This window comes from Oncorhynchus keta, chromosome 10 (genome assembly GCF_023373465.1).
Source record: "Oncorhynchus keta strain PuntledgeMale-10-30-2019 chromosome 10, Oket_V2, whole genome shotgun sequence".
Lineage (NCBI taxonomy): Eukaryota > Metazoa > Chordata > Actinopteri > Salmoniformes > Salmonidae > Oncorhynchus > Oncorhynchus keta.
The window spans coordinates 27,947,577-28,084,175 of NC_068430.1; the positions used below are offsets into that span (position 1 = coordinate 27,947,577).

The 136,599-nt window shown below is 43.3% G+C and overlaps 2 protein-coding genes across 5 annotated transcripts; both read right to left on the minus strand.

Moving 5' to 3' along the window:
- Positions 1-3,483: 3,483 nt before the first annotated feature.
- si:ch211-286o17.1 (uncharacterized) lies at positions 3,484-26,728 on the minus strand. 3 transcript variants are annotated; one of them, XM_052526775.1, is made up of 8 exons: positions 26,512-26,728; positions 14,059-14,178; positions 12,712-12,953; positions 12,526-12,627; positions 9,263-9,383; positions 9,123-9,175; positions 5,346-5,495; positions 3,484-4,877 (listed from the first exon to the last, which is right to left on the minus strand). In XM_052526775.1, exons 1-8 carry the CDS (start codon positions 26,597-26,599, stop codon positions 4,695-4,697), a joined length of 1,059 nt encoding a protein of 352 aa, XP_052382735.1. In that variant the 5' UTR covers positions 26,600-26,728; the 3' UTR covers positions 3,484-4,694. The 3 variants fall into 3 exon arrangements, with proteins under 3 accessions (XP_052382735.1, XP_052382736.1, XP_052382734.1); XM_052526776.1 differs by having other exon boundaries at positions 12,526-12,606; positions 12,712-12,956; positions 26,512-26,727; XM_052526774.1 differs by having other exon boundaries at positions 12,712-12,956; positions 26,512-26,727.
- A 9,648-nt stretch (positions 26,729-36,376) lies between these two features.
- LOC118388463 (plexin-A2-like) lies at positions 36,377-100,867 on the minus strand. 2 transcript variants are annotated; one of them, XM_035777565.2, is made up of 32 exons: positions 100,161-100,836; positions 84,991-86,313; positions 83,784-83,966; positions 76,241-76,375; positions 62,635-62,735; positions 56,433-56,556; positions 56,137-56,290; positions 55,891-55,987; positions 54,961-55,075; positions 54,571-54,771; positions 53,769-53,865; positions 52,782-52,981; positions 51,959-52,110; positions 47,544-47,661; positions 47,248-47,384; positions 46,680-46,847; positions 45,646-45,739; positions 45,261-45,500; positions 45,003-45,146; positions 44,586-44,820; positions 44,324-44,466; positions 43,843-44,111; positions 42,946-43,012; positions 42,433-42,579; positions 41,448-41,607; positions 41,207-41,310; positions 40,285-40,381; positions 39,964-40,157; positions 39,692-39,861; positions 39,356-39,568; positions 38,877-39,027; positions 36,377-38,507 (listed from the first exon to the last, which is right to left on the minus strand). In XM_035777565.2, exons 2-32 carry the CDS (start codon positions 86,203-86,205, stop codon positions 38,412-38,414), a joined length of 5,721 nt encoding a protein of 1,906 aa, XP_035633458.2. In that variant the 5' UTR covers positions 86,206-86,313; positions 100,161-100,836; the 3' UTR covers positions 36,377-38,411. The 2 variants fall into 2 exon arrangements, with proteins under 2 accessions (XP_035633458.2, XP_035633459.1); XM_035777566.2 differs by lacking the exons at positions 36,377-38,507; positions 38,877-39,027; positions 39,356-39,568; ... (23 more) ...; positions 56,433-56,556; positions 62,635-62,735 and adding an exon at positions 65,182-65,323 and having other exon boundaries at positions 100,161-100,867.
- Positions 100,868-136,599: the final 35,732 nt, after the last annotated feature.

Here is a 136,599-nt window from a genome sequence, read left to right on the forward strand (position 1 = left end):
CTCAGGACTACCTGACATGATGACTCCTTGCTGTCCCCAGTCCACCTGGCCGTGCTGCTGCTCCAGTTTCAACTGTTTTATACTGCCTTATTATTATTATTATTATTATTATTGGACCATGCTGGTCATTTATGAACATTTGAACATCTTGGCCATGTTCTGTTACAATCTCCACCCGGCACAGCCAGAAGAGGACTGGCCACCCCACATAGCCTGGTTCCTCTCTAGGTTTCTTCCTAGGTTTTGGCCTTTCTAGGGAGTTTTTCCTAGCCACTGTGCTTCTACACCTGCATTGCTTGCTGTTTGGGGTTTTAGGCTGGGTTTCTGTACAGCACTTTGAGATATCAGCTGATGTACGAAGGGCTATATAAATACATTTGATTTGATTATCTCATATGTATATACTGTATCCTACACTATCTATTGCAACTTAGCCGCTCTGTCACTGCTCATCCATGTACAGTGGGGCAAAAAAAGTATTTAGTCAGCCACCAATTGTGCATGTTCTCCCACTTTAAATGATGAGAGAGGCCTGTAATTTTCATCATAGGTACACTTCAACTATGACAGACAAATTTAGAAAAAAAATCCAGAAAATCACATTGTAGGATTTTTAATTAATTTATTTGCAAATTATGGTGGAAAATAAGTATTGCATTCTCTCAACCAGATTCACCTGGAATGCTTTTCCAACAGTCTTGAAGGAGTTCCCACATATGCTGAGCACTTGTTGGCTGCTTTTCCTTCACTCTGCGGTCAAACTCATCCCAAACCATCTCAATTGGTTTGGGGTGGTTCCCCTACGGAGCTGTGAGGGGAACGGCACCTCAGTACCTCCAGGCTCTGATCAGGCCCTACACCCAAACAAGGGCACTGCGTTCATCCACCTCTGGCCTGCTCGCCTCCCTACCACTGAGGAAGTACAGTTCCCGCTTAGCCCAGTCAAAACTGTTCGCTGCTCTGGCCCCCCAATGGTGGAACAAACTCCCTCACGACGCCAGGACAGCGGAGTCAATCACCACCTTCCGGAGACACCTGAAACCCCACCTCTTTAAGGAATACCTAGGATAGGATAAGTAATCCTTCTCACCCCCCTTTTAAGATTTAGATGCACTATTGTAAAGTGACTGTTCCACTGGATGTCATAAGGTGAATGCACCAATTTGTAAGTCGCTCTGGATAAGAGCGTCTGCTAAATGACTTAAATGTAAATGTAGGTCGGGTGATTGTGGAGGCCAGGTCATCTGATGCAGCACTCCATTCCTCTCCTTCTTTGTCAAATAGTCCTTACACAGCCTGAAGGTGTGTTGGGTCATTGACATATTGAAAAACAAATGATAGTCCCACTAAATGTAAACCAGATGGGATGGCGTATCGCTGCAGAATGATGTGGTAGGCATGCTGGTTATGTGTGCCTTGAATTTGAAATAAATCACTGACAGTGTCACCAGCAAAGCACAACCACACCATCACACCTCCTCCACACTTCACAATGGGAACCACACAAGTGGAGATCATCCATTCATCTATTCTGCGTCTCACAAAGACACGGTGGTTGGGAACCAAATATCTCAAATTTGGACTCATCAGACCAAAGGACAGATTTCCACTGGTCTAATGCCCATTGCTCGTGTTTCTTGGCCCAAGCAAGTCTTTTCTTCTCATTGGTGTTCTTTAGTAGTGGTTTCTTTGCAGCAATTCGACCATGAAGGTCTGATTCATGCAGTCTCCTCTGAACAGTGATGTTGAGATGCGTCTGTTACTTGAACTCTGAAGCATTTATTTGGACTGCAATCTGGGGTGCAGTTAACTCTAATGAACTTATCCTCTGCAGCAGAGGTAACTCTAATGAACGTATTCTCTGCAGCAGAGGTAACTCTAATGAACGTATTCTCTGCAGCAGAGGTAACTCTAATGAACGTATTCTCTGCAGCAGAGGTAACTCTAATGAACGTATTCTCTGCAGCAGAGGTAACTCTAATGAACGTATTCTCTGCAGCAGACGTAACTCTAATGAACGTATTCTCTGCAGCAGAGGTAACTCTAATGAACGTATTCTCTGCAGCAGAGGTAACTCTAATGAACGTATTCTCTGCAGCAGAGGTAACTCTAATGAACGTATTCTCTGCAGCAGAGGTAACTCTAATGAACGTATTCTCTGCAGCAGACGTAACTCTAATGAACGTATTCTCTGCAGCAGAGGTAACTCTAATGAACGTATTCTCTGCAGCAGAGGTAACTCTAATGAACGTATTCTCTGCAGCAGAGGTAACTCTGGGCCTTCCTTTAATGAGAGCCAGTTTCATCATATTGCTTGATGGTTTTTGAGACTGCACTTGAAGAAACTTTGAAAGTTCTTGAAATTTCCACATTGACATTAGTTCATGTCTTAAAGTAATGATGGACTGTCGTTTCTCTTTGCTTTTTTGAGCTATTCTTGCCATAATATGGACTTGGTATTTCGCCAAATAGGGCTATTTTCTGTATATCACCCCTACCTTGTCACAACTGATTGGCTCAAATGCATTAAGAAGGAAAGAAATTCCACAAATTAACTTTTAACAAGGCACACCTGTTAATTGAAATGCATTCCAGGTGTGAAAAGCTGTCATCAAGGCAAAGGGTGGCTACTTCGAAGAATCTCAAATATAAAATATATTTGAATTTGTTTAACCCTTTTCTTTCTTACTACATGATATCTAATGTGTTATTTCGTAGTTTATCTATTCACTATGCTGTGCTTCAGATGCTGGTCAGTTCCCAAAATAATACGTTTGTTCTATTTCTGTATGGACTCAGTAGTAGCAACAGTTTATATTTTGCACTTTCTAATACTCCACTGATGTTGTTTCATTGAAAATGTCTCTATGACCATAAGCAAACATTTGTGACTGTTATATGATCATGTCTAGGGTGGTATTGCTAGAAATATGCTTTACATGACTAGAATACACTGTCAGAGTCCAATTGTTTTACATACGTGGGTCAGTTCATCAGGCAATGCTTGTTAATACACCTGCGTGCTTCTACACCTGCATTGCTTGCTATTTGGGGTTTTAGGCTGGGTTTCTGTACAGCACTTTGAGATATCAAAGTGATTTGATTAATACAGTAAACTGTATGCAGTTTTAAACTTTTTCAATAGCATATTAATAATTTGGTTTATTTAAGCCAAGATCAGATGTTGGATTTGATGAAAGGCCCAAAACAGCTGTAGGAATTGTAATAAATTAAACATTTCCTTGTGTGGGGTCTATAAAGAGATGCACGTTTGTATGTGTGCCATGCTATGTGACATGATCAGGCTAGTGTCACCTGTTCAGGTAGACAAAGAAACAGTAGCAACAATGACACAATCTAAATGTATAGGGCACACAGATATTTGTAACAGAGAAAGTAGGCATATTTACACAGGCAGTATTGTATGAAAACAATCAGTCATTCAAAAAACAATGGCAAAAATACATCTTTCATCCATGTAACTGATGTTTCATGATGAACTGATTTATTAAGGACATTTAAAGAGCCTTGGGAATGTTGAACATGTTACTAGGAATTTTGTAGATATTTAAAGGCAGTGGTTCGCCACACAAAACCGACAGGTTATGTCTGTTTTTCGGATTTGATAAGATTAGTCTACCTGGTTCAACATTCTCAAAGACACAGTGCTGAGTCAGAACAGAAAAAAAACATTTAAACAACTACAATATAATGTTCATCATGATGGAAATTGTGACACACTACACTCTTAGAAAAAAAGGGTTACAAAATGGTTCTTTGGCTGTCCCATAGGAGAACTCTTTTTGGTTCCAGGTAGAACTCTCTGTGGAAAGGGAGAGAAAAACCTTCAAAGGGTTTTCCTATGGGGACAGCTGAATAGCCCTTTTAGGTTCTAGATAGCACATTTTTTATCTAAGAGTGTCGGCCTACATAATTATGAAACAAACATATGGCAGCCCATCTCACACAACTATTATGATAAGCCTTGATAAAAGGCAACATGATTCAACTCTGATCTCTGCACTAGCCAATCACATTGATACCCATTTTAAAGCTGCCTATTAAAATCTCTTCAATGGTTGAAATAATCTCCATGTATCACTCTTTCTCCGCTTCTGTTACCCAAATGTAATTTTTTTTACCTCAAACAGGAGGTTCAAGCAAACGATCACAACAGATCATACAAGCGATACTTTAAACTACGATTACCCTTTTAGTTCAAATTAGTCCATTTGAGATCTGAAAGAGTAAGAATTCGAATATACTGTGCTTCATACATGAATTTGGAAACAGCAACACAAATGATCAATTTTGGTGATTTCTTGTTAATTTCTTGCAGCAATTATTGTTTTTGGAATGCAGTCTCAACCTGCTGTCCAGTCCCCCAAACTCAGTGTTTAGGCTCCTTCTCTACCACCACTGAAACCTGTTAGAGGCCAGTGATCACAATCTCTTCTCTTCACATTACAGGCCTCGTCATTATCGTCATAGTCATCATCTTCATCATTGTCATCATCCTGGGAGTCAAGGGTTACATGGGGAAAGGTGAGGTGGGCTTGGATATTGAATTGTTGTTTAGTGTTAGAGTCTTGCATCCCCAGGTACACTATGAGGGGAGAGGGATTGGGAATGTGGTGATGATGGTGAACAGGAGGAATGAAAATGGGGCGTTGGGGATGTAATTCAGAGCTCGTTCACATCTCAGTGTCAGCAACCGAGGTCTGGGTGGCAGGTTGGCCGTTGTTGGGTGGTGGCTGGCTCTCAGGAAACTCCCCATTGCTGGTGGGCTTCACCAGGGGCTCCTGTGACTGCAGAGGGGCCACAGACACCAGGGTGTTGGCCTGGTTCTCCTCATACACCTGGAAACCCTCTTCAGCCTATGGGCAGAGGAACCATAGAGATTCGATTAGAGGAACCTTGATGGTAGGTTGGGCTTGGTAATAAGTGTTATTGTGATACAGTACAGATTTAACTGAAGGAATAATATGTTTTGTATGTTGTTCAGAAAAGCAAACGTGTATATGTGTACTGAAGGGAAGGTAAAGTTGAAGGTGAAGCCTGATGACGAGAGGATTTAAAAGCAATCACTTTCTCCCTATGATGGAATTCAAACGAATGGTAGAATCAGAGAGTCGTGTCACTTTTGTCTGAGGAGGTCTTAACTATCTTGGTTGAGGTTAGGAATATTTGTGTCAATCAGATGAGGACATTGAGGTTTGTTTATACGATGCCTATGATAAATGTTTGTGAAAACAAGACCCACCCAATCTTCCCAGTAAACTGGGTTCTGTACACAGTATTAGTTTGCTATGGGTCTCTCTCACGTCAAGGCCACTCTGACTCACCAGTCTTGCTCCCTTGGGTGGTGGGCGGTGGGTTTTCAGGTAGTAGCCTGCAATGAGAAGAATAGCCAGGAGCAGTCCAGTGAGCAGCAGGGAGACCAGTACCAGTTTGGATTTCTTCCCCCAGCGAGGAACAGCCTCCTCAAAATCAATCTAGAGAGAGAAGGAGAGTTATACACATAATAATATAAGGAATTCAGGCTGTACTTTGAAGTTATACCCTATGTGAATTATAGTGGTATGTAATCTGCATTGTCTTGTTTTAGATGCTTTACTGACACTAGGAATAGCAGTGCCCCTGATGCCTCCTTGGATCAGGCTATTTTACCCCCAGACTGTAGAGGATGGATGAATAGCAGTGCCCCTAATGCCTCCTTGGATAAGGCTATTTTACCCCCAGACTGTAGAGGATGGATGAATAGCAGTGCCCCTGATGCCTCCTTGGATAAGGCTATTTTACCCCCAGACAGTAGAGGATGGATGAATAGCAGTGCCCCTGATGCCTCCTTGGATCAGGCTATTTTACTCCCAGACAGTAGAGGATGGATGAATAGCAGTGCCCCTGATGCCTCCTTGGATAAGGCTATTTTACCCCCAGACAGTAGAGGATGGATGAATAGCAGTGCCCCTGATGCCTCCTTGGATCAGGCTATTTTACCCCCAGACTGTAGAGGATGGATGAATAGCAGTGCCCCTAATGCCTCCTTGGATAAGGCTATTTTAACCCCAGACTGTAGAGGATGATGGAATAGCAGTGCCCCTGATGCCTCCTTGGATCAGGCTATTTTACCCCCAGACTGTAGAGGATGGATGAATAGCAGTGCCCCTGATGCCTCCTTGGATCAGGCTATTTTACCCCCAGACAGTAGAGGATGGATGAATAGCAGTGCCCCTGATGCCTCCTTGGATCAGGCTATTTTACCCCCAGACAGTAGAGGATGGATGAATAGCAGTGCCCCTGATGCCTCCTTGGATCAGGCTATTTTACCCCCAGACTGTAGAGGATGGATGAATAGCAGTGCCCCTAATGCCTCCTTGGATAAGGCTATTTTACCCCCAGACTGTAGAGGATGGATGAATAGCAGTGCCCCTAATGCCTCCTTGGATAAGGCTATTTTACCCCCAGACTGTAGAGGATGGATGAATAGCAGTGCCCCTGATGCCTCCTTGGATCAGGCTATTTTACTCCCAGACAGTAGAGGATGGATGAATAGCAGTGCCCCTGATGCCTCCTTGGATAAGGCTATTTTACCCCCAGACAGTAGAGGATGGATGAATAGCAGTGCCCCTGATGCCTCCTTGGATCAGGCTATTTTACCCCCAGACTGTAGAGGATGGATGAATAGCAGTGCCCCTAATGCCTCCTTGGATAAGGCTATTTTACCCCCAGACTGTAGAGGATGATGGAATAGCAGTGCCCCTGATGCCTCCTTGGATCAGGCTATTTTACCCCCAGACTGTAGAGGATGGATGAATAGCAGTGCCCCTGATGCCTCCTTGGATCAGGCTATTTTACCCCCAGACAGTAGAGGATGGATGAATAGCAGTGCCCCTGATGCCTCCTTGGATCAGGCTATTTTACCCCCAGACAGTAGAGGATGGATGAATAGCAGTGCCCCTGATGCCTCCTTGGATCAGGCTATTTTACCCACAGACAGTAGAGGATGGATGAATAGCAGTGCCCCTGATGCCTCCTTGGATCAGGCTATTTTACCCCCAGACAGTAGAGGATGGATGAATAGCAGTGCGCCTGATGCCTCCTTGGATCAGGCTATTTTACCCCCAGACAGTAGAGGATGGATGAATAGCAGTGCCCCTGATGCCTCCTTGGATAAGGCTATTTTACCCCCAGACAGTAGAGGATGGATGAATAGCAGTGCCCCTGATGCCTCCTTGGATCAGGCTATTTTACCCCCAGACAGTAGAGGATGGATGAATAGCAGTGCCCCTGATGCCTCCTTGGATCAGGCTATTTTACCCCCAGACAGTAGAGGATGGATGAATAGCAGTGCCCCTGATGCCTCCTTGGATCAGGCTATTTTACCCCCAGACAGTAGAGGATGGATGAATAGCAGTGCCCCTGATGCCTCCTTGGATCAGGCTATTTTACCCCCAGACAGTAGAGGATGGATGAATAGCAGTGCCCCTGATGCCTCCTTGGATAAGGCTATTTTACCCCCAGACAGTAGAGGATGGATGAATAGCAGTGCCCCTAATGCCTCATTGGATCAGGCTATTTTACCCCCAGACAGTAGAGGATGGATGAATAGCAGTGCCCCTAATGCCTCCTTGGATCAGGCTATTTTACCCCCAGACTGTAGAGGATGGATGAATAGCAGTGCCCCTAATGCCTCCTTGGATCAGGCTATTTTACCCCCAGACAGTAGAGGATGGATGAATAGCAGTGCCCCTGATGCCTCCTTGGATCATGCTATTTTACCCCCAGACAGTAGAGGATGGATGAATAGCAGTGCCCCTGATGCCTCCTTGGATCATGCTATTTTACCCCCAGACAGTAGAGGATGGATTTCAGGCTTTATGTGGCCTGAAAGTGGCATAAAGTTCAAGAGATTCAACTGAGTGGAAAAAGGCCAGCATCTCCCTACACCAGTGTTCCCCAACTGGCAGCCCACAATTTTTTCAATTTTAATTATTGGACATAAAAGACTGTAAAAACACCAGCAAATCAGCTCGAACACATAATAGAGATATATCCCTTTTGTCTGAGGAGGTCTTAAGTATCTTGGCTGAGGTTAGGAATGTTGATGTCAAGCAGATAGGAGATTGAGGTTAGCTTATAGGATAACTATGATGAATGATAGTGAAAAGAAGACACCAAAGGAAGGCAGTTCCACATGCTTCTCTCTAAACCAGCATTTGGGTGTGGCCCATATAAAGCTATTTCAGATTGTCATTTTTTATTTTAATTGTTGAACATAAAACACTTTAAAAACACCAGCAAATCCAAGTGATTTTCATTTGGGAAATCTGTTCCAAAGTATTCCCACGCATAATTGAGAGATATACAGTATGTGAGCAAGGTTTGAAATGATTATGTTTTAGTCAAATACTATCTGTTTGGGCTTCTTGCAGTCAATTTGCAGTCTACAAATGATTCGTAATTATGTTTCGGGCCCCTGACCATCCGCTCAAGAAAAAAAATCAGCCCCCAGCTGAATCTAGTAAATGATCCCTGCCCTACACCCTTCAGACCAGAGCAGTATCTAAACACAAAGGTGCCATTGAACTAACTGACCAACATAATGAGAAGATTGTGGACGGGTGCAGCTCACTTAACTGTTTAACGCGGCAGGACAGAGTTAGGGGGGTTGTAGGGATGAAGCACAGAGTATGTCTAATGTCAAAGGGACAACCAGGTTGAATCATGAGAAGGAAACACCCATTCCTCATTCCCATTGGGAACACTCAACCCCATCTCCACCGGGAACATAAATGAATTCCAGCTGACAGGAAAGTGGGGATTGTTTTCTGTTTGTCATACAGCATCTTCCCGGCAGCTTGGAGCCATGAGTGAGGATTCCTGTCTGGTGGAGGAGTGTCTCACAGTGGTGTTTATCTCACAATGGTTAGATAAGGAGCCGAATCAGCATTGTGTCTCACCTACCACGGTGCACAAATTAAAGCATTTTTATTGTGGGTGTGACAGCAATGGAGACTGATCATAATGCCTTTCTCATGAAGTGTATGTGGTGTGAATTATGTGAACGTCATATGTGTATGGGGAATTGGAATACTGAATGGAGAGAAGTGATACTCTACCTTGTCTTTAATGTTGTCATTGTTGAACTTCTCAGCCATTCCTTTTGCATCAGCTGTAAGTAGAGATGATGATTTGGTTAATGTTTTTTCAACACCAGACACTCAACAGAATAATCCCACATCATTAAGAGGGAAGCAACCTTCTATGAATTGGCCAGAGATCAGGATTTCATTGGAGTTGTCCTCCTGGTAGACCTCCAGTTTACAGTCGTCTCCACACAGGTGCTCCAACACACTCTCAATTTTAGACCTGGTCTCCTCCTGTGGAAATATCAGTTGGATTAATAACAAAGCATGTGAATTTGGGGCTGAACCTGGTCATCCTAGTTAACAGAAATGTGTTCAAACAGAAATGTGTTCAAACAGAAATGTGTTCAAACAGAAATGTGTTCAAACAGAAATGAAATGTGTTCAAACAGAAATGTGTTCACACAGAAATGTGTTCACACAGAAATGTGTTCACACAGAAATTAAATGTGTTCAAACAGAAATGTGTTCACACAGAAATTAAATGTGTTCAAACAGAAATGTGTTCAAACAGAAATGTGTTCAAACAGAAATGTGTTCAAACAGAAATGAAATGTGTTCAAACAGAAATGTGTTCACACAGAAACGTGTTCACACAGAAATTAAATGTGTTCACACAGAAATGTGTTCACACAGAAATTAAATGTGTTCAAACAGAAATGTGTTCACACAGAAATTAAATGTGTTCAAACAGAAATGTGTTCAAACAGAAATGTGTTCACACAGAAATGAAATGTGTTCAAACAGAAATGAAATGTGTTCAAACAGAAATGAAATGTGTTCAAACAGAAATGAAATGTGTTCAAACAGAAATGTGTTCAAACAGAAATGTGTTCAAACAGAAATGTGTTCACACAGAAATGAAATGTGTTCAAACAGAAATGTGTTCAAACAGAAATGTGTTCACACAGAAATGAAATGTGTTCAAACAGAAATGTGTTCAAACAGAAATGTGTTCACACAGAAATGAAATGTGTTCAAACAGAAATGTGTTCACACAGAAATGAAATGTGTTCAAACAGAAATGTGTTAAAACAGAAATGTGTTCAAACGGAAATGTGTTCACACAGAATTGTGTTCAAACAGAAATGTGTTAAAACAGAAATGTGTTCACACAGAAATGAAATGTGTTCACACAGAAATGAAATGTGTTCAAAGAGAAATGAAATGTGTTCACACAGAAATGAAATGTGTTCACACAGAAATGAAATGTGTTCAAACAGAAATTAAATGTGTTCACACAGAAATGTGTTCAAACAGAAATGTGTTCACACAGAATTGTGTTCAAACAGAAATGTGTTAAAACAGAAATGTGTTCACACAGAAATGAAATGTGTTCAAACAGAAATGTGTTCACACAGAAATGAAATGTGTTCACACAGAAATGAAATGTGTTCACACAGAAATGTTTTCACACAGAAATGTGTTCACACAGAATTGTGTTCAAACAGAAATGTGTTAAAACAGAAATGTGTTCACACAGAAATTAAATGTGTTCAAACAGAAATGTGTTCAAAGAGAAATGTGTTCAAACAGAAATGTGTTCACACAGAAATGAAATGTGTACACACAGAAATTAAATGTGGTATACATTCTCATGAATACACAGTTACAACTATGGGTCTTTGGAAATGTACACCACAAAAGGGCCACACCCCCCTCCCATGTCCCTCTCCCTTAACCCAATAAATTATATCACAACCTTGCAATACTCCACCCTATTTAACATGGTCCAAAAACAGCCACTAGCACTCACAGACGGCTCTGCTCAAACCTTTGATCCCAGCCCCAGATAGGACAGCTGGCTTCTTTACAAAGCTAAGGAAACAGGATCGCTCTCAAGGCCTCAACTGCTACGGCACTCAGAGCATGTTCAATACAGTGCATGTACAGCACACAAATTCTCATCTTTAAGTTGAAAACTGTTTTATTCACGTCGTTCTCAGCTGTTTCTTCATCCCTGATGCAGTCTCTTGGGTCCTGCCCCTGATGCTTTATTGTCTTGTGTAGTCAGTGCATAGCATGGTGGGTTTTCTAACATTTTCAAGATGTTTCCATTCTATAATTTTTTTAAGTATTTAGTAATTTGTTTATAATTGAAAAATATCTATTTAAAAACCCATCTACAGTATATATGATCCTCATATAATTGGAAACATACATGGATCTTCACAAATGGGATGTGGTGTCTAACCCAGATGAAGCCAATCAAGTCATAAAGCATAGCCTGGTGTAGGAGTGAGTGTGTCACTGATTACATGCCATGCTGCAGGGGGCTTTCCCATGCAGGCCTAGATGGAGAGGGGGGAGCTAAGTCCCATTCAAGACTCTTACACATTTTTTATTTATTTTACCTTTATTTAACTAGGCAAGTCAGTTAAGAACAAATTCTTATTTTCAATGACGGCCTAAGAACAGTGGATTAATTGCCTGTTCAGGGGCAGAACGACAGATTTGTACCTTGTCAGCTCGGGGATTTGAACTTGCAACCTTCCGATTAGTCCAACGCTCTAACCACTAGGCTACCCTGCCGCCCCACATGCCTCTTGATGTGTGATATCACCAAGGACTCCATTATTTCAGGGCATTATTTAATACAATTTTATCTCGACTGAAATCAGCGGAGCTGGAGCTCCAGACGACAGGCAGCCTGGCAGACAGACACAGTTGAGGAAAGCGAGACACCACTTCCCTTCACTTCCCTGGCCGGCACAGAGCGGAATTCCTGTTAGCCCAGCAGCCATTGCCCCAAGACGCTGAGGAATCCCTTTTGTACACACGCTACAACATTATCCCCACCACCGCCTACCACCTTTCACACCAACAGTTTGAACACGTTCTTCCCTCTTCTTCTCTCCTGTAGGCATGTCTTGGGTTGTAACAAACTCTTTTTGCTCCCCCTCCTCACCTGGCAGGCATAACTAGGGAGGAGAAGGGCTGGTGTGTCACTAGCCTTCTTGTTCACTGCCCACTGGAGATGTTTTAATCACTGTAGCTTAATGAATAGGAATTTCCTGCTTAGCTAATGTGCACTGGTCTGATAAGGGGCAAATTGAAAGTGGCAATTTGCTATGATTATGCTTCAGGAGTCGGTCATCTATAACATCTTACTCTGACTCTCAGCTTCCGCTAACGTTTTTAACCCTGAAACTACCCTCGATACAGTTTGAACTGAAGTGGACACTGCTGTGAGGGTTTCCTGTATGTCACATCAGGAAAAGTTGGCTTTACCTTTAGTGAGGTGTGTGTGTGTGTGTGTGTGTGTGTGTGTGTGTGTGTGTGTGTGTGTGTGTGTGTGTGTGTGTGTGTGTGTGTGTGTGTGTGTGTGTGTGTGTGTGTGTGTGTGTGTGTGTGTGTGTGTGTGCTCATTACTTACACAGCTGGATGAGGCCTTGAGTTTCAGACTCACTGCATCTCTGTCCTGGACAGCTTCTTTATCAACACACATCACATCAGCCTGTAGAGAGACACCAGACCACTTCAGTTAGACTAGAGTGTGTATCGTTCATTCTGAACTTGGATTGGCGATTTGGATGGCATTGTCACTGAACTCGAGGCTCACCTCTGGGATGAGCACAGTGTCACTGGGTTGGGAGGTCTGAAACTGCTGGGGAGCCTGGGTCTCCTGGTTGTCATCTGGGTCTGTGATTCCTGCTTCACCAGCCTCCACTGTGGACTCCCCTATGTCTGTGGTCTCCACTACCCCCTTGGTGACTGGAGTTGCTGTGGTGTCATGTAAGAAGCCTGACAGATCCAGGCCAGGAATACTGGGGAATACAATGATCTGGACTTGGGGTTTATCTGCTTCTGAAAAGAAAAGAAAAGTCTCTTTCTTAGTGTTTTATGTCCAGTCAGAGGCATCATGACCATAGGGGGGCACAGGGGCACGTGCCCCCTCAGATTTTATTATTATTTTTGTTGTTGTTGTTTCTCTGGAATACTACTAGCCACCTAGCAATTTTATGAAGTTGTCTTTAGCTAGGCCAGAAGTTCCCAATTTCCCAACCTCATAACTAGCTACCAAGAAGCCATTTCAGGCTATCAAGCATAAAGTTAGGATCACCACTTTATTTTAAGAATGTGAAATGTCAGAATAATAGTAGAGCGAATTATTTATTTCAGCTTTTACTTCCTTCAACACATTCCGAGTGGGTCAGATGTTTACATACACTCAATTAGTATTTTCTTGGTCTTGGCTGATTTATTTTGATTTTCCCATGATGTCAAGCAAAGAGGCACTGAGTTTGAAGGTAGACCTTGAAATGCATCCACAGGCACACCTCCAATTGACTCAAATGATGTCAATTAGCCTATCAGAAGCTTCTAAAGCCATGACATAATTTTCTGGAATTTTCCAAGCTGTTTAAAGGCACAGTCAACTTAGTGTATGTAAACTTCTGACCCACTGGAATTGTGATACAGTGAATTTTAAGTTAAATAATCTTTCTGTAAACAATTGTTGGAAAAATGACTTGTGTCATGCACAAAGTACATGTCCTAACCGACTTGCCAAAACTATAGTTTGTTAACGAGAAATTTGTGGAGTGGTTGAAAAACAAGTTTTAAGGACTTCAACCTGTGTGTAAACTTCTGACTTCAACTGTATGCTTAGATATGCAGAAAAATATACATATTTTTAAATAGAATTAAGCATAATGATTATGGCTCTAGATTGCAGGTATTTGAAAAATGCAAGATTCTCCAACTTCCGGGGGGGGCAAGGACCACCCCCCAGAAATCCTCATGTACTTTGTATCCCCACAGATTTGAGGTTCATTGCGCCCCTGTGTCCACTTGATTTAAACATTTATGACAAAAAGCTGATAGGATGAGCCTAGGACGGTATATTAATACAGCAACACCAATAGTGGCTCTGTGGAGATCATCTACTAATGGATCCATTTCTTACCTTCATCTGCCGGTTGTGTGGTGTCAATGTCGTCTCCACGAATTAATTCAGCAACATCCACTGGCTGTGTGGGCCCAGTGACAACATCTGATTCACTCTCATCTTGTGCAACTACACCACCTGGAAGAGAACAACAAAGGGATAACTTGCACTATAACACTTGCTTGCCAACACATACTGTAGAAACCATGATAACTTTGTCACAGCAGTGATGTCCCTTTCTGAAAGAGTCTTCTACCTCACTAAGCTTAATAGCTGCTATTCTCATTGACACCAAGCTACATGGTCATTTGTCTGCACCTTTATATGACATTGTCTTTCCGAGCTATGTTCAACTGATCCCACACCTGTGTCCAGGTCTATAGCACCACATTAATAGACAGCATGTGTGCAAACTGACTTGACTTAGCACTTAGACTCACAGGACTGATAGCAATCCTGCCACACCCATATAGTCTGGTATTACTAGTGATCCCAGAGGGAGGAGATCTCATTGGCTGTGAATGTAATCTTGACTGAGGTGTTTGTGTTGGAGCTATGCAGTCCGTCTCTAATAGGTTCCAGGGCCTGACCTGAAATCAATTAGGCTCCATGCAGCACTAAGGAAGGGACTGTAATTAATAGCCCAACTGTGGGGTAACTCCTCAGCTCAGCCTGTGCAAATAAATGTTCTTGTCCTCGCCTGCAAATTGGCCTGACCCCTGACACACTCCCGCTGGGATGGTGGGTACAAGCCCCCCAGGGGAAATCTCTCTCTGGTCTAATGACAGACATTATGGGAGCTATGCAGCAAGCACACTGGCTTTAATACATGGGCCTCTGGGTAATTTACTCTTTAAAGTCTCAGTATGTGCATCCATTTCCTCATACCTAGTTAGCTATGCAGCTGGACCGAGGAATGTGATTATTTCTTCCTCCTTCATAGCTACTTATGTAGATAAATATAATAACTGCAGACTTTCACACTCTCAAAAACAATCTTGTCATTTCTAAAACCTTGAAGAATTTGATATTTCAATGCTTAACTATCAGAAGACTGTAAAGTCTTTCATTGCCAGGTGTCATGCAATAAGAGAGATGCCGCTCAATGCTAAGAGGGTAAGGATGTCTTCCCAGTGTGTAACACCCATTTATCCTCCACCAGGGTGAAGTCATACTGTGTATGTAAGTCTCTTGTGCCCGTATGTGCCTGTAAGTGGGTGCTTTGACTGGGCGTCTTGATAGACCACTGATACCCTTACTTGGCGATGGCCATGTCTTTTAGACTGATGGGCTTTGGTACTGACACCATCTCAGTCCCAGCTCTCACATGCAAAGAAGTAATGGGAGAGCTGTGCCTCCCAACAACAGTTCAGCCTTATTAGTCAGTGGGATACACAACATCAAGTCATCTAGGTGAATTAAGTTTCCATCTAGCTAGCCTGTTAAACAGCCGAACGCCCTGCTGAAATATACTGCTGCTTTACTAAAACTGTTGGTGCACAGTGATGTCGAAACCATAATTTGATTAAGAAAATAGCCATAGTTCTACCTATCAGGCCCTCTGAGGTAAAAGCTTGTTTTACACAACGTGATGTGTCATTTTATCTTTTCAAGTACTGTAGTGGTGGGTTGAATCAAGTACAAAACTTATAATGTAGTTTGTCATATTATTTTCTAGTCTTGTCAGCAACTATATTTCATGTGATCAGTGCTAATGCAGTGCATACCATACAGAGCAGTGTATGTTTAATAAACTAAACTGGGCAAAGATCTTGCTATGAAATATCTTAATAAGCTGTGCGCCTGACTCCCTTTTTCCTGAGATTGAACATGTTTACTGAGATAGTTATGGCAACAAAGAAAGCTCTGCAATCGTTTGCCCCCCATAGCCTTCTCCTCTAACACAACGGCATTACCTCATCCACGTGGCTTTGCCAAAATTCTGTGAATCTCATTAAGACTCTCTCCTCCCTCCCTGCCTTTTCCCCATGCAGTTAAACAATGTTGTTTTCTGGTTAAACCCACAGAAGCTTTGTCCAAGACAGAACTGAATGTTCCATAATTGGGCTGGGTTTGGATAAGCTACTGTATCACCAGGTTGGACATTTCCGACTGTCTTTGCACCCTGTTTACTTGTGGAATTTAACTTTTATAGTCAGTTGTTGCAGTATGCTGAATGCAGTGTGTTGCATTGATTGGACTTGCTAAATCAGTATGAAGAGCAAGTGCCACAAGTGCAAAACAGTCAGCGTGCCACGTAAACAGGTGGGTCAACAGTACTGAAGGAGGTCTCACACTGGTATACTTAGACTAGCAACTGTTGGTTATAGCTGTCACATGTGTTTTGTGACAATTTAATTGTGTTTACGAGCTACCTCTCTGTCATTGTAAATAATTGATGTGCATATTGCTACCAGCTCTGTATTAGGTACCTAACAACCCAAAGAGCCAGCCAACCAGAGTCTATTTACCAAGAGTTTTCATCTGTATTTTGTTGTAGCTTTCTATATACCACCACAAACTGAGTGAGGTTTTAGTACCAGCATCAATGAGCTGTATACGGCCTTAAGCAAACAGGAAAACGCTCCAGAGGCGGCGATCCTAGTAGCCGAGGACTTCAATGCACCACTGACTCGGTCAATAAGAAAGTGGTCAGATGAAGCAGATGTTAAGCTAAAGGACTGTTTTACCAGCACAGACTGGAATATGTTCTGGGATTCTTCCGATGTCATTGTGGAGTACACCACATCAGTCACTGGCTTCATCAATAAGTGACGTCATCCACACAGTGACGTACATAGATACCCCAACCAAAAGCCATGGATTACAGGCAACATCCACACTGAGCTAAACGATAGATCTTCTGATTTCAAGGAGTGGGACTCTTACTTGGAAGCTTTTAAGAAATTCCGCTATGCCCTCCAACAAACCATCAAACAACAAAAAGTGTCTATACAGGACTAAGATCGAATCGTACTACACCGCCTCCAACTCTCGTTGGATGCAAACTATTACAGACTACAAAGGGAAGCACAGCCCCGAGCTGCTCAGTGACACAAGCCTACCAGATGAGATAAATAACTTCTATGCTTGCTTTGAGGCAAGTAACACTGAAGCATGCATGAGAGCATCAGCTGTTCCGGACGACTGTGTGATCACGCTCTCCATAGTCTATGTGAGTAAGACCTTTAAACAGGTCAACATTCACAAGGACGCAGGGCCAGACGGATTACTAGGACGTGTACTCCGATCATGCGATGACCAACTGGCAAGTGTCTTCACTGATATTTTCAACCTGTCCCTGACTGAGTCTGTAATACCAACATGTTTCAAGCAGACCACCATAGTCCCTGTAACCAACAACACCAAGGTAACCTGCCTAAATAACTACCGACCCGTAGCACTCACGTCTGTAGCCATGAAGTGCTTTGAAAGGCTGGTCATGGCTCACATCTACACCATTATCTCAGAAACCCTAGACCCACTCCAATTTGCATACTGCCCCAACAGATCCACAGATGATGCAATCTCTATTGCACTCAACACTGCCCCTTCCCACCTGGACAAAAGGAACACCTATGTGAGAATGCTATTTATTGACTACAGCTCAGCGTTCAACACCATAGTGCCCACAAAATTCATCACTAAGCTAAGGACCCTGGGACTAAACACCTCCCTCTGCAACTGGACCCTGGACTTCCTGACAGGCCGCCCCCAGGTAGTAAGGGTAGGTAACCCCTCGGGGGTGCATGCTCAGTCCCCTCCTGTACTCACTGTTCCTCCCAATTACCTCGGTGCCCCCCGCACATTGATTCTGTACTGGTACCCCCTGTATACAGCCTCGCTATTGTTATTTTACTGCTGCTGTTTAATTATTTGTTACTATCTATTTTTTACTTAACACTTTTTTTTCTTAACTTCTTACATCATTGTTTAAGGGCATTTCACTGTAAGGTTGTTGTATTCAGCGCATTTGATAACACCTGGTTGCTTAGTTTAAAACAGAGCCATACAGAGCATGTTATTTATCAACCCGGCCAGCATGGCCATTAAAGCCTGAGCAGACTTAATCACTGTCTCACCAGCCATCAGTCATCAGCTAGGTGTTCTACACACAAACCCACTTAACAAGAATCTAACCTCAACATGGCAGCACTGGTGTAGCGCAGTTTCTCTGAACCCAACCGCCCCACAAAGTCAGAATTTGGGTGCTCTGATAGCTGTCCATGGTTCTGAAATTGCAATGTCTATGTATCTTCCCGTCGATAGGCTGTCAGATAATTTGGTGCTAATGCTTGTAGTAGCCTATTGCTTTGCTTTAATGGATACGTGCTTATTTATATTTGGTTGTCAAGCCTACCGCTTATGTTAAGCCTAATGCTTATGTTTCACGAAGCTATAGAATGCTAGCTGGGGGCAAGAATGTACACTACCGTTGAAAAGTTTGGGGTCACTTAGAAATGTCCTAGTTTTCCATGAAAACATACATGAAATTAGTTACAAAATGAATAGGAAATATAGTCAAGACGTTGACAAGGTTATAGATTATGATTTATAATTGAAATAATAATTGTGTCCTTCAAACTTTGCTTTCGTTAAAGAATCCTCCATTTGCAGCAATTACAGCCTTGCAGACCTTTGGCATTCTAGTTGTCAATTTGTTGAAGTAATCTGGATAGATTTCACCCAATGCTTCCTGAAGCAACTCCCACAAGTTGGATTGGCTTGATGGGCACTTCTTACGTACCATGCGGTCAAGCTGCTCCCACAGCAGCTCAATAGGGTTGAGATCCTGTGACTGTGCTGGCCACTCCATTATAGACAGAATACCAGCTGACTGCTTCTTCCCTAAATAGGTCTTGCATAGTTTGGAGCTGTGCTTTGTGTCATTGTCCTGTTGTAGGAGGAAATTGGCTCAAATTTAGCGCCTTCTGCAGGATATGGCATGACTTTGCAAAATGGAGTGATAGCCTTCCTTCTCCAAGATCCCTTTAATCCTGTACAAATCTTCCACTTTACCACCACCAAAGCACCCCCAGCCATCACATTGCCTCCACCAGGCTTGACAGATGGTTCACTCCTCCAGCATCTTTTCATTTTTTCTGCTCCTCACGAATGTTCTTTTTTGTGATCCGAAGACCTCAAACCTAGATTCGTCTGTCCATAACACTTTTTTCCAATCTTCCTCTATCTAGTGTCTATGTTCTTTTGCACATTTTAATATTTTCTTTTTATTGGCCAGTCTGAGATGGATTTTTCTTTGCAACTCTGCCTACAAGGCCAGCATCCCGGAGTTGCCTCTTCACTGTTGACGTTGAGACTGCTGTTTTGCGGGTACTATTTAATGAAGCTGCCAGTTGAGGACTTGTGAGGCGTCTGTTTTTCAAACCAGACACTATAATGTACTTGCTCAGTTGTTGACTGGGGCCTCTCACTCCTCTTTCTATTCTGCTTAGAGCCAGTTTGCTCTGTTCTGTGAAGGGAGTAGTACACAGTGTTGGAAGAGATCTTCAGTTTTTTGGCAATTTCTCGCATGGAATAGCCTAAATTTCTCAGAACAAGAATAGACTGATGAGTTTTAGAAGAAAGGTCTTTGTTTTGGGCCAATTTGAGCCTGTAATGGAACCCAGAAATGCTGATGCTCCAGATACTCAAGTAGTCTAAAGAAGGCCAGTGTTATTGCTTCTCTAACCAGAACAACAGTTTTCAGCTGTGCTAACATAATTGCAAAAGGGTTTTCTATTGATCAATTTGCCTTTTAAAATTATAAACTTGGATTAGCTAACACAACCTGCCATTGGAACACAGGAGCGATGGTTGCTGATAATGGGCCTCTGTATGCCTATGTAGATATTCCATTGAAAAAAATCAACTATTTCCAGCTACAATAGTCATTTACAACATTAACAATCTCTACACTGTATTTCTGATCAATTTGATGTTATTTTAATGGACATAAAATGTGCTTCTCTTTCAAAAACAAGGACATTTCTAATTGATCCCAAACTTTTGAACTGTAGTGTATATACTTGTTGAGTAATTAAAGTGGGAAATTCAAACATTGCAGATTGTAAAATGAATTGTCAATGAAACAGCATACTAATCAGTAACCAATAGATTTTTACATTTTTATATACAACTGTCCTGTAGGCCTATATTCATCATCACCAGCACCACCCCAATATCAACATATGTGAAAATGGCAAGTTTCTATGTTTTGCAGTAAAAAATAATAGAGGAAGATAATGACATCATCAACCAATTAGTAGGAATGTAGTAGGCAATGCCTACTCATAATAATGTCACTGCAAACACATATCTTCTTCTATTTGTTTTTTTACTACAAAACTAATTTTCTCATATGTTGATGATGGGGTGGTGCTGGAGATGATGAATATGAAGTCAAACGTTTTTTAAATGTCCCTTTAATGCCAAATAATACAATCAGTCCACTGTCAAAACAATAGCTTACTATGGATTGTTTCATTATGCAGACAATGCAGTATAGCCTACTAGCCTATCTATAGCTATATACAGTATTTAGATGGTAGAGTGTAAATATAAATGGAAACATGCTCCAGGTGAAACCTATGATCCTTTATAGATGTACAGTGCCTTGCGAAAGTATTCGGCCCCCTTGAACTTTGCGACCTTTTGCCACATTTCAGGCTTCAAACATAAAGATATAAAACTGTATTTTTTTGTGAAGAATCAACAACAAGTGGGACACAATCATGAAGTGGAACGACATTTATTGGATATTTCAAACTTTTTTAACAAATCAAAAACTGAAAAATTGGGCGTGCAGATAAAGCTTCTTTTTTTTTTGTGCACCACTTTGTTCTTGCCTTTTACTTATCCATCTTGAAAAACAAACTCACTCCCCATCATCAGAGTCTGACCTGATTCACGTAACTGTTTTTTTAACTTGATAGCCAATTAGTTGAGGAGGCCGAGTCGGGCTGCCGCTGGCGCCGCTGAGAAATAGGCTAATTAGATCCATGAAAACTAGTCTGACTAACTCATCTTCTACCCATGTAGATGTAGACAACACAAACACTTTGCTTGCTACATGTGGAAACTAAAAGGGTTACTGTCAAAAGTATTTATTTAAAAAAAAGCATAGGTGTGAGACGACGGCACCTGAGGCCCCAGAGCTCAGTATGTAGTCATCCCCTTTGGTTTGTGTTGTAATGGATACAGTGGGGTCTTGTGGGGTGGGCTGCCAGGCCGCTAAGAGCAGGAGGTTAGCAATCAGACAGAACACTTCCTCTGATTCTCACAGGATGACCTCTCCTTTGCCCTCTACCCAGGAACCACAGCTATAGCTAACCTGTCTATGATTTACTGCATCCATTCCTTATATTGAGACCCATTTTGTCTCTCTACCCCTCTCTTTATTCTTCTTACCTATTCTTTATGTGCTGCAAGGAGCACTAATGTGAAGCCCTGAACCACGTCACCAAACTCCTCAGACCCCCCCGGCCTTTATAGCCACTCCGCTCCAGATGTTATTCCAACGGCCTCGACTACCCTTTACTCTGAGATTTTCCCAGCAGATGGTAAGATTGACAGGTCTGGATATCCTCCGGCTTTCACTCGTCTCAAGGGAGTTCTGAATGGGGGAATGCCGGCAGCAGCAGCAGCCTTGGAGGAGAACAAGCCAGCTTAACGTATAGGCACCCCCCCATCTGTTCCACCCACCACCTCCAGTTGTGGACTTCTTATCCCCAGGATCTACAGAGGTGATGCCCACAGTCAGAGCTGGATAGTGACCCTGTCTTCCCATGGCCAGCAACATACAACCAGACTGGCCCATACAGTAGGCTACTCCTCTCTGCTGCTGGAGGGGCAGGGGCAGAGTAGGCTGTGGACTGTGACACAGGGCTTAGTGAGATGATAATGGTCTGCAGGCACGAGTGGACCACAATTCTCACGTAGTGTGCAATGGTAACCACATGAGATAGTGTTTGCACAAGGAGAGCCAAACACGCAAACTCTAAAACAAACTGTCTCATTAATCTTCAAATTCCACAAATAAAATGCTGCTTTAGCCAAAACCTTTTTTTCCACTGTCTATAAAGCTAAATTCACATAAGGGAGTCTCCTCTATACAAGACAGGTTTTATCAACTGGACTGACATATCTATTTTCTTTGCATCAGCGATATATGTTTGGAATGTTCCTCACATATCCTCCAACAGGATATGTGTGAAGGGTGGCTCAGTGAGGAATGGGAGGGGTGTGTGGGAGAAGGGGCACCGGGTGACCCTGCGTGTCAGACCCTCATTATAACCCACCCATGTCTGTCATAACACCCCTCTGACACCCTCCATGTATAGTTGTCTGTACACAGTGCCACCAAAGCACAAAGCCAGGGTAACATTCTCAGGAAACTATTTATTTTCTTCCACGGTAATCATAAGGTTAGGCTCTCCCTCTCTTTTGTGTTCGGTATTGAAGTCCAGTTCTCACTGATAGTTACAATGCTGAATGAAACCTCACTCTACTGGCAATTCTAGCCACTTAGATTTCTCTTGTGTATGATTCTATAGTACAACTCTCCTAGTACAACTGAGGAATTTGCGTCTGAAAGTGCCACTTTTAGTGGCTGAGGAATGGGACATTGGACCTCAGTCCCTCGGGAGGTGAACACAGTATTGCAACTCTAGACTCCCGACCTGCTATCTTAAACTCTGTCTCTGTCACAGAACCAGCCCAGCCCTCTTTTCCCTGGCGTTAAACCCAGAAAGAGGATGGAGGATCTCATGTTTTTAATCAAGCTCCAGTGCTGATCCCATGGCTCATCCCACCCTGGGGCTACGACAACCAGGTTCTGGGGACTTCAGTCTGAAGCTCTCATCCCACCCTGGGGCTACGACAGCCAGGTTCTGGGGACTTCAGTCAGAAGCTCTCATCCCACCCTGGGGCTACGACAGCCAAGTTCTGGGGACTTCAGTCTGAAGCTCTCATCCCACCCTGGGGCTACGACAGCCAGGTTCTGGGGACTTCAGTCAGAAGCTCTCATCCCACCCTGGGGCTACGACAGCCAGGTTCTGGGGAATTCAGTCAGAAGCTCTCATCCCACCCTGGGGCTATGCCAGCCAAGTGCTGGGGACTTCAGTCAGGACTCATCTGTTTCTACTTGTGTATGTATTTCACTGTACAGATTGTCTGTTACAGGTTCACTGCTGTATACATTACCTTAACTGTTCCTGTCGTCTGGGAGGACTAAATCAGTAAAAGTTTGGACATTGATTCAGTTCAGAGAGAATCACAAGGAGATTTCAAATCTCCTGCAGACAAATTACTACCATGCCTCTGGAGGTGGTATTGAATAACAGCCATGTCCAGACTAAACTAGACAATATCAAGACACTAATCTGGAAACGTAGACTGGCCCTCAACCATAAACAGAATGCTTTTCTATTTAGAATGATACATTTCTTATCTAATGTTAAGTGTCCATGTTTATTCTGCTTATCACCACAGATAGTAAAGGAAAGACACGTCCACTCTCCCACACAAAGATTGTTTCACAAAGTTAGAAACAACTATAAAACAGACTACAAAAACGTAACGATCATCTTGAAACAGTTTGATTTAGCAATCTTACAGAAACAAATATTTATTTATCCTTTATTTAACGAGTTAAGTCAGTTAAGAACAAATTCTTATTTACAATGACGGCCTACCCCGGCCAAACCCACAACGCTGGGCCAGTTGTGCACCTTCCTATGGGACTCTCAATCACAGCCAGATGTGATGCAGCCTGGACTCAAACCAGGTACTGTAGTGATGCATCTTGCACTGAGATGTAGTACATTAGACCGCTGTGCCACTCGGGAGCCCAAAGAGATGACCTGTCCTTCTACAGGCCTTATAAGATACAAAATAAATGTTCCTGTTCCACAGGTGCTGGACTTGGACTGGGTTTTCAGCCCTGGACATAATGGTATTTACTTTATGAGAGGAGTGGCTTCTTTGTTGGACATGTTCCTGTGTGAGTGTTTAGTAGATGTTGCTAAAACAATATCTATGATTCACATAATTGCAGGTCCTGAGGTCAGGTTGAGTTCCCTCAAACTAGTAAGCCTCCTAAAACCAGGGACAAGCATATGGCTTAAATCCTTTGTAGTCTGTTTATAAACACAACCTCTCGAAATTTTAGAAACTTCACTTGAGAACATTAGGTTGTTCTACTCTAATTGTGATTCATACATGCGGCAGGTAGACTAGTGGTTGGGCCAGTAACTGAAAGGTTGCTGGTTTGAATCCCCGAGCTGACTTGGTGAAAAATCTGTCAATGTGCCATTGAGCAAGGCACTTAACCCTGGTTTCTCTGGATAAGAGTGTCTGCTAAATTACTCAAATGTAAATTTATTCTCATCATGTGATGCTGAAATTAGATCCATTTATACTCTGTTTTGTTAAGTTTAACTTTTAGGGGTGACTTTAAAAAGTTACAATTGCATTAACTTTTGAGTGCCACAGTATGTTAGTAGTTCCCCTCATTCTGCTGTTTGGCTATAGCTCTTGAATCCATTCTCCAAACCCATCTCTGAAAAGCCCCTCCACCTTAACTACGATACTGCAGCTATTCCGAACATCTGTCTTTTAGCTCTGACTTAATCCACAGTACTACAGTAATTCTGCACAGTGCTTACATAATACAGCCCTCTCCCAGATTTCTAAAGTTGACCGGAGCATCCGGCTATAAAACAAATGTTATACAGTAAGTTGGACTTTGTTAGAAAGCAGAAGTACTTGTCTCTTCTCAGGAAATAGACTTTAAGGAAACTATAGACTGTTTTGTTGTTTTCCCTCCTTTTCTCCCTCTTGCTTCTCCCGTTGCTTTACCACCTCTTGCTCCCATGCATTCTCCCTCCTACTGTTTAGGATAACTGTGAGGCATTCTGCTGCCATTCATTTTTGTCAGCTAGCTTGGCATGGTGTTGTGATGTCCAGCTTTTCATTGAATGGTAAATTATATTAAACATGTGTCCACACAATCGTCAGATTCAAGATTCTCTTAAGATATGTGGAAGCATAACATTTTTACTCTTCAACATGAATCTACATGCATGTGTTCCACAGATCATAGCAGAACCAGCTGCCTTCAATTTATAGGAATAGATGTGTGCTTCCAATACCAATTACATCATTTATAATACATCTAATAAACATTGCATTACTTTCAGATTAAGCCATTTACTATGTCAATATTTCTTCCCACACCACAGCAAAAGACTAATGCAATTAGTGAGAACATAAATAACTGTTGTTGTTGCAATGTTAATTGATGTGCATTTTTTTTAAACCTTTATTTAACTAGGCAAGTCAGTTAAGAACAAATTCTTATTTTAAATGACGGCCTAGGATCAGCAGGTTAACTGCCTGTTCAGGGGCAAAATGACAGATTTGTACCTTGTCAGCTCTGGGATTTGAACTTGCAACCTTCCGGTTACTAGTCCAACGCTCGAACCACTAGCCTAGCCTGCCGCCCCAGTTGGGTGTTGCTGGCAGAACAAATACAAATGTTTTGAGTTAACTGTTTGGGCTCCCAAGTGGTACAGTGGTCTAAGACACTGCATCTCAGTGCTAAGAAATGTCACTACAGATGAAACCTGGTTTGAATCAACACTGTAGTCTCTTCTGGAAATGTGTTAGATCAGATGGAGATGGCAAGAAAAACCTCCCAATCTTGTACTTAACCCTCTCATCAGGCATGTGGCCAGTGTTTATGGTCCAGATAATAGCTGCTATTCTGCCAAGACCAGTCGACACTCTAGGTGAACACAAAGAGAGTCTCTAATTGACATAATTTTACCCCTGGGTGCCTTGTTACGGCCCCTGCTGTATCAACACAAGCACAACTCCCACCCACATTTTATACCCAAAAGTTCCTCACTCAACTTCCACCCTCCCCTCCCCACCCACCCCATACATCCACACACAACCATCTGCTAATTATAAACACACACAGCTCTCCCAGCTATAGTAGAACATTGGCATATAGTTAATGAAATAGCAGATATTGCAGTACAGCAAGTCAGCCCCGCGGCCTTGAAAGGGTCACATTGTTGAGAAGTAGTACAATTTGGAGAGAGCATTCCCATAGGCAATAAATAGGTGCAGGTTGTGCATGCAAGATTCAGCTACACGATGACTGCAGGTTTCATATTCAAATTGGCCCCTTTGTTTGCTACGTTATGCTACAAAGTAACTTTTCCCTTTCAGAATCATAGGGGGTTCCATGAAGTTATCCTGCATTTATAAATTATTACACACTGCTAAACTATGGGTTTATTTTCATGAAAGTGAAAATCATGTTGATACCGTAGTATAAAGTTGATAACATGAAAATCTCTGTGTTCAGCCTGAGACAACCCCTGAACCCCACCCCTGACCGCTCCCATGCTTTCTTTCAAGTTCAGCTTGAGGAGTCTGGATGTATGAGTTTTTACTTACCGTGAAAGAGGGTGGTGATGAGAAGCAAAGTGAATGCCAGCATTTTGTGGGTCTCATTCATTCTCTGTGTGGATGCTGCTACTGCCATTCTCCTCCTGTTTGTGTGAGCGTCCAGGGTGTGTGAGTGAGAGAGAAGGGGAGCACCAGTGGACCAGACCAGTTTAGGATTTCCTCTTACCGTGAGTGGGATGGGCCGGATAAAGTGCCGCTTGTGCTCTGGCACTTTTATATGGCTGCCCTCCCTCGCTGAGGCCCAACTCCACACCCCTTCTCTCACTGGTTACTTTAATCCTTCCTCTGTGGCCCCGCCTTACTGGGTGGATGGGGGAGAGAAAGAGCATGGCAGAAGGAGGGAAAAAAAGAAAGAATAAAATAATGGACTTGTGTTGGGATTCTAAACTTGTGTTTGGTATATAGTTGAATGTAGTTTGAAAATAGTTCTGCAGAAATCTTCCAATATTTCTGAGTAGTTTTATTTTGTTGACATGTATTATATAGATAATGTTGGTTAATTAATAACTTCAAAGTTACAATGCCTGTCATAAAAGGAAACATCTAGCATCATCAGTGGCTATAACGTAACATATATTGTTCATAGTGGAGATGTTCACAGTTAGAGTCTGATTCTGTTGTGGACTCCTGAAAGGCTTTGGAGGGAAGCAGTCACTCTGCACACAATGGAAGGTATTAGAGGACAATAGACTGTGGGCCATTTGTCTGTAATGGGCTTATGCAGAGGCCGTAAGGTAAGGTAAGCTTTAAGGTGCTAGCTGAAACAGTGGCGTGATCCTCTTCTTATGCTAAAGAACTTAAATCCATCCCAGCAAGTTTTAGCTGCCGATGTCCCCATCCAGGCCATCAATCAACACCAACCAATCCGATTTTGTCAGCAGCACAACAGGGCCAAGCACTGCTGGAGATGCCTCAAGCTTTCACACCCATACAGGGTACACAACACTCCTCTCCCTCCCCTTGTGGATCTTTGGTTTACTGTTAGTTCTTCTCCTCTGTTCTTATATACAATGCACATCCAACATCTGGAACCACTGTTAGAGGTATGCTAAATGACTTGTAAAAAGCTCCAATCCCCTCCCCTCCCCCAAAGGCAGTCGAAGCCAACTGGAGTTTTTAAGACCTTCCTATACATTTTTCTTTTTGTTTTTGAAAAAACAGGCCTGTAACATGATACCGAAGGTCCCCTGTCCCTGCTTTGACCTCCATCCCCCTCTCTACCATCACCCCATTTCCTCCCTCTCAGCCATCCCCCCTACCCAAACCCACATTAGTAACATTCAATGAAAAACAATGGGGCACTGAGGTGGGTAGTTGGCCTCTCGCTGCTTCTTAGCCTGAGCTTTGCCCTCGTCCCGGGGGGCTGCATTGGATGGGGCAGCATGGGTAACTGGGTATATTGGGATACAGCTGGGGGACAGCGTCCATGTCACAGAAGTAAAACATTCACTACTGTTAGATAGAGACATTCACTGGCTGCTGGGTTTCCATTGAATCATGACTTCATCTCAGATGACCGTAAATGCACAGAATACTCTTTTTCCTCTGTGAAAGGGCAATGGGAAGTGCCAGGGCAAATTCCTCTATCTGTTTCTGTTTCTCTCTCTCTCTAGCTGTCTCTCTCTCTAGCTGTCTGTCTCTCTAGCTGTCTCTCTCTCTAGCTGTCTCTCTCTAGCTGTCTCTCTCTCTAGCTGTCTCTCTCTAGCTGTCTGTCTCTCTAGCTGTCTCTCTCTCTAGCTGTCTGTCTCTCTAGCTGTCTCTCTCTAGCTGTCTCTCTCTAGCTGTCTGTCTCTCTAGCTGTCTCTCTCTCGAGCTGTCTGTCTCTCTAGCTGTCTCTCTCTCAAGCTGTCTCTCTCTCTAGCTGTCTGTCTCTCTCTCTAGCTGTCTCTCTCTCTAGCTGTCTGTCTCTCTAGCTGTCTCTCTCTCTCTAGCTGTCTCTCTCTCTAGCTGTCTCTCTCTCTAGCTGTCTCTCTCTAGCTGTCTCTCTCTCTAGCTGTCTGTCTCTCTAGCTGTCTCTCTCTCTAGCTGTCTGTCTCTCTAGCTGTCTCTCTCTCTAGCTGTCTCTCTCTCCAGCTGTCTCTCTCTCTCTAGCTGTCTCTCTCTCTAGCTGTCTCGCTCTCCAGCTGTCTCTCGCTCTTTCTGTCTCTCGCTCTCTCTGTTCTCTATCCCTCCCTCTCAATTCAATTCAAAGGGCTATATTGGCATGGGAAACGTATGTTTACATTGCCAAAGAAAATGGAATAGACAATAAACAAAAGGGAAATAAACAAGGGAAATAAACAATCAACAAACAACAGTTTTAAAAGAATATAAACAATTCAAATGTTATAATGACCTGCCACTGGCATTAAACAAAGCATGTGTGTCCATTCGCATCACCAACCACAGCTAATGAAGTCACCGAAACCCTTAACAAAGAGTTGCAGTCTGTTTTGGAATGGGTGGCCAGTAATAAACTGGTCCTGAACATCTCTAAAACTAAGAGCATTGTATTTGGTACAGATCATTTCCTAAGTTCTAGCTGAATCTGGTAATGCATAGTGTGGCTGTTGAACAAGTTGAGCAGACTAAATTACTTGGCGTTACCTTAGATTGTGAACTGTCATTGTCAACATATACATTCATTGGTTGTAAAGATGGAGAGGGGTTTGTCCGTAATAAAGAGATTTTTTGACCACATTCCAAAAAGCAACCCCTGCCGGCTCTAGTTTTGTTTAATGTTGATTATTGTCCAGTCGTGTGGTCCAGTGCTGCAAGGAAAGACCTAGTTAAGCTGCAGCTGGCCCAGAACAGAGTGGCATGTCTTGCTCTTCATTGTAATCAGAGGGCTGATATAAATACTATGCTACCAGTCTCTCTTGGCTACGAGTTGAGGAGAGACTGACTGCGTCACTTCTTCTTTTTATAAGAAACAATGTGTTGAAAATCCCAAATTGTTTTCATAGTCAACTTACACACAGCTCTGACACACACACTTACCCCACCAGACAAGCCACCAGGGGTCTTTTCACAGTCCCCAAATCCAGAACAAATTCAAGAAAGCGTACAGTATTATATAGAGCCCTTATTGCATGGAACTCCATTCCATCTCATATTGCTCAAATGAACAGCAAACCTGTTTTAAAAGAAAAGATAAAGCAACACCTCACGGCACAACGCCTCTCCCTATTTACATTTACATTTACATTTACATTTAAGTCATTTAGCAGACGCTCTTATCCAGAGCGACTTACAAATTGGTGCAAACACCTATGACAACCAGTGGAACAGCCACTTGCATCTAAATCTTGTTGGGGGGGGTGAGAAGGATTACTTACCCTTACTTACCCTATCCTAGGTATTCCTTGAAGAGGTGGGGTTTCAGGTGTCTCCGGAAGGTGGTGATTGACTCCGCTGTCCTGGCGTCGTGAGGGAGTTTGTTCCACCATTGGGGGCCAGAGCAGCGAACAGTTTTGACTGGGCTGAGCGGGAACTGTACTTCCTCAGTGGTAGGGAGGCGAGCAGGCCAGAGGTGGATGAACGCAGTGCCCTTGTTTGGGTGTAGGGCCTGATCAGAGCCTGGAGGTACTGAGGTGCCGTTCCCCTCACAGCTCCGTAGGCGAGCACCATGGTCTTGTAGCGGATGCGAGCTTCAACTGGAAGCCAGTGGAGAGAGCGGAGGAGCGGGGTGACGTGAGAGAACTTGGGAAGGTTGAACACCAGACGGGCTGCGGCGTTCTGGATGAGTTGTAGGGGTTTAATGGCACAGGCAGGGAGCCCAGCCAACAGCGAGTTGCAGTAATCAAGACGGGAGATGACAAGTGCCTGGATTAGGACCTGCGCCGCTTCCTGTGTGAGGCAGGGTCGTACTCTGCGGATGTTGTAGAGCATGAACCTACAGGAACGGGACACCGCCTTGATGTTAGTTGAGAACGTCAGGGTGTTGTCCAGGATCACGCCAAGGTTCTTAGCGCTCTGGGAGGAGGACACAATGGAGTTGTCAACCGTGATGGCGAGATCATGGAACGGGCAGTCCTTCCCCGGGAGGAAGAGGAGCTCCGTCTTGCTGAGGTTCAGCTTGAGGTGGTGATCCGTCATCCACACTGATATGTCTGCCAGACATGCAGAGATGCGATTCGCCACCTGGTCATCAGAAGGGGGAAAGGAGAAGATTAATTGTGTGTCGTCTGCATAGCAATGATAGGAGAGACCATGTGAGGTTATGACAGAGCCAAGTGACTTGGTGTATAGCGAGAATAAGAGAGGGCCTAGAACAGAGCCCTGGGGGACACCAGTGGTGAGAGCGCGTGGTGAGGAGACAGATTCTCGCCACGCCACCTGGTAGGAGCGACCTGTCAGGTAGGACGCAATCCAAGCGTGGGCCGCGCCGGAGATGCCCAACTCGGAGAGGGTGGAGAGGAGGATCTGATGGTTCACAGTATCGAAGGCAGCCGATAGGTCTAGAAGGATGAGAGCAGAGGAGAGAGAGTTAGCTTTAGCAGTGCGGAGCGCCTCCGTGATACAGAGAAGAGCAGTCTCAGTTGAATGACTAGTCTTGAAACCTGACTGATTTGGATCAAGAAGGTCATTCTGAGAGAGATAGCGGTAGAGCTGGCCAAGGACGGCACGCTCAAGAGTTTTGGAGAGAAAAGAGAGAAGGGATACTGGTCTGTAGTTGTTGACATCGGAGGGATCGAGTGTAGGTTTTTTCAGAAGGGGTGCAACTCTCGCTCTCTTGAAGACGGGAGGGACGTAGCCAGCGGTCAGGGATGAGTTGATGAGCGAGGTGAGGTAAGGGAGAAGGTCTCCGGAAATGGTCTGGAGAAGAGAGGAGGGGATAGGGTCAAGCCGGCAGGTTGTTGGGCGGCCGGCCGTCACAAGACGCGAGATTTCATCTGGAGAGAGAGGGGAGAAAGAGGTCAGAGCATAGGGTAGGGCAGTGTGAGCAGAACCAGCGGTGTCGTTTGACTTAGCAAACGAGGATCGGATGTCATCGACCTTCTTTTCAAAATGGTTGACGAAGTCATCTGCAGAGAGGACTTAACCTAGATAGTCTGCGTGTATGTATTGATATGTTGGCTACGTGTGCCTTTAAAAAAAATGTATGCTGTTCTGTCCTTGAGCTGTTGTCTGAGCTGTTGTCTATTAATGTTCTGTATTATGACATTTTCATGTTTTGTGGGGACCCCAGGAAGAGTAGCTGCTGCTTTTGCAACAGCTAATGGGGATCCTAATAAAATACCAAATACTAAATATTATTGGTTATGTACAGTGTTGTAACAATGTGCAAATAGTTGAAGTCTCTCGCTCTCTCTCTCTCTCGATGATGATGATGTGCTGCAGCCCGGTCTGCTACTGTCTCAACCCAGGTAACCAACATAGACAGTGTGCATTTCTCTAAAGATTGTGAGAAGTCAATCTGGAAGGCATTTCTCCTCCTTACATTTACTCCATGGTTGAGGCATTGCATAGACATTGCTTCATACAGCTTTTATTTGTTTACAGTATGTTGACTGTTGGCCACATCTGTTTTAGCTTAAAGAGTTTGAAAACGCAGCCGCTATTCCTCAAGCCGTGTCAATATTTCTTCAGTAATGGTACATTGACTAGACTATACAGTGCATTCGGAAAGTATTCAGACCCCTTGACTTTTCCTCATTTTGTTACATTACAGCCTTTTTTGAAATGGATTAAATGCATTTTTCCCTCATCAATCTACACACAATACCCCATAACGGCAAAGTGAAAACAGGTTTTTAGAAATGTTTGCAAATCTATAAAAACTAAAAAACAGATTGTTTATTTAAATAAGCATTCAGACCCTTTGCTGTGAGACTCGAAATTGAGCTCAGGTGCATCCTGTTTCCATTGATCCATCTTTGAGTTGGTTCTACAACTTGATTGGAGTCTACCTGTGATCAATTCAATTGACTGGACATGACTTGAAAGGCACACACCTGTCTATATAAGCTCCCACAGTTGACAGTGCACGTCAGAGGAAAAACCAAGCCATGAGGTTGAAGGAATTGTCCGTAGAGCTCCAAGTCAGGATTATGTCGAGGCACGGATCTGGGGAAGGGTACCAAAAAATGTCTGCAGCATTGAAGGTCCCCTAGAACACAATGGCCTCCATCATCCTTAAATGAAAGAAGTTTGGAACCACCAAGACTCTTCCTAGAGCTGGCCGCCTGGCCAAACTGAGCAATCAGGGGAGAAGGGCCTTGGTCAGCGAGGTGACCAAGAACCCGATGGTCACTCTGACAGAGCTCCAGAGTTCCTCTGAGGAAATGGGAGAACCTTCCAGAAGGATAACAGTCTCTGCAGCACTCCAGCAATCAGGCCTTTATGGTAAAGTGGACAGACAGAAGCCACTCCTTGGTAAAAGGCACATGACAGTCCGCTTGGAGTTTGCCAAAAGGCACCTAAAGGACTGAGACCATGATAAACAAGATTCTCTGGTCTAATGAAAGTGCAGCATGGTGGTGGCAGCATCATGCTCTGGGCATGAGGAGAAAAAAATATTGAAACTATTTTAAATAGGGCTGTAAAGTAACAAAATGTGGAAAAAGTCAAGGGGTCTGAATAAACTTTCCGAATGCACGGTACAAGGCAAATCTTCAATTAAATCATTCAAATGTTGACAGTGCAAAATAGATGAAGATCCCAATCTCTTTCCCTGTCCCTTCCTCTGACACACACACACACGAAGTCCCAGAGAGGACTGTGCTTTGTCAGACTGGCTGACTGGGATCTGTGCTACCATGGGCTTAAGACCTTTAACCTATATGACCATGTGTAGCTCAGCTGCTGTATTCTACCATCAGGCAACCCTCAGTGATGAGACAGACACTTTTTTGTCACACGGACATTGGCATATGCATTTACACACACACACACACACACACACACACACACACACACACACACACACACACACACACACACACACACACACACACACACACACACACACACACACACACACACACACACACACACACACACCCAGTGCAACTCATGTCAACTACCAGTACGATGTTGCATTCTTCCTTTTGCTTTATTGCGAAGTGCGAAGAGAACCTTCTGTTCAAAAAGTTACAATAAAGGTTACGTGAGCATGCCAGAGTGTGGGGGTATTCAAAACCAGGTCATTCTTCCCCTCTAATCAGGGACTGATTTAGACCTGGGACACCAGGTGGTTATAAGGTAGAACATAAAACCATCAGGCTCCAGACATAAATGCTGCACGGCCAATGCAGATGTCGGATTGACCATGCAGAGCCTTTAAGGTTTGAATACCCCTGTTATATACCTTTCTTAGTTGTTTTTTTCCATCCTGTGTATATGATGATGGATTTGACCAGGAGATGGCGCCATCAGACTTGCTCATATAATATATGATGATTCAGTGTGTGCGAATTATGTTTTGGCAATACTATACTTAATACAACAAAATGGCAACAAAATTATATGTATTTTAGGGAATATGTAATCATTACTCAATTAGAGATGCCATATGGTGATATAGAGAATGAGTATTCATCTTATATCGTTTCCAATAATAACATTATCTGATGTAGCTAGAATGAAAAAATGGAATACAAATGCACTGACACGTGGTTTGCAGTAAGTCCAATCATTAGTCTACCACTTAATTGAGACTTTAGAAAAGAATGGGTCCAGCCATGACACAATTCCTCTCTACCCAGGACTCTACAGTATTTTCCCCACTCAAGAGCTGTTTCTGCCAGCCTTGTTTAGTTTCTCACTGACGATGGATCAATACATTTTTATGAAGTGCTCTCTGATACATGGCCATTTAATTGAAACACACTTTTTAGGCATTGATGAAAGAAGCCTGTCATGCAGTGTACACCTCCCAGCCTAAGAACTAAACATTTGTAGCAATCTCAATGCTACGTTCTAGTGGCATGAAAATGATTTATTGACTAGGGTACATAACTTTTTTTGCAAATATGACTTTTATGTCAAATTTATTAGTGTGTGAGAAAAGGTTAGGTTGACTAACCACCTTGTTCTCACCTGAGATATGACTGGTTTATGAATATTGAAGAGGTAGCCTGGGCACCAGACAGGAGAATAAAAAGCAATGAACAGTAAACTGCAGGTCTGACAGTCTACTGTAGAGAAAAGACTGTCCATCTATCCAACAACACTGACTGTGATGGCTATTCTAATCCCTTCATTTCATAAACAATTCATTTCAACTACATTATAGCAGAATCTGTGTGTTTGTAAATGTGCACCTGCATAACTTATAATGCGAGTAAGAAAAAGTGAGATGAGCTATTGAGTCAGAAATATATATTTACAAATGTGTGCATAGATAATTGGCTACGCTTTCCATTGACTGTTATGTTGCTCAGGATCCAAAGAGACTCCATTTAGTATTCACTGCAGTTACAACGAAGAATGGAATTATTCTCCAAGATCTGCAGCGAGAGCAAGGTCTTGCTTTCCCTGGCTCAAACATACTGTAGCCAGGGCTATGGAGGGACAAGACCGAGCTGAAGGACTATTAAAGCAGGCAGATTGTGGCTGTGGATTGAATCAAATAGGATTTACTTATGTTCCTATCAAGCAGGGGGAAAGCGCTCTCAGATTGTAGGGTTGTTGGGTTGTGATTAAAGTGCCACAGTGTTTCTTGTAGCTCTACTGTATTGTGAATCTATCTAGTCTGTTTCTGGCCAGCCATACATATGCCAAATAAGAGGACTCCCTGTCGGCTGCTCGTCTGTCTGTCTGTGGGTGGAGAAGGTGTGAGCTCTAATGATGCTCCCCAGTGTTTCTCAGTGTTTCTCAGGGAGGTGAGCTGGCTGCTAGTTGCTGGGCGAAGGCTCTCTGACAGGCAAAGGAGTGAGGCTGTCAGTTCTAAAGAACAGGTACATTATAGAGTCTTAAAGGTAAGATACCTCTCCCCCACTCCTTTACATAGAGCCCTGTAGGGTTAGTATGAATAATGAATTACTCTTATGGTAAGTACCCTTGAGGCCCCCTCTATTGTACCTACATACTGTAGAATTGTATGCTGTCTGTAGTCCTTGACCACTTGTTCCCATCTCCAATTTAAAAGTTTGTGGCTCCAATTGGATTCAAGCTATTTTCCCAAAATGTAGTTTCAGAGACTGAGAATTCAATCACTCTTCATTTGCTCAAATGATTTATCTTAGCTCAATAACATACCCAGGATCATTTTCTTAGAAAAAAGACAGACCTGAAGTTGGAATTTACTTTTCCAAACTCACTCTGTTGAAGACTTATTTCAGAGGTATAAAGGCATCAGTGATAATGGAGATGGAGCTAAATCAATGTTAGCAATTACCCAGATTAATGAACAAGAGTAGGACAATATCCCAGAGATCATTGTCGACCTCAGACTTCAGACTGTGGAAGCCCTGTCCAGAGACAGGGCCCTGTCCGATACCAATTTACAACACTATTCAAGTTGCATGCTAATGCGGCCTAAGCATGGTGAGTAGAGTAGGCTACAGGGCTGGGTTGTCTAGGGCTGCTTACGCCGGCAGACAGATAAATCACCTCCCTAAGAACAGCATCAGACATTGGCTCCAGTGTGAGAATGGGAACACAGAGTGGAACGGCCATGAATTATGAAACATAAAATGCTTGAGTGGATAATCCACTGCATGTTAGCTTCATCGTGAGGATCGGGAGATGGTCCAAGTCGGAGTCAATGCCATCTATTCTGTTGGTCCAAAATATTGGCCAAAATAATATGCATATCTGTAAGCTACTAGTAACATCCTCAAGGCTCTCACATTCTAGCTATGACTCTTTCCTGCTAATTCAAAAACACATTATTGCTGTAAAAGAATCCAGACAAATGTATTTCCTCAAGTTGACTTTTTAATGTATAGCAACAGTACAAAGTGAATCATTTGCTTGCAAAATAGGAGTGTTTTGTATGTACAATATTTATACAATAAAATATTGTTTTTAAAAAGGTTCCATGTTCAAATGTCTTACAGTTTATTGCACAACACATTTCTAAATGATCATCATCAAAACGTCACACAGGAAACAGTGTAGCTATAATAGTGGGAGGGAATATTTGTAACATTTTGTTTTTTTACACAAACAGGACATGACAGGTTTTTTCTTTTTTTCTTTAACTTCTTCGTTTTTTAAACCATTTTACAATGACTGTAGAATAACGGAGAAATCACCAGGAGTGTAATATAAATGTCTTCAATGCAGATAAAGATAAACACAAACCCTGGATTAAAGCCATCCTCTGGAGTGTCCAGTTGTATAATATCCATCTTTAAGATTGTACTCAATGAATGCAGCAGCAAACATTATGAGTAATTGAATATGTGAAAATCAAACCATTTAAATGGCTATTCTGTCATTTTGATCTCATTCTGTAATAACATTACTGGGACATTTAAAAGAATGATACAGACTACTTGATGCAACTGGAATCTCGAGTGTCCACCTTTAAAAGCATGCGATGTGGAAGCCTGAGGATTCTCCGAAAATATTACACAAAGATCTAATGTAATTCAAGTATCATGTTCAGTGTAAACAATGACTGATGGCTGAGAAGTCTCATTAACCAGGATGAAAATTATCTGGCCCACAGGAAGTAGTTAGCTGTCATTAATCTTCCAGCTCTATGGAATGATTCCCAAAGCACCATTTGGCTTCTTTGGGTCACTGCTAATCTAGTTCTTCCCTCACTTCCCTCATGTCTGTCAGAGTGCCTTAATAACTTAAGACCGACCACCTTATTCAACAATTTTATATATAATTCCTACTTTGTCTACAGGGCATTTCGGCCTAGTATGATAAACTTTTGGCACTAAGAGGTCAACAAACTGAAGTGATAATTTTAAATAAATTATATATTTGTAATGGCTTTCTCTATAGATGTGTTCTGTTTATAATGTATTGAATTCTGATGAATTAATTAAATCAAATAGGCTCTGCAGTATTTACACAATAGCATAAATAGATTCACAGAAAGATTTTGGGCACCAGATTACCTCCACTCGCCATGCACCCAGTGTCCAGATTTAGGCACATGTTTACACAGGCTGTAGGCAGTGTAACTGTGTAACCATTGCTAAGGCAGATTTGGTTGGATCCAGCCCAAAGTATGCAAAAATGGAATTGAACCCTCAACCTGTAATAATAGCGTTGTGTCTGGAAAGCTGAGTGTCAGGCAGAGAGGTAGCCCCCCCCAAAAAATGATGCTACCTTGGATGACATGGAGATTCAGGATAACATTTTGCTGCCACCCAAACTCAGAGTAAATTCTAACTTTCATAGAGCCTTCATACACTTTCATAGAGCCTTAATATACTTTCATAGAGCCTTCATATACTTTCATAGAGCCTTCTTACGCTTTCATAGAGCCTTCATACGCTTTCATAGAGCCTTCATATACTTTCATAGAGCCTTCATACGCTTTCATAGAGCCTTCATACGCTTTCATAGAGCCTTCATATACTTTCATAGAGCCTTCATACGCTTTCATAGAGCCTTCATACGCTTTCATAAAGGCTTATTAGACTTGTCCACTGAAGTGGAAATGCCAGTCCAAGGCCAAGGCTATCATATGTATGTCATTAGTTCATACTTACATAAATGTATTTTGTTTTTGAAGTAAAAACAGAAAGTTATTTTGTCTTTGCCTCCACATGTGGTCTCATTGCAGCCAACAGAAAGAGAACAGCAGTACTTGGTGAATTTGCTTGTCTATCCATGTTCTTCCCTTGTTGAGCACTCAGGCGGAATTATTCTGCAGTTCCCTTTTACTTTACCTGTGGCTTTTGGGTGTGCTTGCTCTGCTGACAGTTTGTGGCCTGTGTCCTGGGCCTTGTCATGGCAGTGTGTCTCTGAGTACACACATCTGTATGTCTGTCTCAGCTCTCCACAGACATGGCTGCGATGATCTGCTCCACCTTGTAGCCCAGCCGCTGCTTCTGGGCCTGCTCATCCTGCTCCAGGGCCTCAATGATCTGACACACACACACACACACACACACACACACACACACACACACACACACACACACACACACACACACACACACACACACACACACACACACACACACACACACACACACACACACACACACACACACACACACACACACACACACACACACACACACACACACACACACACACACACACACGAAATCAGCAAAGCAGGCAGGGAATCACAAGGTTACTATACTTTGTGCTGCAAATTCCCTCATGTTACTACACATGGACAGGCTAAGGGATACGTTGATAATAGTTTGAATCTAGATGCATATGTTCTGAATGGCACCATGCCCTCCTACTATAATGTGTAACGATATTGAAGTATAGGGCCTCACCTCTTGGCTGTACTTGCTGACGTAGGCGTAGATCTCGTGAAGGGCACTGAGCACATTGAACTCATTGGAGTGAAGGCGGGCCTGCTCGGCCAGGTAGGCATTCATGTCCTGGTCGCTGATGGCAGGCAAGCGGTTAATGTCTGCGTAGTACCTAGAGGGAGACAGAGACACACTGTACTGTCAGCAACCATCAAGCCTGGGGGTTAGAGCTGTTCTGTCAGCCCAAGTGTGACTGTAAGATATAAAGGTAGTCTGGCTAATAAAGTGTGTCTACCGCAGTCATTTCAGTGGGAAATAATAACTAAGAATCAAATTAATAACATCACAGTTGAGTGATGCAACTAACATACACACACACACACACACACACACACACACACACACACACACACACACACACACACACACACACACACACACACACACACACACACACACACACACACACACACACACACACACACACACACACACCTCACCTCTCTACCCAGCTCTTGTAGTGGGGGATGTCCTTGGCGTAGAGTAGCTTGGTGGAGGGTGAGTCCTTGCCCAGGCGATGCTCTGAGGTAGAGCAGGAGTCCATGAAGGTCTGCGCCACAACAGACAGACAGGCATCTGTGATGCTGCTCTTGTGGATGTCAAACACAAACTGAGGGTTCTTGATCACATTCACCCAGAAGCGCAGAGGCAGGCTGGGGCAGAGAGAGGACGAGAAATACAATTTTCCAAACAGGCTACATATTAAGACAATCAGTATAAATTCATTATTTTGTGCTGTTGCTTTCAAGTAGCATATTAAATCTGCGCTCCCTCACCAGTTGCTTTTCCATGTGTGGCGAACGTCCATGTCATGGATGCCGTGCTTGTCAGCCTGCTCGTCCAGAAAGTCAAACATGTACTTGATGGCGAGTGGCAGAGCACTACCCCAGCAGACGGTGCTGAACAACGTCTCAAACAGGTCATCGACAAACTTCTGCAGCGTACCCTAACAAAACACCACAGCAATGTTAAAAGCACACCATATCGTTGGAACATACTTACTGAATCTGTAATTGCTAAGATGCTCTGGGAGAGGGTGAGGTAATACCTTAGTAGCCAGTAGCCTGGTCAGGTAGATCTCTGACACCATCTTGGAGCCGCGTTCGCCCTCCTTCTGGTCCCCGTGGTCGTGGTTCTTGACCAGGTGCCACACCTTCACCCCGCTCTCCATGTCCGGGGTGAGCATGGGCACGCGGGAGTGAGGGCTGTCAGGGCTGGTGGGGTTGGAGCGGAACGGTACATCTGCAGACAGACGGACGGACGGTCTCAAAACATGAGCAGGAACATCAGCAGGTCAGGTGGAATAATGAATATGTAAGTGAGTGGTGTGGTGGTGATGGTGGCTCCAGGGCAGCCCTGACTGACTGACCGTATCGGCTAATGCTGCGTGGGAAGCTGGCTGAGGAGGGCAGGTTGTAAGAGGACATCTGTTTGGGCACCAGGGCCACCACACAGCGGTCTGACACCTGCAGGATTCATAGGAGAAAAACAAGGCTTCATGTCAGTTTGACCCATTCCCAATTCAACATTATTGGGTCAGAATGATTTCCACAGAAACATTGATATGATGAATCCAGCCTGATGAGACCTATAGGAGTTATATAATTTACTATTTGAGATATATAATGAACTTGTTAATACAGTCTGTAAAATAAAACATGCATTTGCAGTGATCTAGCCAGGACTATTTTTTAGATATCATTTGCTATGCTATAAATGCCATGGATGATGCTTTGTGTGATACCCATTTCATGCTGAGAAATGTCCTATAGGGTCTGCTCACTTATGCTATGTGCATGCCTTTTGCAGTAAAGCAGGCTCCCAACATGAGCAGAAGTCACTGCTGCTGCTGCTTTGCAGATTCAGCCGTCACACAGAACCAGGTACACACCAGAGAGACTAAAAGTAATTGAGGAAAATTGTTCACATCCTTGATAGATTTTATCAACACATTACGCCTCTTTCAAACCTCTCTCCTGGTGTGGCAGCCAAGGCTGAACGTATTTGTCTCTTGGCATCATACAAACGTGTTTTACACCCCAGCTGGAGAGTCAGAGCATTTGTGGGTATAGAGTGAGATTGACTGTAATGTGTTTCTACTTGTGCACTATTTGGAGCTGTTATGAACACCCCCCATGATTTACCTGTAGGAGGAAGCAGCTGACTCATACAGGAGATGAAAGAGTTGGATCAGTTTGGTTTACTATGGCCAGAGGAAGCAGTGAGGACAACATACTGTACATTCATGTTAGTGAAGTGTGTGATGGGGATTGGGGAGTGAGTGGCTTGACCTGGTAGTGCATGAGGGTGTTGAGTCTTTTCCAATCGCCTTCAATCTTAGTGGTGATGTCTTCATCCTGCAGCACCACACGTGCCGTCCTCCCCTGGCGCCATTCTGTTGGGGATATAAACACAGGGGTACATCTATGAGTCAATAAGTCAAACAATCAGACAGAGAAAAATCACTTGTTTATCTTAATATCAGTTATTGTAGGTCATCCATTCATTCCGACTGGAGCCAGTCTGACTCACCGAGGTCCATGTCTGCAGCGCGGGGCCTCTGGGAGAAGTGCATGTTCCTACAGACAGCATCCAGGATCTTCTCCTTCACCTGGGTGATGGTGTCACAATTGAGCGCCTTGACAGGGATCTCAGGGCTGTTCTCATTGTCTGGGTTTACACAGCTCAGAGTCTGAGTAGGGACGAGAGAGAGAGATGTCAGCACTACCTACTGTCCCTCTCTATACACTGGTCTACTGGCTGCATGGAGGAGTCTCTCATTGTGTGCCATCACTTTCACAGCTTTGGCCAGAAATGTAATTTCACACTTTCAGCTGGATGCTGGGTTGCCAGCTCCAGCAGGGCACTAAACGGGTAATGAAACACAACCTCTCCGACAGGGCGATCAGAGAGGTGTCATCTTGTCACTGGGCTGCTCTCAGCCTGGGGGATGAGGCACACTGCTGCTGCACCCAACTTCTGCTTTAGCTACAGACCATTCCCCCAGTAGCCAAGCAAAGACCCGGAACTGTCTGGCCCTGGTTAGATAATCTCATTAAATTCTTAGCTGATTGTGTCACTGAAAGGCATGTAAAATATTATTTGGCTCTTTTGGCTCTTTACTATTTTATTATCAAGCAAATTAATTCTCCCTTATTCAGCTAATTAACATAAGGGCACCATGAGTTGATATTTACAGAGCACAGCATGTTGCCTACCAGCTGTGTTGTAAGCGGAAAGGGGGATACCTAGTCTGTTGTACAACTGAATGCATTCAACTGAAATGTGTCTTCCGCATTTAACCCAACCCCTCTGAATCAGAGAGGTGCGGGGGTTTGCCATAATCGACATCCACGTCTTTAGCACCCGGGGAACAATGGGTTGACTGCCTTACTCAGTGGCAGAACGACATGTAGGCAAGCTTTCCACTATCATGGTGGTAACTGAGAAAATATTCCAAGTGGTTTTAATGGAATCTGACATCGAAGACAAATTGTTGTGTGGTATGTTGACTCACCAGGGTCTTGTATTCAATCTGTTGGCGGATGAGTTTGTCTTCACTGAGGGAGTAGCGCGCCTCCCCGGTGATGCAGTCTATAGGTCCCTTCTCCATCTGCTGCTTGATGGCACAGTACAGCATGAAGAGAGGCTCACCTGCACATTCCTTTGTCCAGGGAGGAACAGAGGATGAGAGGATTGAGCGAGGCAGGAGAGGAGAGACATGCCTGTGAGCTATTCACCCCCATATGACTGGGATTCAGAGAACAGAGCATGAGTCATCAACTCTAAACTCCAGGTTGCTTAGCATTGATTTGTAGAGACCAATAAGACCTGCTTGACCTCTGAGGTGAACATTATTGCTCTACATTGTTCATAAAACATATTCATAACACACATCATGGGGCACAGGTGTAATCCAAATGCACATAGAAATCCATCAGGTGTATAATCAATAAGAATCATTAGAGGATTGCAGTAATACATCAAGCTGACATCTGCAGTGATGAGGTTCCAAGTCATTGATATTTACCTTAAGGAATTTGTGAAGGAGGAAGGCAAACCAATTTGTCAGCATCTTCTCTGCAACTGACTCAGTTCTGCAAGAAAGAGACAGACGGATACATTTTTAACAGGTAGATGTCTAAAGGTAGATTGGTCTGATCATGTAGATAGACAAAATGCTTATTAAGAGGTAAAAAAAAATGTTTATGTAAAAGTAACATGCATGGTCTCAGAGGACTAACACACCAGAACCTGAGTGCTGCTGCTATAGAATAGAACCTATTTGGGCCATGACATAATTCTTCAAAAGCTACTTTGTGTCCTTTCTCTGTGTCAGCAGCATCATCAAATGCTGTGTGTGCAAGATTAACGGATTTGTTATGTATCAATAGACAAATACCACACTAAAAACATACGTGTATCTTATATCTGATAAAGCAATCCAACGTCAAAGATAACTGTTAAATATTAGCCCTTTGCCTCCCTTTAGAGTTAACCATATATCTGTATTGCAGCCTCCTAACTTGCTCATGCTCTGTCCATCATACTTATATACCTGGCTGTCACTTCTTTCTCATTGCCTGCATTTCATTGTCTTTTCATGAGTGCAGATTGTTTGGGCTAACAAGGTCAGCCTTGCTACCTCCCATGTTAACTTATCCCTATATTTAATGAGTGTGTCTCAGACTGAGTGCTCCCCCAAACTTTCCTATGAAAGATTTAGCAGTCCTGGAAAAACAATGTGCAGAAGAAAGCAAGGTAGAGGGGAGGAAACGTGCGCTACGGCTGAATGTTTCATGAGTTGCACACAGAGGATAAGTCAGACTGACAATGGCTGTCTACACTGCATTCCTTCCCCTCTCCCTCTCTCCACTGTCACTGCTCCTGTCTTTCACCTGTCTGCTCTAGCATTATCTATCTGTACCTGCGCAGCAGTAGTTTAGGGTGGTTCTTGCTCTCCAGGTTGCGCTCGATGAGGTCAGAGAGGAGGTGTTTGAGCACGTCGGTGGCGTACTCCAGACGTCCCTGCAGCGCAGTCATGATGAGCGAGGCCACGTAGCCGCGGTCACGCATGGAGAAGGAACGCTGGAGCTCCAGAGTACGGATAAAGGTCAGCAGGAACACCTTGTTATTCACCAGCTGGGCAAACTGCTTCAGGGCCTTCTCCATACCCTGCTGCCCGCTTCCAGACACCTACACACACACATAATCCCCAGTTAGAGAGTAGAGGGATCTTGCGTCGGGCTTATGATCCGTTTTGTCTCCCAATTGTAAAATGATTCACCTATGTATGCCATATCGGTTGTGTTGGTTAGATATTCTGATTCTACAAATCATTAACAGTTAAAGTAGACGACAAGGGGTCAGGTGTGGCCAAGTTTGTAGTGGTGGTAACGGTTGGTTACCTCCAGCTCCCTGAGTACAGGATGGTCATCAATGCCAGGGAAGAGGACCCTCATGGTATAGGTGCGGTAGTCCAGGTGGGGGATCCCAGCCCTGTCCAGGTCACTGGTCAGCTCGTTGATGTCAGTCTGCAGCTCAGCGAATGCTGGGCACAATTACAGAGAATGAGAATGATTGGAGGAATTTAGTCCATATTCTAGCAATTTGGAAGTTATCAGCATTATATTTTTCTCAGTTGTCTGATTAGGTGCTGGTCAGACTCACCTTCCTTGCACTCCAGAGCCACCCGAGACTCCAGGGTGTCCATCTGCATCTGCAGGCGTTTGAGAGTGAGGTCATTCTCATGCGATTTTCGTCTGTAGGCCAAGAGGACAATGAAGACGATGATGAGCAGCAGGCCTCCTCCAGCCGTGATGCTGAAGATGGCGGGGAGGGTGAGCAGGCTGTCTGAGCGGATGTGGACTGCACCAGGAGAGATGTGGAGACCACCCACCTGGACCTGTACATTGGCAATAAACCATAAACACACCTGTACAAAGGCCATAAATCAAATAGACTTTAACAGACAGGGAAACCATACTGAACAATAGTTTCCTTTTATACATTTGTTTGACCTTGGTCAAGCTGTATTTTACTTAATAGTTTATCTAGATCTGGACTTAGACAGACAGAATGACTGACCAGGACTTTGTGCTGGCCTGTGAGGTTTGGGGGCTCACAGAGGAGCTGTGTGTCAGAGACGGTGAGGGAGCAGGGTGTGTCCCCGATCAGCACAGTGTAGTTCAGCCTGGCCCCTCCAGATGCTGAGGGCACCAGGTTGCGCCCCTGCAACACAGAGAGGGAAACCCCACATCCATCAGGTCAGTAGATAGAACTCATCATCTCATGACAATTGTGCTACAGTTACGGGCTCCCCTAGGCTGGGCTGGGCTGCCCTACCTTGAGTATGATGGGGGAGCCAGGTTTCTGCTCCAGCACCCCAGACAAGCTGAGGGGCTCCAGGTAAGGGTTGGGGTAGTAGATGAAGCTTGTACTGTTGTAGGTGAGCAGGGCCTGCACATTGTTGAAAACAAAACCAAACTCTTCCACGTGTTTCACTGACTCCTGCTCCAGTGTGTACTCTGCCTTCAGGGAGGGAGCGAAGCAGATTATCGTGGTGGTGTTGAGCACCTTACACACCTGGGGAGAGATCCACGGACAGTGTCAGACAAGCAAAGAAATATTTGTCAAGAGTTTTGACATTATAATTGGCCACCATTTATGAGTACAAGATACTGGACAGGAGAAAAAGATATCCTACTATGTTATCAGTGGACAGACTCACATTGACAGACTCGTGGCCGGCGTACTTGACCCTGACCCTCGGCTCCTGCACCACATCCAGGTTGGTCCCGGTCACCATCAGGGTAGTGTGTCCACTATGAAACACAACGCATTCACATATATACACATCCATATTGGCCTCTGAATCGGTGAGCAAATAAACTGTCAGTTTCCTCTGCTTCTTTTCGTTATCAAACACCTCTGAATAGGTGAGCCAAGATAAACAGTTTCCTCTGCTTCCTGTCGTTATCAAAAGCCTCAGAATAAGTGAGCTAAGACAAACAGTTTCCTCTGCTTCCTGTCGTTATCAAAAACACCTAATTTGCATTGAACTGTGCTTTGGTACTAAGAAAACATCTAATTGTTCTGGCCAGATAGGGCTAGATTGAACGGTTCTGCCAGGTGGCTTCCTATTTATTCATCTATCAGGTATCCATGGCTGGCATTTCATGAAAGCTACATGATTGTGCTACATATATGTAGATGCCATTAACACAAACAAACTAGCCGCAATATCATGTAGAGCGCCGACATTTTTGAGAGTGTGGGAATAGAGACCCACCTGAAGAGAAGAGAGAAACTAACTGAAAAAGGGGCACATCTGTCTAGTCAGCTTGAGACGAATCCAATCATTCCCACACTTCAAAGGATACCTAAGCCTAGGTGGCCACATGGTGTGACTGCACACAGATGATGAGACGATGGGACTTTGATTATAAGTCTGTGAAATCCCCTGTCAGTTGACAGAGTAGAAAGCAAGTAGCCACGCCGCTGCACCAGTTCTCCCTGGCTGGCTGTCTCTGTGTCAAGTCACATAGAGCCTTGCACCAACCATCATGCATAATATGTGACTGGAAGGCCAGCAGAGCAGGCTGCTGTGGTTCCTTGCACCTTCCCTCACCTTATTCTTCAGTAATATATAGCTGAACCAAATGGAGGGGGTGGGTGGGGGGGGGGCATAAATAGGAGGTTATCAAAATATTATCAAAATATCAGGTTGGACACACAACTTATTAGCTGGGAGGTTTGTTGTACCTAGTGATGCTCCACTCTGGCTCGATGCGCTGGACTGTGGGATCCTCGATGTACTCAAAGCCCAGGCTTCCTGGCACCATGGCCAGATCTACACTGAGACTGACCTGCACCAGGGTGGCGCCCGTCACAGAGGGTGCCGAGAAACACACGATCTCCGACATGGTCCGCCTGGAAAACCAACAAGGAATACCAATAGGGTTCAATTCTCTTGATTCTGTCTGTACCTGCTCTTTACCGTGGTGGGAATCTTAACTCTACTACAGTGAGTTATGCACATTACAATGCGGGGCAAGTGAGCATTATGGTCTGCCCCTCCCTCGTTAGAGATGAAACATAGTAATTAGAGGATTTCTAGCTAATGGTGCCTTTTCTTCACCCTCCTGAGACTCACAATGAGGACCCTTTTTGATCTTTAAATAGATCTCTAAAAAGAAGAGTAGAAAACAATGCACTGTCCTGGCTTTCAGCTTTTCCACAGGCACTTTCATCAAGTCCCCACTTTTATATAAGGGTCTTTGTAGGAGCTTCAGTAGAGTGTTCTCGGGTTGGCTTGTTCCTGTGCACTCACCTGTACAGCTCACAAGTCTGGTTTCCAAAGGTAACGTTCACACTGCTCCCAGCACCCAAGTTCTCCCCCACGATGGTGACCTTAGTGCCCCCAGACTCAGGCCCTCGGCCAGGGGTCAGTCCCACCATGGTAGGGGTCTATGAAAAATAATTTTCTCAATAGTCCGCATGGCATGCTACTTTGTGGACTTTTTGTTGATGACATGATATGATAGTGTATGAGAACAAACGGTTCCAAAGCAATAATACTGTGGTAGAGAGATGTGTTCTATGTATGGTTTAAGATGCAGATCATACCTCAAAGGAGTAGAGCTGGGAGGACTGAGTTCGTAGTTCTGGTCTACATTCACCAACACACAGCTGGACTGGACCAGGTGCACTTCCCTGAGACGTAGAGGCCATTTTACACACAATCCTGTCAGAACACACACACACACAGAGAGAGAGATAGATAGAGAGAGGGAGAGCGAGAGCGAGAGAGAGAGAGCGAGAGAGAGAGCGAGAGAGAGAGAAGAGGAGAAAAGGGGGGAAAAAGGAGAAAAGGAGGGAAGGAGAAAAGGAGAAAAGGAGGGAGAAAAGGAGAAAAGGAGGGAGGGAGAAAATGAGAAAAGGGGGGAAAAAAGGAGAAAAGGAGGGAGGGAGAAAAGGAGAAAAGGAGGGAGAAAAGGAGAAAAGGAGGGAGGGAGAAAAGGAGAAAAGGAGAAAAGGGGGGAAAAAAGGAGAAAAGGAGGGAGGGAGAAAGGGAGAAAAGGAGGGAGAAAAGGAGAAAAGGAGGGAGGGAGAAAAGAAGAAAAGGAGAAAAGGGGGGAAAAGGGAGAAAAGGAGGGAGGGAGAAAAGGAGAAAAGGAGGGAGAAAAGGAGAAAAGGAGGGAGGGAGAAAAGGAGAAAAGGAGAAAAGGGGGGGAAAAGGAGGGAGGGAGAAAAGGAGGGAGAAAGGGAGAAAAGGAGGGAGGGAGAAAAGGAGGGAGATAAGGAGAGAGGGAGAAAAGGAGAAAATGAGGGAGGGAGAAAAGGAGGGAGAAAAGGAGAAAAGGAGGGAGGGAGAAAAGGAGAAAATGATGGAGGGAGAAAAGGAGAGAGGGAGAAAAGGAGAAAAGGAGGGAGAAAAGGAGAGAGGGAGAAAAGGAGGGAGGGAGAAAGGAGGGAGGGAGAAAAGGAGGGAGGGAGAAAAGGAGGGAGAAAGGGAGAGAGGGAGAAAAGGAGGGAGAAAAGGAGAGAGGGAGAAAAGGAGAGAGGGAGAAAAGGAGGGAGGGATAAAGGAGGGAGGGAGAAAGGAGGGAGGGAGAAAAGGAGGGAGAAAGGGAGAGAGGGAGAAAAGGAGGGAGAAAAGGAGAAAAGGAGGGAGGGAGAAAAGGAGGGAGAAAAGGAGAAAAGGAGGGAGGGAGAAAAGGAGGGAGAAAAGGAGAGAGGGAGGGAGAAAAGGAGGGAGAAAAGGAGAAAATGAGGGAGAAAAGGAGAAAAGGAGGAAGGGAGAAAAGGAGGGAGAAAAGGAGGGAGGGAGAAAAGGAGAAAAGGAGGGAGAAAAGGAGAGAGGGAGAAAAGGAGAAAAGGAGGGAGAAAAGGAGAGAGGGAGAAAAGGAGGGAGGGAGAAAAGGAGGGAGAGAGGGAGAAAAGGAGGGAGGGAGAAAGGAGGGAGGGAGAAAGGAGGGAGGGAGAGAAAAGGAGGGAGGGAGAAAGGAGGGAGGGAGAAAGGAGGGAGGGAGAAAAGGAGGGAGAAAGGGAGAGAGGGAGAAAAGGAGAGGGAGAAAAGGAGAGAGGGAGAAAAGGAGGGAGGGAGAAAAGGAGGGAGGGAGAAAGGAGGGAGGGAGGGAGAAAGGAGGGAGGGAGAAAAGGAGGGAGAAAGGGAGAGAGGGAGAAAAGGAGGGAGAAAAGGAGAGAGGGAGAAAAGGAGAGAGAAAAGGAGAGAGGGAGAAAAGGAGAAAATGAGGGAGGGAGAAAAGGAGGGAGAAAAGGAGAGAGGGAGAAAAGGAGGGAGAAAAGGAGAGAGGGAGAAAAGGAGAAAATGAGGGAGGGAGAAAAGGAGGGAGAAAAGGAGAGAGGGAGAAAAGGAGAAAGGGAGAAAAGGAGGGAGGGAGAAAATGATGGAGAAAAGGAGGGAGGGAGAAAAGGAGAAAAGGAGGGAGGAAGAGAAAAGGAGGGAGAAAAGGAGAAAAGGAGGGAGAAAAGGAGAAAAGGAGGGAGAAAAGGAGGGAGAAAATGAGAAAAGGAAGAGAGAAAGGAGGGAGAGAAAGAGATTACTGTGCTGTTCACGTTTTTCAATTGAAGAAAAAGTGTTGTTTTCTGTTGCTCTCTAGACAATGCGATTGAAGCAGACTTTCATAGAAGTGGTAGGTCAATATGGAGGGCCATCTTTCTTCCTAATGAAAAACCAAAAGCACCAATATAACAGCAATAATAAACTCCACCACATTCACTACCCACCATTACCTCCATCACCATGGCAACAGTGTGTTCTCGATAAATCAGTTAGCCTGTCAGGTCAATAAGATAATGTAGAACGCAATGAATAAGTCATTATACAAACTGACCTACAATAACATTTATGTTTGTAATGACATGTTTTAAAGCACTGTATGGGGTCTAAATTAATAGTCACAGAAAAGTATTGCTAAGTCTTAGGGATAAACCTTTCACCCCGACAACAGGACCCAATGAATCCTCTTCTCTCCACCCTCTGCTGTCAGGAGAGTTTTCAGTTTTTCTGCTGGCATGTTCCTTTTTTATACAAGGATATAAATAAGGTCCCTTCATCCATGGCCCAATCGAATTACATGGCTGTGAGAGAAACACATGGCTAACAGATTGTCTCTGCAGTCAGTGACATGCGGCGCATTTCAATTACAGCAGTGCTTTCAGCCTCACAACGGCACACAAAACAGCTCTGCTCTCTACTCCTCAGCACACTAAAGAAAGCCTGCTGCAACCTGTATATCTTTATGTTCATCATTAGTTATAGTGTGTGTGTGTGTTTGTGTGTTTGTGTCTGTGTGTGTGGACGTGTTTAACTACAGTTGAAGTCGGAAGTTTACATACACTTAGGTTGGAGTCATTAAAACTCGTTTTTCAACCACTCCACAAATTTCTTGTTAGAAAACTATTGTTTTGGCAAGTCAGTTAGGACATCTACTTTGTGTATGACACAAGTCATTTTTCCAACAATTGTTTACAGACAGATTATTTCACTGTATTACAATTCCAGTGGGTCAGAAGATTATACACGAAGTTGACTGTGCCTTTAGACAACTTGGAAAATTCCAGAAAATTATGACATGGTTTTAGAAGCTTCTGATAGGCTAATTGACATCATTTGAGTCAATTGGAGGTGTGCCTGTGTATGTATTTCAAAGCCTACCTTCAAGCTCAATGCCTCTGTGCTTGACATCTTGAGGAAAATCAAAGGAAATCAGCAATGACCTCTGAAAAAAAGTTGCAGACCTCCACATGTCTGGTTCATCCTTGGGAGCAATTTCCAAATGCCTGAAGGTACCACGTTCATCTGTATAAACAATAGCATGCAAGTATAAACACCATGGGAACATGCAGCCGTCATACCGCTCAGGAAGGAGACGCGTTCTGTCTCCTAGAGATGAACGCACTTTGGTGCGAAAAGTGAAAATCAATCCCAGAACAACAGCAAAGGACCCTGTGAAGATGCTGGAGGAAACAGGTACAAAAGTATCTATATAAACTGTAAAATGAGTCCTATAACGACATAACCTGAAAGGCCGCTCAGCAAGGAAGAAGCCACCGCTCCAAAACCGCCATAAAAAAGCCAGACTACAGTTTGCAACTGCACATGGAGACAAAGATCGTACTTTTTTGGAGAAATGTCCTCTGGTCTGATGAAACAAAAATATAACTGTTTTGCCATAATGACCCATAGTTATGTTTGGAGGAAAAAGGGGGAGGCTTGCAAGCTGAAGAACACCATCCCAACCGTGAAGCACGGGGATGGCAGCATCATGTTGTGGGGTTGCTTTGCTGCAGGAGGGACTGGTGCACTTGTGGCAAAATGGCTTAAGGACAACAAAGTCAAGGTATTGGAGTGGCTATCACAAAGCCCTGACCTCAATCCTGTAGAAAAATCTGTGGGCAGAACAGAAAAGGTGTGTGCGGGCAAGGAGGCCTACAAACCTGACTCAGTTACATCAGCTCGGTCGGGAGGAATGGGCCAAAATTCACCCAACTTATTTTTGGGAAGCTTGTGGAAGGCTACCCGAAAAGTTTGACCCAAGTTAAACAATTTAAAGGCAATGCTACCAAATACTAATTGAGTGTATGTAAACTTCTGACCCACTGGGAATGTGATGAAAGAAATAAAAGCAAAACAAAAATCATTTTATTATTATATTCTTAAAATAAAGTGGTGATCCTAACTGACCTAAAACAGGGAATGTTTACTGGGATTAAATGTCAGGAATTGTGAAAAACTGAGTTTAAATGTGTTTGGCTGAGGTGTATGTAAACCTCTGACTTCAACTGTATATTTGTAGGGACCAGAAGTTGCCACAAGAGTAGTAAACAAACAAAACCAACTGTGGACATTTTGTTTGTCCCCAAAATGTCTAATGCAATTTCTAGGGGGGTTAGGGTTCAGGTTAGAATTAATGTTATGGTTAGTTTTAGGGTTAGGGTTAGGTTTAGGGCTAGGGTTAGGTTTTGGTGTTAAGGCTATGGGGAGTCTGGGTGATCCTGTACGTTTTGGTTCTTACTGTTCTGCAGTGATGTAGCCCTCTTCCTGTGGGGTACACTGAACCCCTGCCACCTCCACATTGCCCACCAGCTCAGAGAAGGACAGGCCCAAGTTCAGGCCCTGGATGGTGACCAGTGTTCCCCCCTCTGGAGGCCCTGCCACTGGGCTCACCTACAGGAAGGCGAGGGGGGCATGGAGAAGGAACAGATTTATGGTGGCAGCACACAAGTAGTGTAATATTTTCAATACATGATAACAGATTAATGCATTGCATCACTATGCACAAAAACAACTATGCAGAGGCTCTATCTAAAATGGCTTGACCACACAAAGAGCCTTCAGGCCTGTTGAGCAGTGCTCTCCCAGTTCCCAGCAGAAGGCAGTAGCAGTCCGGGTCTGAATCAATTCACTCCCAGACTGCCACTGAAACACTAATAATGTGACAGGGACTTCAAAGGCTCATGGCTCTTTGAAGTTGGAGCAGTAATTCTCTGTGGCTGTCTGACCTACTGTGTCTCTCTCATTCTAAAAAATGAACAGTGTGTTGGGGCCAAGAACACTCATTGCCACCCACAAAATAGGGTGCATAGGGCATAACTTAAGGTTGCATTAATTTGGCACAACGGGTGGGTCTAATCCTCGATGCTGATTGGTTAAAACCGCATTCCAGCCGGTGTCTATTCCACAAGCTACCACCAGTCTTGCTCATGTCTAAGGACTGATCTCAATGTATTTTACTGGTTATTTCTGAGATGGCCTCTTATCACTAAGGCCATATGATGGATAATGGTGAAGGTTAAAGTAGGGGTTAGTTGTAAAAGATAAGGGTCTGACTGACTAACCTCAGTTATGCGTGGGTTGGTACACTTAACGTTCCTGGTGGACACGTCGAGCCAGCGGCTGGCGTGTGGGCTGATGGGCAGGCAGTGCTGCCTCATGGTGCAACGGCCTTCTCCACTGCACCAGCCACACTGGAACTTCCTCTCAGCCCGCAGACACATGCCACAGCTGTCCCGCTGGGCACCACACTTATACAGGTGCACTGTGGAATACAGGAGGACCGCAGTTGAATTACATTCAGTGCTTGTACACTGAGTGTACAAAACATTAAGAACACTTCCTAATATTGAGTTGCACCCCCCTTTGGCCTCAAAACAGCCTCAATTCACTGGGGCATGGACTTTACAAGGTGTCAAAAGCATTCCCCAGGGATTCTGGCCCATGTTGACTCCAATGCTTTTACACACTTGTGTCAAGTTGGCTGGATGTCCTTTGAGTGGTGGACCATTCTTGATACACACTGGAAACTGTTGAGCATTAAAAACCCAGAAGTGTTGCAGTTCTTGACACAATCAAACTGGTGCACCTGTCACCTACGACCATACCATGTTCAAAGGCACTTACATGTTTTGTCTTGCCCATTCCCCCTCTGAATGCACACATACACAATCCATGGTTCAGTTGTCTCAAAGCTTAAAAAATATTCTTTAACCTGTCTCCTCCCCTTCATCTACATGACGTCAATATGGGATCATAGCTTTCACCTGGAGTCACCTGGTTAGTCTATGTCGTGAAAAAAGCATCTGTTCCTAATGTTTTATATAGTTAGTGTAAATTTTACAGTATTTAGATATTGAATGGCACTATTCTAAAACCAAATACACACTCAAGCAGGATAATGGCTAGGACTAATAACACAGTAGAGAGTGCCATGTGAACTTTCTCCCAAGGCTGAGTGAAAGCCTTGGCGTGGGCTAAACCCCATCCATCCCAGAGTAAGAGCTTTCCACTCCTCAGCCATGGCAGACAGTGATGGATGGCAGAGGCACCTTTAATCTTATCTGGATTGTCGATGATGAAATTGCCATTCCAAATGATGGAGAGGTCCACTGCCAGGTCACTGATCCTCACACCCTCATATATGTACTGCCGGAGAGAGAGAGGTAGGAAGAGGGAGAGAAAGAGGGGTGGGAGAGGGAGGAAGAGAGAGAGAGATGAGGCTTTTAACCACCTGTCATTTCTATGATCACTGTCTGTTCCTCTCCACTGTGCATGGCCATATTGGGACAGGACTCTGCGGGGAATCGAGAGGCTGTTCATCTAGTGCTGAGGAAAATGGGCTTTTCACTGGACGTGAGATAGAAGAGTGAGGTATAGATGCATTAAAAATGGATTGTGTGTCATGTAGTCTATACAGCACTGTCTGACACTCATCCTCACTGTCGACTAACTAATTATGTCCCTATTACGTGTCCCTATTACGTGTCCCTATTACATGTCCCTATTACGTGTCCCTATTACGTGTCCCTATTACGTGTCCCTATTACGTGTCCCTATTACGTGTCCCTATTACGTGGACCTAGATGCACCTTTGAATGACACTAACATTTGGTTTCAGACATAAATTAAATGTTTTAGTCATTCCGCTGCAGACAACCTACTTCTTATTTGATCAAGACATGGCAAACCTGAGCTCATCTCAGTGGGATGAGATCAGATTCAGATTGCTCTCAGAGACGAGCTCAGATGTAATTCACTAGACTATAGATAATGGTCCTGGATAATGCACAACCAGGCTGAGGCTGGTGCCAGGGGGAGTGTTAGAGAGGGTCACGCAGTCACAGTACGTACCGAGCTGTTCTGACACTGCACACTGGAGCTGTTGAAGCGCAGGGCGGTGACACGGTGGTTGGTTCCCTGGACGTGGAGCACACACTCGTACCCCCGCTGGCCAGACTGGGGCTGTGGAAGGTTCCGGGCCTTCAGGGTGATGGGTCTCACCTCCCCTGCTGGGATCAGGATCTCCCCAGAGTGCAGCAGCTGGGGGCAGTCCTAGAGAACATATTCCAAGAGTCAAATGACCTCAGCAGGGGTCTATCAAGGTCTTTTAAATTATAAAGATAGATTGCCTAAAGAGTAACATGTTATGGAAATATGGATTAACGAAAACATGGGTTAATGTGCATTATACAAGAAAATACTGTTAATCTGGTGTATGTTTATCAGTAGCCATGTAGCTACCTCTGAGGCGTTGACCCGGCCCTCCTGAAAGGAGCAGCTGAAAGGATTGTGGGTACACAGGTTGCGATATTTACACCAGTGGCAGCGGAAGGTACTGTTCACACAGGACAGACACCTGCAGTGCAAGGAGAGGGACAGATGGACATGTTACACACATCATATGACTAACCAGCCAACAGACATCCCAATGCTTCTAGAGACTCTGTGGCCAAGCACATGCTCTTAGAGAACGGAAGTTCCTAATTACATACAGTTAACTGAACATTATACAGTTCATGGAGAGGTTAGGCTGTTTCCTCAACATTGTACCACTAACACATACTGTTAATACAGCAGTGTTGCAGAGAGAGCAGTAATTAGACACCAGCACACAGTAATTCAGTATGTTCTGTAACAGCTCTGTATACATAGAACTGGCCTGCCAGGTCCTTTCAGACACAGGATAATTTATTATGGAGGCTGATGTGATGCTGCTGTGCTGTGCTTTGTGAGGCAGAGTGGGGAGGGGGAGGCTGTTTAGAGTACAATATTAACCACAGCTAGCTACTGTCTTTGACCAGTTTGCTAATGGACACCTAATTTTGATCAAACGGATATGATTTGCCTTTGGACTGTATTTCTATTATGTTAGTGGACCTGAAGGTCACGGTCAGGGAACTATGTTTAGGTGTATGTACTCATACTACTCAGTATGTACACTGTTCCTCAGGGAACCAGTCTAGAAACACTAAGTAGAACTAAACAAGCTAACAATGCGGGGTTATCTGCCTTAGGTTGACGTAAATCAAAATGGATGGGTCATTTGAACTTAGGGGTTACCCATCTGCCTGATCTTAAGTGGGGTTTTGTCCACATCAATGTCCTAATGAGGTTGGGCCCTACTATCTTTTGAATGCATCAGATAACGTGTGGGCCGGGAAATGAACTTACGTGTGATGCACGCTGCAGTTATAGAACTTGACCTCTGTACTGCCCAGCATTTGACCTGTCTCCTTAGAGTTCAGACGCAGCGCAACACCCAACCAGTCTGATGGAGAAAAGCAGAGGGAAGAGAGGAGATTGGTAGTATAGTAGTTGGCTTTGTTCAGACTGCTGGTCCTCTGTAAAAGAGTCACATATGTATCACTGAGGATCACAGAGCAATACGTTCTATGTTGGAGCTATATATTTTGTCACCTTGTCCTTCAGGTATGTGTGGGACCTCTTTGGCAGATGGGGACAGGCACATGACTCTGTTGCCATTGACATGGCCCTCCACCTCGGTCTGCTCTCCAAATAAACAGGTGATCCCAGTTGAGAGGTCAGGTACATTGCTCACCTCCAGCAGGAGCTATAGGAGAGGAGCAGAGAGAGATAGCTGGGTTGGAACAGTCTGGTCTATCATGAAACACTGAGGACTTCTTCCCACCATCAAGACTCAGACCACGTCAGAATCACTTTGATCAGAAGTAAATAATTAACTGTTGACTTACAGGCACACTGTGTGCTGACACAGCAATGCTGTCTGGGTGAGCAATAACTTTCACACAACGTTCGATATCAGTGGCGAACCGGAAGGGCTCCTCTGCTCTCTGGCATTGGTCTCTTCTGGCACACCTGTAGATGGGAACCAGGACATTATTCATTCTTACCGGTTACTGCACATGTGAGATAAACATTTTCCTTTAAGGAACATCTAAACAACATCAATGCAAAACGCATCATACTGTGACACTTTCTGTATATTGAAAGTTCCATACATTGAAAACTTGATTGCTGACATGCAAAACAATTAGGGAATTAGGGACTGTATCAACACTGGACTAATGAAACAAATACCAAGATAGTTTTGGCGTGGTATTTTCCTTTAAGGAAATTGATCCCCTATCAGTTTGGTTGGATTGCTCTGCCGAAGGAAATCCAGTTGTACGATGGGATAAATGGATTTTAAGCAGTGAGTGTTTTGTGTAAGGGTTACTTAACATTTTACATTGACATTTTAGTCGTTTAGCGGACTCTCTTATCCAGAGCGACTTACAACTACTGCATTCATCTAATTGGTTAGGTGAGACAACCACATTTCACAGCTGCAGTAAGTACATTTTCCCTCAATAAAGTACAGATAACTGCCAAAATAATGGAAACACTAAATCAAGGAGTAAATCAAGGATACAAAGTATGTTGACAGCAGGTGCTTCCACACAGGTGTGGTTCCTGAGTTAATTAAGCAATTAACATTCCATCATGCTTAGGGTCATGCATAAAAATGCTGACGACAATGTCCACATCCACAGGGCACGAGTGGTCACTGAATGGTTTGATGTGCATAAAAACGATGTAAACCACATGCCATGGCCGTCTCAGTCACCAGATCTCAACCCAAATGAACACTTGCTGGAGCAGCGCCTGAGACAGCTTTTTTCACCACCATCAACAAAATGCATCCCTCCAATAGATTTCCAGACACTTATAGAATCTATGCCAAGGTGCATTGAAGCTGTTCTGGCTCGTGGTGGCACAACACCCTATTAAGACACTTTTTGTTGATGTTTATTTTATTTTGTCAGTTACCTGTAGTTATCAGCAAATCAGTACTAGTATAAAATACACATTATTTTGAAATGAAGTGCCAGGACAGAGAGAGCATTGACTGAACTGACCGGGAGCTGACCCCCGGTAGGGGTGGAGGGCCAAGAGACCAGAGGTGGCAGAACGGAGTGCTCAGGATGGAGTGTAAGGATTGAGCATAGCCTGAAGGTAGAGTCCTGCATCACGTCGGATACTCACGGTTTCCCACAGTTGACCCGCAAAAAAATCAGATGGCTGGTCGAATGAAAATATTCTTACAACCCGCGCTTCAGAACAATCATGTTGTGAGTAGGAAACGTTTCAAATCAAAATTATATATATTTTTTAAAAACCCAGAAGCTTGTTGTGTTGTATTGTGCTACTACTTCAATTAAGCTTTGTGGGCGGTGAGACATTTAGGCCTTACACAGGCCATATAAAGCAGGGAATGGGAATAGCCTAACAGCCTATTACTATGGAAATAAATTGATGTTATTGGCGGGTTACTGATCGGCTTTTGGAACAATTCCATGTGCGTGAGTTTAATTGATACATTTCGGCATCCTATTCTATGAGCTTGCAGTGAGTCACTCAGCCTCGAAGCAGGAGGGGAGGGCCAAGCCGGCCGGGAGGAAAGATGCAGCGATAGTCATAGGATGCGGAAATGGAGGTCAGTGGGGTCGAAGAGGCTGAATCAGGACAGTAGTGAGAGGGATTTAGCAGAAGGTAGAGTTGATAGGATAGAGTAGGAGAGAGTATTGGGAGAGAGAGAGTGAAGATTGATGTACAGGACCATCTGGGTAGGGGCTGAGTGGGTAGAGTTGGAGGAGAGAGGGAGAGAAAAGGAAACCAAGTAGTGATCAGAAATATCAAGGGGGTTGTAGTACGGTTAGTAGGTGAACAGGATTTAGTAAAGATGAGGTCAAGAGCATTGCCTGCCTTGAGAGTGGGAGAGGACTGGGGAAGGGTGAGCTCAAAAGAGGAAAGGAGTGGGAGGTTGAAGTTGCTCAGTACAATGAGTGGTGAGCCATCGTTGTAAAAATTAGCTTATCAAGGTGTCAAGCTCATTGAGGAACTCTCCAATGGCACCTGGTAGGCGATATATGACAACAATGTTAAGCTTTAGTGGACAAGTGACAGCGACAACATGGAATTAAAATGAAGAGAGGGATGGGGAAAATAGAACATTTTCACTTAGGAGAAATGAGTAGCCCTGTGCCACCACTATGAAGACATATCTCTTCAAATGACAAATTGTGGTAACTTGGGACGTGCAGATTTAGACATTCAAAATGCACACAAACATTGCACTTAAAGGTCCAATGCAACCATTTTATCTCAATATAAAATCATTTAGGAGTAACAATTAAGTACATTACCGTGATTGTGTTAAATTAAAATAGTCTAAAAGAAACTAAATTAGCTTCTTAGCAAAGAAAATAGCTTCTTAGCAAAAGTCTGGGAGTGGTCTGAGTGGGGAGGGAAATCTGAAAACGACCTCTCATTGGCAGAGAGGTTTGAAACTCCCTTTCTTATCGGTATATTTCCTAATTTACATGTTATGCCAAAACTCCATCCCACTAAAACAGGCTGAAAGTTCACACGGTCCTTTTAAACAGCTCTAACACTAAAATAAAACTATAAGAATTTTATTCTAATCTCATAGTAAGGAAATATACACTGAGAATACGAAATAATAAGAAAACCTGCTCTTTCCACGACTGATCAGGTGAATCCAGCTGTGATCAGGTGAATCCAAGCTATGATCCCTTATTGATGTCAGTTGTTAAATCCACTTTAATCAGTGTAGATGAAGGGGAGGAGACAAGGTAAAGAAGGATTTTTTAAGTCCTGAGACAATTGAGACATGTATTGTGTATGTGTGCCATTCAGAAGGTGAATGGGAAAGACAAAATAGTTCAGCGCCTTTAAACAGGGTATGGTAGCAGGTGTCAGCGCACCAGCTTGTGTCAAGAACTGCAACGCTGTTGGGTTTTTCACGCTCAACTGTTTCCTGTGTGTATCAAGAATGGTCCACTGCCCAAAGGACACCCAGCCAATTTCACACAACTGTGGGAAGCATTGGAATCAATATGGACCAGCATCCCTGTGGAACATTTGACACATTGTAGAGTCCATGCCCTGACAAATTGAGGCTGTTCTGGGGGCAAAGGGAGGTGCAGCTCAATATTAGTAAGGTGTTCCTAATGTTTGGTATACTCAGTTTGTATAAAACACAGATAAATCACATTTTTGAATGCACTGGGCCTTTAAAAGAATTAGAGGCTCTCTAGGTTGCATCTCTCAGCGATCACTCTTCCTTTTGACGGGGATCTAACAATAGAGCGTGTCTCTCTTTTACATGTGTAATGTCCACTGTGGGATGAGACAGTGCTAAATGGACTCTCAGATGTGGTCGAGGGTGACATCTCATGGGAGCCTTTAAAGCACACAGAGATCTCAACAGTAATTACAAGACAATGAAGGCAGAATGGAAACCCAATGATGGTTGTTGTTCCTGTTGGCTCCTTGATACAGCCGGTATCCATAGGGAGAATAGATACTAACCTCTTAGCTTCTTATCAATTGAAGTGCCCCTGGATACCCATTTCATCTCAGGCGCCCTTTCATTCCCTTTTATTTCATCTCCCCCTCCATGTTAGGCCTGATAGTGCTGTTTGTTCTCCTGTCCTGGACTCTTAGACATTAACACACCACATATACAGTTGAAGTCGGAAGTTTACATAGACTTAGGTTTTTCAACCACTCCACAAATTCCTTGTTAAACAAACTATCGTTTTGGCAAGTCGGTTAGGACATCTACTTTGTGCATGACACAAGTCATTTTTCCAACAATTGTTTACAGACAGATGATTTCACTTATAATTCACTGTATCACAATTCCAGTGGGTCAATTTATACACTAAGTTGACTGTGCCTTTAAACAGCTAGGAAAATTCCAGAAAATTATGTCATGGCTTTCAAAGCTTCTGACTAATTTACATAATTTGACTCAATTAGAGGTGTACCTGTGGATGTATTTCAAGGCCTACCATCAAACAGTGCGTCTTTGCTTGACATCATGGGAAAATCAAAAGAAATCAGCCAAGACCTCAGAAAAAAAATAGACCTCCACAAGCCTGGTTCATCCTTGGGAGCAATTTCGAAATGCCTGAAGGTACCACGTTCATCTGTACAAACAATAGCATGCAAGTATAAACACCATGGGACCATGCAGCCAGGATGGAGAAGTAATCTGTCTCCTAGAGATGAACGCACTTTGGTGCGAAAAGTGAAAATCAATCCCAGAACAACAGCAAAGGACCTTGTGAAGATGTTGGAGGAAACAAGTACAAAAGTATCTATATACACTGTAAAACGAGTCCTATATCGACATAACCTGAAAGGCCGCTCAGCAAGGAAGAAGCCACTGCTCCAAAACCGCCATAAAAAAGCCAGACTACGGTTTGCAACTGCACATGGAGACAAAGATCATACTTTTTGGAGAAATGTCCTCTGGTCTGATGAACCAAAATAGAACTGTTTTGCCATAATGACCATCATTATGTTTGGAGGAAAAAGGGGGAGGCTTGCAAGCCGAAGAACACCATCCCAACCATGAAGCACGGGAGTGGCAGCATCATGTCGAGGGGGTGCTTTGCTGTAGGAGGGACTGGTGCACTTCACAAAATAAATGGCATCCTGAGGGTGGAAAATTATGTGGATATATTGAAGCAACATCTCAAGACATCAGTCAGGAAGTTAAAGCTTGATCGCAAAAGGGTCTTCCAAATGGACAATGGAAGAATGCTTGGGGTCAAACTTGTGGCAAAATGGCTTAAGGACAACAAAGTCAAGGTATTGGAGTTGCCATCACAAAGCCTTGACCTCAATCCCATAGAAAATATGTGGGCAGAACTGAAAAAGTGTGTGCGAGCGAGGAGTCCTACAAACCTGACTCAGTTACACCAGCTCTGTCAGGAGGAATGGGCCAAAATTCACCCAAATTATTGTGGGAAACTTGTGGAATGCTACCCGAAACGTTTGACCCAAGTTAAACAATTTAAAGGCAATGCTACCAAATACTAATTGAGTGTATGTAAACTTCTGACCCACTGGGAATGTGATGAAGGAAACAAAAGCTTTAATAAATCATTCTCTCTACTATTATTCTGACTTTTCACATTCTTAAAATAAAGTGGTGATCCTAACTGACCTAAGACAGGGAATTTTTACTATGATTAAATGTCAGGAATTGTGAAAAACTGAGTTTAAATGTATTTGGCTAAGGTGTATGTAAACTTCAAACTTCAACTGTACATACACACACACACGCCCCTATATGGCACGTGGTGCTTTACCTCAACCTGCTTTGGGTGGGCATATACAGTGACTGCATGTCGCATTTTCTAACAGTTTTACTGTAGAGTGACAAGGTGATTATTACACTTAGGAAACCATTCAGTTAACAGTAGCTAGACAGTCAATAGTAGCTCATGGAAGTGGCATACATACAAGTATAATCGTGGGAATTGGAGCAGAAAATGCACTTATGAAAATAGATGAGGAATAAAGTAATTAGGCTAAATATGTTCTGTGTTTTGCTAGTCAAGTGGGGTGATAACATAGAGAGGGCTCTCCAAGAGCTGCAATTTAGATAATGATGATCGTAGAGATTGCTGAAATGCAAATTACATATTATAATGCATTAATCCTTTCTGAGGTCTGTTTCAGTGTATTTTCAGAAACACTGCCTGGATTTTAATCTTCTGAATCTCTTCTGCTCTGTCCTGTTCTATTACGTAAGCTAACCTGGCGGTCAGATAATTAAGATATCGAAGATAAGCCTCTTTCACAGTCCTAAATGTTCTAGAGACTGCAGCAGTCCATTTGGTTACGCTCTGCACTACTCTCTGTCTCTCTGTGCTCTGTCCCCATTATCTCAGTCATTCTGCCCCTCCATACCAGCAGTGACAGACAGGCTGTTATCTGTGTGCTCTGTAGCATCATTTTGTATTTGAGGGCTTGTATGACCTCTTACTCCTTTTTTCTTGGGAAATTATGTGATTTGTGTTTTTTAAAAAAAGGTCATTGTGCCTTCTGAGAATAGTGTAGTAGTGGACTTACATGTTGAGCAGGACACACCAGCCGCAGTGAGGATCCTCAGAGCTCAGACACTCTCCGCAGGTCCCATACTGCTCACAGGCCTCCACTGGGACCTGGGTCACCTACAACACACCAGAGGAAGGCTCAGACGCTTAACATAGGCCATGGAACCTACAACATTCACATGAACAGCACATCATTTACAATTAGTGTAAAACATATTGCACTATATAACTGCTTCATTATTTGTTTAGCTGGATAATTGTGTGTGATACATTATGTAGTACAGTATGTAATGTATCCATTGAAATAGTGTCCCTGTTGACTTAGTAAACATGAGGAGGAAATGGGGAAAAGCCTGGTAGTATGTGAAATCTGATTTATTCCGTTAATTGATTGTGGGGCGTTCAGCACTAGGTTGAAGATGACAAAGTTAAGACAATATAATAATTCTACACGGCAGCTTTCAGAAATAAACAAATTAATTGGACCAGAATCATTGATAACTATTAGCATCGTTGCTAACAAGCAACACTGGTCTCAATTTTGCAAAGAGTTTTGGGATATTAGAATCATGTTGTCTTAACCTTTGTCATCTTCAACCTTCCTCAACAGAGGAAGTAGCTCTGGCAAACAGGCTAAGAAACGAGTTAAGCCACAGCAAAGATAAGCCTGATATCCATGGGTGTGCTCACAGCTTGGATCAGCCTACACACACAGATACACACACATATACACACACCGCCACCTCTCTGTGTGGACGCCAGGCAAAGCATACGCTCCCATTAGTCGCTGTGATAGACGTTGCTGTTGAGTGGGCAGCGCCAGCCCGTGCATACACAAACAGGTTGAAGCTTTGCTACTTTATACTTTGTTATTATTCTCCCCCTTGACGGACCATGCGAGTCATTTCCCGATGTAAGCAATCACAAATGAAGAGTGGATTATGGATTAGAGCGTCTCCGCTTCTCTTGATAGTGTAAATGGGTTCTCTCTCAGTTATGTTGGCAAAACAGATTATCTGCCGCTCTACGAAAAATCACTTTTTCTTTTTTTTAAGAAAAAGCTAAATTATTTTAGAAGGGATGGGGGGACAGGCTCTACGTCCAAATCTGACACAGAAAGAGTAATCCTCCCAACCAGCCCAACTCAGATTAGCCTCTCCAAAACTAGCTAAGAAGGGGAATGAGCAGACAGACAGATGGGTCTTGCTGTTACCGTGCCAACAGTATGCCTCTGGTGCTGCTCAGATTTAATGTTCAGCTCACATGTTGTGAGTTTATTTGTCCATCGAATTTTACCTGAGCATGCAGGCAAAGCTATGAATCACAATGAGATGACATTTGTCAGCAGACAACATTTTGTTTGAGGACCGCAATTTCCCACACATTTACAGCCCTAGAAATCCCTTGAAATGTAACTAATTAATTACCACACTAAAATGTGGCAGTCATTTGATGAAAGCTTCAGATTTTTCTCTTTATTAATTTATTTTATTGATAGGGCAGCACAAACCTACAGTACACGCTACATAGAGATGTGAGCAAGAGAATTATACCATAGATGGTTATAATTATGGTGTAATATGTTATTTTCAACAGTCGTAAACTCGAATCCACTCTGCAACTGTCAATTTTGGCTATTATGCAATCCTCGTCATCTTATATCATGCTCTTGGGGGAAGGGGTTCCAACCTGAGTTAAGTGCGCTAAATGGAACGTAATTCCCTTTTTATGCACTTTTTCTCTATTTGTATTCTGACCTTGAACTGAAGCATCAGAACAGATCATGGCAAACAGTGTTCTAGCTCCGTGGTCTTGGAATTATCTCCAGACAAGCTTGAAAGACTTGGATCTTGTTTCCTTGGAGGAGTTTAAAAGTTTGGTTGACTCAAATTTACATTTGCATTTGACATTTTAGGAATTTAGCAGACAGGTTAGGAGGTGTTGCGAGGGGTTGTGTGCTGTGGGATTATTTAAGATACTTGTTTCAGATGTTTTTGGAAGATGGACAGTGAGATGCGTGTTGCCACTTGGGTGTCAGAAGAGGGGAAGGAGAAAAGTAGTTTAGTGTCATCCACATAGCAATGATAGGCGAGACCATGTGAGGATTAGACAGAGCCGCGTGACTTGGTGTGTAGAGAAAAGAGGAGAGGGCCTGGAACTGAGCCCTGGGGGATACCAGTAGTGACAGTACGTGGTGCAGACACAGATCCTCTCCCCGTCACCTGGTAGGAGAGGCCTGCCAGGTAGGATGCAATCCAAGAGTGTACAGGGCCTGAGATGCCCAGCCCTGAGAGAGTGGAGGAGGATCTCATGGATCATGGTGTCGAAGGCAGCTAATAGATCTAGGAGGATGAGAACAGAAGAGAGAGTCAGCTTTGCAGTGCGGAGGGCCTCCATGTCACAGAGAAGAGCAATCTCGGTTGAGTGACACGTCTTGAAACCTGACTGGTTAGGGTCAAGAAGAGTTGGTCAGAGAAAGCACGTTCAAGTGTTTTGTAAAGAAAAGAAAGAAGGGATACCGTCGTTTTTTTATGTCAGAGGAGTATTGGTTTCTTGAAGAGGGGAGCAACTCAGGCCAATTTGAAGTCAGAGGGGACACAGTCAGTGGTCAAGGATGAGTTGAGATGGTCTGGAGAAGGATGAGAAGACGGGGTTGAGCAGGCACGTTGTCGGTAGGCCGGACCTCACTAGTCGCAGGATTTCATCTGGAGAGAGGGGAGAGAAAGAGGTCAAGACGTAGGGTAGTTCTCTATGAGTGGGACTAGTGGACTCAAGAGGCTGAGGGAATGAGTAGCAGATGTCATCAACGTTCTTTTCAAAGTGGTTGATGCAGAGAGAGAGGATGGAGGGGGAGGGGTGGAGGATTGAGGAGGGAAGAGGAGGTGGAAAAGAGCTTCCTAGGGTTAGAGGCAGAAGCTTGACATCTTGAGTGATAGAAAGTGGCTTACGCAGTGGAGACAGATAAAGAAAAGGTAGAGGAGGGAGTGGAAGGATGATAGGTCCTCCGGAAGTTTAGTTTCTCAATTTTCACTCAGTTGCCCGCAGCCCTGTTCTGTAAGCTCGCAATGAGTCCCTCAGCCACGGAGCAGGAGGGGAGGGCCGAGCTGGCCGGGATGAATGGGGATGTTCCGAGTCATAGGATGCGGAAAGGGAGGAGAGTAGGGTCGAAGAATCAGAATCAGGAGACAGGAGGGAGATGGATTTAGCAAAAGTGAGAGATGAAAGGATAGAAGAGGAACGAGTAGTGGGAGATGGAGAGCGAAGATCATGACCATCTGGGTAGGGGCTGAGTGGCTAGGGTTGGAGGAAAGCCACACAGAAAAGGAAACAAATTAGTCATCGGAGACCTGGAGGGGGGTTGCAGTGAGATTAGCAGGCAAACAGCCTCTAATAAAGATGAGATCAAGCGTATTACCTGCCTTGTGAGTGGGAGGGGACTGTGAAAGTGTGAGGTCAAAAGAGGCGAGGGGAAAGAGAGAGTTAGAAAGAAATTAATCAAAGACAGACGTTGGGAGGTTGAAGTTTCCAAGTACAAAGCCATCATCAGGAAATTAGCTTATCAAGTTCTCGAGCTCATTGAGGAACTCTCTATGGACACCTGGTGGGCAGTAGATGACAACAATTTTAAACTTGAGTGGCATGGAATTCAAATGAGGAGATGGACAAGTAAGAGAGGGAAAACATTTAAAATCTCTGCTTAGGAGAAATGAGTAGCCTGTGCCACCACCGCGACGACCAGATGCTCCCTTCTTTCTTTTCTCTCCAAAACTCTTGAACGTGCCGTCCTTGGCCAGCTCTCCCCTATCTCTCTCAGAATGACCTTCTTGATCCAAATCAGTCAGGTTTCAAGACTAGTCATTCAACTGAGACTGCTCTTCTCTGTATCACGGAGGCGCTCCGCACTGCTAAAGCTAACTCTCTCTCCTCTGCTCTCATCCTTCTAGACCTATCGGCTGCCTTCGATACTGTGAACCATCAGATCCTCCTCTCCACCCTCTCCGAGTTTGGCATCTCCGGCGCGGCCCATGCTTGGATTGCGTCCTACCTGACAGGTCGCTCCTACCAGGTGGCGTGGCGAGAATCTGTCTCCTCACCACGCGCTCTCACCACTGGTGTCCCCCAGGGCTCTGTTCTAGGCCCTCTCCTATTCTCGCTATACACCAAGTCACTTGGCTCTGTCATAACCTCACATGGTCTCTCCTATCATTGCTATGCAGACGACACACAATTAATCTTCTCCTTTCCCCCTTCTGATGACCAGGTGGCGAATCGCATCTCTGCATGTCTGGCAGACATATCAGTGTGGATGACGGATCACCACCTCAAGCTGAACCTCGGCAAGACGGAGCTGCTCTTCCTCCCGGGGAAGGACTGCCCGTTCCATGATCTCGCCATCACGGTTGACAACTCCATTGTGTCCTCCTCCCAGAGCGCTAAGAACCTTGGCGTGATCCTGGACAACACCCTGTCATTCTCAACTAACATCAAGGCGGTGGCCCGTTCCTGTAGGTTCATGCTCTACAACATCCGCAGAGTACGACCCTGCCTCACACAAGAAGCGGCGCAGGTCCTAATCCAGGCACTTGTCATCTCCCGTCTGGATTACTGCAACTCGCTGTTGGCTGGGCTCCCTGCCTGTGCCATTAAACCCCTACAACTCATCCAGAACGCCGCAGCCCGTCTGGTGTTCAACCTTCCCAAGTTCTCTCACGTCACCCCGCTCCTCCGCTCTCTCCACTGGCTTCCAGTTGAAGCTCGCATCCGCTACAAGACCATGGTGCTTGCCTACGGAGCTGTGAGGGGAACAGCACCTCAGTACCTCCAGGCTCTGATCAGGCCCTACACCCAAACAAGGGCACTGCGTTCATCCACCTCTGGCCTGCTCGCCTCCCTACCACTGAGGAAGTATAGTTCCCGCTCAGCCCAGTCAAAACTGTTCGCTGCTCTGGCCCCCAATGGTGGAACAAACTCCCTCACGACGCCAGGACAGCGGAGTCAATCACCACCTTCCGGAGACACCTGAAACCCCACCTCTTTAAGGAATACCTAGGATAGGATAAAGTAATCCTTCTCACCCCCCTTAAAAGATTTAGATGCACTATTGTAAAGTGGCTGTTCCACTGGATGTCATAAGGTGAATGCACCAATTTGTAAGTCGCTCTGGATAAGAGCGTCTGCTAAATGACTTAAATGTAATGTAAGTGTCTCTCGGACTATGAGAGAAAACGTAGACAGATGAAGAGAGAGCACCTGGAGTAGCAGTGTTCTCTGGGGTGATCCCTGTCTACGTCAGGGCCTAAAAGTCAAGGGACTGAAGAGCTGCATAGGCTGAGATGAACTCGGCGTTCTTGACCGTTCCAAACGTTGCCAGAGACCAGGAATTCCACATGGGTACACTAAATTAGAAGAGTTGCAGCCAAGGGATGGGAAGTGTCTGTGAAGCCTACAGTGAAAGGAGTGAACAGGTATAGAAAACACACATATACTGTAGTTGCCAATGCTACAAAAGAGCCAAATGAGATCTGAAAATAACTCGGTAAGATACGAAAGTGAGAGTGGTGTGGAGCAGAGTATGTGGGCGGAGTTGAGCAGTCCAGTGTTTCACTTCCTTTCCAACCACACCCCTAAAAAACACTCCTCTCTCAGAGGGGGAAAAACTGCTGCTCCAAATACGCTCCATTCATTCAAATTTCCAATTGAACCAACAACCATCTATTTTTGTTACTACCTGGAACTACCATTTGGTTTTGAAGTATTGGCACCAAATGTATTCCAATAAACAACATGAAGAGGTGAATGTGGGAAGGGTTCATCGTTCGTTTTAAATAGGCTACATGTTGTAATAAATAGCATGCAAACACTGAAAAAGACAGGCAGCGTAAGAAGGAACCGAAAATGCATTATTTAGGCTATTTAATTAACCTATTATTTCAATTATTTAAAAATGATAGCCTACAAAGAAATAAATTGTGAAGCATTTGCGAGTACGCCACACTAGGCTGCATACTAGGCTGGCAGGAACATTAAGCACTCAGCATTTAAACAAAATGTTGTTGTATTAAACAGTTATAGTCTATAAATTGTGCATATAGTCTGTGATTTACTTAGAATTAAATACCAATTTTCCGAAAAATACATTATTAGGCTCAGTCTACAGTGCTTTTGAATTCACTTTTATAAACACGAGTGCCCGGAGAGCAGGCCAGCAATGGAGAATACCCTCTCCGTGCTTGCATAGACACTGTGGATACTAAACACCCTTCAGGCCACTCTTGCCAGGCTGAGCAGGGATGCAGAGTTTTTTTTCTATAGGTAAGCCTAAATATTTTTGGGAAAAGAACCCTATCAAAATGAAAGCTCCTTGAAAGAGGTAATATGTCTGGCCTATTGGGCCAAAATCTATGATAGCCCGTTGTATAGATAATAGAACAAACATTAACAAAGCTTTTAAGAGATCAGATGTTTTGTTTAGAAATATTTTGCTACAATGACACACTTAGCTAGCTACCCATTTAATTTATTTATGTTAGTATGTGCACGTATTACACCTTCATGCTTTTGGGATATGTGTCTTTTCAGATTCCACAATTACATAGTTGTGGACACTACAGCACTCTCTTGCTGTTGGTCCTGCTCATCTTTTACAAAGCCTCTGACTCCAACGAAGTGGTCATTAGCTGTCAGGCTACTGTTGACCCCCCCATCTGGTGCTTTATCAAGACATGAAGTTGCAGCTGTTCTTCATTCACACAGGTGCTGGGTGGGTGAAGTGGGCTCACATGCACTGCTGTTGCCACAGCTCCCACAGGCTGTTATGCCATCAGAGCAGACCGATGTCAATGTTCTGCCACACGACCTACTGATGAGTAAGTAGCGTGATGACAACGTGATCAGCAAAGTCATCTTCTTTGTGGAGAGGGGGAGAAGACCATCCCGGAGAGAGCGTGCCCATGAGAGTGTTGAGGTTTTGTGTCTTCTCAGAAGTTGGGACAAGTTGACCATGAAGATGGGTGTACTGTACTGTACTGTATTTCGAAGAATGCGCTTACAAAGAGGAAAATGTATCTGTATGTGGTTCCAGCCTCCATGAAAGCAATGGTGTTGAAGCAACTTACTGTGTCTGGTGGGGTGGGTTCATATATTTTGTACAGTGCGTGAATGCAGAGTTGGATGGTGAGACGTGCATTGCATGACGTGCAATTTTGTGCCGTTCCTATCAGAATAAATCTACATGACTGGTGCTACATGTTGGAGTTCCGTGTCGATGACTGATTGTACACAACGCAAGAAGAGTCCTGTTACATGTACATGAATGTATAGTTAAAGTGACTATGCATATAAGATAAACAGGGAGTAGCAGAAGCGTAAAAAGAGGGGTTGGCGGGTGGTGGGACACAATGCAAATAGTCCGGGTAGCCATTTGATTACCTGTTCAGGAGCCTTATGGCTTGGGGGTAAAAACTGTTCAGAAGCCTTTTTGTCCTAGACTTGGCACTCCGGTACTGCTTGCCATGCGGTAGTAGAGAGAACAGTCTATGACTGGGGTGGCTGGGGTCTTTGACAATTTTCAGGGCCTTCCTCTGACACCGCATGGTGTAGAGGTCCTGGATGGCAGGGAGCTTTGCCCCAGTGATGTACTGGCCCATACGCACTACGCTCTGTAGTACCTTGCAGTCGGAGGCCGAGCAATTGCCGTACCAGGCAGTGATGCAAGTAGTCAGGATGCTCTCGATGTTGCAGCTGTAGAACCTTTTGAGGATCTGAGGACCCATGCCAAATCCTTTTAGTTTCCTGAGGGGGAATAGGCTTTGTCGTGCCCTCTTCACAACTGTCTTGGTGTGTTTGGACCAATCTAGTTTGTTATTGATGTGGACACCAAGGAACTTGAATCTCTCAACCTGCTCCACTACAGCCCCATCGATGAAAATGGGGACGTGCTCGGTGCTCCTTTTCCTGTAGTCCACAATCATCTCCTTAGTCTTGGTTACGTTGAGGGATAGGTTGTTATTCTGGCACCACCCTGCCAGGTCTCTGACCTCCTCCCTATAGGCTGTCTCATCGTTGCCATACTGCTTGTTTTGTGCGTGATTTCCTGCAAGACAGGATTGTCAGTGTTCTGCCATGGCCATCAAAGAGCCCCGGATCTCAATCCCATTGAGCGCGTCTGGGACCTGTTGGATTGGAGGGTGAGGGCTAGGGCCATTCCCCCCAGAAATGTCCGGAAACTTGCAGGTGCCTTGGTGGAAGAGTGGGGTAACATCTCACAGCAAGAACTGGCAAATCTGGTGCAGTCCATGAGGAGGAGATGCACTGCAGTAATTAATGCAGCTGGTGGCCACACCATATACTGACTGTTACTTTTGATTTTGACCCCCCCTTTGTTCAGGGACACATTATTCCATTTCTGTTAGTCACATGTCCGTGGAACTTGTTCAGTTTATGTCTCCGTGGCAGTATTTTGTTATGTTCATACAAATATTTACACATGTTAAGTTTGCTGAAAATAAACGCAGTTGACAGTGAGAGGACATTTCTTATTTTGCTGAGTTTATATACATATACAACGATACCGTACACCGTATTTATAGAGATAATTTAAGATAAATCTACAGAAAACCCTATTGAATGAAAACCACGAGAAAATCTGTTGGCCAGCAAGTAGGAGGGTTTTCAGCAGTTTAATGAAATGTATTCAGTGCGCGAAGGTAACCACACCTGCAGAGCGCGTTATGTGACTGAATAAGGTAAGTCTGAATTTCAATACTGAAAAGTGCATAGGAAATGCCTACATTTCCTAAGTCTGAATCGGTCCTTACAGCGATGCTAGGCACATGTAATGCCTATGAAAGTAAGGCTTATCGTATCAGCCTACTATCACTACCACTTTCATTCAGATTTATCTGTAATTTAACATGTTTTCAGATTATAGAGATTTGTGTTCTCTTCAATGAAAACACACTAAAAGCACAACAGTGCTTTGTCTGCAATAATGTGATTTCTCCTTTAAAAGTTGTCTCTATTAATTACTGTTAAATGTAAATGCAGCTGACCATATCTGTCAACCATCAGCTTATTATCTGACCCAACCATCAGCTTATTATCTGACCCATCGATCTGCTGGGTGCAGGTGGGTGGGAGAACAAAGGGCCCTGATGGACATGGCTAGAGGTTTATCTCCTCTCCTCCCTGACCTGTTGTTTTCACAGCTGCTGACCCCTTGACAGGGATAACAAAAGGTCTAATGATGGGTTAGGTGAAAGCCCAGACAGAGACTGATAACCCTCCCTGTCCAAACAAACTCACACAAAAAAAAGACCAGCGAGCTCAACAAATAGCATAGATCTGAAGCATTTTCTCCTCTGCATTTAGCCCTTGACAAGACGGGTCATGGGTGCCTCTATAGCAGGGGTCTCCAACCCTGTTCCTGGAGAGCTACCCTCCTGTAGGTTTCGATTGAACCCCAGTTGTAACTAACCTGATTCATCTCATCAATCAGCTAATTAATAGAATAATGATCACTAGATTAGGGTTGAAGAAAACACCTACAGGATGTTAGCTCTCCAGGAACAGGGTTGGAGAGCCCTGGTCTTTAAGCACTACAGTCAGCCTATAATGTTTAATGACTATGTGTACTGTATGTGCATGATAATGTGACATTTCACCTGGGTTATAGCTATTGCCTTCAGGTTGGTTATACTGATCAAGAGGAGAATTCATTATCTAATGTTTCCCCCCCAAAAATGTACTTTTGAAAATTAAGTTACACACAAAACAAGCAAATGTGAAACCGGGGGATGAGGATTTCACATTTTACAGCATAGCACTTTGAGAGATTGCCTTATAGCCAATACAGGTTGTATTCCCTCTGAGTGATTAACTGTAATAACACTTTGTCATGCCCTGACCTTAGTTAGCTCTAACCACTAGGCAGTGTAGCCTAGTGGTTAGAGCGTTGGACTAGTAACCGGAAGGTTGCGAGTTCAAACCCCCGAGCTGACAAGGTACAAATCTGTTGTTCTGCCCCTGAACAGGCAGTTAACCCACTGTTCCCAGGTCGTCATTGAAAATAAGAATATGTTCTTAACTGACTTGCCTGGTTAAATAAAGGTAAAATTTTAAAAAATAATAATAATCTTTGTCTTCTTTATTATTTTGGTTAGGTCAGGGTGTGAAGAGTGTGGTATGTGCGTTTTTGTCCTGTCTAGGGTTTTTTGTATATCTATGGGGTTTGGTACATCTAGGTATATGTAGGTCTATGGTGGCCTGAATTGGTTCCCAGTCAGAGACAGCTGTTTATCGTTGTCTCTGATTGGGGATCCTATTTAGGTTCCCATTTTCCATTATGGTTTTGTGGGTTATTGTCTATGGTTTGTTGCATGTCAGCACTCGTTATATGTAGCGTTACGGTTGTTGTTTTGTATAGTTTAGTTCAGTGTTCTCTTTCATTAACGAGGAATGTATTCATATCACGCTGTGCCTTGGTCTCCTCGTTATGACGAACGTGACACGCTTGTTATGGTGCAGCTTTAAACCTCTGGCCCCATGATGTAGACCAGGGATGGGCAATTGGTGGCCTGCTGGCTGACCAATTTTTATATATATATATATATATATATATATATATATATACAGTTGAAGTCGGAAGTTTACATACACTTAGGTTGGAGTCATTAAAACTCGTTTTTCAACCACTCCACAAATTGCTGGTTAACAAACAAGTTTTGGCAAGTCGGTTAGGACATCTACTTTGTGCATGACACAAGTAATTTTTCCAACAATTGTTTACAGACAGATTATTTCACCTAAAGTTCACTGTATGACAATTCCAGTGGGTCAGAAGTTTACATACACAAAGTTGACTGGGCCTTTAAACAGCTTGGAAAATTCCAGAAAATGATGTCAATTAGCCTATCAGAAGCTTCTAAAGCCATGACATCATCTGAGTCAATTGGAGGTGTACCTGTGGATGTATTTCCAGGTCTACCTTCAAACTCAGTGCCTCTTTACTTGACATCATGGGAAAATCAAAAGAAATCAGACAAGACCAAGAAAATACTAATTGAGTGTATGTAAACTTCTGACCCACTGGGAATGTGATGAAGGAAATTAAAGCTGATATAAATCATTCTCTCTACTATTATTCTGACATTTCACATTCTTAAAACAAAGTGGTGATCCTAACTGACCTAAGACAGGGAATTTTTACTAGGATTAAATGTCAGGAATTATGAAAAGCTGAGTTTAAATGTATTTGGCCAATGTTTATGTAAACTTCTGACTTCAACTGTATGTATATATTAATCATCAGTTATCATATTAAAAACTGCCAACATTTGCCTCCAACCTGTTGGGTACTAACTTCTAAACTTGAAATATCCCTATTCATGTTACCATATTATAACTGAGGGTATGGAAATGTACTGAATGAGAAAGTTTAGATTCTGTCAGAACATGTTATTGTTAAATATCAGGTATCCTATGGAGAGGAGAAGGGCCAGTCTGGTTTCTGTCAACAGATAAGGTAGGACAGCCGTGAGTCGGGGAGGAGTGAGAAATTTGGGCAGAGGTCAGGTCAGATGAAGTGAGACAGAACAGTCACCACTAAAGTCCTGTCTAGCAATAGAGATGTATTGGCTGTCCAGATGTGCAAGGAGGAGACTCAGCATAAGAGGAAGGTATATGTGCTTGTGTAAACATGTCTGTCTTGTACAGCTGTGTGACCCAGTGTGTGAATAAACTTGGTTTGAGTTTTACTAGTCATCCGTGAGTTTTACTCTGGCAAAATTAGTAGAATTGCAGGAAATTAACTTTAGAACAAAAATGTGTTTTCTCTTTGCTGTTACGAAAGGGGCACCTAAAATGTTTTGCACGCGAAGTGGGGATGCCTCTGCGGCCCCTCATGAGTTCTGTTTTTTTGTGGCCACCACCCCCATCAAAGTTGCCCATCCCTGATGTAGACCATTACAATTCAATAGAGAGTGTTTCTGTTTGGACAATACACGTGAAGCAGGGATAGATCTTTCAATAAATAATCAACCAGAGGACATTAAACAGAAACTATTACACTCACACACTCACTCCATTCCTCTCCACTCTGCATCATCATGCTTGCCCTGTCTGCTGCGCTGCGCTCGGCAGGAGAAAGAGAGGCTCATTGTTATTCTGCGAAGGTCGCCTGATCTCAGCCAAATCTATCTGTGCCTCGCTCTTGATTCCACATCATTTCTCTATTGTTTGGCTCAGAGAAATCCCCAAATCTCCCTACTCTGGCATCGGCTGAAAAAGCAGGAAATCTGAGAGAGCAGCCCAGCAAGCTCCTCTCCTCCTGGAATTCCTCTCTAAAGCTCTAGGAAGGCCTGATTGAAATGAGAGGGAGAAAGTATTTTCACCTTCCTGGTTCTTAAGGGCCAAAAGCCACAAGCAGTCGGTTTGGTTCCAATATTAGGAGAGAGAGAGTGCATGGCCATGGCCTGGTTTGTTGGTTACATGCGTCCATGTTCTCATAATACAGTCAAAATGAGGAGACTATCTCCTTGAAGGGAGAATATGTCTCTCCTTGAACAACCAAGGCTCATCAATAAGTGATGTCTTGTCTCTTCCTGACCATCACACTCCAGGAAGTGCTGCCTTGATTTGTATCAAGAGACACTTCTGTACAATGCCTGTGCCCGTTTCTCTCTCCTTTCTTAAAAACCTTATTTGAGCCTTCACATGACGTTTATAGGATATTTCCAGACACATTTAACTAATTTATGCTGCCTGTATTGTCCAAACACCCTCTGCCTCCTTGTCCTTCAGTTTAGTTTAAAAATACATTCCAACAGTCGGGAGACAAGTGAGTGTAACAATGATAGCAGGGCTTTTGGTCGCACTGAAATCTAATCCCATTACACAGTGCCATGTGACTGAGCCTGAATAATCACTTGAGTTAAAAGTGATTACCACTGTTCCCTCTTATCTCGCAATGAGTCCAGAGGACTTCAGCCAACAACAAGTGCTCTGCTAGCTGATGTGATGCTTGTCCAACTGGAGAACACCATATGACACCTACAAATCAAGGAAATGTCTCTAATGGTTTTCTATGGAGTGTGTGTAGCATAGTTTAAGATGCATGGAAGTTGTATGGTTTTCTATGGGATGTGTGTAGCTAGTATAACATGCATGTTAGTCTAGAGGTTTTCTATTGGATGCGTGAGGCATGTATGATGCATGTTAGTCGTAGTCGGTGCACATGGGTGAGTAATTAGAGCATGTGTCCTTCTGTCTGAACATGCCCTGCATATCTTACCCACAACCCCAACATGGAGTTTACATATAATATGAGAGATACATTAAACAAAGTAGTACCACGATGTGTGAAGGAGAGCACAATTTCAAATATTTCTGATATTTGCTCGAGTTCCAATGAATCTTTACTTTTTCGATTATTGTGGTAATATTGTGATATTATACACATAACCCTCAGCCCAAATAATGTTGGCTAGTCATAAATGAATTTATTGTTATTTTCATCACAACTCTAAACCCATGAAGTACATACATCATTGCATTCATATTCACAGGAAAGGATCTTGTTAACTTATAAACATTTCTGTTACAGTAGGGAATGGGAGATTCCTCACCTGATTGTCAGACATGATGTAGAGAGAGTTGCGGTCCAGAGAGAAGGCCATGTCTCGGAGGATAGGACCACCTTCTGTCATCACGGTCAGGGTCTCATACTGCCCCCCGCCCTCAGGAGACCCATCCACTCGGACCTGGAGGACAGAGAGACAGACATAGGGCTGGTCTATTACATCTGTATGCTTGACAATAAAACAGTGACGGTTTTGACCAAACAAACCTATGGAGTACTGTACTCTTAGCTCAGCTTTGTAATGTTTGTCCCTACTCCAGGATTAGTTCATTATGTTACCGGTGATGGCATGTTTCTGGCTGGTTTTCAATTAAACCAGACTAAAGATTAATTTAACTTTGGCACAACTTCAAACCACCATCTTTTGGGGTGCATTAAAATCATGTTTGTGGATAGGCACACACATACAAACAGAGAATTGGATTCCCTTCCCCAACCCCTTTCTGTCCATTTTCATCAATACACATGTTCCACATTAGTAGGTGATGTCAGAAATCTGAATGACTTCATACAGTAACAGTAGATTATTATCACATCTGAAAATGTAAATTGATATACCCTGAGTCTTAAAAGACAACAATAAGTTGGACAACTGAGAAAAAATATCCTCATTAGCTATACTATCTGCAGTCTAATGGTTGCTTAGAATTCAGCATGATAATATCAACTGGCTGATTAAACCTATGTAACTGCTGTGAAGTGGAAATGCTTTCTCATATTAAGAAGATACTCATCTAAATACAGAATGACAGGAGACTTTGCAGAGGGTTAGACAATTAGGGGGCAGATGTAAGAAGCCCATAATAAACTACATATCCTCCATTCTGGTTATCTGGACAGTACAAATCTGCAGCACCAAGATCAGGTTGGACTGCAGCAAATCTCCCTGCATGCCAGACCAGTGCACACAGCCACTGGCAGGCCCACAACACTCTCTCAATAGACACAGCAGGAATCAATAGAAACTGATTACATGATTGGATCCCCTGGGCTCAAAAACAGCACCAATTAATCAACCCTTCCACCTTCCATTCAGCAGCCCTCTCCTAAAGGTTGGGGTCCCCACCATAAAGATAGAGGACTATAGAGAAAAACACCTCATGGACTGAGATGGGAGAATCCTACCGGCGAAATATCTTCTGTGACAAAGAGACCAAAGCCTGGCAAGCAGCCCCAGCGCTGCAGTCATTTAGGGACACGGTCAGGGGATTCTATCAGAAGGACCATTAGGATCACAGTGTCTACTCTGCTCCGTTTGTCATTTAACCAGCTCTGTCCACCATTGATTTGACACTGTCATCCCCCTAACCAGTCACTCAATAGAAAGTTGTATCCAGTAAAGCCTCTGTAACTCTTCATCTATTTCGTGGTTCCCTGCCCCCTCATCCTCTGTCTCTCTTACCACAATCCCACGCAAGGTGGAGTCAGCTTTCATTCCATTTCACACACTCTCTATTTCATTCACAGAAACCAGCGCTTGTATGAGTTCCACTTGCAAAACCTGATTGGAAAATAAAACCGAAATTGCCCAGAGAGATATTGTGCCAGCGGTATTAAGCTGGGCATTAGGAAGTTGACCAGGAGCAACCACAGTGAACAAGGTCCAATTTATTATCTCAGAGGAAATAGTGACTATTTGACTGGCCCAGAGTTTGCTTTCAGTCCATTTATACATGAGTTTATAATCTAAAACAGGGTTGTTTGGGCTTTGGCCCTGTGGGACTACATCAGGTCCTCAATCTCTCTTAAGCCTCACAGTTCGTAATGAGAGGAGGACCGTTTAATTGGTTTTATAATGAGCCTGCTGGTAGCTGCTGAGATGTGCACAGTATCTGGAAGCTGTCCTAGTTCAGCCAGAGTTTCTGGTAGAAGTAATGTACATGATGAAAAGTGGCTAGTTTACAAAGATCAACTCATGCTTGCTACCCCATCAACCTTAGCCATGTAATAATGAAAATGTTTTGTAAATGAGTAGGAAACATCATTCAAGGTCCAGAACATATGAACAAAAAAACCCACAAATAAAGTAATTTCATGGCTCCTAGAGTATGTGCACAAAATATTTTTTCTCTTCCTTCGTAGGCAGTCTGTTTTCCTGAATAGGAAGGTTACTAATGCTTTGGCTAAATTCCCTTTTCTAATCTAGTGTTTCTGTTGTCTTTCTTTAAATGTCCAAACTGTAACCTAACGTTACAAGAGGAAATACAATGGTGTCTTTTTCCCCGAAACTGACAGGGGGAGTTCTGTAGCACCAAGATCATCTTAAAGGCCAACATTGGATACAAACAAGAAAATAAAATAACCTGACAAATACGTTTTAGAATGTCATATGACCCCATATACTCTTAGTAATGAATTAATACAATGCTCTTTTAGCATGGCTTGCTGCATCTCTCAGTGGTAGCGTGTTGTGATTCCATCCTTTAAAGAGATTCTCCGGTACTTTTGTATAATTTTTAGCCAGTAGTTCTGAAAGTAGCATTCATGAGCCAAAGTTGGTCCCGAAATTTGCATAATGCATCACATACAGTACCAGTCAAAAGTTTGGACACCTACTCATTCAAGGGTTTTTCTTTATTTTTACTATGTTCTACACATATGGCATCATGTAGTAACCAAAAAAGGTGTTAAACAAATCAAAATATATTTTATATTTGAGATTCTTCAAAGTAGCCACCCTATGCCTTGATGACAGTTTTGCACACTCTTTGTATTCTCTCAACCAGCTTCATGAGGTAGTCACCTGGAATGCATTTCAATGAACAGGTGTGCCTTGTTAAAAGTTATTTTGTGGAATTTATTTCCTTCTTAATGCGTTTGAGCCAATCAGTTGTGTTGTGACAAGGTAGGAGTGGAATACAGAAGATAGCACTATTTGGTAAAATACCAAGTCCATATTATGGCAAGAACAGCTCAAATAAGGACAGAAAAATGACAGTCCATCATTACTTTAAGACATGAAGGTAAGTCAATGTGGAAAATTTCAAGAACTTTGAAAGTTTGTTCAAGTGCAGTCACAAAAACCATCAAGCACTATGATAAAACGGTCTCTCACGAGGACCGCCACATGAAAGGAAGACCCAGAGTTACCTCTGCTGCAGACGATAAGTTCATTAGAGTTAACTACACCTCAGATTGCAGCCCAAATAAATGCTTCACAGAGTTCAAGTAACAGACGCATCTCAACATCACTGTTCAGAGGAGACTGCATGAATCAGACCTTCATGGTCGAATTGCTGCAAAGAAACCACTACTAAAGGACACCAATAAGAAGAAAAGACTTGCTTGGGCAAAGAAACACAAGCAATGGACATTAGACCGGTGGAAATCTGTCCGTTGGTCTGATGAGTCCAAATTTGAGATTTTGGTTCCAACCGTTGTGTCTTTGTGAGACGCAGAGTAGGTGAACGTATGATCTCCGCATGTGTGGTTCCCACCGTGAAGCGTGGAGGAGGAGGTGTGATGGGGTGGGGGTGCTTTGCTGGTGACACTGTCTGTGATTTATTTAGAATTCAAAATATACTAAACCAGCATGGCTACCATAGCATTCTGCAGTGATACACCATCCCATCTGGTTTGCACTTAGTGGTACTATCATTTGTTTTTCAACAGGACAATGACCCAAAACACACCTCTGGGCTGTGTAAGGGCTATTTTACCAAAAAGGAGAGTGATGGATTGCTGCATCAGATGACCTGGCCTCCCCAATCCCCCAACCTCAACCAAATTGAGATGGTTTGGGATGAGTCGGACCGCAGAGTAAAGTAAAGGGTAGTTTGAAAGTTGCCAGACAGCTTCCCGGACCCACATCACAACATGTTCTTACATTTCTCTCCCTTTAAATATTGCCATATGGAATTGATTATGAGATTATTGTGATCAATGAAGCAATTTGGGAGGGTTCTAAAAGAGGTAAACATTACTGTACATAAATGTTCCTTCTAGCTTTCCATTTCCCTGGAAGTTGGTAAGAAAGATGATCAGTTCACAGTACATGTATTTGGCCTGCCAATCCCACTAAATGTGACCAGATGTGACTAGCATGGGCGAAGTGTGTTAAGTCTATCTATCATAGCATATGGATAATAGACTTGGAGCACTCTTCAGCTAGTCTATCCATTTTAGTCTAGTATCATTACAGTCTCCCTTATTCCTTTGCCCCAGATACAGTATGGTAGAAAGGACACTCTAGCAACAAAGATTCATAACATTTTCAAACATAACGTCTTTCTAAGAGAATAAAAATACAATGACATAAGGCCAGTACATCTGGCAGCCTTCAGGGTTGAGTGGCTGTGTGTTTGGGCAGATTCTAACTGACAGACATGGACATTGATTAGCCCATATCCATCATGACTTTGCCTGAATGCTGATGAAGTGTGTGTCTGTCCTGCGAAGACAGGATGGTGCTGCAGTGCCTAATGAAAGGGGGACGTGTTTAGTGAGAGCCAAATAGGTGGATGTCTGTATTACACCCCTGCACTAATCAGTCAGGCATGACATCACTGCTCCTAAGTGAGCTGTATTGATTCCTCGCATAGAACAAGCTGTATGTTAGCAAATGCTATTACCAAACATGATTAATACTATGATGAATGCACTCTAAGTGTGTGTGTGTGTGTGTGTGTGTGTGTGTGTGTGTGTGTGTGTGTGTGTGTGTGTGTGTGTGTGTGTGTGTGTGTGTGTGTGTGTGTGTGTGTGTGTGTGTGTGTGTGTGTGTGTGTGTGTGTGTGTGTGTGTGTGTGTTCGTCTGATAAAGAAAATAAAAACATACAGCAGTGTTGGCCCAAAGGAATAGGACATTCTCTAAATCCCTGAAGTTAACATTGTACAGTATGCCTAGCTTCCAAGGCCCCATACCACAGTTTCTACTATGTAACCAGAGACTCCTCTAACTCACCTCAGGTGAGGTGACAGGTGATGGCGCCGATGGGTAGGGCTGCTGTCTTATCGGCCCTCAACTAATCATACGTATTTTGATTGTTTTTTTGCGTTGTTCGTAATTTGTTTTGTACATAATGTTGCTGCTCCCATCTCCTATGACCGAAAAGAGCTTCTAAACATCAGAACTGGGATTGCTCAGCTCAAACTGGACAAAGAGTTGTTCTTGGAGATTCGCTGGAGAAGGAAACAGAGATTGAGACAAAAGAGGACCAGGACCCTGTGAGAACCAGGTGATGAGTGGCTAATCTGCCCTTGCCCTCCATTCTGCTAGCTAATGTTCAAGAGGTAGAAAATAAATCGGATGAACTGAAAGCACGTATATCCTACCAACAGGACATTAAAAACTGTAATATTTTAAGCTTCACCGAGTCGTGGATGAACGACGACATTAAGAACATAGAGCTGGTAGGTTATACACTCTGTTGGAAAGACAGAACAGCAGCCTCTGGTAAGACATGGGGCGGGGCCTATGCATTTATGTAAGCAACAGTTGCTGCACGATATCTAAGGAAGTCTCAAAGTTTTGCTCGCCCGAGTTTGAGTATCTTATGATAAGCTGTAGACCACACTATTTACCCAGAGAGTTTTCATCTGTATTTTTCGTAGCTGTCTTACATACCACCACAGAGCAAGGTTGGAACTAAAACTGCACTCAATGAGCTGTATTCCGCCTTAAGCAAACAGGAAAACGCTCACCCAGAGGCGGCGCTCCAAGTGGCCGGTGACTTTAACGCAGGGAAACTTAAATCAGTTTTACCGAATTTCTGTCAACATGTTAAATGGGCAACCAGAGGGAAAAAATCTACACCACCTCTACTCCACACACAGACGCAAACAAAGCTCTCCCTCGCCCTCCATTTGGCAAATCTGACCATAACTCTATCCTCCTGATTCCTGCTTACAAATAAAAATGTAAGCAGGAAGCACCAGTGACTCGGTCTATAAAAAAGTGGCCAGATGAAGCAGATGCTAAACTACAGGACTGTTTTGCCAGCACAGAATGGAATATGTTACGGGATTCGTCCGATGTCATTGAGGAGTACACCACATCAGTCACTGGCTTTATCAATAAGTGCATCGAGGACGTTGTCACCACAGTGACTGTACGTACATACCCCAAACAGAAGCCATGGATTACAGGCAACATTCGCACTGAGCTAAAGGGTAGAGCTGCCGCTTTGTGTGTGTGTGTGTGTGTGTGTGTGTGTGTGTGTGTGTGTGTGTGTGTGTGTGTGTGTGTGTTAGCGTGTGTGTGTGTGTTTATGTGTGTGTGCGTGCAGGTGTTGAAAAGCTTGAATCGTTTAGATATACTTTCGAGAGTCCTCAGTTGGAAATTGCCTACTTTCTGCACACGGTTAGTGTGAACCGGAGTGACTTGACACAACGCTGGCCAAACAAGATGTATCTACAAACAAAACGGAGTTAAATGGTTCCAGTCTCCCATGAAATGTTCATCCATGTATATGGGTAAGAGTAGCTACATTTTCAGATTTAAGTTTCTAATTTAGTCAGAAAGTAATTTTTATTGCAAAGCGAATGTTAGCTTGCTGGCTCGTTAGCTAATGTTACGTGTATGATCTATGCAGTAATATTATTAGAATCAGAAATCCATTTGCATTGCTAGTTGTAGCCTATTGTTAGTTATCTAACATTGAACCTAGTTTGTTAGCTTTAGCTACCTGCAGATTCCTAGTACAGCTATGAAATTGTTTGTATTGATAGTAGTATGAGTTTGGATTATGCTGGTTCATTGTTTAGCTAGCTAGCTACCTAGCTCGCTACATGTCTAAAAAAAAGAGTCCACTTCGTCCGGATAATTACATGACCCATCTAATTAGCCAGGTGTGTCTGGGGGTGATTACGGCCATCTATTGTATTTCATGAAGAATAGTGACCCATCAACTTAGCTAGATGTGGCTGTGGGGAGTTTGCATTTCCTTCACATGACCCATCAATTTAGACAAGTGTGTCAAGTAAGCGTCATCTAATAATTATAAAATAGTTCTAAATTATTTTCAGCAAAAGACATGACAAAAACACACTTTTTTAACTATAGTGAATACTACAGTATTTAATTTGCATATACCCTGCCCATTCCCCTCCTCCATATGCCAATTTGTGCAACCCATAAGTGAGAAACCTACAGTACATGCCATGTGTAGACCATATATTGTATTATAGAAAAGAGCAGAAGCTCTGAACTATCCGTTCAGACCTATCTACCTACAGGTTATGGAAAATGTGCTCTTTTAGTATTTCTCAATTAGGTTTCCTCAAGGAAAAAACCTCCACTGCTAGGCCAAAGATAATAAAACAAAAACACTATAGTAAATATTACAGTCCACAAAAACACTACAGTATACTACAATCCGTAAAAACACTACAATAATTGCTATAGTATATACTACAATTTGAATTTACTACAGTAGTTGTACTATAGTTAACTGTAAATACTATAGTATAGTCTGTGAAATACTACAGTATTTACTGTAGTGAAAAAACACAACAGTGAATACTAGTATTTATACCATAGTATATTATAATATATTTCATGCGGGTGTGGAGAAAGAATCGCCCATGCTCACCTTCTTTAGTCTGCCACTCCTGGTTCCGATAAAGGCCACGCTGTAGCCATTATAGACGTAGGAGATGACAGAGGTCAGCCTGTCTCTGGTCTCAGTATACACCGTCAGGCCAGCTACCAGCTGGGAGCCCCCAAGGGGCTGGTTGATATCCAGCCCACAGAAGTGATCATCGATAGGCACAGGCTGCAGAGAGAGATGGGGGAAGACAGGGAGAGATGGGTGAGACAGAGAGCAAGAGAATGAGAGTAAGAAATCTCAAAAAGACTGCTGTAAAAATCCTTACATATTTGCTACACACAATTACCATGGTTTTCAAGGCCGCAACTTCAAAAGTTATTGGGGCTGTTACATTTGTAAACAATGCCAGGACAGTGTGTTTGTTGAGCAGTTTAATTGCTCATGGCAAACAGGAGAACACCATGTGTTTTGTTACGGTTTCTGTGATTTAAATCGCTTGATCTGACATCACACAAATACACAGTCCCAGAGATGTCAGGTTTTGATTTAGCATCAGAGAGGCTCGCATGCTAAGCAGTCCTGTTACATCTAGCACAACCCACCTCAAACATCCACTAATGGCCTGTCAGACGGAATAGAAATCTCGCTTTTTAGGGCCACACATTTGTACTTTCATTTCCTGCACCTCTCAAGAGTATCTATTCTGTTTTCTTCTGCACTGGAACAGATGGATGACATGGGTAAGAGGCAGTATATGACTATTAGCAAAATAGGATGGAGGCAATGGTGGAATCAAAGTGGTTGGGTGAGAGTTGCTGAAATAACAACCTTGATGGATGTCCTTGTTAGCGTTTTCTGAACACTGACAGCCGCATATCATACAGAGTTACAGTCACAAATGGAAAGAGAGAGAGAGCCTGAGCCTCTAAATGGAATCAAAGCGACATACAAAACTCCTCTGATTAGCATTGTACATTCATCTCCCCCACTTATTCTGCTGCTCTTTTGGAATATAGAAACGGTGAATGGGATTCTTCAGCAGGATTCTGGCTACTGTTAGTGTAATCAAGGCTGTGGGGTAATCAAAGCTTCAAAAATGACATTCTCTAACCTGTCAGCTCCACTGTCTGAATAATGTGTATGTATGCCACATCAGAGGAGCCAATGCTGGTTGGCCCCAGGCTAGCTGGATGTTAATGAAGGGACTGGATGCAGAGCCCTCTTCAGGGGTTTAGTTACAGGTACCTACCGCCTTGGTGCACTGCACGTCCTTTCCCAGCAGCCAGTGCAATTCCAGGTGGCCCTCTCCCTGGTAGCAGGACTGCAGGCGCTCTTTAATGCAGGCGTTGACGTCTCGGATGGTAAAGATGCACAGGGCGGAGTTGTCCAGAGGCTTGTGGTACTGCTTCTGACCCTTGGTGAACACAGCAAAGAGGATGTCATCCTGGGCACTGATGTTTAAGGACCTGGCCAATACCTTCCCTGCCTTAGACAGGTGGGCAGCCTGTAGGAGGCGATACTCCTCTCCCTTATGTACACAGCCCACTGGCAAAGACACATAAGAGTGGAACTTTGTGTCCCCTTTGCAGAGGCGTATGATGCGGGTTGTGTAGAACAGGTCACCAGGGGAACTGCCAGCTGGCATCCCATTCTCTGGGGTCTCTGGCTGCACGGTCAGGAAGTAGACAAAGTTCCCGCTGGCGAAGCCATAAATGTAGTAGATGTCAAAGCGCGGGACCAGAGCTAGCGTGTCAGAGGGGATCTTAATGAGAGAGGAGACAAAGTCTGTGTGGAGCTCGTAGTCCAACATGGCAGAGGACTCTGGGTCGCGGGGCAGCTTACGGCTGGAGATGGTGGGGAAATAGTCCTGCTTTCCACCCACAGCTGTGCCAATGAACAGGGTGCCGTCCTGGCCCTGCGAGGAGGGCACGATGACACCATACATGGTGCCTGTCTGGTTGACACTGGAGAGGTAATGCTCTTTCTTGTGGGTCGGCTCTACCAGGATAAACAGGTCGTCCTGTCGCATCAGCTTGCAGACTCCCTGGTAGAGGCTGCCACAGGCCAGCAGGCGGTTGTGGGAGTAGTCTATGAGCAGCAGTTTGTTAATGTTGTCAGTGGATGCCAAGGGCTCTGAGCAGGGCTGCACTATAAGAGGAGGGTAGCAGGCGTTGTTGTCGTACTCAGGACCTGTGTCGTGTGAGACCAGAAGTGTCAGGTTGGCAGACAGCTTGTAGATCCGGTTCACAGCACCAACATAGAGAACACCAGTGGTCTTGTGCACTGTCAGGTGGTTCAGGGTCCACTCTCTCCTCTCTGACTGGAAAGTGTTGACGGAATGACCTTGTCCCATTGCTAGGGAGATGGACATCATGACCAACAGCCACCACGTCAGGGGCCAAGACTGCTCCTTAGTGCGGCCGCAGTAAGTGCATCCTATATCCAAACACGTCCCCATCCCCATAGGACTTCTAAGAGATGGCAAGTCCAGAGAAAATGTCTAGTGCTGTAGGGCAGGAATGAACAAGGCTGTACTCTAGTTGATATCCTCAACAATGGTCTTCACATCATCCTGAAATAGAAGATAAATAAACCGAACATGTTATAATAAACCTTTCATAATCCTTTAGCAAGGACTCATTAAACAGGGTTTTATTCATAAAACGTTTTGATTAAAATAATTATATGAATAACCTCCCTCCAATTTCACAAGGGTGACATTTTACAATGACAAGAGTTTTCCATTATAAAAGACAGGACTAAGAGATACAGGCCAGAGACAGCACAGAATCACACTGAAAAATAGCATATTGAAACTGTTTCACCCTTGTTCTTCTGCTCTGCTTTCTCAGACACAACATACATCAATGGAACATGGAATTGCAGTAATCACTTCACAGTGTAGACCTCTATCCCACTGCAATCAAGTTCTCTCTGCTTCCCCTATCTGCAGGGGCTCATTTTCTCTGTGAGGTGTTCTCTCTGCTTTCCCTATCTGCAGGGGCTCATTCTCTCTGTGAGGTGTTCTCTCTGCTTCCCCTATCTGCAGGGGCTCATTCTCTCTGAGGTGTTCTCTCTGTATCCACTATCTGGAGGGGCTCATTCTCTCTGTGAGGTGTTTTCTCTGCTTCCCCTATCTGCAGGGGCTCATTTTCTCTGTGAGGTGTTCTCTCTGCTTCCCCTATCTGCAGGGGCTCATTCTCTCTGTGAGGTGTTCTCTCTGTATCCACTATCTGGAGGGGCTAATTCTCTCTGTGAGGTGTTCTCTCTGCTTCCCCTATCTGCAGGGGCTCATTCTCTCTGTGAGGTGTTCTCTCTGTATCCACTATCTGGAGGGGCTAATTCTCTCTGTGAGGTGTTCTCTCTGCTTCCCCTATCTGCAGGGGCTCATTCTCTCTGTGAGGTGTTCTCTCTGTATCCACTATCTGGAGGGGCTCATTCTCTCTGTGAGGTGTTTTCTCTGCTGACCTATCTGCAGGGGCTCATTCTCTCTGTGAGGTGTTCTCTCTGTATCCCCTATCTGCAGGGGCTCATTCTCTCTGCAAGGTGTTCTCTCTGCTTCCCCTATCTGCAGGGGCTCATTCTCTCTGTGAGGTGTTCTATCTTCTTCCCCTATCTGGAGGGGCTCATTCTCTCTGTGAGGTGTTCTCTTTGCTTCCCCTATCTGGAGGGGCTCATTCTTTCTGTGAGCTGTTCTCTCTGCTTCCCCTATCTGCAGGGGCTCATTCTCTCTGTGAGGTGTTCTCTCTGCTTCCCCTATCTGCAGGATCCAAATGCATTATTATGCTTCCATGTATCCAGTTCCCTGTTTTCTTTACTCCCCTCCCTCTTGTTCTCCTAAATAGTCGAATCCTCCAGGAATTAGTCACTCTCTCCAGCGCGGCAGACATTCCAAAATTAAATCAGGCCTTTTCCAGGGATGCGAGAATGCGAGAATCATTAGGGATTCAAAGTCAGGCAGCATCAACCCTTTCGTTTCCTCGGTTAATTTCATTAGCATAGTTTACGTAGATGTTTCAACCAGGAGGCAAACAATGACTCTAGAATATTGCATTGAATGCATGGGATGGATGAGTGGATGGATGGATGAGTACATTGATGGATGGATTAGAGAAAGGAGAGTAAAAGCCTTGAAAAATCATGTTATGTATGACTTTTTTTATTTTCACAATCTACTGATCGTCATGTGTTTTATGCTTTAGTTTGAGTTCACATCTGTCTAAATTAAAACATTTCTCACATTGATTAGTCAAGATAACCTGGTTAGTCACTTTGGACCTGGAGAACAAATGGCACGTTTATCAGGCATCCTGTTTATATGACTCCTTATTAATCTAGGGTAGGGGACATTGATCGGAGATGAGGGAGAACTGGTGGCTTCATACTTGCACTCACTTCATCCCAGTCCATTATAGTAGTAATAAAAGTGCTATGCGCGAAGGAAAGGACTGTAAATTAGGAGTCCACATCTGCCTGCACTGCACCCGCTCCTTTCGTCTAAGTCCCAGCAACTCTGGACGCTTAGCCAAGCTGGCTATCTAAGGCTGTGGAGCCCCCACAAGCCACACACTCTGTCCTGTCTGATTCCAGACCAACAGCTCTCTACTGTAGCCTCTTTGCTTCACAAACCATTCACCTTCCCAGTGGTAGCATTTGGCCAGCTCAAAGCCTTTAGCTTGGAAAGAATTAGTTTCACGGTCCTAGGTCCCCTTAAGATAGGAACATAGATTATTTATCTCAATGAGATGTCCTGGTTAGAGTAAAGGTTAAATAAAAAAGGTAATGTGTGTCCTAGAATTCGACAGAAGTGGCCATGGCTGCACTCCATTGCTAACTACTAACTGGCAGTGTATGTTGTATATGAGCCAGGGAAGGGGGGGAAAGACAGGACTGGAGGATTGACACAGTGGTGTCTGGGATCTCTCCAACTCCACTCGTGTCTCATCTCCATCTGTCCCGGCCTCAAAGACATCAGGGGAGAAATCACTGGAGTGTTCCTTTTTCCTCTGGTCCCTTTGGCAGACAGACACACTTTGTGTATTCTTTCCCTGTTCTAAAAAACATACAACACATACCACCTTTGCCACCGGTGCTGAAAGAAATCCTAGGGGAAACACTTTACTGGCACCGACATTGCTGCCCTGTTCTGTTGCCATCCTTTCATCATGGAGCTCTTTGGTGGTTATACATGTCAGTTACAAATCTAAATGTTACAAGGAAAATATCAAAACTCTATATCTAGATAAATAAATAAAATGTCACTGCCCTGGCAAGCTGTGCTATGCAGGATACACATAAAAGGTCAATCCTGTGGCTCCTGGGAGGGAGAGCAACAGGTGCTGACTGGAGATAGCTGCCTAGCAGAGCCTTAGCTACTAGCAGAGCCTTAACTACCAGCAGAGCCTTAGCTACCAGCAGAGCCTTAGCTACCAGCAGAGCCTTGGCTACTAGCAGAGCATTGGCTACTAGCAGAGCCTTGGCTACTAGCAGAGCCTTGGCTACTATCAGAGCCTTAGCTACTAGCAGAACATTGGCTACTAGCAGAGCCTTCGCTACTATCAGAGCCTTAGCTACTAGCAGAGCCTTCGCTACTATCAGAGCCTTAGCTACTAGCAGAACATTAGCTACTAGCAGAGCCTTAGCTACCAGCAGAGCCTTAGCTACTAGCAGAGCCTTGGCTACCGTAGCTCTACCAAGCATTCCCTCTCCTTTGATTTGAATAAAGATATCACATGTCCTTCTCCTGACAATCTCTCTCACATCTGCAGTAACTAGACATTCCTTATCTAGTTTCTATGCTAATACAATAACATGTTGTATTCAATTGGCATATGTAGTGAAACATTATAAATAGTCTTAGCCTAGTGAATCTCCGGGACCTGTTACATGATTCTCACACAGGTGTGAGCTGTAGCTCTGTTTTATGAAGGCTTCAGGGTAATCTGTCTTGACTCTGCAGTATTTAATTGTTGTACATGCAGAAAATGAATTCCATTAACAGGTTGCCCAAGCAAATGGATTGTCACAAATCATTTTTGCCCCCCAGAAGTGCATCGCATTTCAAACACTATATTAAGCTCCCAGTTTACAATATCATGGGAGACCACATTGAGTTGCTGTGTTCAGTGGTTTGGGAAAGCCATTATGTTATTGTAAATTATTCCAATCCAAATCATATGACCAACTTCAGTGTTATGAACCTCAACATCATTTGCATTGAGATCTTAGTTGCGCCTCAAGTATTATGTCTGTGTCTGTGCAAAATATGTAATCCCTCAATTTGAATTGAAACCGTAAAGCTAAGGACAAATATTATAGAAACGACAAGGTGCAGCATAGTTCCTCAATACAGAGACCAACAGAGGTGAATTCAGTGTTGTGAAGATCAAGCCAAACCTTCTATAGAGAATAACAAGGTGGGCCAGAAGCAGGAAGTAACAGTAGTCTATCCATTTATTTTCTGCTGGATTCAGTCATGTTTGAGGCGTGCCATGCAGTCACACTGCTCTGTGTTTACCCTGGATTATAGGGACAGCTCCTTGCTGGCTACAGCCCTCCCTGCGGAATACACTGCCTTGCCAGTCAGACACACTCCTGCCAACCCCAGCCTTAGCCCCAGACATGACTCATTCACACACACTCATTGAAAGACATGCTCAGGCCTCTGGGGATGCCAGGCTATGGTGGAGGGCACCAATCTGAGTCAAAATGCCATGCCACCATGTTTAATTCGACCTTAAGACCTCCACCAAGGGCTGTGCCTATGTTTTCAGCCTTCATTGGAGTACATTGGCTCGGCATTCTGGCATAAACTCTGCAGTGTGTTATTATGTGTGACTCATTGGAGGGTAACCGTCTGTGACCATACATAAACATGATTTTAAATGATCACAGAAATATGTCTCCTTCTTTCCCTCTGTGCACTTTATGCACAGTGCGTATTGTGCTTTATATCTCAGGAATGTGTTCCATTTGCAGCAGCCTCTGAGGCTCGTGCTGGGCCCAGGCTGATAACGTGTGAGAGGATTGGAAACAGTCAACACACTGTGACACCATCTTTCAGGCTGCAGGACAGACACAGTGCTCTCACACTGAGGCAACAATAGAGTTGTGTCCTTTCATCAGATGTGATGAAAACTGTGTCCCTTGTGGCCATGTCTGATCAAGCTGGACAAGACAGAGTATTAACACAGTATGGAGGCACAAGGACAGGACTGGATGTGATCTAGTTATAGCAAACCTCCAGAGTATTGCTGTACATCTGTGTTCCCCAATCCTAGGTTTTAGGGTGGAATATCAGGGGTTTTGACAATTGAGAGAAAAATGACATATTTACCTGATTTATTTGATATGAATTGATAACCATTCATTTTTAACTAATAGTAAGACATTTCTGTCCTGTGTTTTTATGATCTCCACTCACTCTACTTCCCTCTAGCTAATCTGAGCGAATGGTCGCTAGAGATGGCTTGAGCTGACAAATGAGTTAAAGACTCATGTGTTTTACTAGAGATAGTTTAGGAGTAGAACAATCCCTAATTGTCTCAAAATCATCCTTGCATCTGGGAAACTAAGCCAGGGTGGGGTTAAGACAGATAATGACAGGATGAACCCAGAGTGGCTTCTGATGCCCAAATCTGCATGGGAGGGGTGGAACCAACCATGACTAAGCATTCTTAGTGTCAGCTATATAAAGAACTCTGCATTTGTGTAAAGGTTAGGTTACTCGGTCCAACACTCAAGGGTGTTGGGTGGACCAACCTCCTTATTGCAATAATTAATCGATATTGAATAAAGATGATTGCTTGAAGAAATGACTAAGTTTCACTTGATTAGAATATTCCACCACACAAAACCTTTACAAATCCATATAACCATAAAGACATCTTCATCCCTTCTAGAGCTTATGTCGATGCATTATGTGCAGTATATTGTCATGTCCCCACATCTGGGTCAGTCTGAACAATGCGACACTGCGGAAATGTCTCATGCCCCTCAAAATGGCAATCATTTAATCATGGGCCTGAAATCACAAAGCCTGACGGGATACCTTTGTCTTGGGGTCCACAAATCCATGAGGACGAGTCATAGGGGGAGGGCGAAATTGTAAGCATTACACATGAATGAACTGGGAGGACGCCAGCCCCAACAGAACTTGACTTCCAAATGAATAAATGAAGGCAATTAGTAGATCTGTTTACAATGATGCAGAGACAGAAGTAGGTCATACATGTTGGAGATGGGGGGAGCGAGCCAGAGCTGGAGGCTGACACTGGTAGCTACAGTGAGGGGTAGAGGAATTAGGACATGAAAATGCCGTCTTTAATAACGATGACTTTTAAATTAATGTCAGATTTAATCACGAGGGATCTGTGAGGTTTATGGTAAAATAAATGTTTTGTGATCACTCCTCTGTGTCTTATTTGTGTTCTCATTGGAGGGCCCGGGGCCCGGGGCCCGGGGTTATGGATTCTGCTTTTATTGGTCTTCTTACAAACCCACATTCAACCCTATAATGGCTAGAATGACATATGGATGTTCATTTAAAACACACGATACTGTGATTATTGGACAGGCCTACAAGCAGTGAATTCGACCAGATTTAGTGACCATTTGCCTCTTCAAATCAATTCAGGTGTCACGACTTCCGCCGAAGTCGGCTCCTCTCCTTGTTCGTGCGGCTTTTGGCGGTCGACGTCACCGGCGTTCTAGCCATCGCCACTCCATTTTTCATTCTTCCATTTGTTTTGTCTTGTTCCCTGCACACCTGGTTTTCATTCCCTAATCACACTGCATGTATTTATTCCTCTGTTCGCCTCAATGTCTTAGTGTGAAATAGTTTGTTATGTGGTTATTGTGACGCGCCAGGCTGTTTCCATGTTTGTGCACGTTGTATGTTCATTTGGTATATTAGCTTTGGTGAGTGTTTTTTCGCGCTTTTGCCTTTTTCTGGAGATTTTGACGCAGTTTGTTCACTCCAGCCTGAATAAAGTGTGCGCCTGTTCACAACACTCTGCTCTCCTGCACCTGACACCAGTACACACACCCTTGACATCAGGCTATTCCTCATTTTATTTGATATAATCATGTTGGATTGTTTGATGTTATGAGTAAAATAAGAATTAAATGTATTTTATATCAATTGTATTGTTTAGTGAACAATTCTCAGACTGCTAGCTTTAGAGACCAAGCATTAAAAACCATAAAACATCACTCAATCAATCCAAAAATATTACGGTTGTAAAAACCACAGGGTAGTGAACAAGCTAGGGGAAAGGAATCTCTTCAAGCATATTGTCAAAACACAATGAGTGACCTCTGACAATGATTGGCATTATGCACAGCAGTAAAACTTAAATTGCTGCAACACTGCAGAATTCTGAGTCCGCATGGAAATATAGAGCTTCCCAGTCAGATTCACTCATCAATTCCCTTCCCTGGGCTCTGTCTTCAGTACATTTCACTGTGGATCTCTACTGACTAATGGTGACCTGAAACAGGCTCTTTGAATCAGCGAGCGCTCATGTTGCATGAATGATGAGAATCAAAGGGGAAAGTCAAAGTGACCTCCAGCACTCTGATGAAAACCTGTGCAGCCCAAGTGCAATACCAGGTCTTCTATAATTCAACATTCAGTGAAAGACAGAGCAAGTCTGTATGCCGCTAAATCACCCCCATCGGTAATGACATTTAAGGGACTTAAAAAAGAACAAGGGAAAGAGCAAGGCTACGAGTGCACTGTTGGCATGACAGCTGAGAGGACTAGGGAATAAGGCTAATGAAATACGAGCTCTCTTCCCCAGTGGGGTTTGGACAGGGACAAGGAACATCTATAGAGTTCTGTTTGGATATGCTCTCTCACTGTTCCCGTAGATTACCAGCTAGTTACAACATTAGTCTATTTCTGCCTTGAGTGTATTTTTTAAAATATAGCTTACGACATCCTACATTTATTGTAACTGTCCCTGTAGATCAGCTATATTCGTCTCAGTCAGTTACAGTATGACTGGGTGTGTAGTATGCTATACTGTGTAAGCTTTGATGGCATCAATCATTCAGGATAGAAAAGCCAAACATAGTAGTGAAAGATGTTGCTCTCTGAAATGATAGACAGTAGACTTCAATATACAAAGTGCACTTCCATGTACAGAGTACAGTATATGAGGGGGAAATAACATGCACAATGGAAAGAACATATGAAGCGGAAAATTCACACACACCCTTATATGGACAGGCACACAAAGCCAACAACAACTGATTCAGAACAAGCCTGTATGTTTCCTCAGCTTCCCTCTACCGGCCCATATGGCTGCGTAGGGATCAGGATGCCAAGGATGGAGGCAGCTGGCACAAAAAATTGCGATCAAAGAAATGACAACGCAAAGAGTGCATCTGCTACCTTCACTGCTGACAAATCACTGGGAGCCCAGAAAGAAACAGGAAAGAGTAGACATGGTGTCTACTATTCACAACTTCACCCCTGGAGACTCTAGTGCACCGGCAGCACCCATTCCTCTTTTAATCCCCAGTGTAAATAAGATCAAGGAGGTGGGACACAGCCAGAGCCCTGCAAATAAAAGGATCTGCTCATACAGCTTACCTTCTTCCATCCTGCCCCTAACTTTAACCTACATTGAAACTATGCACTCATGCCCGAGTCAGTGGCACGGTACAGGGAATAAAAACATAGAGACTGACTTACTGCACAAATCATGTTCCCCTAAATACTTAATTGCTTCCTCCTCACATTACATGTTTGACACTGCCAAGTCCCCTCCTATAGAGTACTATATGTCTTTATCTCTGCTCTTATCTCTTAGTTCTCAACCCTGCTCATCTATTCAACGTCCCGTCATGACCTCATAGGTCTCTAGAAGCATAAGCATTCAGCTACACTCACATTAACATCTGCTAACCATGTGTATGTGACGGATAACATTTGATTTGATTTCTCTCACTAATGAATCTGTGGCTCTCGCCTATTGTCTAAAAAGCTCAACCATTTACACTAGCACAATGCCATCTCACAAAGTGCCAGGGATTACAAATCAACATGGAAGTAGCCTGTCAGAGAAAATCCAGTACAACAGCAGCATTTACATTGAAAATAGAGATAACAATCTGGAGGCGTTGTGCCATATTGCATGCAGTGTACTGCCAATGGTACCACCTGGCAGGTGAGCTCACTGTATGCCTCCACCTGTATCTCTCCTCCGACACTCTCCACTAAACTCTCTACACTTTCAATAGACACGTACAGTCTTTTTACCTCTATGCTGGCTTTCAGACACCACTAAATAATCAGGTACTTGATGGAGGACGGAGGAGAGAAGAAAACAGCTACAGGCCATGTTTGTTCATTTAGGGGATTGTATTTATCTTTCTCACTCTCATACTCTCACTCTTTCTTTCTCTGTCTGTCTTTGTGACGTTCCCTCTTTCACATGCGCAAAAGTATGTACACTCGCTCATACATACAGTACATACATATGTACATACATACATACACACTAGCCAACATCAGGCCCTCCTCGCCTTCCTCCTCAGGCTATAGCATCTGAGCTGTCGTGTTTCATCAGTTTCTCCGTGGGCAACGGGAGGGGTCTCCAGCTCTGGGTAGTGAGCTGATGTGCAGTCACACACCGTGTAATTGTCTTACAAACACTAATTTGCCTGACTTACCACTGCAAATAGAGTGCAGGGCATTGCCGCTGACCCACATTGCTCCTGATGATGTTTGGATCACACAACAACCATATTTAATATCAACATTTGATCAGGCTAGTACTCCACACTAAAATAACATAAACTCGCATTATCTATAATCATTTTAAAATGGGGAATCATGACACCTCGGTAAAGAACACACTAGCCAGTGTTGCAATGTTAAATAAAAAAATATGAAGAGAACTCACTGACAAGTCCCCTCCTATAGAGTACTATATAGAGTACTATATGTCTTTATCTCTGCTCTATCTCTATATCATTCTTTGCAATGGTAAAAAGAGGGCTATTTCCTGCAGCATAACTTTCTCTAATCTACTGACCCTGTTTTCATTGCTTCTCATCAGTCATGAAGCAATCCAGAGTCACCTCTAAAGGAAAACGCAATCTCATTATATGACAGTAGGCCTACAGTAATAAAAAATAAACTAAAATAAAGACCTATTTATATTCTAAAATTAGCAGGCAACTGATAAAGCTACTGACCTGGCATTAGCGAGCCAACAGAGAGAAGTCAATCTCTCTCTCTCTGTGAGAAGCTTTACTGCTCTGGTGGGACCATCTGAATAAATGCCAGTCCAACTGGCCAGTGAGATAAGCATGAGCGTAGAGAGCAGAGAGAGCACACCAAGAGCCCTGGGTTCATCTGATTTGCATGACTAGTAGAGTCTAAAAGACTAATCCAATCCTCCTTCCAAACACACAGACAGAACAAAGATGAGATGAGCTTGGTCAATAGCATTGTGAAGTTTGCACTGCAGCTGCTGTTTAGGCTTAAAGGAGAAGTTCACTATTTTACAACATGATCTTAGATGGTTCCTCACCCTGAAAGTAGTCTATGAGCCAAGAAAAACTGTAATCCATTGTTCAGTTTTCTTTAAACAGCCACTAGATATTTCAGCTAACCTTAGCCACCACAAGCTAATAATGAATGGAAGTGATGGGGGCATGTGAGTATGTTTAAAAAAAAAAGTCCACATCACCTGATATCAATTCAAATCAACTCCATATTTGGTTTGATATTACTTAAAGGTGATTTTGCCACTTTAAAAAACATGATCACATGCCCCCATCCGTTTCATTATGACTACTACGGTTGTGTCAATCATGTTATATAATTTTTAAATGTTTTTATTTAACCAGGTAAATCAGTTAAGAACAATTTCTTATTTACAATGACGGCCTACCCTGGCCAAACCCTCCCCTAACTCAAATGACGCTGGGCCCTATGGTACTCCCGGTCACGGCCGGTTGTGATACAGTGATGCCTCTAGCGCTGCGATTCAGTGCCTTACAGGCTAACTACACTGCCCGCGTCGCATGCGCGAGCGTTGCAAAATATATTTTGAAATCTGTTATTCAATTATTGCACCATTATTGCATTGCTTGCGCGCGCCAACGAGCATTTGCGTTGCCAAAGGCTAGAATAGAAATCAGTTTTATTTCTGACGCAGATCGCGTTGCTGTCACGCCCTGGCCTTAGTATTCTGTGTTTTCTTTATTATGTTGGTTAGGCCAGGGTGTGACATGGGTGATTTATGTGTCTTGTTTTGTCTAGGGGTTTTGTAGTCTATGGGGTTGTGTTCAGTTGAGTGTTCTAGATAAGTCTATGGTTGCCTGGAGTGGTTCTCAATCAGGGGCAGGTGTTTATCGTTGTCTCTGATTGGGAACCATATTTAGGCAGCCATATTCTTTAGGTATTTTGTGGGTGATTGTTCCTGTCTCTGTGTTTTGCACCAGTTAGGACTGTTTCGGTTTTTCCACGTTTTCTTATTTTGTATAGTGTTCACGTTTTCATCTTTCATTAAAGATGTTTATAAATAACCACGCTGCATTTTGGTCCGCCTCTCCTTCCCAGGAAGAAAGCCGTTACAGTTGCAAGTCCTGCCACTCCCATCTCATTGGTTATACCCATGTGGGTGACTGAAAGACGAACGAGGTCAGTGGCGGTAATGCACCTAATTTATGAAAGTTGCCAATCGCAATATAAAGTCAAGAGAAGAAAAAGCCTGGAAGGAAGAGAGATGACTAGAAAGGATTCGGTTGACTGTTTTATGTGTGGATTAATTGTCGGAGTAGAGGGCCTTATGCATTTCATGTAAAATAACAACTCAATGTTTATATCCCAGGACAGCAGCGTAGCCTAGTGGTTAGAGCGTTGGACTAGTAACCGGAAGGTTGCGAGTTCAAACCCCCGAGCTGACAAGGTACAAATCTGTCGTTCTGCCCCTGAACAGGCAGTTAACCCACTGTTCCCAGGCCGTCATTGAAAATAAGAATTTGTTCTTAACTGACTTGCCTGGTTAAATAAAGGTAAAAAGAATTAGCTAGCAACAGCAAGCTAGCCAAATTAGACAAATTAGCTAGCAACAGCAAGCTAGCTAAATAGGACAAATTAGCTAGCAAGTGCAAGCTAGCTAGCTAAATTGACATAAAAGTTTAATGCTTTTCGACCTGTCCCCAAATGAATGTAATTGGTTCAGAATTTGTTTTTATATTTTAAGCTGCATGTCATGATCGCGTTTGGTGTGGAGGGACAAAATAAATGTATGCACAATGGTGCACGCTCGCAGCTGGTTTGGGTTCTGTTTTAGACTGCTGCGCCACACGGGAGCCCGATGGGCGAGGCTATTGTAACAAGTTATATGCCAGCACTGTAGGCTCACTGCCTCTGCCCAGAGGCCTGTTAAAATTTCATGGCAACGGCCGTTAGAGCTCACCTCGCCACATATGAGCCCTGGTTAAAGTCCCTGTTGCAGCTTTCACTTTCTTCTGCTAGATTGGTGGCTGCGTTGGGATCACATCCAGCTCACGTCGAGTTATGTGATCTAGTGGTGGGAAGCATTCTGTTTTTCCACATTGTGTTGGGTATATCTAGTGAACAATGGATAAGCAGCAATGGGCATGATGGATAGAAGTAGTCACTACAGGTGTGATCAAGCCTCACATCAAAGTTGCCTGAAGCTGAATGGAAAGTGCTATGCCCTTACCAGTTATTCAGAAGAAAATCCTCTGTGACTGTCTATTTGAAATAAATTAACTTACCAGTGTGGACCCAACACAAACACATTCTACACATTTACATACGACCTGTTTAAAGTATTATTACAACCATGGTGTTATTTTGTTACTGAAGCTTAAATATAAAATAACCTGACAATGATCCACATCACATGGGTAGACAAATTATATGTGTGTTATGCAGCAAAAAACAACTATCCTTTTTTAGGATGTAAACCAGTAATATGAGTAACTTTTGATCCATCCTGTTCTGGTCTAATTAGATGGATGTAGGATTTTCTACAGCCTAGAATCGAGGCCTTTCCCAGTCATGAAGGAAGAAGTTAGGCCCCTCTTGATTCTCATTGGCGAAGACTGAACTCAAGTTAAGGGTTATACGTCAGACTCTCCTATACCACTTTGCCCAACATGTTATACCCCATAGGTTGTAAATAAACCCGTTTTATACTGATACAATTTGCATTATTACTATAGGGCTGTGAAACCCATAGCCGAATGGCTTCAGACTGAGCCTTTCTCACTGGAAATTGCTGCTGGCATTTAACATAGCATAGGGTTAGGGTATTTCATACTCTCCTATACCACTATTCCCGACATCTATGAAAAATAATGAATTCAAAAGTCAAGAGTTGTCTATAACATGAGTACAAACAGAGTGTGTGTAAGTGTTTGTGTGCATGTTTGTATTAGGGTGTGCATTATAATTTCCCATCATAAAAATGTATCCCCATTCCCTAATCAAATACCTTAATCGATACCACAAAATTGAAATCTGGCAACCCTCGTAAAATTCGACATAGCCTTGTATTAGGCTATGCATTAGGAAAGAAATGGTGTAATGTACACAAAGTGGAGCCTTGTATTAAATGCATTTGTGTAATGTAGGCCCCACGAAATATGAAATGTGTTAGGAAGATAATCATGTAGGTTGCCTATACAAAGAAAAGGCATTTCTGACTACAAGTACACCAGTATCCCGAAGTATTAAGTGAAAACAAGCATAGAAAACAGTATTGGCATTAATAAATATTTAACGCTACTATTATATTATAATTATTTTGGTGACAACCTGGTTGATGAGGATGCATTTTGATGTATGCCCATTTGAGCATGATTAGGATGATGAGAATGATGATGATAGGTCTCATGAAAGGGTCTTCAGGTTGTGTGTGCCTATTGCTGCTGCTGCCTAAACCCAGAATCCCTGACAGTTGTCAATCATAAGTAACGTGCCTGCCTCAAAAAGACAAAGGTGATGCCTCTATAGAGAAATATGTCCACGATTTTGCATCACCACAAAATAGCGATTCAGTAGGAAATGTATCACAATATGAGATACTCCAGATAGTCAGATAGAATACGCTATCTCTATATAAAGAGCTGCTTGCTGAGTGTGAGAACGAGATGATATCACAGTAAATGCAATTCAATTTAACCTGACATCTACGGAAAGGTTAGCATTGTCTAGATCCTGAAAGAATATACCTGTATGCAAATACATGTGGAAAGAATATACATGTATGTAAATCCCTTCAAACAATAAGAATGTAGCTAGTTTATTTTGGACGCGCGGGTTTATCATTTCACTGCGTCCTGAGCGCGCGAAGTAATAACCCAACTTTTCCATTTCATCCTCTCATGAGCTGCAGTTATCAATGTTAGTATGGTACTCACCTTGAAATGTAAAACGGCTCAGTCATGATGTGTCTGGTGTGCTAAATGAATAAAGAACCTGCTGAATGTAGTGTCCTTCCTTTGGTGTTGGAAAATGTCCCACAATGGCACCGTCAGCGCGCTATGTCCATATGCCGACAACAAAAAAACATTCAGGATGCGATTATCATTCTCATTTATCAGGCTGGAACAGTTATCCGATCTCTCATTTTATTAATGGAAATTTAGCCCTACATGTGTTCTAAACTCGCATCCCTAATTCAACATCAATAATTTTCTCGTTGCCACATTTCAAAAGACTCGTTCACGTTTCAATTCGGTGTGTCAATGCCGGTGCTAGGCTTCAAGATAGGACTCTCATCAGTTCACTTGCACCTCACGTACAGTGTGCTGTTCAAACCCAACCTTCCTCGCGTCATCCTTTGGAAAGGGCTCTATGTCTTTTTTCTTGAACTGACAGTGAACGTTAGTTGGCTTCATCTTTAAAATATGAGGAATTGGTGCCTATAGGGAATTTCAGACTGCTGTTAGGGGACCATTTTAATGAAGAATGTGTCGTTTTTTTATGATTGTGCTTTTATTTTCATATAGTGTTGTGTATAATAACATATGTTTTAATGTGTTTATGGATGTGTAGTTGAATGTGCATATTGTATTTTGGTGTGTATTGTTGTACTAAATAGAGCTCATCTTGTAAAGAGACCTTGGTCTCAGCATTAACAAAAAGTCGACAAATTAGTCCACAGGACTGAGTCATTTGATGCTCTCACATTCACACACTGTGCTCTATTGCACTTTTTTTTCTAGTGACAACCCACTAGAAAAAAACTCTCTCAATCAACGTTGTTTCCATGTCATTTCAACCTAAACATTCAGTGTGATGACATTGAAACAATGTGGAAAGCTGATTGGATTTGCAAAAATTAATCAACCGGGTGACATTTCTTGTTGATTTCACATTGAATTCACATTAGTTGACAACCCAACCAAATGTAAATCAAAACTAGACATTGGACTGACATCTGTGCCCAGTGGGAAATGCAAGAAACATTGTACACTGCAACATTATCATTCATAAAAAATGTGTTTTACTCTATTCTCCATGTACCCTTGGAGAGTTAAATGTCAAATTTCCCTTTTAAACACTGACATCTATAGGTTCAATGCTGCAACCACACTCTTTCAATGAACTTTCTCTTTGCTTCCAGCTGCCTGAAAATCTAACTAGTAGAGAAAACATCCAGAATATCTCATTTGCAAATGTACATATGCATTCTACCCCTGAGTAAATGTTGTTGTAAGGATAACATTCCTTGTGAAGTTATTCTGCTATAGTCAGCCTGGGCTGGTAGAGGAACTAACCTAACAATATTAATTAAATACAGAATAAGGTCACCTTATATTACAAAACCAATCATGGTTTGATTAATAAACAGGCAGTAGGTGCCATTGTATACTCTTCAAAGTCAAACCCAGAGTATGTTGACCAGAGACCTGCTCACATTGCTGAAAAGCGCAGAAGGCCTTTCTGACACAAAGCCTGTCAGACGGCCAGCTGTCTGGCCCTCATTATCCAGTGGTTGACATGTGGAGGTGTCAGACCTACTACCTGGTGGTTCTGAGTGGCCCGAGGTGGCCAGTAGGCTGGCTGGACTCCCCCATAGCAGTACAGATGGCAAGTACTCCCCACTGGCCTTCACAGGTGATCTGGCCGTGAGCCCCAATTACACAGAGAAAAACACACAGAAAGACAGGGCCCCCTAAAAACACAAAGGTTTCAGAACAGTCAGATTTGTTCAGTACATAGCTGGTTTTCAGAGTGACAAGACAGTGAATGTTTTATAATTATAATTTATAATTATTTTGCCCAATAAAGTGATCATGCTGATTATTAATATTTGCTCTCAGTAATGACATATCTGCCATATTAAGCATTGTTCAGAGGTATTCATTATAAGTTGTATGCCTTTGCTTAGGGACCTAATAACAGACAGAGACAGAATTGAACAGTTAGATGCAATCTACTTCATGGGAATTACCATAACAACACAACACTTTGGAGAACTGCAATGGGGAGGCATAATACACATGGAATAGTATTGAACTGACTGGCTGCCCAATTAAGTTGTCATAGCAGATAGATAATAAGAACAAAAACCTATAAAACCAACTGAGCTGTTACAACCTTGCTTTAAAATGAATGAGACAGAGGATTGCTAAACAAACACACTGAATTAGTTTCACACTTTGTTCATTTCACATCCATCATCTTCGGATTACAACAAAACATTTATCAAAATGACACTTGAATCTTGAGCTCGAAAACTATTATCTTTGGTCACTCAAACGTGCTGACACTTACTTAAAAAGGAATGTAAGGCCTACTTTAATAAACTTGATAACCAAATGCAAGTACCAAGCAGGAAGATGTACTGTACTGCCATGTTTGAAAACACTTGTACTGCGGTCATTGTGGATGGTAATACCTTAAGGGGACAACGTTTTTACTGTTGTCTGCCTAGTAAATGTGCACTGTGTAGCTACCCTGGCGGCAGGGTAGCCTAGTGGTTAGAGCGTTGGGCTAGTAACCGAAAGGTTATAAGTTTGAATCCCCGAGCTGACAAGGTACAAATCTGTTGTTCTGCCCCTGAACAAGGCTGTTAACCTATTGTTCCTAGGTGTCATTGAAAATAAGAATTTGTTCTTAACTGACTTGCCTAGTTAAATAAAGGTAAAATTTAGTTTGCATTATTTACAGCGACATATGACATTTCTATATTTATGAACCTGCCTTACGGTACGCAAAGATCTTACCACATCAGAGAGAACCAGAACCATATCTATTACATTAACTTTTTTGAAAACTGAAGTTAGAGAGTAAGACATCCTCAATTTTAATACATCTGTAAATACACTTTGTGGAAAACTTACCTACAGTAGTACAAGTTTGATACTCTGAGTGGGATACAACCATCCTTGTGTCTACAGATTTACCATACTCAATTACAACAGTGTGCAATGTTAGTCTACTCACGTTTTTTCTATTTTAGAATTCGGCATCTTAATCCATCTTCATGTTATTACCCCCATTAACTCCAGAGCCATTCTCAGGATGTCATGACCCTCACTGAGAGAGGAAATAGAGAGCGAACCAATTATCTGTGAATGTGATATGCAAACATCCTCCCCTCCTATCACTCATGCATTTTCAACAGCTGACATTTTGTGCCCAGTGAAGAAGTAAATAAATATGTGAGGAAGGTAATGAAACATCAGATGCATTCATTCTGTGTGAAGTGTTCCTTAATGGCTGGAGTAATGGCATCACTTTTCTCCTGCCATTCATAACCCATTTATGGTACACAAGCACTCATCATTCAATGTTGGAGATAGCTGGCAAGAAGCTACGTGTCAAAAAGGTACGGTTGACTTGATACCTTTTTCCCACTTCAACCTGTCCTCTATCCTTTCATAACTCTTTCATCAACATGTTCCATTCACCTCCTCTCCTCTGGGTTTGAGCAATGATGCTAATGAGTCCTACTGTGATCTCCTACCTGGGTCTGGGGGTCATTCCCTGGTGAACAGGTGGACTAGAACAGAGCAGCCAACTCGGCACATCTTCACATCCTGCAGAGTGGTATGTGATCAGACGCCACATAGTTTTGGTGACCAGCCCAATGCACATGGTTTAGTTCTGTCCACAATGTTGAGAATGGTTTGAATACTTTTTCTTGTACTTTCAGATAATACCCATTCATATTTTTGCAGAAAACATTTTTTTGGTCCTGTTTGTATGTCCAAGGAGGTTGGTGTATGTTGTGAGTTAGGAAGGCAGGTTCTTTTGAATGTTGCTCTTCCATTATAAACTAACAACATCCATCCCAGACCTTTTCAAATGGGACTTGAATGTGATTAACCTTCTTTCCTGGAATTAATTTGCATCTTGCTTATTGGATAAAAGAAAATGCGTCTCCCTGGTAAATTGGCCCTTTTTGTGAACATAAGATATATAAAAATATTCAACAGTAATTAGGGAAACACACCTCAGGGCTGCAAATTAATGAGGTGAGAAGATGGGTCCTCTGGTTTAAAGAACATGGCTATGTTGGAAAAGTAATGGAAGGGAAGCAGCTCTCTGTAAAGCCTCATTTAACCTCCATCTCACTTCATTGAGTTTTAAAATTGCTCCACTGCAAATAGTGCCAAAGGTCCGCCAGAGAAATCTGAAAGCAGAAGAATTGGACGAGATTATGATTTTGTGCTGTTTAGAAGAAGTGTGGAGCAGAATTAAAAACCTTTTACCTACTACAGTACCTACAGTTTGACAAAAGACTCTGAGCCTGAGAAGGACGTCAGACCTCGGCACCATCACAGTACTATGTTCAACCTCAATGGCTCTCACCCTTGGCCTTTTTAGTAGATTATTTTACTGCTCCATAATTGAAGTCCACACAACAGTGTGGGACTATGTCCCACACAACAAAGAAAGAAAGAGAATCCATGGTCACTCTAAAGCAGGGTTCCCCATCTGGCAGCCTGCCAGCAAATCAGCTCCAAGTGATCTTACATTTTGTTCCAAAGTATTCACACGCATAGTAGAGAGATGAATGTGATCGTGTAGAAATTTAAGCAAGGTTTGAAATGATAAGTAAAATGTTATATCTGTTTGGGCAGTCTACAAATGATTTGTAATTATGTTCCGGTCCCCTGACCATACGCTCAAGAAAAAACGGACCGTGGCTGGATCTCGTTGATGATCCCTGGTCTAAAGTGTGGCTTTTAATACACATGATTTTGGGAGGGGGAGACACACTTCACCAATGTGAGTCTGTCATGGTCACATTTCAGCCTTAGGGAAGAGAGACTGACTCCCTCTGTGGCTCTAATTCTGCTGTGGTGAGGGAATGTACATACACTACAGTGCACATGTGGCCTTTCAGCACCATGGACAGCAGATCATATTGTCCACATAACTTCTAACATATGCTCTGAAATTACTTGCCCACAGAAATAATTTTTTATAAAAATGGTCCATTGGCCACAAACTTGAGATGACTCACACAAACACACAATGAAAACGTCCTATACCTTTGGGCCAACACTGCTGTATGTTTTTATTTTCTTTACCAGACGAGCACACATACACGCGCACACACACACACACACACACACACACACACACACACACACACACAAAATGGCTATTGAAAGCAGAAGAAATTTCTAATTTCAAGAGTGCAAACACACATCTCCATTTCCAAGAATATCATTATAATCCCTGAAGGCCTGTTCACACTTAATTTCTTCAGAACGTCCACTATTCACTCAACTATTTGGACTGACGTTTGAATTAGGTGATGTGGATGACTAGTATTTAAGAGCATGATGTCCACTTTTCAAAAGCAGCCAGCTTGTGTTTTCTGTCATCAAGAGAAGTCGGGGAGGGATGGATAGAGGAAAGATAACCTATAGAAGAGGTTGAGATTTGCCAGGCCGCTGCAAGTCCATTGACAGGCCTTTTAACAGGTTCAGCCATCAGAGGATGTGCAATATCAGCCATCTGATCACCAGGTTATGTGTTGTCATGGTTGCCAAGTGAAGCCAGGCTTCGCCAACAAATTGAGCAAGAAAAAAAATAATGAATTTTTTGTCTCTGTGTGTTTAATACATTTCCTTTTAATTCGCAAAAGTCTGAAAGTACCTCACCGTTGAAAGCATCTGAGCAAACGAGTATGAGTAGCGTATCTATCTGATGCTGTCTGGTCAGAATGAGTATGACATTGTGGCGATTCAGATCCAACCATAAAATCATACTTTGTGCCTCTGGCCTGAGAGGATGGAAGTTCAACATGTAGCTAGATGTAGTATGCTATTGTTAACTAGCTGGCCTGGTATACAGTTGCCCATGAAAGGAAGTTTGGCTAGTGAGCAAGGTAGCCTAGGACAACAAAAACTAAAAGTGTGTATTGTATGACAGTCATAGACAGTTTAGGCGACATGAAAGAGGAGGATGGTATTTGTGTTTCTCTACAAGTAGGGTGAGTGAACATGTTTTTTCTACATCATATTTAGCTTACGTAGACTGGACTAAAGTGTTTTATTAGTTGTCACTGTATTAGACTAAGCATAGGTGATTAGATGATGTTGAAATATTGAAGTTGAAATGGTGCTGGAATAGTGGCGGCAGCTCCTGTTTTTCTTTGCGACTTAAGGTAACTCTCCGTGGTTCTAAATCAATAGCTGTTTAGTAGTCCGTAAATGTTGGAAACATTACCTTGCTTGACCATGCTGTAGGTCATGTAAATGTTTGTTATATGCAATATGTTTTGTGGACATCACCGGACAGATGTTGTTCTCTGGTTTTGTAATGAAACAAGGGTGTGGTTGAATTTATTCTGTCACTGTGTCTTGTTCTTGTTTAAGCCTTAGGCCTATATCTGATGGTGGCAAGGCATATGAAATAACAGGTTATAGAGGAAACAAAGCAATTATCACAACACAGGTTATAAAAATCACTTTTTGTTCTTGATTGGCTTCCCTGGTGATTTTACCCACACACTGCTACTGTCACCAGGGCACCTGGGATTATAGCCTGGTCCCTGTCTGATAAATTATACATTTCATCATATGTGCCATTCACAACACAATCTCAGAGGCACATATCTGGAGGACATCAGATATGGAAGCCAATGGGGGGAAAACATAGATGCAGTGTTGTCATGAATTGATCAAATCTTGTGGGAGAGGAAAACAAAGCTGTGTCGGATGTGTTTAAAGGCAATTTTCGAATAGTGTTTTTTGGTTTTACAGCCAGGTGTAACGGCATTCAGAGGAAGAAGGCGAAGACCAAGGTGCAGCGTGGTACGTGTTCATATTATTTATTCTGACTGAACACTGAATACAAAATAACAAAAAGAATAGCCAAAACAGTTCTGACAGTTGCAACAAACACTAAACAGAAAATAACCACCCACAACTAACAGTGGGAAAACAGGCTACCAAAGTATGGTTCTCAATCAGAGACAACGAAAGACAGCTGTCCCTATTAGAGAACCATACCCAGCCAAAACATAGAAATACAAAACCTAGACATACAAACATAGAATGTCCACCCACATCACACCCTGACCAAACAAAAAATAGAAACATACAAAGCAATCTACGGTCAGGGCGTGACACCAGGAGACTCATTGTGATATAAACTTCACAATTCTTTCAACTTTGCAACACATTTTCAGAGTTGTTTTTGTTCAGTTGAATGCATTAATACTTATTGGACTATTTTTGGGGGGGCTCTTATCATATGTAATTGGCATTATATAAATATGCATGCATATTAATAGTATTTTGCGCTAGCTCTGAAACCTTGTTGTTGCCGTAGTCAGAGTACGATTGTTTCACTAATCAGCAGACATATGATATTGCAAGATGTATTTGTAATAGTTATTATGGATGCTAATCTTTTAAAAGAGTCTTATGTTGAGTTAATACAAGGATAATATGTTTATTCCGCGTGAAAGGAAATGTCATATCACCAGTTTGAAATAGATAGTTCTATATATCTAAGTTCTATATATCTAAATTAACAGTTCTCTAAGACTTAACACAATTTGCACTCTTGTTAAACAGATGTTGAAAATTATTTTTCTTCAAGCTGTCATTTCCTGTGTGTTTGGGCTTGTGCTTTTGTTCAAATTCCCTAAATAAAGACCATCATCTGATGCAACCTTTCTTTTACAACGGCTTTCATGAATCAGCTAATCCTCTTTATTCTCTGTTCTGAGATCTGCCAGAGCTTTATCAAAGGTTGAGCCACCCAACAGCGAGGGAACCATTTCAATGCATTAATGATTATAGGGATCATTAGTGTCACCAGCTATAACCATGTCAAATGAAGAGATTGGGCATTAGGGGCTGAATTACAGTACGATGACGGTCGGGCTGTCTGTCTGGAGGAATTACATCTCAAGGGAAATATTGCAGACATACAGCAGCAGAGACTCCGTGTCTCAGTGACATACCACGCTCTGTGATGATGCCTGCCTGGAAGGGTCACAGAGATACCAGCACAAAGCCTGCCTCTGTCTCCTCAGAGCTGTAATCTGTGAGAAGCATTTCCACCAAGACTAATACTGCATAGCCTCCCACCCCACTGGTGTCATCTCCTACTGTTTTAATGCTCCACTCATTTCACCTCTTAGATGGGAAGGGCAACAGAGGAGAAGTTCACAGGCGCCCTCCGACATATGTGTGATGATTGGTTACGGTGCACTATAGTTTTATAGTTTCTCAAAGGAAAACTCCCATAGCAAAGATGATATCAGGGATTCAACTGAACAGACAGAAAGAAGATACTGTGCTGAATATGAATAGCTTTCTGTGACCTGAGAAATAAATTGGATCTATTATGAGTGTTACAATGCTAAAGCAATTTGGCCAAGGCATTGTAAATTGGCTTGTCATGTCCAATGCTATGGAAATGAACAGAGAATGCCAGAGACAACATTGCATTATGAATAATGGGAATGATCTTAACATTTAAATAAGACCGTCTTGCTCCTCCGGTGTAACGAGATGTTATACAGTACAGAGTGATGGCAATATAATCACAAATGACTTTGTTTACTTCCTCTATTATTTACATGCTTTACACAGTCACATTCCCTTGAAGACATGTATCCTTTAGCTAATCTTGATTCTGAGGATTAAAGTAAACATCAGAAAGGGAGGACGCAGATATGACACAGAGACAGGCCACAGACAGCAATGCAACAGAGGAATATGTGAACCTCACTTCAAACATGATAATGCTCGTTCATTTCCACAACCTTCTGTAACTCAAGGGTAACAAGTTGATTTTGTGATGTATTTCTTTCTGAGAATTTGTTCAACAAACCCTTTACAGTGCCTTCGTTCTACAGTGACCTTTCATATGAACAGGCTCACATAGAGGTCATTTTATTATGCGTGTGTTGCTGAAGTCATGGCACCTCATATCCTTTCCTGGTGCAATAAGCTATTACAGCAAAATGTGTCTCGAAAGCAACACCCGCAGGCGGTGACCTTTGAAACTCCCTAGCATGATAAAATGTCAAAGGTTTTCTGTTCTCAATTTGTCAACGTTTACAGAGAAAACTGACCTGCACCTTTTCCCAGCCACAGTATTCTCATTACAGCAGTCAGTGGACCGGCACTGCTGCAGCTACTCTATTATGGTTCCCATTGCCAAGCCTAGTGCTACTGACGTCAAATTAGCCTATTTGCAACCTTTCATATTGGAGTCCAGCAGGGAGCATCATTTTCCTCTGAAAGGACGATGTTAGATGCAATTTAACATAGTGAAAATGTAATATTGGAGACAGGTTACATCTATTGCAATTTGTTGGCTGTCATTTTTTTCTGGCGGTGCTATCCATAACATTCTGTCTGCAAGAGAGTTGGGAGTTTTTCTGGCGGTGCTATCCATAACATTCTGTCTGCAAGAGAGTTGGTAGTTTTTCTGGGCTGTCATGGGTCTCTGGGCAGATTTTTGGCAGCTTGGAGATTTATCCCAGTTTGTGTTAGATAATCCAAGTTTATCATTTTAAAAGGCTAATTGTTCATTAGCAAACACTTTTGCAATTATGTTAGCACAGCTGAAAACTGTTGTTCTAACTAAAGAAGCAATAAAACTGTCCTTCTTTAGAACAGTTCTGTATCTAGAGCATCAGCATTTGTGGGTTCGATTACAGGCTCAAAATGTCTAGAAACAAAGACCTTTCTTCTGAAACTCGTCAGTCTATTCTTGTACTAAGAAATGAAGGCTATCCCATGCGAGAAATTGCCAAGAAACTGAAGATCTCGTACAACACTGTGTACTCCTCCCTTCATTGAACAGCACAAACTGTCGCTAACCAGAATAGAAAAAGGAGTGGGAGGCCTCTGTGCACAACTGAGCAAGAGGACATGTACATTAGAGTGTCTAGTTTGAGAAACAGACGCCTCACAAGTCCTCAACTGGCAGCTCCATTAAATAGTAGCAAAACACCAGTCTCAATGTCAACAGTGAAGAGGCGACTCCGGGATGCTGGCCTTCTAGGCAGAGTTGCAAAGAAAAAGCCATATCTCAGACTGGCCAATAGAAAGACAAGATTAAGATGGGCAAAAGAACACAGACACTGGACAGAGGAACTCTGCCTTGATTTTTATTTTTATTTATTTCACCTTTATTTAACCAGGTAGGCTAGTTGAGAACAAGTTCTCATTTGCAACTGCGACCTGGCCAAGATAAAGCATAGCAATTCGACACATACAACAACACAGAGTTACACATGGAATAAACAAAACATAGTCAATAATACAGTAGAACAAAAGAAAACAAAAAGTCTATATAGAGTGAGTGCAAATGAGATAAGATAAGGGAGTTAAGGCAATAAATAGGCCATGGTGGCAAAGTAATTACAATATAGTAATTAAACACTGGAATGGTAGATGTGCAGATGATGAATGTGCAAGTAGAGATACTGGGGTGCCAGCATCCCGGAGTCGCCTCTTCACTGTTGCTTTCTTTCAAAAACAAGGACATTTCTAAATGACCCCAAACTTTTGAACGATAGTGTATGTTTGACTTTTTTTTTTACAATCACTTACACACTTGAGGCACACTCAGTGAAACAATTAACTCATGTACCTAATCTTCAGACCAAGTCTGCAAAACTGCAAGCACATTATCTGCTTTACACTCAGTTTGCAACTGTAAAACACACTTTTTGCAAAACACTAAACACAGTTCTCTACATTAGACATCATTAAAAACAGGGCTGGTGTTTCGTTTGGAAAACATGGCCATTCAAAATGTCACACACATATCAGAGCTTGAGTACTATAAATATTCTTCAGGTTGGCTTTCTTGGCTTGGACAACAATGCAGGGTAATTTTGGAGAGAGAGTTAGAGGAAGAGGAGTGAGAGTAAGAGGGGGACGAGGACAAGGACAAGGACAAGGAGGAGGACGAGGATGAGGAGGAGTACAAGGATAAGGACGGGGAGTGTGACAAGGAAGAGGAGGAAGGAGAACAATCACAGATGAGATCCGGGCAACTTTAGTTGACCATCTGGTCAGCCATGGTTTGAGTTTCAGGGAGGCTGGGCAGACGGTCCAGCCTAACTTGAGCCGCCACACTGCAACAAGTGTCATCCAGACATTTCGAAATGAGAACAAGTAAACCTACCCTCCATACCATGCTACTGTACTTACAGAACTGCAACACAGCACTACAGTAACATTTCCTTTCATACTGAAAGAAATCTTGCACGCTAAGCATTCACATCATGTTTTTGCAAAATTGCTAGACGACCCTTCAATGGAGGAAGAAACCAGCTGTTCACAGCAGAGCAGGAACAACACATAGAGAATATGGTCATTTCAAACAACAGCATATGTTTACGACAACTGCAACACCACATCGTCACTGACAACACAACATTCGGTAACATAGGGTGAGTGTATCTTCATTTGGCCGTCTCATGAAACGCCAACAGATTTGTATGAAGCAGCTCTACATAGTACCATTTCAGTGAAATTCTGAGAGAGTGAAAGAACAGAGCTATGAATACGTACAAGTAAGCTATACTATCCTGTCATTTCCAGCGTATTGTGCTACGTAATGACTGCTCGATGTCTATTCATTCTGTCATACAATAATGTTTTGCCTTGTATGTTTCAGAGAGTTCTGGAACCAGATGCTGCTGCAGAGCATCATGATTTTGTCTACGTTGATGAGGTCGGCTTTACCCTAGCCAAAGCAAGATGCAGAGGAAGAAACCTCATAGGACACCGCGCCATCGTCAATGTCCCTGGACAGCAGGGTGGCAACATCACAATGTGTGCAGCCATTAGTCAGAATGGTCTCTTTCATAATCATGTCACTCTTAGTCCTTACAATACTACCCACATTATCACCTTCCTTGACACCCTGCATAATATCCTCATTCCCAATGACCAGAGGAATGGGCCAGAGCAGTCCAGGTTTGATGTCATCTGGCTGCTCTGGTCCGCAATTGGTTCATTGACCATCTGCAAGTTTTGATGCTCAACCTGCCACCATATTCTCCATTTATAAACCCAACAGAATAGTTATTTTCGGATTGGGGTTGGAAGGTATACGATCGCCAATCCCACCAATTCATACCCATTCTCCAGGTGATGGAGGAGGCCTGTGGTGACATAGACGAGGGGGCGTGCCAGGGCTGGATACGCCACTCCAGACGCTATCTCCCCCACTGTTTAGCCAGAGAGAACATCGCTTGTGATGTTGATTAGGAGCTGTGGCCAAACCCAAATAGGAGACAGGATGCACCCTAAGGCTTGTTACTATAAAGAAAAAAACATATCTTCTACTGTATTTGTTTTGTCTGTTCCTGTTCATCCCAAAACCTAGATGAAGATACAATGTTTTGAGAAAGAAATACATTTTATTCCCCCTCCCCCCTTGCATTTCAGTTTATAGAGTAAATATATACTGAATATGCATACATACCAGTGGCGTAGTTTCAGCCAGTGCAGTTGCCCCAGGGCCCGAGAAGTACATGGGCCCGGTGGCGGTTCTGGATCACGGCCCCCCATGTTATTTGAATACCGCCCATCACGTCTACGATTTGATGAGATCTTTCTTTAAAGTAGGCGATATGATAAATGATCCCACTGATGGTTTCACCAACAAATTTTTTTTTGCCACTACATAAGTCAGCATAATATTTTAGTGTATTGATGACAATAAATCAAATTAATATTATTCAATAGTTTCAATACATGTTAAGATAATTAAATGCATTCTGGGATTCATTGTGCAAATACTCTCCAAAGCTGTTGTTTCTGTCATCGTTTTAAGCAACAGTTGAGCTACCTATTAAAACTTGTTAAGCCTATGGGTTCCCCTACAGAAACTACACCCCCCCCCCCCCTGTTCAGCTGAAACGGTGGCGCAGGGAATGCAAAAATATTCTTAGAAATATTTAACCTCCACACATTAACAAGTCCAATACCTCAAATGAAAGATAAACGCCTTGTTCATCTACCCAGCGTCTCAGATTTTTTACAGGTTTTACGGTGAAAACACAGCATATATTTATGTTAGACCACCACCAAAACAAAGAGAAAACGTAGCCATTTTGTACCACAAAAGATAAAATCACAATAGCAGGACTTTTTAAAAAAAATCATTCACTAACCTCTTGAAAATCTTCACCAGATGACAGTCATATGACATGTTACACAGTACATTTATGTTTTGTTCGATAATATGCATTTTACATGCATAAATCTCGGTTTACATTGACGCCATGTTCAGAAAATTCTCCAAAATGTCCGGAGGAATTATAGAAAGCTACGCCAGATGACAGAAATACTCATCATAAACTTTGACTAAAGATACATGTTCTACATATAATTAAAAATATACACTGGTTCTTAATGCAACCGGTGTCACATTTTTTTTTTTACGTTACGGAAAAAGCCTACAATTGCAATAATCTGAGACGGCGCTCAGACGTAACAATATTTCTCCGCTATGTTGGAGTCAACAGAAATACAAAATTACAACATAAATATTCCCTTACCTTTGATGATCTTAGATCAGAATGTAGTGGAAGGAGTCCTAGTTCAACAATAAATTGTTTTGTTTCATAATGTTCAAGTCTAGTGTCCATGTAGCAGCATCTGCTACCACTTTCAGCTCAAATGCCCAAAAAAATCACTTCTGGTCCAGGATAATTTTGCATCAAAACTTCCTAATTACATATTACAGGTCGACGAAACTGGTCAAACTAAATGCAGAATCAATCTTCAGGATGTTATGATCATACAGATCAAATAGCATTCCAACCGGGCCATCCTAGTTCATCTGGGGCTGATTGGAACAGACGAAGCACTCCAACGCATACGCGCCTTCAAGCACATGAATCTTTTGGGACACTCTAGCACTTTCCTTCCCATTAGGTCAAAGTTCACAGCAAATGCTCCATTACACTTTCTACTGAATGAGAACATCTAGTGGAAGACATAGGAAGTGTTTCCAGATCCATAACTTGTTGGGAAGGGAGGGGGCGATGACGTCAAAGTTGCCCCAACTTTCAGGATTTCAAAACTAGTTTGCAAGATTGCCTGCCCTGTGAGTTCTGTTATACTCACAGACATAATTCAAACGGTTTTAGAAACTTCAGAGTGTTTTCTATCCAATATTAATTATAATATGCATATATTAGCAATTTAGGACAGATTGTGATGCAGTTCACTATGGGCACCCAATTCATCCAAAGGGGAAATACTGCCCCCTAAGAGACAAGGGGCAAAAAAAGAGAGAAAGTCGAGAATATTAAATTGCTGATTTTTAAATCCGTAATGTATCAACACAAAATTGGAGCCCAAAAGAGGAAGACCAACAATGAGAAAGCAAAGGAGATATCAAATTAGTTAATTCGTTTTTCAAATGCAGTTCAAGTGCAGCCATTGCTAGCACAAGCAATGTAGCGGGGCCAGAAGAGAATGTAGGTTTATCAACGCCAGCAGCAGCTTTAGCGGGTCAAGTGGGCCAAGACCAAGCTGTTCCATTGTGCCAGAAGAAGGAACTTTGACAGAGGAGGATACAGATTGTCGGGTATCGGCGGATACGACCCTCAGCACAAGCCAGGCCGGACAAGCTATCATGGGCCTGGTGGGGAGGAAGAGGAGCAAGGCGAGGCTAGAATCGTGGCAGCGGAGTAAACAGGTGGAAGTGGGACAGGCGGCCTTTTTACTGACGGGGAATTATGCAACAAATGTGGATGCAAAAGTCAAACAGCACGTTATTGCATTAGGTTCGTGTAAGCCTACTGGCCCATTCCCAAGAGATGAAGAAAGGCTGTGTTCTTCCGAGTTGTATTACACCACTACAACTAAGGCTGGAATCAAATTACCACGTACATGGCTATGTTATTCCGCCAAGCTAGACTGCGCAAATTCTGAGCCTTGCTGGCTGTTCGGAGATCGGAGAACCCCATTCTTCTCTGACGTGTGGGTGACTGGGGTGATAGATTGGCGACATCTAAAATAACATGTCATGAGACATCCCAGATTCACATGGGTGCCTGTTTGATATATGAGCAATGGAAGCTCAATGGCACTATTGAAGCAGAAATGGAGAGGCGTGCGTAACGCAGCAAATTTCTGCCGACAGGTGTTGGAGTGCATAGTTAATGTAACTTTCACACTTGCATCATGTAATTTGGCGTTCAAGAGGGCCAATTACTCTCTTTCAGGGTCTGTTTTAAGAAGGAAATAGCAAAGCACACTACATTGAGAGACCTGGCCAAGATGCTCATTGTGGATTACAATTCAGTCACTGCTACATTTGTGGAAGTAGTTACAGCGATGCTCCTTTTTATAACTCTGCCTGTAACAGTAGCCAGTGCCGAGCACTCCTTTACCAAACTGAAAATAATTCAATCATACCCGAGGAGCAGAATGGGACAGGAGAGACTGAGTGGGATTGCCATTCTGTCGATTCAAAACACCAGGGCCAGGACCATGGATTTGAATGCCCAAGTCAACGACTTCGTAGAGCTCAAGGCCCGTTGAATGCCAATCAAATGAGTGAGTAAGCTTATATTTTAACAGGGCAGGCTACCCAGACAGTCTATATAAATCAAGTTTTATTGAGATTGATTTACATTGCTTGTCAATCTACGACTATGCTCGATCTGTCTTTGGAAACCATGTTCCGGTGCACGGCTGGTGAGCCATTTTATCGTCACCATAGCCTATACATTTAACTAGGCTATAAGAATAATAGTAAGCACATACGCATCATATACTGTTAAAAGGCATGCTGCCATTTAAGCAATCTGCTTAAACTGTAATGTATAGTTGAATGTGTTTATTGTATTTTGATGTGTAGAGCTCATCTGGAAAAGAGACCTTGGTCTCAGCATTAACAAAAAATAATCTACAAATTAGTCCACAGGACTGAGTCATTTGATGCTCTCACATTCACACAATGTGCTCTATTGCACTTTTTTAAAATAGTGACAACCAACTAGGAAAAAACTCCCAACTGTCATTAGACTTTATCCTTCTAGTTTCTGCCTCTGGCCACTCCCAGTTCTCAGGCAGCAGTGTATAGCCTACATCGGTCAGTTCAGAGTTTAGATTAGAAAAAGGTGCCCTACTACAGGTGTTTAGAGATTGATGTCTTTTTCTCCCCAATTTCGTGGTGTCCAATTGTTTTAGTAGCTACTATCTTGTCTCATCGCTACAACTCCCGTACGGGCTCGGGAGAGACGAAGGTTGAAAGTCATGCGTCCTCCTATACACAACCCAACCAAGCCGCACTGCTTCTTAACACAGCGCGCATCCAACCCGGAAGCCAGTCTCACCAATGTGTCGGAGGAAACACTGTGCACCTGGCAACCTTGGTTAGCAAGCACTGCGCCCGGCCCGCCACGGGAGTCGCTGGTGCGCGATGAGACAAGGTCATCCCTACCGGCCAAGACCTCCCTAACCCGGACGACGCTAGGCCAATTGTGCGTTGCCCCACGGACCTCCTGGTCGCAGCCGGTTACGACAGAGCCTGGGCGTAAACCCACTGCAGCGCCCTTAACCACTACGCCACCCGGGAGGCTAGAGATTGATTTCTACTGCTGTGAGATCCATCAGTAGAATTTGTCCCTAAAGCTCCCGTAGGATTACTGTGTAAATTGTACATAAGGTACTGTATGTACTTAGCATGCAGTGAATCTACTGTATGTTGACCTTTAATCACTATCTTGATCATGTGAAGTGAAAGGGCTTTGGCTCATTTACTATAACAGTGCTGCTGGTGATTGCTGGATCCTTATGTTAAAAAGCTTTATGTGCAATCACACAAAATTAAATCCCGTTGACAGATACACAAACACACTTCCCAAGTTGAATGTGACAAGCCCAAAGTTAGCTTGTGTAATTACTTGTCATTAAGACCCTGCCATCATGTTCATTGGAGTAGGGGTTTGTGATTAGGGAGATAGAGACCGACATGACTCGGGAACCGACATGACTCGGGAATCTGGAAGGCAGACATTAGTGCTGGTTTAATTGGTCAATAAATGAAATGCTAACAAGGATTATGTGGGCAATGATGGAGGGTGTAATGATACGTGTGTCTGGGGAATGAAGGGACGAGAGAAAAAGGAAAGCACAGCTGACCCGAGAAGACTTGGGTCAAGTTTATAAATAGCAACTGTTGTGACAGTGGATATTGTCTGACTGGAACACCTGAACGTTTACTTCTGCTCATTGGACACCACGTGGAGAATGTTCACAACTGTTATATTTAGTGACCTCTTCACTCCTTTCAGTAAAAGGAAACCCAAATAGATCCGTGTATGGCATAAATTGAAAGCTTCAGGCAATCAATATACCCTCATTACCCATAGGCTACCTACTGTTTGACAGTGTATAAAACATTAGGAACACCTGCTCTGAAAGCTATTATCCCTTATTGATGTCATGTGTTAAATCTACTTCAATCAGTTTAGATGAAGGGGAGGAGACAGGTTAAAGAAGGATTTTTAAGCCTTGAGACAATTGATTGTGTATGTGTGCAATTCAGAGGGTGAATGAGAAAGACAGAAGATTTGTGTCTTTTAACGGGGTATGGTAGTAGGTGACAGGCGCACCGGTTTCCGTGTGTCAAGAACTGCAACGCTGCTGGGTGTTTCGCGCTCAACAGTTTCCAGTGTGTATCAAGAATGGTCCTCCACCCAAAGGACATCCTGTCAACGGAAGGCCAGTGGTCGAAAACGGGTCATTGTTGAAAGAGGACAAAGGAGGCAGACACAAATTGTGCAGAGCAACACACGGACAGTTAGTCAACTGACAGTCCAGTACATTCCAGTACAGTCCAGTACAGTATTGGTGCTCAAAGACCCATAAAAAATGCACAACTAGTTGTAACTTGACACAAATGGGGTATGGCAACTGATGACCTTCCGCTTCTTTTAGCAAAAAACAAGAAACTGCAGTTGCAGTGGGCTAAGGAACAAAAACACTTCAACAATTGGAAAAACATTTCCTGGTCAAATGAATCCCAGTTCCTGCTGTTTCACACAGATGGGAGGACTAGAGTATGGAGAAAACCACAAGTACATACAGTACATCCATCACGCCACGTTCGGGCATTGTGCATCACAGCACTCGTTCGTTTGGCTCTGTCCTCCATATCCCCTCCAGGCGGCAGCATTGCTCAATTGCGGTTGTATAGCGGTAGCATGGCGCTCAGGTGTTATGGCGACCTGATAGTCGTGGTTATTTTCACCAGCAGCAGAAGGGCAGAAGCAAAGAATGTCTGTTATACTGATAAGATATTTGAGTGACCGCTCAAACAATGTAAATACAGTGCATTCGGAAAGTATTCAGACCACTTGACTTTTTCCAAATGTTGTTATGTTACAGCCTTATTCTAAAATGATTCAAACATTTTTGTCTCATCAACCTACACACAATACCCCATAATGACAAAGCAAAAACATGTTTTTAGAAATGTTTACAAATATATAGAAACAAAATGGAAGTATTCAGACCCTTTACTCAGTAATTTATTGAAGGTCCTTTGGCAGCGATTACAGCCTCGAGTCTTCTTGGGTATGATTCTTCAAGCTTTGTACACCTGTATTTGGGGAGTTTCTCCCATTCTTCTTTGCAGATCCTCTCAAGCTCTGTCAGGTTGGATGGGGAGTGTCGCTGCACATCTATTTTCAGGTCTCTCTAGGAGATGTTAGATCGGGTTCAAGTCCGGGCTCTGGTTGGGCCACTCAAGGACATTCAGAGACTTGTCCCGAAGCCACTCCTGTGTTGTCTTCGCTGTGTGCTTAGGGTTGTTGTCCTGTTGGAAGGTGAACCTTCACTCCAGTCTGAGATCCTGAGCGCTATGGAGCAGGTTTTCATCAAGAATCTTTCTGTACTTTTCTCTGTTCATATTTGCCTCGATCCTGATTAGTCTCCCAGTCATTGCCGCTGAAAGACTTCCCCACAGCATGATGCTGCTACCACCATGCTTCACCGTAGGGATGGTGCCAGGTTTCCATCTTGGTTTCATCAGACCAGAGAATCTTGTTTCTCATGGACTGAAAGTCCTTTAGGTGCCTTTTGTCAAACTGCCTTTTACTGAGGAGTGGCTTCTGTCTGGCCACTCTGCCATAAAGGCCTGATTGGTGGAGTGCTGCAGAAATGGTTGACCTTCGGGAAGGTTCTCCCATCTACACAGAGGGACTCTGGAGCTCTGTCAGAGTGACCATCAGATTCTTGGTCACCTCTCTGACTAAGGCCCTTCTCCCCCGATTGCTCAGATTGGCCAGGCGGCCAGGTCTAGGAAGAGTCTTGGAGGTTCCACACTTCTTCCATTTAAGAATGATGGAGACCACTGTGTTCTTGGTGCGCTTTAATGCTGCAGACATTTTTTGGTACCCTTCGCTGGTTCTGTGCCTTGGCACAATCCTGTCTCGGAGCTCTACAGACAATTCCTTAAACCTCATGGCTTGGTTTTTGCTCTGACATGCACTGTCAAATGTGGGACCTTATATATTTGATTTATTTCACCTTTATTTAACCAGGTAGGCCAGTTGAGAACAAGTTCTCATTTACAACTGCGACCTGGCCAAGATAAAGCAAAGCAGTGCGACACAAACAACACAGAGTTACCCATGGGATAAACAAACATACAGTCAACAACACAATATGAAAATGTATATAGAGTGTGTTTAAATGTGGTAAGATTAGGGAGGTAAGGCAATAAATAGGCCATAGTGGCAAAATAATTACAATTAATCAATTAAACACTGGAGTGATAGATGTGCAAAAAATGAATGTGCAAGTAGAGATACTTGGGTGCAAAGGAGCAAACAAATAAATGACAATATGGGGATGAGGTTGTTGGGTGGGCTAGTTACAGATGGGCTGTGTACAGGTGCAATGATCGGTAAGCTGCTCTGACAGCTGATGCTTAAAGTTAGTGAGGGAGATATGAGATTCCAGCTTCAGTGATTTTTGCAATTTGTTCCAGTCATTGGCAGCAGAGAACTGTAAGGAAAGGTGGCCAAATGAGAAGTTGGCTTTGGGGATGACCATTGAAATATACCTGCTGGAGTGCGTGCTACAGGTGGATGCTACTATGGTGACCAGTGAGCTGAGATAAGGCGGGGCTTTAAATACAGGTGTGTGTGCCTTTCCAAATCATGTCCAATCAATTGAATTTACCACATGTGTACTCCAATAAAGTTGTAGAATCATCTCAAGGATTATTAATGGAAACAGGATGCACCTGAGCTCCATTTTGAGTCTCATAGCAAAAGGTCTGAATACTTATGTAAATAAGGTATTTCTGTTTTGTTGTGAGTAGATTGATGAGGAAAATGTTGTATTCAATCCATTTTAGAATAAGGCTGTAACGTAATCAAATGTGGAAAAAGTCAAGGGGTCTGAATATTTTCCTAATGCACCTGTACATGTCCTTAAAAATGGAAGGCAGATGGGAGCAGTAGTGTAAAGTACTTCATTAAAAATACTTCCCTGACATTCAAAAGTACTCATTACATTTTGAATGCTTAGCAAGATAGGAAAATTGTGTCTAATTCAAACACTTATCAAGAGAACATCCCTGGTCATCACTACTGCCTCTGATCTGGTGGACTCACTAAACAGTGTGAGAGTTGGAGCATGCCCCTGGCTCTCCGTAAATAAATAAAAATACAAGAAAATGGTACCGTCTGGTTTGCTTAATAATAAGAAATGATTTATACATTTACTTTTACTTTTGATACTTAAGAATATTTAAAACCAAATACTTTTAGACTTTTACTCAAGTAGGATTTTACTGGGTGACTTTCACTTTTACTTGAATTATATTCTATTAAGGTATCTTTACTTTTACACAAGTATGACAATTGGGTACTTTTTCACCACTGGGTGGGAGGAGGCGACATCAGGTGGGCCCATTCTAGCCAATGAGAGGGCAGATACGAGTGTGACCAGGCCATAGCGATAGATCGAGGACTCATCTTTGTATCTGTGCCAATGGGCAGTGCCATTGAGTCTTATCTCCATTTTAAAGTAGTCTTCTTCATTGGTTGATTGCTCCCAACTCTTGGAATCCTCACCCAGTTGACTACTTTAAAATGGTGAAATGGCAATGTCCATGCTAAAATAGGTAATATCCATGATGAGTGCATCCAATTTGTTGAGTAGAGTGTTGGAGGCTATTTTGTAAATGACATCACCGAAGTCGAGGATTGGTAGGATGGTCAGTTTTACGAGGGTATGTTTGGCAGCATATGAGTGAAGGATGCTTTGTTGCGAAATAGGAAGCCGATTCAAGATTTAATTTTGGATTGGAGATTTTTAATGTGAGTCTGGAAGGAGAGTTTACAGTCTAGCCAGATACCTAGGTATTTGTAGTTGTCCACATAAGTCAGAACCATCCAAAGTGTTTTCTAATGATCAATTAGCCTTTTAAAATGATACACTTGGATTAGCTAACACAGTGTGCCATTGGAACACAGGAGTGATGGTTGCTGATAATGGGCCTCTATACCCCTATGTAGATATTCCATTAAAAATCATCAATTTCCAGCTACAATAGTCATTTAAAACATGAACAATGTCGACACTTTATTTCTGATCAATTTGATGTTATTTTAATGGACAAAAAATGTGTTTTTCTTTCAAAAACAAGGACATTTCTAAGTGACCCCAAACTTTTGAACGGTAGTGTATATCTATCTATATGCCACTATTTCATGAAAACATTTCAATCACACCACCCTATTCCACTACTTTGACCCTAACTGATCCTACACTTGGCAGGCAGCCTGGGAGGACAGCCTTCTCGTTCAACACATCTTCAAATCAAATGAAATTTTATTCGTAACATGCGCCAAAAACAACAGCTGTAGACCTTACAGTGAAATGCTTACTTACACGCCCTTAAACAACAATGCAGTTTTAAGAAAATACCTAAAAAAGAACAAGATGTAAAATTAATAATTAAAGAGCAACAGTAAAATAACAATAGCGGGGCTATAGCAGCAGCGGCGTAGAAGGGGGGGGCGGGGGGTGAATGGTCTGGGTAGCACCACATGGTCAGGTCTCTGACCTCCTCCCTATAGGCTGTCTCATCGTTGTCGGTGATCAGGCCTACCACTGTTGTGTGATTGGCAAACTTAATGATGGTGTTGGAGTAGTGTCTGGCCGTGCAGTCAAGAGAGAACATGAGGGGACTGAGCACACACCCCTGAGGTACCCCCGTGTTGAGGATCAGAGTGGCGGATGTGTTGTTACCTACCCTTACCACCTGGGGAAGGCCAGTCAGAAGGTCCAGGTACCAGTTACAGAGTGAGGTGTTTAGTAAGGGCACTATGGTGTTGAACGCTGAGCTGTAGTCAATAAATAGCATTCTCACATAGGTGTTCCTTTTGTCCAGGTGTAAAAGGGCAGTGTGGAGTGCAAAAGAGATTGCATCATCTGTGGATCTGTTGGGGCGGTATGCGAGTTGGAGAGGGTCTAGGGTTTCTGGGATAATGGTGTTGATGTGAACCATGACCAGCCTTTCAAAGCATTTCATGGCTACAGACATGAGTGCTACAGGTCGGTAGTCTTTTAGGCAGGTTACCTTGGGGTTCTTGGACACAGAGCCTATGGTGGTCTGCTTGAAACATGTTGGTATTACAAACTCAGTCAGGGACAGGTTGAAAATGTCAGAGAAGACACTTGCCAGTTGGTCAACGAATGCTCAAAGTACTCACATGCATGTTTCAGTGTTACTTGCCTCGAAGCGAGCATAGAAATTATTTAGCTCGTCTGGTAGGCTCGTGTCACTGGGCAACTCTCGGCTGTGCTTCCCTTTGTAGTCTGTAATAGTTTGCAAGCCCTGCCACATCTGAGGAGTCAGAGCCGGTGTAGTACGATTTGAGCTTAGTCCCATATTGATTCTTTGCCTGTTTGATGGTTCGCCAGAGGTTATAGCGGGATTTTTTTACAATCTTCCGGGTTAGAGTCCCGCTCCTTGAAAGCGGCAGCTCTACAATTTAGCTCAGTGCGATTATCTTATAACTCTTCTGCGGTAAAATCTTGTAAACCCAAGTACTTCTCTGCAACTGCGTTCCATTTATGCGGTACCAGGTAATAACCATGGCAATGAATGCTAAGAAGACAATCTTACTGAAGCACAAATTCATATCACTTTGTATTGGCCTAGACCTACTACTCATCTCGGCACCGACAGAGATGGCCGCCTCGCTTCGCGTTCCTAGGAAACTATGCCATTTTTTGTTTTTTTACGTGTTATTTCTTACATTAGTACCCCAGGTCATCTTAGGTTTCATTACATACAGTCGAGAAGAACTACTGAATATAAGATCAGCGTCAACTCACCATCAGTACGACCAAGAATATGTTTTTCGCGACGTTGATCCTGTGTTCTGCCTTACAAACAGGACAACGGAATGGATCGCATGCAGCGACCCAAAAAAACGACCACGAAAAAGAGGGAAACGCGGCGGTCTTCTGGTCAGACTCCGGAGACGGGCACACCGTGAACCACTCCCTAGCCTTCTTCTTGCCAATGTCCAGTCTCTAGACAACAAGGTTGATGAAATCCTAGCATGGGTAGCATTCCAGAGGGACATCAGAGACTGTAACGTTCTGTGCTTCACGGAAACATGGCTCACTGGAGAGACGCTATCCGAAGTGGTGCAGCCAACGGGTTTCTCCACGCATCGCGCCGACAGAAACAAACACCTTTCTGGTAAGAAGAGGGGCGGGGGCGTATGCCTTATGGCTAACGAGATATGGTGTGATGAAAGAAACATACAGGAACTCAAATCCTTCTGTTCACCTGATTTAGAATTCCTCACAATCAAATGTAGACCGTATTATCTACCAAGAGAATTCTCTTCGATTATAATCACAGATGGCTCTGAACGAACTTTTTTTAACTCTTTGCAAACTGGAAACAATTTATCCTGAGGCTGCATTCATTGTAGCTGGGGATTTTAACAAGGCTAATCTGAAAACAAGACTCTCTAAATTTTATCAGCATATCGATTGCGCAACCAGGGGTGGAAAAACCTTGGATCGTCACTCTGGATAAGAGCGTCTGCTAAATGACTTAAATGTAATGTAATGTAATGTTACTCTAACTTCCGCGACGCATATAAGGCCCTGCCCCGCCCCCCTTTCGGAAAAGCTGACCACGACTCCATTTTGCTGATCCCTGCCTACAGACAGAAACTAAAACTAGAGGCTCCCACGCTGAGGTCTGTCCAACGCTGGTCCGACCAAGCTGACTCCACACTCCAAGACTGCTTCAATCACGTGGACTGGGATATGTTTCGTATTGCGTCAGATAACAAACAACATTGACGAATACGCTGATTCGGTGTGCGAGTTCATTAGAACGTGCGTTGAAGATGTCGTTCCCATAGCAACGATTAAAACATTCCCTAACCAGAAACCGTGGATTGATGGCAGCATTCGCGTGAAACTGAAAGCGCGAACCACTGCTTATAATCAGGGCAATGTGTCTGGTAACATGACCGAATACAAACAGTGCAGCTATTCCCTCCACAAGGCTATCAAACAAGCTAAGCGTCAGTACAGAGACAAAGTAGAATCTCAATTCAACGGCTCAGACACAAGAGGCATGTGGCAGGGTCTACAGTCAATCACGGACTACAGGAAGAAATCCAGCCCAGTCACGGACCAGGATGTCTTGCTCCCAGGCAGACTAAATAACTTTTTTGCCCGCTTTGAGGACAATACAGTGCCACTGACACGGCCTGCAACGAAAACATGCGGTCTCTCCTTCACTGCAGCCGAGGTGAGTAAGACATTTAAACGTGTTAACCCTCGCAAGGCTGCAGGCCCAGACGGCATCCCCAGCCGCGCCCTCAGAGCATGCGCAGACCAGCTGGCCGGTGTGTTTACGGACATATTCAATCAATCCCTATACCAGTCTGCTGTTCCCACATGCTTCAAAATGACCACCATTGTTCCTGTACCCAAGAACACAAAGGTAACTGAACTAAATGACTATCGCCCTGTAGCACTCACTACTGTCATCATGATGTGCTTTGAGAGACTAGTCAAGGATCATATCACCTCCACCTTACCTGTCACCCTAGACCACATATGTCAGAGTCAAGGCCCGCGGGCCACATCCGGCCCGCGAGAAGGTTTTTTACGGCCCCTGGGATGATCTTGATTTATTATTAGAACCGGCCCGCAGACCGCAGCAAGCCGGCAGCCCGCAGATCTTTTACACGCACCAATACTACATTTCCCACAATGCAACGGTGACGCACCGAGCAGTAGGCTGCTTCATTTCAATATTTATTGGCACAGCAGTTGTCAGCATCACAGTAAAATTAACTTTCAGATACCCATCAAAAATGGCAAAACGGAAGGTGGACACTGAGAACCGGGGTTTCAAACAAGGTGGGAGTCGGAGTATTTGTTCACGGAGGTAGCTGGAAAACCTGTGTGTCTTCTGTGTGGAGAAAGTGTGGCGGTACTGAAAGAGTATAATCTGAGACGACATTATGAAACGAAACACGCGGACAAAAACAAGAATATGGACATGGAACAAAGGCTACAAAAGGCAGAGGAATTAAAACGAGGCCTCAAATCTCGACAGGCTCTGTTCAAAAAGCCAAATCACAAGGCCAGGCTGCTGTCAAGGCCAGTTTTATTTTGGCAGAAGAGATCGCTAAATCAGCCCGGCCATTTACGGAGGGGGATTTCATCAAAAACTGCATGATTAAAGTTTGTGACGAAGTTTGCCCAGAAAAAAGGCAACTCTTTTTAAATGTGAGTCTGAGCAGAAACACCATTGCCGAGAGAGTAGACCAGTTGTCCATCAATCTAAAAGAGCAGCTTGTGAAAAAGGGAAAAGATTTCATTGCATATTCCTTGGCTGTGGATGAGAGCACCGACATTTCTGACATTGCCCAGTTGTCAATTTTCATCCGCGGAGTGGACTCCAGCCTAAGCGTGACAGAGGAGTTTTTGGCTTTACGTCCTATGCATGGCACAACTACGGGGCATGATTTGTATGAAGAGGTGTCAAGATGTGTAAATGAGATGGAGCTGCCTTGGGAAAAACTTGTGGGTTTGACAACCGACGGAGCACCTGCGATGTGTGGACACAGGAGCGGACTGGTGGCGAAGATACGGGAAAAGATGCAAGAGGAAAACGCGACAGGTGAGCTGACAGCTTATCATTGTATCATACACCAGGAAGCGTTGTGCGGTAAAGCCTTGAAAATGGAGCATGTAATGAGCATCATCACGCGCACAGTTAACTTTATCAGAGCCAAAGGTTTGAATCACCGCCAGTTCAAGGCATTTCTGACGGAGTTAGAAACGGAGCATGGTGATTTGCCTTATCACACAGAGGTGCGATGGCTAAGCCAGGGAAAGGTGCTTCAAAGATGTTTCGAGCTTCGTGAGGAGATTTGTCTGTTCTTGGACAGCAAAGGGAAAGACACAACACAACTCCGAGACGAAATGTTTCTGTGTGAAATGGCTTTTCTGTGTGACATTACGAGTCATCTGAATGCAATGAACTTGCAGCTGCAGGGTCGGGATCGTGTCATCTCTGATATGTACAGTACAGTGAAGGCATTTAAAACCAAACTGACTCTGTGGGAGACGCAGATGCGGAAAGAAAATTTGAGCCACTTTCCCAGCTGCCAGACCATGAAAGAGAAGCTCTCTACCAGTGCGTTCCCGAGCGCACAGTTGGCTGATAAAATAGGTATGCTTGCCGCTGACTTTCGACGCCGATTTGCTGACTTTGAAGCACAAAAAGCAGGTTGGAACTGCTCGGTAACCCATTTGCTGTTGACGTGGAAAGCTCACCACCAAACCTCCAAATGGAGTTGATTGACCTCCAATGCAATGATGCACTGAGGGCAAAATATGCGGCAGTGGGTGCTGCGGAGTTCGCCCGTTTCCTCCCGACACAATGCCCCAGCTGCGCATCCAGGCTGCTCAAACGTTGTCTATGTTTGGCAGCACATACCTGTGTGAACAACTGTTTTCTTTGATGAACTTGAACAAAACATCACACAGAAGTCGACTTACTGCTGAACACCTCCACTCAATTCTGAGGATTTCCTCAGCTCAGAGCCTTACCCCGAACATTGATGAACTTGTGGAAAAGATGGGACACCACCAAGTATCACCCTCAACCTCAAACAAGTGAACATTACTGTGCAATCACATATTTAGAGTTTTTACTCAGTTCAAGTTTAAAAGTTAAAGTTTAATATTTGTTTTCACTGCATGTTACTTCTCCTTAAACAAAGTGTTGTTTTTGATTAATAGATTTTTGCACTTTATTTTATTGTATTTCAATCCAATTATATTTTAAAAATATTTCAGTTGAGTGGATGATAGAAAATTGCTATTATTGTTTTTTTCTTTGAAGTAAATTTAGCCCACTTTTGCTAAAATAGAAAATATAGGCTACTGATGGTGCCTTGAATACCGGTTTCTTTCATTTAATGTTCATGTTATGGGGATTTTTATATAAAGGAAATTTGTCTTTTGTGTCTGTTGAAAATTAAAGATTACTGACAGAGCCATAAGAAAATATTGCTTTATTTATCTGATCATATTGGAATATATTTGTTAGGTTTTCAGTAGGTTCAATTAGGTTCACTAGACTATATGCGTCATTTAAAAAATTTTCAATGAACATTCGAACAGTCCGGCCCTCGGCTTGTAGCTAAATTTTTTATTTGGCCCTCCGTCCATTTGACTTTGACACCCCTGCCCTAGACCCACACCAATTTACTTACCGCCCAAATAGGTCCACAGACGACGCAATCTCAACCACACTGCACACTGCCCTAACCCATCTGGACAAGAGGAATACCTATGTGAGAATGCTGTTCATCGACTACAGCTCGGCATTCAACACCATAGTACCCTCCAAGCTCGGCATCAAGCTCGAGACCCCGCCCTGTGCAACTGGGTACTGGACTTCCTGACAGGCCGCCCCCAGGTGGTGAGGGTAGGTAACAACATCTCCTCCCCGCTGATCCTCAACACGGGGGCCCCACAAGGGTGCGTTCTGAGCCCTCTCCTGTACTCCCTGTTCACCCACGACTGCATGGCCACGCACGCCTCCAACTCAATCATCAAGTTTGCGGACGACACAACAGTGGTAGGCTTGATTACCAACAATGACGAGACGGCCTACAGGGAGGAGGTGAGGGCCCTCGGAGTGTGGTGTCAGGAAAATAACCTCACACTCAACGTCAACAAAACTAAGGAGATGATTGTGGACTTCAGGAAACAGCAGAGGGAACACCCCCCTATCCACATCGATGGAACAGTAGTGGAGAGGGTAGCAAGTTTTAAGTTCCTCGGCATACACATCACAGACAAACTGAATTGGTCCACTCACACAGACAGCATCGTGAAGAAGGCGCAGCAGCGCCTCTTCAACCTCAGGAGGCTGAAGAAATTTGGCTTGTCACCAAAAGCACTCACAAACTTCTACAGATGCACAATCGAGAGCATCCTGGCGGGCTGTATCACCGCCTGGTACGGCAACTGCTCCGCCCTCAACCGTAAGGCTCTCCAGAGGGTAGTGAGGTCTGCACAACGCATCACCGGGGGCAAACTACCTGCCCTCCAGGACACCTACACCACCCGATGTTACAGGAAGGCCATAAAGATCATCAAGGACATCAACCACCGAGCCACTGACTGTTCACCCCACTATCATCCAGAAGGCGAGGTCAGTACAGGTGCATCAAAGCTGGGACCGAGAGACTGAAAAACAGCTTCTATCTCAAGGCCATCACACTGTTAAACAGACACCACTAACATTGAGTGGCCGCTGCCAACACACTCACACAACTCCAGCCACTTTAATAATGGGAATTGATGGGAATTATGTAAATATATCACTAGCCACTTTAAACAATGCTACCTTATATAATGTTACTTACCCTACATTATTCATCTCATATGCATACGTATATACTGTACTCTACATCATCGACTGCATCCTTATGTAATACATGTATCACTAGCCACTTTAACTATGCCACTTTGTCTACACACTCATCTCATATGTATATACTGTACTCGATACCATCTACTGTATGCTGCTCTGTACCATCACTCATTCATATATCCTTATGTACATATTCCTTATCCCCTTACACTGTGTATAAGACAGTAGTTTTGGAATTGTTAGTTAGATTACTTGTTGGTTATCACTGCATTGTCGGAACTAGAAGCACAAGCATTTCGCTACACTCGCATTAACATCTGCTAACCATGTGTATGTGACAAATAAAATTTGATTTGATTGATCTTTGGCCCATCATCCTCTACTCTCTTCACTGCCTCAGCATAAGACACCTTCTGTTCTACTCTGACCCTGGCGACCTCAACCTGTCTCTCTCTCACCGGACACTTCTGATCCCCAACAACATGGGCACCCCCACAATTGTTTTTCTCCACCGATACTACATATTCCTTTGTCCCATGCCCTCCTGCACACTTCTCACATCTCGGAATCTCCCTGCTACACACTGTTACAACATGGCCATAAGCTGGCATCTGAAAAACCGTGGTGAGTTTGGCCAAAGCTTTCACAGGGTAAAAGACATATCCTTACATGACTTTGTCAGATAAAGATTGTACTTCAAAACTCAAAAAGACAGACAGACACTTCCATTTCAGTTGCTCCACCCCAACACCACCCCAGTAATCACTCCTTTCACAGACACCTTGCACCAGATTGAAAAGCATGTCACAGATCTTGTCCCGAGGTGCGTGACACAGATCTGACAGTGAGCTGGGAGCTCCTTTGTAATGGGCACATGGCTCGTTAAGGGCATTAGGCTCATGTGCGTCAATTAGAGGTGTGCCGAATGTTGTGGAGACCAGCCAAAGGGGAGGAGATTATAATTAGGAGACACACAAAAGAAAGGTACAACAACACATGAAACAAGTCTGTGTGATGAGTTTTTAGTAGAGAAAATGGTGGGGCATATGTTGATATTTGTGAACTGTACGACATAGATAGGGAACAAAAATGACATACATTTTCATATTCCATCTATCGTCATGACCACCATTGTGGCTGACGGAAACCATTGTTTCAAAGTCCCTTTATTTCATGTTTAATGTTCTGAGGCTGGTTCTCCATAGTAACAGGACAAAAGGAATTTGTCTGTGGCCTAACATTTACCAGGGGTGTGAGGTGTCATAAAACCCCCACATCTTCAGACCCCTAGATCTCTCCTCCTCTGTTGGGGAAGAGAGATAATATGTAGAGTTGTGGTCTCCTGTAACCTGACCTGATCAGGACAGTCATGACAGGGAGAACCAGGGAGGGCAACACGTGAAATGTCTTCATTGAAGAATGCTGTAAAATATACTAGCATCTTCATCTTTGCCTCCACAAATGTTATCTCTGTGGATTGTATTACTGTTCGCGAGGGAACCATTTTCTTAAGTTTCTTCCGTCATTCATTTGGACTAATTACATCAGGGCTACATTGCAGATATGTTAATTGATGGTAATGTTGCAGGAGAGTGACATTTTCCGCAGGCAAACAAACTTCCTACAGATCTCATTCAGGCCAAGTTCATTCAGGCCAGTTCCCTGATACTGCCTGTATTGACATAATGAAGACAGTATCAGGGAACTGGAGATTGGGTGACATCAGATACTGGCAAGCATCACCCCCACTGTCAACAGACTTATCTGTGTATACTGCATATCAAATCATAAAACATGAGTTTTTGGAGTATGTTATTAGACTGTGTCAGTATGCCAGCCTCGGACCTAGACATAAAAAAAGAATTGCCATGATGTTTTACTATGAATGTTAATTCAGCTTGGTCGGTTGGTCTCATTGATCAGCAGGTGATCCTACAGACAAATCCTACAGACAGATGTGCCTATACATTATTTAAGACTTAAACTCTATGCAGAGGAGATGCTTTTAAACATATAACATCTGTCAATCTCCACCACATCACGTTCTAACAAGATTCCCTTGTGTGTATTTTTTGCTTTATTTGTCTGCCGGTTCCAGAAAGTGCAAAAAGAGCGTGCTCTATTTCTGGTGCATAAAAGAGGATTAGAACAGCAGTCATTAATTCAAGATGTGGCAGTCAAGCTCAGGATCATCAACCCCATGACCTAACACACCTCGGATTACAGGATGTAATCTGCCCGAGGGGGTTTTCAACAGGCTCCTCTGTTGCGACGTCCCATCTGCTAGCCTGCTAGCCGCGGCCGGCTAGCTGTCAAGAGCATATCGGACTGTTAGCTGAAGAGGTCCATCAGGCAATATTTTGGGGCTACAATACCTATTTTGCCAATTGGCCTGGACCCTTTTACTACACGGAGCCCTGCCGATCCATCACGACTGGTCTGCTGACGTAACTGCCCGAGGGGGCTGCAACTGACTCTTCAACTGTGTCTCCAGCCTGTCTCACTAGACCCCATGATCACTCGGCTACACATGCCTCTCCCTAATGTCAATATGCCTTGTCCATTGCTGTTTTGGTTAGTGATTATTGTCTTATTTCACTGTAGAGCCTCCAGCCCTGCTCAATATGCCTTAGCTAACCCTTTTGTTCCACCTCCCACACATGCGGTGACATCACCTGGTTTAAATGATGTCTCTAGAGACAATACCTCTCTTATCGTCACTCAATTCCTAGGTTTACCTCCACTGTATTCACATCCTACCATACCCTTGTCTGTACATTATGCCATGAATCTATTCTTCCGTGCCCAAAAACCTGCTCCTTGTACTCTCTGTTCCGATCGCACTAGACGACCAGTTCTCATAGTCTTTAGTCTTACCCTTATCCTACTCCTCCTCTGTTCCTCTGGTGATGTAGAGGTTAATCCAGGGCTTGCAGGGCCTAGCTCCACTCCCATTCACCAGGCACTCTCATTTGTTGACTTCTGTAACCATAAGAGCCTTGGTTTCATGTATGTTAACATTAGAAGCCTCCTGGCTACCCCTACCCCGGTCAACAGCCCAGCACCCCCCAAGCATCCCCATTTCTCCTTCACCCAAATCCAGATAGCCGATGTATTGAAAGAGTTGCAAAATCTGGACCCTACAAATCAGCCGGGCTAGACAATCTGGACCCTCTCTTTCTAAATATATCCACCGCATAATATTTTTTACACCCCAGTATCTCTACTTGCACATGCATCTTCTGCTCATCTATCACTCCAGTGTTTAATTGGTAAATTGTAATTATTTCGTCACTATGGCCTATTTATTGCCTTACCTCCCTTATCTTACCTCATTTTGTTATTAGTTATTGACTGCATGTTTGTTTATTCCATGTGAGACCTTGTTCTCAACTGGCATACCTGGTTAAATAAAGGTTAAATAATTATATATTTTTTAAAGTAAGGGCTATTTGACCAAGAAGGAGAGTAATGGAGTGCTGCATCAGATGACCCGGCCTCCACAATCACCTGACCTCAACCAATTTGAGATGGTTTGGGATGAGGTGGACCGCAGAGTGAAGGAAAAGCAGCCAAGAAGTGCTCAGCATATGTGGGAACTCCTTCAAGACTGTTGGAAAAGTATTCCAGGTGAAGCTAGTTGAGAGATTGTCAAGAGTGCAACGCTGTCATCAAGGCAATTTTAAAATGTCTTTATTGAACCTTTCTTTAAATAGGCAGCTCGGTAAAGGTTGGCTACTTGAAGAATTTCAAATATAAAATATAATTTGATTTGGTTTAACATGATTCCATGTGTTATTTCATAGTTTTGATGTCTTCACTATTAATCTACAATGTAGAAAATAGTAAAAAATAAAGAAAAACCATGGAATGAGTAGGTATGTACAAACGTTTGATTGGTATTGTACATGTGTCTACAGCATGTTATTGTAAAGCTGACTGAATAATAATGGCGTCCAAATCATAGTGTTCACAATGCTTGAATTCAAAAGAGCATGACAGAAGAGCTTCCTATTCAGGTGTTCCCTAATGCCCGGATTGCAAAGCCTATGGCTAATGTTGAGTAGCTGCATTTTTCTTATGCACTCTGTCTTTCTCTCTTTTTAGTTATATTGGGGAAAAGCACCTTGATTAAATGAGGTTTAAAACTCTCCCTCCACTGCAAGGTAGTGAGGTGGCAGCTTTGTGATACATTTCTATGCCTTACACTATTTACACAAACAGTCAATAAACCTATAAATTGTGCATAATCATCTTGGGTTTCAAAGGAAACTTTCTGTGAATGCTCCTGTGAGTGCAGCCCTGAACTCAGCCCAATAATGGACTAACGCCTAACGTGTTCTGTTTTGAGGTGAATTTGGCTCTGGCAGCCAAAACAGCCAAATACTCCATCTTAACGTGAATCGATACTCAATTGCGGTATGGTTCTAGAAACATAAATCACTCTACTTTCATATTACATCAAAATAATTTCACAAATGGAAAATATACACTTACTGTACACTGTTTTAACTGGTTTGAACACAATTGCAGCCGACATAATTTTTCAGTGACGACACGTTTGTGGGGTCCGGGACGCAGATAACTAATAGCACAGGTACGCCTCTGTCATCCGTCTGTTTTCCGAAAAACAAGCGCTGTATGATAATAATATATGGCCGTGTGGGAACTCTAACACTATAAAGGTGTGTAGTAATTTAACCTTTTTTATATATATAATTTATTGCTTATACGAAATATACTTTCCTTATGTTTACAAACCTGTACGGCAAGTGATGCGTTTTACCATTCAGAACAAACATCCCCCGACCAGAAGATAATATTTCAATAGACGCTAAAGGTAGTTAGCATCTATGAATGGCCTACTTACCCGGGACTGAGTCAGAAGCCCTTAAATGTAGAGACGCTATCAGATTGAGTCTATTTAAGGAAGCAGGCAGCCATTGCAGGCTCTTAAGCTTTATGCTCTTGTTTTTGCCTACTTATTCCCTTGACAATCCTTTTGACAGAGGGAAGGTGGTCAACTAGAGAACCTACAGCACTATTTCAAAGGCACCTGAAAGTCTGCGTATGAAAATTGTAAACATTAAATAACACCCCCAAAATCACACAGTGCAGATTAAATTCACCCTCCAAAGAGCTGGAAATCTTTTTGTGCGTTTACAAGCTCACAGCTTCTATGTATTGCTGGTAGAACCCCACTTTGCAGACAGACCCAGCTTGAGCTTTGTAATTGTGAGCCATGCAAGGCGAGCATCTATTTATGTAAAACACTCATTGAATAAATTGAACCCAGTCTTGTACGTTGTGAGGACATTGCACTGGCATACTGAGCTCCTTTTGCCTTGGGTGTGCTGTGCATTCATTCACCTCTGTTAATAAGTCTGAGCACATACTGTACATTTGCACATAGAACCCATACCGTTGTTGGTCAGAAGGTGGTGCTCTCTCCTACCCCTACTTCGTGTCTTTGAGCCTGACGCTACACTGAACAAAAATCTAAACGCAACATGTGAAGTGTTGGTCCCATGTTTCATGAGCTGCACAAAATGCACAAAAAGCTTATTTCATTCTAATTTTGTGCACAAATTTGTTTACATCCCTGGTAGTGATTTTTTTTTTTTACTTTGCCAAGAGAATCCATCCACCTGACAGGTGTGGCATATCAAGAAGCCGATTAAACAGCACGATCATTACACAGGTGCACCTTGTGATGGGGACAATAAAATAAAAGGCCACTTAAACATATGCCGGTTTGTCACACAACACAGTGCCACAGATGTCTCAAGTTTTGAGGGAGCGTGCAAGTTCTGGCCTGGTTTAGATCTTATCTGTCGGAAAGATATCAGTTTGTCTCTGTGAATGGTTTGTCCTCTGACAAATCAACTGTAAATTTCGGTGTTCCTCAAGGTTCTGTTTTAGGACCACTATTGTTTTCACTATACATTTTACCTCTTGGGGATGTTATTCGAAAACATAATGTTAACTTTCACTGCTATGCGGATGACACACAGCTGTACATTTCAATGAAACATGGTGAAGCCCCAAAATTGCCCTTGCTAGAAGCATGTGTTTCAGACATAAGGAAGTGGATGGCTGCAAACGTTCTACTATTAAACTCGGACAAAACAGAGATGCTTGTTCTACGTCCCAAGAAACAAAGAGATCTTCTGTTGAATCTGACAATTAATCTTAATGGTTGTACAGTCGTCTCAAATAAAACTGTGAAGGACCTCGGCGTTACTCTGGACCCTGATCTCTCTTTTGAAGAACATATCAAGACCATTTCGAGGACAGCTTTTTTCCATCTACGTAATATTGCAAGAATCAGAAACTTTCTGTCCAAAAATGATGCAGAACAATTAATCCATGCTTTTGTCACTTCTAGGTTAGACTACTGCAATGCTCTACTTTCCGGCTACCCGGATAAAACACTAAATAAACTTCAGTTAGTGCTAAATACGGCTGCTTGAATCCTGACTAGAACCAAAAAATTTGATCATATTACTCCAGTGCTAGCCTCTCTACACTGGCTTCCTGTCAAAGCAAGGGCTGATTTCAAGGTTTTACTGCTAACCTACAAAGCATTACATGGGCTTGCTCCTACCTATCTCTCTGATTTGGTCCTGCCGTACATACCTACACGTACGCTACGGTCACAAGACGCAGGCCTCCTAATTGTCCCTAGAAGTTCTAAGCAAACAGCTGGAGGCAGGGCTTTCTCCTATAGAGCTCAATTTTTATGGAACGGTCTGCCTACCCATGTCAGAAACGCAAACTCGGCCTAAACCTTTAAGTCTTTACTGAAGACTCATCTCTTCAGTGGGTCATATGATTGAGTGTAGTCTGGCCCAGGAGTGGGAAGGTGAACGGAAGGGCTCTGGAGCAACGAACCGCCCTTGCTGTCTCTGCCTGGCCAGTTCCCCTCTTTCCACTGGGATTCTCTGCTTCTAACCCTATTACAGGGGCTGAGTCACTGGCTTACTGGGGCTCTTTCATGCTGTCCCTGCAGGGGGTGCGTCACCTGAGTGGGTTGATTCACTGTTGTGGTCATCCTGTCTGGGTTGGCGCCCCCCTTGGGTTGTGCCGTGGCGGAGATCTTTGTGGGCTATACTCGGCCTTGTCTCAGGATGGTAAGTTGGTGGTTGAAGATATCCCTCTAGTGGTGTGGGGGCTGTGCTTTGGCAAAGTGGGTGGGGTTATATCCTTCCTGTTTGGCCATGTCCGGGGGTGTCCTCGGATGGGGCCACAGTGTCTCCTGACCCCTCCTGTCTCAGCCTCCAGTATTTATGCTGCAGTAGTTTGTGTCGGGGGGGCTAGGGTCAGTTTGTTATATCTGGAGTACTTCTCCTGTCCTATTCGGTGTCCTGTGTGAATCTAAGTGTGCGTTCTCTAATTCTCTCCTTCTTTCTTTCTCTC

Bases quoted from the DNA above. Each gene is read 5' to 3' on its own strand.
- si:ch211-286o17.1 (XM_052526774.1), bottom strand. From the start codon at position 26,599: ATGGCAGTAGCAGCATCCACACAGAGAATGAATGAGACCCACAAAATG. The intron at 14,179-26,511 runs GTAAGTAAAAAC...GTTCTCTTCCAG, and splicing joins CATCACCACCCTCTTTCACG to GTGGTGTAGTTGCACAAGAT. The intron at 12,957-14,058 runs GTAAGAAATGGA...TTTTCTTTTCAG, and splicing joins CACACAACCGGCAGATGAAG to AAGCAGATAAACCCCAAGTC.
- LOC118388463 (XM_035777565.2), bottom strand. From the start codon at position 86,205: ATGGGGATGGGGACGTGTTTGGATATAGGATGCACTTACTGCGGCCGC. The intron at 76,376-83,783 runs GTGAGCATGGGC...TCTGTCCTCCAG, and splicing joins GGAGTGGCAGACTAAAGAAG to GTCCGAGTGGATGGGTCTCC. The intron at 39,862-39,963 runs GTATTACCTCAC...GTGTTTTGTTAG, and splicing joins CCAGGCTACTGGCTACTAAG to GGTACGCTGCAGAAGTTTGT.